The 101,905-nt window shown below is 35.4% G+C and overlaps 1 protein-coding gene and 1 long non-coding RNA gene across 3 annotated transcripts; one reads left to right on the top strand and one right to left on the bottom strand.

The window, feature by feature from the left end:
* Window positions 1-1,678: 1,678 nt before the first annotated feature.
* On the top strand, window positions 1,679-94,123 carry LOC121729484. 2 transcript variants are annotated; one of them, XM_042118009.1, is made up of 10 exons: window positions 1,679-1,795; window positions 50,606-51,473; window positions 52,883-53,066; window positions 62,130-62,229; window positions 62,583-62,691; window positions 77,490-77,498; window positions 81,918-82,009; window positions 84,758-84,950; window positions 90,648-90,802; window positions 93,914-94,123. In XM_042118009.1, exons 2-10 carry the CDS (start codon window positions 50,648-50,650, stop codon window positions 94,043-94,045), a joined length of 1,800 nt encoding a protein of 599 aa, XP_041973943.1. In that variant the 5' UTR covers window positions 1,679-1,795; window positions 50,606-50,647; the 3' UTR covers window positions 94,046-94,123. The 2 variants fall into 2 exon arrangements, with proteins under 2 accessions (XP_041973943.1, XP_041973950.1); XM_042118016.1 differs by lacking the exon at window positions 77,490-77,498.
* LOC121729500 lies at window positions 57,993-76,201 on the bottom strand. The gene is made up of 3 exons (XR_006035977.1): window positions 76,190-76,201; window positions 75,841-75,843; window positions 57,993-58,043 (listed from the first exon to the last, which is right to left on the bottom strand). It is a non-coding gene; the product is annotated as an uncharacterized LOC121729500 (long non-coding RNA).
* Window positions 94,124-101,905: the final 7,782 nt, after the last annotated feature.

Below are 101,905 nucleotides of genomic sequence, written 5' to 3'. Positions count from 1 at the left end.
GTGAGGTCATTTTGCCCTCATTACATAACATTTTTTTTTTTAATTTGTTCCTTGCAATGTCCAATTTAAGATTATCTTGGTTTGCGGGGTTAAAAACGGCTGGAAATGTTCCGCAAACCACCTCCTTCGATCGTGGATTCTTGGAAATCTTTTTTTTTTTTTTTTATGAAATAAGGGGGGCAAACGAGCAAACGGGTCACCTGATGGAAAGCGACTTCCGTCGCCCATGGACACTCGCAGCATCAGAAGAGCTGCAGGTGCGTTGCCGGCCTTTTAAGAGGGAATAAAATAGGGGAGGGTAGGGATGGGAAGGGAAGCGAATAGGGGAAGGTAGGGAAGGGAATAGGGTAGGGGATTGGGCCTCCGGTAAACTCACTCACTCGGCGAAACACAGCGCAAGCGCTGTTTCACGCCGGTTTTCTGTGAGAACGTGGTATTTCTCCGGTCGAGCCGGCCCATTCGTGCCGAAGCATGGCTCTCCCACGTATAAATCTATTGTTAATTCTATTGTTGTCGCGATCACCGGTGATCATATGGGGCTTGATAAATGATAGGTTAAGGTTTATTGACTCTGAACTCGTTTTCAATAAATAGTCAATATATAGTAATATTTCTTTGTAAAATTTCGATAGGGAGGGGAAGAGGGGATTTCAGGACTAGCTCGAGCGTGTCAGATTAAGCTTGTATAGGCTTCCGACATGTGTCTAGTCATCATGGTATAGAAATCAGATTTCTCACGTGGTGGGTTAAAAAATATTTTTTTTTGAATATTGAAATGTCATCGCATTTGTCAGATTAAGATAGAGGATGTTAAGTACACCCCGAAGAAGCTTCGGGGTATACTTAACATCATATTTATGAGTGATTTAAATATTCTCTTTGGTCGGAAAGCGGGATTTGAAGTCAGAGGAGACGCACGTTATTGTGTCAGATTATTATAGTCCGTTTAATCTTAATTTAGAAAAAAAGTGTTAAAAAACAATTATTTTTCCTTTTTTTAGGGTTCCGTATACAAAGGGTAAAAACGGGACCCTTTTACTAAGACTTCGATGTCTGTCTGGAAGTCCGTTAAAAGAACCGCTATAGCTAGACTTCTGTTTTCACAGATTGTGTATATCTGTCGCCGTTACAACAACAAATACTAAAAACAAAATAAATTAAATATTTAAGAGGGTTCCCATACAACAAATGTGATTTTTGCTTGATATCAATAACTGTTGTATATTTTACAATTAATAATAAAAAAATACCTAATTAAGGGGGGCAATTCCCATACAAAAAACACAATTTTTAGCCTATTTTTGCTCTGTAGTGGTGCGGAAGTTCGGAACCCTACGTGTGCGAGCCCAACTCGCACTTGGCCGATTTTATATTCTGGAAAATATTCTTTGAAGTTTTCTAAAATACTTGTCCTCGAGTACATTCCTGCAATTTAATCATACTTTCTATCGACATACGAAGATGTAAACCTAAATAAATATTATTATTAATATTTGTATTTCTCTCAAACCAAATAAAAATATTTAATTTGAGGAGCGCTCTCGGTATGCGATTCTGACTCCTATAACTATTCGCAGAGGCGTGGAATTTGAATTTTTGCAGCGAGTAGGCTGGAAAGGATTCTTGCCCCCACATCCCACGATATCCTCTGAAATTCAGTACAGTCGCGGCCCTCGGGTGGACTGCACGTCGCGCGATTCTCGCCCATATAAATATAAATAAAATAAGTATTAGTGCATAACTAATCGTCGAATGCAAGAGTAGTGTGGTATCGGAAGTGATATTTCCATTGAAGGTAAGTTTTGGATGTCAACACTCGATTTGTTTATACCTGTTGCACGTTTGACTACTTGGAGGCTGAAGTTCGGTCGGGTGCTTACAATATTAACTTCAGTGGACTGAATATTCTGTTATCAATTTTAAATTCATACTTCTAGGTACTAGTTGTATTAAAATTATAGTTGATTTTACGTAATTTTCCTTTCAGTTCCTACTCAAGTGGTAGTTGGGACTTACTCATTATATTGAATACAAGTTACCCTGAAACTTTATTATCTCAAATATTTTGGTAAATTCTATTGATCCGGTTGTAGTAGGCAATTAATTATTTAGTACTAGATGACGCCCGCAACTCCGTTGCGTCAAAATTCGTTTCTTTCGCGAGAACCTTCAATTTTCCGGGATAAGAAATATCCCATGTCCTTCCCTGGGACTCTAATGTATCTGGATGCCTCAGCGAAATGAGTTCAGCGGTTTTAGCGTCATGTGTAACAGACAGACAAACACATCTTTCGCATGTATAATAATATTATGAGTATGGAAGTATGGATGGCAGGAATTGTTTATTAGAGCAAAGATGTCTCCACAAATATTATACATAATGTCTTATTTATACGGGGTTATTTATTTATTTATTTATTGTACTAGGTACCACCTAGGTATCTTACTGACAGTATTAATTCTTTCCTTTTACCACGCTAAGGCATGACTGTAAATCTTTTAGTATTGTTTTATTGCTGTTTTTATATGTTTACTAATTTAATTTAGATTCATCCGCAATATTAGGGTATACAGTAACTCATAATACAATAGGTACAACTGCAGCTGCTGTTCAGTTGTATTAATATATTAATACTCAATAATATTATAGGTATGTTCAATAAAATTCATTATCATGAATCATTAAGCATCACGTATATTATCTTAGGTAAGAGCTCAGACTATAGTTGCAAAACTTCTGAAAAATTCCGAATAATTCCGGAATACTTCTGGGAAAGTTTCTTTAAATTTGAATTATTCAAAATGAATTTAATAAAAAAAAATACATAAATTTTTATTTATGCTGAAAAATCGTATTTTGCATCAATCATCGATCGCCGCCGCGCATAGAGCGTCGCCCGCCGGCCGCTATCACCGCTTCGCACGCGCCGACTGCCACGGCGAAATATTTGACAGAAACATTCGATTGCGGGGTACGAATCTTTCCGCGGGGTGAGGGAAATCTTCTCCGGGGAGCATCTCCCTTCCGCGCCGCCGTCGCCCGCTCGTACGGGCGAGCGAGTCGTGCGAGCAGGCGACGGCGGCGCGGAAGGGAGATGCTCCCCGGAGAAGTTTTCCCTCACCCCGCGGAAAGATTCGTACCCCGCATTCGAATGTTTCCGTCGAATATTTCGCCGGAATAATTCAATGGAAATATACGTGTTTGTTTGTGGTTTGTGGTGGTTGAGTGAATTATTTGTTCAGTGGCACATTACGTACTTAAGTAAAATATAAATTGTTTATCTATACCTACTTCTAGGTTTAATATTATAAATGCGAAAGTACGTCTGTTTGCCTGTCTGTCTGTTACCTCTTCACGCTCGAACCGTTGAACTGATTTGGCTGAACATTGACATGGAAATACTTTGAGTTCCAAGAAAGAACATAGGATAGTTTTTATCCCGGAAAAATGTACGGTTCCGGCGCGATGAACGAATTTTGGCGCAATGGAGTTACGGGCGTCATCTAGTTTTATCATAAATTAGTAATGGCCAATGGGATTGATTAATCTATACTTACCTACTTATTACTTACTTATATCCATACTATCCATACTAATATCCTATTGTAAGTAAATCAGAATAAAAACCATAAAAAATAAACGAACTTATATGATTAGGTATTATCAAAGAAAAGTAACAAGCCGTTATCAGCCGCTATTTATCGCTAGTAATGATAATAAACCAAAAAAGCCGTTTCTCGCCGCTTGGCTAATAATGTTAGTAACCGGCATCACATATTCTTAGATACACAACTAAAGATAAATAGTTTACAACTTCCAAGCGCAATTTTCCTCGTTATTTTTGACAGTTGAAATATTCCCAAAGTTTCGGAATATTTCGGAATACTTCCGAAGTATTCGACGGGAATAATTCGGAATCTTTCCCGCCAGCATCTATAGCTCAGACTAAATAAAACGTTTATTTGGTCTGAGGGTAAGAACAGAAATAAGTTTTGAATACCTATACAAATCGTAAATTGTTTCAAAATAAAACAAACTCAGGGAAAGTTAAGTTACATTAACACAATAAATTAATTATGGGGTCTACTGGGAATTCACATGGACCCGATTCCGAGAAACCTTCCAGATCTCAAGGAGGCTTCGGCATTTAATGACCAAAATCGCACGAGGGATCTAGTACTATAATAATAAGTAATCCATACTAACATTAAAAATGCAAAAATGTGTCTGTCTGTGTGTTACCTCTTCACGCCAAAACCACAGAACCGATTTTGGTGAAATTTAGTATGGAAATACTTAGGGTCCCGGGAGAGCATATATTATAATACTTTTTATCCCGGAAAAATGTACGGTGCCTGCGCGATAAACGAATTTTGGCGCAACGGAGTTGCGAGGTCAGCTAATTTACTATAAAGATTATAATGAAAGTTTATTTTACGAAATATAATAGATAATTACTAATTATTATTTAAAAACCCCTCACAATTCGTCGACGTTGACGCGAAAAATTTTGGAGGGACCGAAATGTTATTAATTAAATATCTAATAACGGCCTTACAAGAACAATAACATTTCAAGTTAAGTGAGCCGTTAATTTTCTTTACTAATTATTTTTTTGAGAATGTAATTAACGAAATTAATCACAATCTAAGATATTAATATAATTCTAATTAAACCTCTTTGTCTAGACTCTCGAATATAAATTAGAAAGTTATATGCACATAGGCTCAATTTTAATCACATTAAAACTGTATTTTAAAACTATAAGTACACTAGTAAAAGTGTAGACTTACCTACCTAAAAATAAACAAAGTTTAATTTTTTTATGATTTTTACATTCATTTAATTAAAAAAAATGTGTATGTGTAAATGTTACGCTCAAAGATCGAAAAAGCTCAGTGAGCGGAACAATAGCTCACAAAGCGTTGTGGTCACGGTGAAACACCCACGACCACTGACCTCTATAATACACTGGACAGGCTATGCCGTACAAAATGACAGCTATTTTTTGTGTTTAAGAGGGGGGGGGGGGGGGCAAATTACCCATGTTCTGGGCCAGGGGGGGGGGGGGGGGGGCAAATCAGATTTTTCATAAGCTAGGTGTTTATCTATACTAATATTATAATTCTGCAGAGTTTGTTAGTTTGTTTGTTTGTTTGAACGCGCTAATCTCAGAAACTACTAGTCCGATTTGAAAAATTATTTCAGTGTTAGATAGCCCATTGATTGAGGAAGGCTATAAGCTATATTTTATCCCGCTAAGACTAATAAAAGCGAAGAAATAGTGGAAAATGTGGAAAAAACTGGGGAAATTATATGAAAGGGCTTATTTGAACGCGCTAATCTCAGGAACTACTGATTCGATTTAAAAAAAAATGTCAGTGTTAGATAGCCCATTGATCGAGGAAGGTTATAAGCTATATTTTATCACGCTAAGACTAATAAAAGCGAAGAAATAGAGGAAAGTGTGGGAAAAACGGGGGAAATTATTTGAAAGGGCTTATTTGAACGCGCTAATCTCAGGAACTGCTGGTCTGATTTGAAAAATTCTTTCAGTGTTAGATAGCTTATTTATCGGGAAAGGCCATAAGTTATATTTTATTATTCTACAACTAATAGGAGCGAAGAAATAGAGGAAAATGTGGAAAAAACCGGGGGAAATTATTTGAAAGGGCTTATTTGAACGCGCTAATTTTGAACGCGCGAATTTTTCAAATCAGACCAGCAGTTCCTGAGGAACTGCTGGTCTGATTTGAAAAATTCTTTCAGTGTTAGATAGCCTATTTATCGAGAAAGGCTATAGGCTATATTTTATTACTCTACGACTAATAGGAGCGAAGAAATAGAGGAAAATGTGGAAAAAACGGGGGAAATTATATGAAATTGCTTATTATCTTAAGATTCTTAAGAACTACTGGAGCAATTTTATGTTATTTGGCAAACATGAAGAATATACAACGTTAAGGGACATAGGCTATTTTTTTGCGGAATAATGTACGGTCGCGTGAAATTCCTAAATTACGCAAGCGAAGCTTTATATGTAATAAAATCGTAGGAAAGTCAATGGTGTACATTGAATATTTTTGTACAATAAATAATACTTGGGACGTGATCTACTATACTAACGCGGACGAAGTCGCGGGCAACAGCTAGTAAAGAATAAAAAGTTAATAATTTGTAGTTGTAAATAATATATTGTATTGCAAACAAATGGCAATAATTCGTTTTCTTAAATTTTTATAGATAAAAGTACGAGATAACATACTTATTAAGGACGTCAACATGATCTAGGTGGGGGCAACTACTGCTTGTTTGTGTATACGCCAATAATTTGGCCAAATGCAACAAACAGCAAATACAAGGCCATGTGAAGTGCCTCCATAACGGATAAAATTGTCAACATGCCGATAAGTGCCGACTGAACGTCAAACATATTAAAAAAATTGGTTCTGTTGTCATGTATCACACGTCTTTTTTTACGACGCAGCTCGGTATATTAACTTTATGGCTACAATACGGACAGAGTCTGACAGACACGTCTACAGATAGACAGACAGACTAAGTGCTCTCGATGGGTTAAAAGAACCAGATTATAACATAGACGTAAAGGGCAAAGTTGTGTGACCGAGGCAAATTGACAGGGCGAACCGTTGCGTAATCATTTTAATGATGAAAAATAAAACGTTTACTTACTTCTGATTCAGTCCTCTGTAATTGGATTTGAACAGTTGAACAAGAATATCATTTTACTGAAATCCGTGAAGGATTTTTAGACTAGGTATTATTTAGTATTAAATCATCAAAATATTAAATGCGCTGACTATTTGCCGACTAGCCGCCGACTACAAAAGTGGCCGGATAGTCGGCTTCACCGGCTACATTAGTCGACACATCTCTATATATCACTTAAACCTTTTGAATAGTTGGAGATTATTATACGAAGTGGTAACCTAGACGTTTTCCGATGAAAACATAATTTAGTCTGTTTTTTTACAAGAAACAGACTATTATGTTTTCATCGGAAAATTACTATTATGTTGCAAATGCAGTGCGAGTATTTTTCACACAGTTCCTAGACTAGAAAGGTCAATGACCGCTGGTGCCACCTTTAATTGTCCTGATTATAGTAATAATAATAATCTCACTTAGGAGATAGGACTCTTTTTCAAGTGAGCGCTGCCCGTTAATAATTCTTACGCTGGACACAACATTACTCCTACAGAACGTAATCTGTTAGTTTTATTATGTAGGTCGTAGGATTATGGATGTCTTGTGGTAGCTTTTGTCAGATAAGACCTTTGTTACAAGACCTATCTACGAATAATATAAATAACACTGAGTCATACATATTATTTGTATTCTAACTTAAAATTGCCACGAAGCTGATTACACGTACATTTTCCATGGTAAACTCAAAGTATCTCCATAGCAAATTTCAAAAAATCATTTGAGTGGCTTAAGTTAGAACCTGAATGGCTACTCGACGATGATTAGCTATGCAAAAATTAGCCTGGTTGAATTGTTTTATTTAAATTAATGTATTTGCGTCGGTATGGCGGGCTGTAAGTCACACCCGAGAAGTATGGCATTACGCTACCGCCTACTTCTTTTTTTTGACTATCTGAAAATACAAGCATTTTTGTAGAACAAATCGTTCGACACTCGTTATTTAGCCAACGCGTTCGCTTAACGCCCACGCGATTGGGCAGCCGATGCGAGCGCTATGACCATCATTTTCCTTTTTGCCTTTACGTAATTAGACCCCTGGTACAATTAATGACCTAGTATTTTGTGTCACCATCTCCCGGTCTTGTGCCTATGTACCTAGTATAGTAATATAATGTAGTTCAACCGCGTCTGTAGAAAATGAGATAATTTAGTGTTATAATTTTGAGGCGTCCCAGTTTCAAAACTGGTCGAGCAGAGATTTCGTCGATGTACAACATAAATTACAATTTAGGGATTCTTGCTATATCAGTAGTCCTAGGGGAGAGCGGTGTTAAACAGTGCCTGCATTTATTTAATAACTTGGTTGTATTATAACTTTAACAACTCTATTACCGACCCGAGATCCCCGGTGATGTACTAAAAAGGGTCATTATTAGCCGAACGAATAAAGGGATTCAACTTTTTCGGATTAAGGTTTAAAGGAAAATTATTCAAATTTACTTGAAAAGGATAAACGAGTTTTTAACGCAGATTTTTTGTCAAATGAATAACTTATTTAAAATATATTTTATTTGAATTACTTATTAGGTTTCGAAAATAAAATACTTCACTATACTATTGGAAATTAAAGCAAGGAAAACTAATACGCCATTACTACATACAAATATTAACATACTACCTACTTTCTTTCTTAAAATATAACAACAATATAAAAAAAAAAAAAAAATATCCACAGCCGAACATATAATCTCCTCGTTTTTTGGAAGTCGGTTAAAAATCATGGAGTAATATCTACTGTACCTTGACAGGAAGTACAATTCAACGTGACATTTTCGTGGTTGTTTTCCCGCAGCAGAACTATTTACCTACTTATAGTAGTACTATCGAATCATGCAAGTTATTTTTTTAAATAAAAAATATTTTGCATGATGTACTATGGCAACTTCATGCCGATAGGCGCGAGTGGCTATGACCGGGCCGAATCTATTGTACTACTGAGATAGAACCATTTTACTGCTGGAAAACAACCATTAAAATTTCACTCAGTATACAATTAGATGGCCACATACAAAGAAGAAGTCACTCTGCGATTTGATAACAAATCTTTCTCAATCTCAAAAATCTCAAAACGGTTTCGTGGTACGGGTCCTGGATTTATACGCGTCCGCGCGAAAGAGTGGTCTGGCCGCTAAATCACGAGATCACAAGCAATTGTATTGTATTGTTAATTGCGCCGCTATCTATATATTAATACGTGAGCCAAAAACTTTGTATCCCTTTTGACGAAAAATGGGGAAACGTAGGTGAATGAAATTTTCCACTGTTATAGTTTATATGGTGAAGGAGTGCATCGAGCTAATATTATTTTGAAATTATGCTTTTATCATACATTTTTTCAACAAATAAAATATTACACACACTACAACACACACACTAAGAAAAATGACAGATTTTTGAGTGACAAGCCTATACATACGAATTATAGTCTTTTATTTATGGTTGAAGTCAAGGTGACAAATTGAACATGGATTATAGTTTTTTTTATTGAATCTTAGATAGGTACTATTAGACAATGCTTACACGGCCAGTCTGAGATCAGCTGAGTCCCAGAGACAAGAGTTTAAAAAAATATGATAAAGTCAATATTCAAAGGTCAAATTTCGACCATTGGGCGATCTCTAGTATAAATAAATCGTTGTAACTCTTTCGCGCGGACGCGTATAAATCCAGGGCCCGTACCACAAAACCGTTTTGAGACTCAAACAATCGAACGAGAACGCCGCGTCCTACTGTAACAAACCTGAAACGACGTTGTAAGAGCAGCCCCCTTAGACAAAGTGTCTTTCGTTAAAAACGATGACGAAATTCAACACTAAATGACATAAGTCATCGCTAAATGACATTTCGCTTTCGAAGACTATTGTCAAATCCCATACATTTTGATAACGAATTTCGTCATCGATCGTTTTTAACGAAAGGGACTTTGGCTACAACCCCAGGGCGCGGAAATCTCGTTCAATTGTTTGAGTCTCAAAAAAGAGTTTCGTGGTATCCTCTGCCTATGATATCGGATTTTGGCTGTTTACGGTGTCACGTTCCCTCAGCTTTCTAATGTGCTTCGGGGACCACCAGTCCTCTATGGGGCGATAAACTTTTCCAGGGACTACAATCGACAAATAATAAAAACTAACATGTAGGTACCTTGATTAAATAAATTTCGGTCAAAAAAACCTCGGGAATAATACTCAACATACTGATTACCTCCTTGAGCGACGCCCATTTAATAGTGCCAACTGCCAGTAATTATCATTGCTATGCTATTTTACTGTTTGCGACAAGTCCAGAATTGCATTGTCACTTGTCAGACCTATTCCATGTGTTCGCTATGCTACAACAGTTGGGAGTTATTTCAAACTCTCCACTGTTTTGATAGAAGGGCTCGTATAGGACGCAAATAGTCCAGACGTAAGCCAGAACGTTACTGCTGAGTAAATTTAGCAGCGGTGGTTTTATGAGCTCTATGCGATATTAACTGTATACCTAATTAATTTTGACATAATACGGGCTTCTGTTTATGTTGCGGAGAGGATGATCTTGTGAATGAAAGAAACTTCGTAGGATGTACGATATGAAATAAGGTAATTAAGAAGTTAAAAAAGCTCCCCGCCAAACTACTTTAAAAAGTATTGAAATAATATTTACTGCCTTTAAATTTTAATAATTCCTTAGTATATAAAGTAATATTTTAGTCCATAATTATAATAATAATAATAGCTCCCACACCGGTTTCGGTGACGGTGGCCGGTTTCATTGAAACCAGGCCAGCTACGCAGGAGTAATTTTATAGTGCCCAAGTTTGTGCGCAGTACACAAGAGCACTCTCTATTCCTTTACTCTCATAACCCAGTGGGACGGAAGACCGACACGACTGGCGAGAGATCAGGCGCAGGACCTACTTTTTACATGCCCATCCGACGCATGGATCATCTTACTTGTTAGATAATCAGGTGATCAGCCTGCATTGTCCTAACCAAACTTGGAAATAACATGTTTCCAACGCGGGAATCGAACCCACGACCTCCGAGTCAAGAGCCGCACTCTATACCACTAGACCACGGAGGCGTTAGTCCATAATTATTGTACCTACGACAAAAGCTAATAGTCGTTGATTGTCTCGATTAGGTTCGCTGTGAACTCACCCTTAAACTATAATATTATGTGAACCTGGACACACCTTGACAACAAAAATTATGGACTAAAATATTACTGTTGTGGGAATAATGTGTGTGGTGGCCACAAAGGAAGATCTTCCGACCGAACGAGGTGTTATGCTCGGTCAGGCCGGAGCCCACGTGTTACATTTCAGCTGTCGTATTATATACCGACGCGCTCAGAAAACTTCGATAGCGCGATGCAGGAATGTTAGGCGAATAGTGGGTACCGCCACATCACTCCCCCCCGAAGACCGGAAGTCGAATCTTGAAGTCTTGTTGTCGCTTGAGTCGCCAGTGCCAGTGAGTTCCAGTGAGTCGGAACTGTTGCAGTGAGTCCCAGTGAGACGGAATTGTAAGCTGCTGCACGGGATCCAGTGAGTCGGATAGCTGCCGTGCGGGGCCGATGCTACGTGCTGACCCGGAGAGATGTGCTCTGCTTGCTGACCGGACGGTGTAGTGAGAAAGCCTGATGATGTCGATGCGGAGTCGCCCAGGCCGCGGTACATTGCGGCTAGTGGACGAGGCACCCGATGAGGCGATGCTGGCTGGCGCGGTGCGGAGGGGCGGGGAGTGATGATGGTGAAGGAGGCGTGTTCTGTCGAGGGTCACCAATGTGGAAATAAGCGTGGCCGCCACACTTTATACTTAGGAATTATTTAAATTTAAAGTCAGTAAATATTATTTCATTAAGTACTTTTTAAAGTTGTTTAGGTTTAAAGTTTTTTTAAATTTCTGAATTTAATTTTATTTCATGCTTTTTAAACTTGTGTTGGTTATAACGCCGAATAATTCCTATGAACAGGATCATCCCCATGAAATACATGTATGTGTGTCCTTTTCAATGAGGCAGTTAATATGAGCCCAAACATGAAACCTCCACTTTGGGTTCAGGTGATACTGCAGCAGCAGCATATAAATATTTACTGTTTATCTACATCTTGCAGGTTGTCGCAAATAAATTGAGCCCAAACACGAAACGTCTGTTCTAAGTTGGTTAGGAGATGGGTATCCTATTGATTACGGTGATGTAGCAGCACCAGGTCAACTTTCCGTCAATGTGTAATATTCATAAATGCCATAAACTAGAATGCATCAAACTTAAAATATAAAACCCATCAAACGACTGCAAGTTGCTAACGGCCTTTCACGAACCAGATTAACCGCGATTTTTCAGCATTGAGCAGGCTGATGATGATGAACTATAGCTTTTTTTTTATGAAATAAGGGGGTAAACGAGCAAACGGGTCACCTGATGGAAAGCAACTTCCGTCGCCCATGGATCGCCCATTCCGTCGCGCTGTGTTTCGCCGAGTGAGTGAGTTTACCGGAGGCCCAATCCTCTACCCTATTCCCTTCCCTTCCCTCCCCTATTCCCTTCCCATCCCTTCCCTACCCTCCCCTATTACCCTATTCCCTCTTAAAAGGCCGGCAACGCACCTGCAGCTCTTCTGTGCTGCGAGTGTCCATGGGCGACGGAAGTTGCTTTCCATCAGGTAACCCGTTTGCTCGTTTGCCCCCTTATTTCATAAAAAAAACTTACGGCACGGTATTATACCGTGCAATAGCTAACAATAATGTATGATCTGTCAACCTCTATATTTATGTATACTACCAGCTACGAGTAATAAAAACTAAGGAAACGTAACTCCCATACTTCAACCGTTTTAAATTTGGCTCCTTTTCGAACAATAAAATATGACAATTCAGATTTTCGCCAAGGTCGTTTCCCAGGTAACGTATCATAATATTGCGCGCCGGACGACAGCCTGCGCGGTTATTGTCATTGTCATTATAGTTATCAAACAATAATAATTGTCAAAAGCGGATAGTATTATGAAGACGTTTTCAGATTATAAAAAATTTGCTAAATTATTACAGAATTGAAATAAAAAACTTACGTAAATTTTGTACTTATAACTCACAATTATTAATATAATATTTTAATAACAGTTAGCAGTTTTATATTTTTGTTCATTTACAATATTAAAGGAAATATTTGTTTTTGCCGATTGGACGTAATTTATTACATTATGTTTTATTGTTTTGTTGTAAAAAAATCCGTACCCAGGAATATGAGAATACCCATATCATCTTATAACGCATTCATAGTTTACAGTGCGTTTTATGATGATATGCGTGACACACTATAATTGACAATAGTAGGGAAGTTACCCAACAACAATTAATCGATAGTTTAAAAATATAGTAAAGGAATTGCAATCGAAATTGTCGCTTTCGTACTGACATTTCAGTGGTGCCGGCGATTTAAGATGGCCGCCCTTTTTTATCGATTTGATTTCGATTCAACAGAGTCACCCCCGGTTTCTGAAAGGTCTGTCAAATCACGTATCAACTAACACTGCTGTTAATTTAGCATGGATGTCAAATCAGTTTGAGTTTCTGATACATTGATTAGTCGAAAATTAACTAAGCTACGATCATAGAGTATACATTATAGCAAGCTATAGAGTGCTTCTAACAAGGTATGAACTGTAAGCACGAGTGTGAACATATTTTCCTATATGCGTCTTACGACGGCGCATGGAACATCACTAGACTTGCGTTATACGTTTGACAAGTATCTATAGAACTTCTGCTTACGATCGGCACAACGGGAAACGAGCGATGCGCGCGCTCTATAGATTGCTAATGTATACTCTAAGGCTACGATCATTTTTAATTTGAGTAGCGATTTGTTTGTTTTCGTTCATTGCTTCACTATTAACTATCAAAAATGCAAATTAAATGTCAAAAGAAAGAATTGCAGACTGTCATTGCTTTCAAAAATATTCTGGGAATTTCAAATCTGATACTTTTTGAAACATTGATCAGACGAAAATTAACTAATCTGTGATCATTTTGATTTGACATGCGATTTGTTTATTTTCGTTCTTTTGTCAGAATTCCGAATTTCAATTTTTCAGACGATATCGAATCCTAAATTCTTCTTCATTATAGAAATGAAATTAATTATAATATACATTTTTTGCAAATAAAACGAGTACTGCAAATAAACAGTTTATTTGCATAATCAACGTATTTCTTACGAATTTTTATCAAAACTTCATAATAAATGTGTTTACGAACCTTGTAGTAACGTAGTTTCAAAGATAAAATGTAGATTAACATAAAAAATAAATTGAATTCACAAGTTAATTCACCCACAATTACCGATTAGTTGACAAAGCTTTGACAAACCTTTAATCTAAGATCACGGCTTGACAAGCGTTTCGGAAACCCAAAATGGCGGTTGACAGATCGTTCTCGAGTCAAATTGAACAGCTACCGTCAACTGACGCGCTGATCAAATTAAACTAACTAACCGTGCTTCTAGCAACCCAATTGTTACTTGACAGGAGATTTAACAGGCGATTAGTTAATTTTAGTGTTGATCAGCCTTTCAGAAACCGGGTGATCTCTATTGACAAAAGTTCCGTTTCTTGCATATGACATTTTTCAAATGTTTTCGTAACAATAATTTTATATTCCTATTTCACAGTTAATATTTATAATTTTTATTAATAAGTTAGCATTTAGCATCTTTTCATTTTTATTCATTTACAATTATAGGAAACATTTGTTTTTGTAGATGGAATATAATTTATTACATTTTGATTTTTTTGTTTTCTTGTAAAAACAAACCCATAGCAAGGAACATGAAAACTGTCACCCATATCATCTTAGAACGCACAAACTATAGTATAATATCAGCCAGACCCTAAAATTTCGTTTATAATTAAATTGTTACATCTTGCAAAACACTGGCCATGGCGACTTTGTAAATATTTTGTAATTATATTATTTATTGATTATTGCACTTTTAGAATAAAATGTAAATGTAATAAAACAAACACAAAGAGACCAGCTTAATTTTACGCAAATACCCTAGCATCCAACTTAAATAAACCATCTTTTTTGGGTCGACAAAAATACAAGAAATTGAAGCATAATTTTAAACATTTCACTATTTTTTTTACGTCCGTGCAGTTCACTTACAGATGAAAGGTTATTCCTGTATTAAAAGTCGTATCTGTATGACTTCTACACTATTTCACAGGGCATTTAGGCATTTTAACAACAAAAATATTGTAAGAAGCTACGTAAAAAGTAAGTAAACAAATTGTAAAATGAGTTTGACAATAATAATGTCAACCTGGTTGAATGTCACTCGAGTGTATATACACGAAAAATGTGTACCGAACACATGCATAAATATGCATGTATTCGGGTCACATTTTGTAGCCTTTTGGTGCACTTTTTTTGATCGAGTTACTCTTCCTTGGTTTTTATTATTCGTAGACTACCAGTTAGGTATATTCAGTCTAAGGGTCGCCGCAGACTTACAATTTCAAGTTGACCGACTAAATCGTATAGTATGACTGTTAGCTATGGCGGCTTATGAGAGCTCGCACATTGCATTTAACTAAATTGTACAACTTTTAGTTGGATGCAATGTGCGAGCTCTCATAAGCCGCCATAGCTAACAATATACTATACGATTTAGTCGGTCAACTTGAAATTGTAAGTCTGCGGTCGCTCTAAGTCTCAATGATTTTATCATACAATACAATGTGAACTAAAATGGAAGATAACGCTCGAGACAATAGTATAGAAATTGCACCTAATCACAGCGACGATCACCTGGGAGTTGGGACGCACGCTGTACGGAATAATATACTGTGGAATTTCCTGCTGGAATTCCGCACTTTCCATACAAATTAGAACTAGCAGCAAGAATTATTGTTCAGTCCATTTTAACTTCGCGCACATTGTGTCGGAGCGGTATGAGGTGGGCTGCATTTTTCATACAAGTTTTGTGATCCATCGCGTACTCGGTCATAAAACTTGAATGGAGTAAGGCTTTTGTCTCGAAACCAGCGAGCAGCGGGTCGGGAGCGGTGCGGCGGCGGCACGTTCCAATGCATAGATTTATAAGGACAGGCCCCGAAAATCGAGCGCGTGGCGTGAGGCGTACTATTTTCAAATTGCTGAATTCTGACAATTATAAAGTGCCAGATATTTCTATACATTGTCACGCGCCGCGCCGCCGCCACACCGCTCCCGCCCCCCTGCCCGCTGGTTTCGAGACTGAAGCCTTAGTATAGGGTCTGCCCCGCCGCGCCTCATAACAATATGCGAGAAGCTTTAATCTCCCAGCATTCAAACGTTGTATTTAAATATTCTTATATTTTTAAATCAGTGACAAGCAGGGCTTCATAAACTTTTTGCAAAAAATGAAAATTTCTCGGAATCATACCAATGTTTTTTCAATTCAGTGATTTCGATGTTGCATATTTGAGAGCAATAGCTCTGCGAGTGATTTCCAGTGAAATGCGGGGCATATTTACTGTTTAGCTATGCTCGTTGTGTGTTAATCCGTACAAAACAGCCGAACTTGTGGATTTCGCAATCATAATACATAATATTATGTTGGCATTTTTATGTAGGCTACTGACGGTGTAATATAGGCGATTATGAACCTGTAGTGTGTGTATTGTTATCGTTTTTAATTGCTCGCTTCGCTGGATTTTATTATCTACTCATTCACTTAAAAAACATACTAAGAAAAAAAAATGTGTTTATTTTTTCTTAGTATGTTTTTTAATAAAAAAAGTTAGTAACAGGAACCATGCAAAACAATTCCATTAATAAGAAAGAAAAGATAAAACTCCAACAAAACGGCACGTGTAAAAACACGAGAAGCATCTTATCTAATAAATAGAACCATGAAAGGCAATATACAGAAGGCTAAAACAATTTTCTATTAGTATCGAGTCTGTTATTGACTCAATTGTACCTCCCGCTGTTTTAGTCTTCGCTTTAATTGAACTTAGTCAATAATCCCATCAGAATATTTAGTCCAACTGTAAACGATTTCAATTTTTTACTACTGCTGATTGAAAGTAATTAAATCAAGTGATGATTAAAGGCAAACAGTTTCAACTTTACTAATTTCGCCTTCTGAGAAATGTCAGAATGTTCAACAATGTCTGCGACTAAAATGAATACGCTCAGATAATATATCCTAAACTGAAAACAAAATGAATCCTAAGCTATGCAGTAGTTTAGGCTTAATTAGTATTTGGTCGGCTTTTCAAGCCAAGCCGAAAATAAATAAAATTAATTAATTTATAGTGCGGTCGTTGAAAATGCAGGCAATATTTCCGAGTTTCCGAGGCATTGTTTACCGGCGTGTAGCGACTAGCGACTAGCGAGCAGCGACGAGCCCACACAGAAAATCAATTTAATAAGCGAATTGGTTTGTTTGTACAACACGGTGTATTATGGTTATGATGGAAACCACGAGACTACATACAAAAATATATTATAACTAGATGACGCCCGCAACTCCGTTGCTCCAAAATTCGTTCGTATAATATCAAATTAATATGTTACTAGTCTTTAAATGATTTCGCCTGAAGCGCAATATTCGTATATAAAATTAAGACCAAGAACCCCACCCTACCCTCAGAGAAATTGATTCATATTTCATAGGCAGTCGTCGGACCTGTTATTTGGTCTTGTTTATGTCAAGTCAATGATAGTCGTGATCTGACTCAGCTTGAAATAACCCGACTTAATTACGTGGTGTGAACCAAAAATTGATGCATAGGCAGATAGCGGACCCACGTAATTCGGTCGGGTAAATATCACAACTAACATTGATATAACCCGTTCAAACGTGCGCGTAGGTTCGCCGTTTTGACTTCTATAAACTCCTATAAATCATTCGATATGAATTATGATAATATAAAGTTAGCTATCCTACAGTAGCAGCGAGTACTAGTAAATGGGATGAGGAGAATCAATGCGAAACGACCGCGACCGCGGCTGCGGCCCGTGACTGACGTGGAATACGAAGCTGCAAAGGCCTCCGTGCATGGGGTGAGCCACAGACATACAAAGTGGATAGATCTTTTAGATCAGTGTTCAACCTGCATCTCCCTATGCGTAAAGCATTTCACCATGTTAAAAAAAAGGGTGTCGCAACTCGCAAAGCTTACCTACGTATTTACTAAATATTGTCGCCTTAACTACCTGTCGCCAGAAGTTGAGAAAACTATTTCAGTAAAAAATATAATATAAAAAATATATAATACTTATTTATCTAATACAAAAAAAATCGACTTTATATTTTTCCCATACAAAACGCCAATTTCATATGTAAGGACTTAATATTTGCATCACCTCGGCGATGGTAGCGAAACGGCGAAAAAAAAGTACGTTTAATATCTATATCTGTCTCCCTTACCTCAAGCCTATACCGCAGAACGCGATAGAGACAACTGCAGAAAATCAACAAATCGTTGTCCCCTGATTCCTTCTTCAAAACTTAACCGATTTAAGTACTTTTTTCATTAAAGACTTGAGCTGTGTTCCTATGTTTTGAGCTGTGTTCCTATGTTTTTTTTTTTGTATAATGTATATAATGCCAAATCTGTTTTCTGGATGTTAGAACACAGCGGAAAATCTAGGAATTTTTTTGGGTTTTTGAACGTTTATATCTTATTTAATAATTAAATTATGAAAAAAAAAGAAAACATTGTATAGATATTCAGGAAAAAAATTATAACTTTACTAGCACTATCCAGGGAGGAAACAGGGGACAACATTTGTATAGAAAAATGGGCGGTGTGGACTCCTCTTAAATTAGGGTCAGAAGAGTCAGGCCGTGTTACGTGTAGATTCAGAAGCTTGGCTTTACATGAGATCTCTTATCTTTTTCACAGGGTAAACCTTACTTATTGCTTCTTCGCAAACATAACCACAAATCACAATATTACAATAGTAATAATTGCACACTTACAAATCTTACAAGTTACATTCACAAGTCGACGCGCTCCTCATAGACTGGAAGTAATCCCGCTTTTGAGCGACCTGTACTGCCTGTTCAGAATTATTTTACCTCGATTTATGTGACCCTTATATCAATGCCATAAAGGTCATTTCAGAGGCAGGCTCTTACTCCGGTACGAGGGACTCCGGCAGAGTAGACAGATGTCTATTGTGACTCCGGTGAGGTGATTTGAATAGAGCACAATACGAATATGATATAGTAGTGAAGTGAATAATAAAATCCTCTGTCAAGGGATATTTGACGTAGGTGTAGGCTCACCAGACAATAAATTTATTGTCTCGTGAGCCTACTGGTTGAATATTATTGTAGATGCTATTACTCGGCTGACGTAGGCTGAAGTTAATTACGTAGCTAAATAATTTTATAATATACTAGATGTCCCGCGCGGCTTCGCCCGCGTAAATTAGAAATTTTACAGAATCCGTAGGTACATTTTCCCATAAAAAATATTTCCCCCGTTTTTCCCACATTTTCCTGAGTTTCTTCTGTCGTATTAGTCTTAGAGTAATAATATAATATAACCTTCTCGATAAATGATGAGTCTTACTCGATAAATGATCTATCTAACACTGAGATAAGTTTTTAAATCGGACCTGTAGTTTCTGAGATTGACGCGTTCAAGCAAACATACTCTTCAGGTTTATAAATAGAATAATATTGAATGCGATGATAACGCCGTCCGCCGGATCTAATGTAAAACATTCCAAAATCAACAACTCCTTATAAATAAGAAATTAATTGAAAAAACATTTTCCAGTAGACCAAACTGTAAATCTAAACCATTCTCGAATCTCCACGAACACACACAAAAAATTTCATCAAAATTGGCCAAGATAAGATAAACCCGTTCAGCCGTTCTCGAGTTTTAGCGAGACTAACGAACAGCAATTGATTTATATATATATATAGATTTATCTTTCGATTTCTATATAGTCTTATTAAAAAAATAATCAGACAGAGTAACAACTTAAGTTAGCTAAAATAAAAAAATAATCGGACAGAGTAACAACTGAAGTTAGCTAAAATTGTGTTTATTTATGTACTATGTATTTTGAGACTATGCAATTTTGTCGCGTTCGCGATTCACTTTCACTTTTGTTGAGTTTCAGAACGCGATATTAGGTCCTCCAACGCGCACGCGAATTTGAACTTTATGCAGCGGTAATAAATTACAAATTGACTCTCCATTTTATTTAGAAAACGTTTGTATGGGAAATAGAAAAATGCTGTTTTGAGGATTTTCCCGGCAATTATTCGAATTTTTCTCACCTTTTAAACCTTCCCTAGACCTCCACGAATAATTCAAGACCAAGATAAGATAAATCCGTTCAGCCGTTCTCGAGTTTTAGCGAGACTAACAAACAGCAATTGATTTTTATATATATAGATAATATTTTGTATTCAGCAAATAACTACCATCAAGTATTTGGGACTTACCTTAGATAATAATCTCTCTTGGCTGCCTTACATAATTACTCTAACGGCGCGCTTAAGAAAGCTGATTCCCGTTTTTCGCAAACTCAGAAGCTTCGCGGATGTTGATACAATGCAGTGTGTGTACTTCGCTCTAGCTCAACCCCTCATTCAATACTGCATTGTCACGTGGGGAGGATGTGCGGCTAATACTTTGCTGCCACTGGAACGAGCCCAGCGCGCCATCCTTAAAGTCATTTATGGACTTCCCCGGCGGTATAGCACCCACCAACTCTATCGCGAGTCCTTCGTGCTCACTGTGAGGCAATTATTCATAATGAATGCAATCCTACGTAAGCATAGAGAAATACCATATGTCCAGAATAACAAACGAACAACCTGGAAAATCTGCTCCACGCCCCGTTACCGAACCTCACTTGCTAGACGCCAATTTTACGTTATTTCCGCATACCTCTATAATACGGCAAATAAACTAAACAACATATACCCACTTACTTCCCGAAAATGCAAGCCATGTTTAAAAAAATGGCTAATTACATTAGACTACAATAGTTCAGAGAAATACATGCAAAATCCATCTATTTATTAATACGTGAGAGAAAAACTTTGTAACCCTTTTTACGAAAAATGGGGAAACGTAGGTGCATGAAATTTCGCACAGTTATATTTTATATGGTGAATGAGTGCATCGAGCTAATATTATTTTAAAATTATGCATTAATCATATATATTTTTAACAAATAAAACGTTACACACACTACGACACTACTACTAGGAAAAATTACAGATTTTTGAGTGACAAGCCTATACAGACGAATTATACTCTTTTATTTATGGTTGAAGTCTGTTGACAACAAGTTGACAATGAAAATGGATTATTGTTTTTTTTTATTTAATTTTAAATACTATTAGACAATGCTTAAACGGCTAGTCTGAGATCAGCTGAGATCAGCCTAGAGACAATAATAAAAAAAAAAAACTATGGTGAAGTCAATATTTTTTACAAAATATAGGTAGTAGTCCTAATGTCCTTACAAGTAAGGTCGAATTTCGACCATTGGGCGACCTCTAGTACACATAAACACACATCCACAAACTATCACTGCACATACGTCATACACACATAATATAAACATAGATAATCTTTTAAATAGCATGGAATGGTTATTATTTAATTTCTAATTTATTTGAATGTTATTTAAGTTATTTAATTTAATTTTATTTGATTTAATTTAATTTGGCTTAATTTAATTTATTTCGATTTGATTTGGTTTAACTTAATTTAATTTGATTTATATTGATTACGTTTTTAATATTTAATTCAATTTTATTTTTAGTTATAACTTTTCATATTATTTCAAAATTGTAATATCAATCAGTAGGTAATCACTGGACTTGTTTTTTATAAAAGTTGTTATATCCTATTGCTAGTACATCAGGCAGCATTGGCAGCCGTACTAGTAATAACTGTGTCACAGTTATTACTAGTACGGCTGCCAATGTTCCTGTAAAGTGTACCTAATGAAATGTTTTTTTTATTATGTAGTATGTAATGTAATAATATATACTTGTAAAATATTAATAAAGATTTTGTTTGAAGCTACAATAAAATAGTAATTATTATTGGTGTGCACTTATTACGTAATATTTTCTGATAATTACATTTTCGGGTTCCGTAACTAAAGGGTTAAAACAGAACCCTATTACTATGACTTCGATGTCTGTCTCTCCGTCTGTCTGTCTCCAGGTTGTATCTTAAGAACTGCTTAGATTGTTAGATTTCTGTTGCCGCTACAACAAATACTAAAAAGGTAAAACAAAATAAAATTAATATTTAAGGGGCCCCATACATCAAACGTAATTTTTTTTCTATTTCTTGCTTGATATCAATAATGGCAATAGGTAGGGACTTAAAATGTTTACAAATTATTCAATTGTATTTATACTTAATAATAATAATAATAAATAACTTAACTAATAAATAATAAAATTTAAATAAAATAAATAATTAAGGGGAGCTCCCACATAAAAAACACATTTTTTACCTATTTTTGCTCTAAATTGGTACGGAACCCTTCGTGTACGAGTCCAACTCGCACTTGGCCGATTTTTATTGCGGTATTATGGTCAATAACTATTTGTATTTGTATTGCGGCAAAACTTATTTAGAAAAATTAAGTTTTGCCCTACGAATCATAAAGTAGGTTTTGCCTCAATAAAAGTATTTAAAGTATCTTTTTTTTTTTTTTTTAACGGGCAAAAGGCCCACCACACATTCCCACCACTGCAACTCCTGTGTGGCCAGGATCAACAGTGGCAACCAACCACGAAAACCCTTTGATATGATCTCAGGGATGCCCGAGGGACAAGCTAAATCTGTCTTGGGACCCGCAACGAAATTAATCAGAAGGAAGGTAGGAGGAGTAGGAGATATCCAATTTCCCTCCCCAAGCAAAGCGGGTATTTAAAGTATCCAGTAGTTTTAGTTAAGAAGATGATTTGATAAAGCAAACATTTTAATTAAAAAAAACACATGTAATCTATGCTAATGCTGTAAATCCGAAAGATTTTCAGTTATCTGTCTATTACCTCTAATTAACAAGCATTTATAAGCTTGGGCTGTATGTAACGGAACCTTTGAGTACATTCGAAACTTTGCATACGTATTAAGAGCCAATGACAATGCAATAATTTGTTAAAAAAAAAGAGTATTTAATTTACATTTTTTAGGCCCGTATAAATAGTTAGTACTCAAGATGCATCTCGGTCTCAACACACGGTTCAGGCTCTGTGATTGGTTGGCTGTCAAAATTTGGACCAATCACAGCGCCGAATCGCGTCTTGAGACCGGGGTGCTGACTATTTATACGGGCCTTAGACCCAATTTCACCAACCTCTGTTTGTTAAATCCTAACAAGGCATTACTTAACGGACCTTGGAAAATTAAACAGACTGCTAAAATACTTATGTCCCACAGTAAAAATTTAACAGCGGATAAGTAAATGCAACGTTAAGTGAACAACGAGTGAATAACATTAAATTCGTTCGTTCTTGTTATAAGGCGACGAAATTGCAATGTACAAGTTTAATACGACATGTTGGCTGCAATGTGTCATTTTCACCTTATTCGTATAATACGTCATCTGGTAGATAATGCGACCAAATTAAAATATCCCTGATCGCATACATTTGTTACACCACAATAGTTCTTTTTAATTTACCAGGTTAATAATTATGATCTGTCAAAGCTGAAAACATGAATCATGATACAAACTTTTATTTACTTATTTCGGCTTGGTAATTTTGATACAAGTCAGTGTATTTGCAATGTCAAGGAAAATCCGAGGGCTGAATTTTTGACAAAATGAAAATAAATAATTATGCATAACATGAAAAATAATAAATAATATGTTAGGATGTGGCGAAACATGGCGGCAACACTCAAAAGTCAAAACAGATTCTTTTATTGATATTGGATATTGTCTTTAAAAAGTTGTTGTTTTGACTATTATAATGGCCTGTTATATATTTAACGGATCTCCCCAGCAGGAATTAAAATTTAACACCGTGTTAGGCGATTTGACCTGACATTAGCATATGGTGGAACGCTCGATAGCTCTAACAGGCCGTTAACTGATTTAACAAGCCGTTATTTATTTAACATTGCTTGATGAAACTGGGTCTTAAACTATTATTTATATTTCACTGCTGAGATACTTTGCGTCACGGAAACGGTCAATGTTTTATCATGGAATAATTATTTATTATGCAATATGCATCCTGCGCGATGAACGTATAACGAACGCTCAGGTCACTTGCAATATCCAGTTTAAAATATTTACATTCCTATTCTGGTGATAGTCCGCCATTGAGAGCACTCTCAAGAGCGGAAACTTGGTCGGAGCTCGTTAAATTTTATTTCGTCTATCTGGATATGAAAGCAATGAAAGTCCAACAAAAGTTTAACCCACTTCAGCCGCTCCGACAACAGCTTAACTCGCTTTATTTACTGAATATGTTTAAAACTTTCCGCCAAATAGTAAACTCTCTGCGAAAAAAAGTTGGGATAATGCCCGTCAACTTTTTTCATTTTAGGCCAGATAAGATTAACGGGCACATTACCGGTACGTTGCGGAATTCGGTTGGTTGGTTGCGGTTTTCGGTTGTGTTGGTTGTAGTGTTTGGTTGTGCTGGTTGCGCCCATTCGTATGTAATGGATAAGGGTTGATTGTGAAATATCCTTTGAAGTAGTTTTTACACCATTTTATTTTTACCGAAGTATGTCACTATAGCAAAGCTATAGTGACATACAAGATAATGAAGTGACAGGTGTTTCTAGTCTAAGGGCGATATCATATTTTACATACACGATGTGAATTTAGTATGAAGTATATCACTTCGAAGTCACAAAAAATTGGAGATTATCATCCTAAGAGTTACCAATAGGTTATTCGGCGACTCTATTTTTAGTCTGTAAGACTTTAATTTTTTACTTAAGTCGACTGAATACTATGCGAGCTTTTATCACATAGCTCCTAGACTAGAAAGGTCAACCGCTGGTGCCACCTTAAATCATTTTGACTTATAATATGTATTTTATTTCATCGTAACACCTAATTTATGAATGAGCTTTCTACTGATAACAGCAGAATCGTAATAACAGAATTCAGAAGCCCAGGTAATTTACATAGTTGGCAAACCCTCGTCTTTAAGGTAGCACCGCAGTCTTATAAAGTTACTGTATAGTTTAATCTACTAACATAAAAGGTACAAATTGAAACATATCGAGGGTTTAAGCAATTTGATGGTGTAATTATTTCTGGGATCGCAAGGGTTGGTGGAATTCCGTTACCCACCTCTTGTCCACGAAGGTCGAATAGGTTTGGGTTTCATTTGCATACTACAAGCAATTGATTTATAGCTTTGACATAGATCTATTAGGGAATTATTGGTTGAAAATGTGACTACAGACTACTATATAACTATTATTATTACTAGATGTCCCGCGCGTCAATCTCAGGAACTACAGGTCCGATTTAAAAACTTATCTCAGTGTTAGATAGATCATTTATCGAGTAAGACTATAGGCTTTATTATATCATCACGCTAAGACTAATACGACCTATGCTAAAATTAATTAAAAAAAACTATAATCCATTTTCAATTTGTCAACTTGTTGTCAACAGACTTCAACCATAATAAAGAGTATAATTCGTATATGTATAGGCTTGTCACTCAAAAATCTGTCATCTTTCCTAGTGTGTGTGTGTTATAGTGCGTGTAACGTTTTATTTGTAAAAAAAATGTATGATAAAAGCATAATTTTAAAATAATATTGGCTCGATGCAGTCCTTCTCCATATAAACTATAAATGTGCGAAATTTCATGCACCTACGTTTCCCCATTTTTCGTAAAAAGGGTTACAAAGTTTTTCTCTCACGTATTAATATATAGAGATTATTATAATGGTACAAAATACTTAGTACACGAAAGACGTATAAAACAAAAATTTAATGTCATCATATTTTACAAGTGAACTTTTTAATTTTTTAAACAATAAGTATATTCAAACTTTGAAAATATTCACTTTCACACTAAACCATTTTAGTTCTACAATAATAATATAAAATTAATACAATGTTTAAATTTAAATTTCAGCAATGTTTAAATTTGAATTTCTTCTTAGAAAAGTTAAAAAGCTTTAATGCGGTGCAGCTAACATAATAAAGCTGGTATTTCACCTCACTGTAAGTGCTGGGATCTAATTACACCTTGTCACTCTTATCTTACACAACTCAGTATCTCTTTTCGGATCGAGAATAAAAGCCCCGAGCTTCGTTGTATTAAAACAGTTTAATTTAGTTTCCCTATTGTTACGACTTTACCCTTTGCGTTATTTAAATTTAGATGAAAACTTAGATAAATAGTGAGTTAACTAGAAACTTTAAAACAACAGCGACGTGAATAGGGTGAATTATAATAGATAAGTACCTGGATGACCGAGCTTTGCTCGGTATAGCAAACACTCATTGACTTCGTGTTACTAAATAACGCCATCTGCTGGTCGTTAAAACAATTAGTTGCTCGTAAAATAGTATTATTATCCGCCAATAGATGTCAGGAAGAGTCATATTTTTCAGTTTATCGATTATCGATAAAACACGAATAAAAAGACATTTTCTATCTTTTTCTATCGCCCCGGAAACCACCCCCTATATACTAAATTTCATGAAAATCGTTGGAGCCGATTCCGAGATTATATATATATATATATATTATATATATATATATATATATATATATATATATACAAGAATTGCTCGTTTAAAGATATAAGATAAGATAATTCAATATAATTTGTCGTGATCTGTCGAATGGGTTTAACATCACGCAATCATATTATTACGTAGCTCGGCAAACTGCCTATGAATCAACTTCTCTCTACAACTACATATAATATGTTTAGTGTATATGTTACTGTGAAAGCTTGAACTGCAGTAAATCCTCAGATTTTCTAGTAAAACCTAAGATCTACCAATTTGTAATGGTAAATGTCCGAAAATGTTTGCGATACGAACTTTTACCACCATATAGTTGGTAAATCTTAGGATTTACGTTAATGACACGGTATATTATGTTGAAAAAAAAAAACAAAAAAAAAAACGGCCAAGTGCGAGTCGGATTCGCACCCGAAGGGTTCCGTAAGTTATAGAGCAAAAACAGGCCAGAAATTGTGTTTTTGGTATTGGTGGCCCCCTTCAATCTTTATTTTATAATTCGTGTATGATTTTATTTTAATATTATTAAAAATTATTAAAGTGGTAGGTATTGCCCAGCAGTGGGACACTGCAGGCAGCTTAATGCTTATAATAATAATAATAATAAAGTGATATTAACCGTGGGAGAGCCATGCTTCGGCACGAATGGGCCGGCGATTGAGATATTCAGAGATGTTGTATGAAAATAATTTAAATAGGTTATTTACTTATTACTATCGTATATAATAACTATATGTACCTACCTGTTTTGTCTAATATATGGTAAATAATTAAGAATTACTCATTATTTTATTCCTAAAACCAACATTTACTAGTTGACAGTAGTAAAACCCAGCATATACCGAATTGTAATGGTAAATGTTCGAAATAATCGTCGTATTTTTAGAAATTCTTACATTTACCAACTCGTGTCGGTAAATCCTAAGATTTACACTCAAATCTTAAGATTTACCGAAGTTCGAGCTTTTACAGTAAAAATTATATTATTATCTATGAAACAAAGATAGTTACGGTTGTACGACCATTGACTAGTCACTACCCGATCTGTGAACGTTACTACCAATTACCATGTACTAATAAGGTCGATATTTGTTAATCAGTTTGTCAGTAAAGGAACGCATTGCCAACCGGAAGCATCAGCATTCAGCAACTTCGTAATAAGCTCTGTCACGCCGACAGTGATAGAGGACTCAAGTCAAACTCGTCAACCGATAGAGCCTTATCACACTTTTGATCGCGGCGAATTCTTATAATTATACTTGGGTATTACTACTTAGTAAGAACTAAGGAAAGAGTGTTTTTGAATATCTATCTATATATATAAAACTCAAAGGTGACTGACTGACATGTTGATAGATCACTATCAACGCACAGCCCAAACCACTGGACCGATCGGGCTGAAATTTGGCATGCTGGTAGATATTATGACGTAGGCATCCGATAAGAAAGGATTTTGATCAATTCCACCTCCGAGGGGCTAAAATACGGGATGAAAGTTTGTATATAATAATACTTCTTAACGCGAGCGAAGCCGAGGGCAAAAGCTCGTGTAATTATAAAATTCAAATTGCTATCCACGCTTTCAGAAGTCTAAATATTTTCCCTTCAAGAAAAAGGCCTTATTCGAAAGAAGGGTACATTTCCGTCGTTGATTTTAAGCGAGCCTATATTTTGTGAGTCGATCACATTGTGTTCGCATTTAAATACAAATTGAGTAAAGTTGCTAGAGTATTCAAAAGTTTGTAAGAATGTATCCAAATATCCTTACAAACTTTATAATAAGGCCAAAAGTATGTTAAATCCGTCACGTCACAACCTACAGAATAACACAGATAAATAAACTGGCAGAGAACGTGCGCGTCTTTACGACGCCACGAGTCTATAACGCCAACAATTACTAAATAATATGAGCCTTTTATGTTCGCCTGAAATATCTCACTTTATTAGCTGGCTACTGGCTTTTTAACTGAGAGATTACAGTTAACTACGGAGATAACTATAGTTTGAGGGTCCATTAGATTGCCAGGATTAACTTAACACAAGGTAAATAATTAATTATAATAAGTTAATGTACTATTAGAGAAGTTGATTCCTAGGCAGATGGACCTACGTAGTTTGGTCGCGCTACGTCGAACCCAGCCGACAAATCACAATTAAGAGCGTTTACGGTGTCCACGCCTAATTTGGCTTAAAACTGTACTTTTTAAACTTGAAAAAATCATCAACCACTTATCTTTATAAAAATGTTGATTACTTATTTTAATAGGAAATTTCTCTGACTATATACTATAAAGTTAGTAGATTTTTTTTTACAATTTATAGAGTATTTGTACATTAATCTCGATACCTTAGCAGAGGTTTTCTTGAATACAGTTTGAATATCAGTTTCGATATTATCTAGTACTTTCATCTATAAAAATTAAAAATAATATTTTATTCTTTATAAACACCTAGCTTATAAAAAATCTGATTAGCCCCTCCCTGGATCAGAATCTGCGTAATTTGCCCCCCCCCCTGGCCCAGAACCTGGGTAATTTGCCCCCCCCCTGGCCCAGAACCTGGGTACGCCCATGGACAAGATCCTTGAACAAATAGTTATTAAAACAAAATATGTCATTTGGGTATTTAACTATATAAGTAATTTAAATGAAAAAATGAGAAATATCAACAAGAACACTTTAATTCAAAACATAGTTTTTACATATCAACAAATCTTTTGGTTTTTTTTACAAAATATAATATAATATATTTTGAAACTTAATATTATAGTAGGGGAGGGGAAGGTGCTAATTTTGTAGTCACTCGAGCAGCAGCGAGTAGGTTTTTTACATTAGTTAAAACTGATAAAAAATAATAAGAGCGTTATTTATTTTAGCAGTGGGTTCAGAAACTGCGGCCATTTTAAAGTTTTGAAAAAGATAATGTGTTCAGAAAATTGCTTATTTCGGTCAGTAATTATTATATTTTAGACAAGGACTAAATAATTTAGTTTAGTGCAAAATAAAATATCTGCGAAGCTTAGAATAGGAAAATAGGAAGCTTTATATTTTTATATTTTAAAATACAGGCTTACCTAACCCTTGAATCGTCAGTGCTTTATATGGAAGCTTCTTCGGGGTATACTTAACATCCTCTATCTTAATCTGACAAATCCGATGACATTAAAAGAGAAAAATATCCGAATTTGAAATAAAAAAAAAAAAATTTACCACGTTAGAAATCTGATTTCTATACCATGATGACTAGACACACGTCGGAAGCCTATACAAGCTTAATCTGACACGCTAGAGCTAGTCCCGAAATCCCCTCTTACCCTCCCCAACTACTATAAATCGCTGCGCGCAAAGCAATTCAAAATTTATTAGTCCACAGCGGCTTGCTGGAAACTTGAAATTATACGTAATTGAATTGACATGATCTGACCAAATGACGTTGGTCTGTCAACCGTCTAGGAATCAATTTTCTCGATGATACTTACCGACCAGCTTTTGAGACTTTTATAAGAGAATATTAATCCTTATTCTTAATCTAGATTAGAAGAAGACCATCTGAGTTATCTTGGCGAATTAATTTAATAAAGTGGCTCATCCGAAGAGCTAGCTCACAGCTAATTAGAGTGGTTAATTTAAATTAGCTTAGCCGGCTATTGCGGTAAGTAAATAGTAATAGGGATCTTTGTTTCATTCAAATTAGTTTTTTACCGCGACTTTGTTTTGGATTAAGGAGTCATCCGTATCACAGAAAAAAATAAATTTAATATCGCTTAAATGGAGAAAAGATGGAATTAAAAAGCGTTTATTATAAAATGTGGCCGCGAGTAACGCCGAAGATATACCGGAGTCCGGAACACCGAGTAGGTATCATAACGTCAGGAACATTCGGAAAAATTATGTTTGTAACAAAACAAAAATTACAATTACTTAAGTAATTAGTGTTTTCGAAATTGTCGATAGAAAGAGAACGTTTTGAGACATTTCAATTACAATCAAAATGACTAACGGGAAAACAAAAGAAACATGACAATGAAAAAAACCATAAGGTCAGTATTATCTCGTAAAATAGTAATTAATTAGAAGATAAAAAGCAGCTCACCTAAAACAATAACTTATTTATAGTAGGCAGTAAACCGCGTCCAGTGTCGTTACATTTTACTGGGGCTGTACAAGCGGTTTATTTTTATATTATAATGGTATTATTAATTTTAATGAGGTTTTACTTGATATTAAAACGGAAAACCCGGCTTAGGTTTCATTTTACTGCGGTGACCAGCGCCAGCATCATTGGGTTCCAGACTCCAATTCTACAGTATTTTATCGATGGTAATAACTAATAAAACCGGAAGTGTAAATATGGAATTTTAACGCAATACGCGCCCTAAGGGCCAGGCCACAACACTGCGTTGCGGCGTCGCATCGTATAAATCTACGACGCCGCAGAACACATCGTGAAAATTTCCGATGTAAAGAGTGCTATACTATAACATGAAATTTTTGTTTTGCGACATCGCATCGCATTTCTGTGCGATGTTGTTTTTGCGATACGTCGTCGCAACGCAGTGTTGACAGGCAGACAGGCAGACAAAAAACTAACCACAGTTTTGGCTTCTATAGCGATGTAGTAACAGCCCCCGCTTATTATTTTTTAAATATCTTTAATGTACAGAATTGTCATTTCTACAGTTAAATTATATGTACAGATATACCGAAGCTATATCTATGAAATTTGGTAAACTGCGTATGTACTAGTATATAATTATGTAGGTATATATTTACCTTTGCACTTGCAATAGATACTGAGCTACAGGGAGGTCAAAAGTGCGTCGAAACCAGTGTCTTTCCTGGGATAGGGTAGGCTTTTGGCAGCGGTAACCGACATCCACGTGGGCGGAGCCGCGGCCGACCGCTAGTTTTATCATAAAATAATAATTTTACAGCATTGGCATAGTTGCAAACAAAAAAACAATATTTTTCAAATCCACTTTAATCCGCTTTTTGTAATTTGGACAAATTACCTTTGTTTTTAATTGCTTTTGAATTTCACACGGAAAGCATTTTAAACTGCTTGTAAAGTCAAAACTGTGCAGTGGTGCTCAACATTTTAATGAAAGTCAAACTTGGTTTGTTGAGAAAGGAGGCTTTTTAGAGTTTGAGCTTCAGTGTCGCTTCCAAGTTAATTAACATTCGAAATTATATCCGTGCTTGCTGGGAATATTTTGTAATTTGAAATACCAGTCTATTCAATCGTGTTTCTAAAATTTGAACATACTATTTTGTAATTCTAAGTATCAGACTATTCAATTAATGTTTCTCGCAATACAAAAACCTAATAAATATAGCCAGGACCTCAAACCTCCTTTAAGGTTTCTAAAACTCTTGGCTTATAATTATTCTGAAAATCAGTTTATCTGCTGTTTACTCATTATGCTTGAACAGAATCCATATGAGTGACTTGTGTCCAGATACAATGAGCCTCGTCAAAGTTTTGACTACTTATTGAAAATTTTCGCAACGTAGCTCGCAGGTGCAAAGTAGTTTTGCCAATGCGAAACTTGTTGTTGATGATTATTTTTATTATTAAAAAATACAGGATATTGTAACAAAACTAAGTGATAATACTTTAGGGAGTGTATGAGTTCCCTGTATAGAGTTCACTGTGAAAGTGCAGCTCTGAAAGAGTAACTTTTTCACCTTTATATGGGCAAATTCATGACGCTGGTGCACTTGCCCATACAAATCACAGAAAAAACTTGAGAGGTGTCAAGGGACACCCGAATGGAACGAAGTTATTTCTTATGTTCAAAAAACCTATTCACTTAAAATTATACACTCAAAAAAATAATTAAAAAACGCCATCTATTGACGCCCAGGAATACTAACAACCCGTTGCTGTTTATTTAAAAAAAACACCATCTAGTTGACGCACAGGAAACACTACTAATAACGCCCTCTGCTCCTAACATGCAGGTCCTAATAAAAAAGTATCGAGGTCAAATCAAGGTCAAATATCGTTCTGTCTAGCCTTCAGATTTATGCCGAACGCGCGTCAAGGAACTCCGTTCCGTTGCTACTATCACAGTTAACTCTATACAGGGGACTCATACACACCCTAAAGCACTCCCTGTGCGTTCTCTACATTTTTTGTCATATGAAATATACGATTTCACCCGCTAAATTGCCTTTACATTAAAGAGAAGAGTAATAGCGTCTAATTGCCATACATTGTCATACACACGGCCTGCATGTTTTAATTAATGGCCATTGTTTGGCCGACGGCGTTTCGAGCGAGGCTTTTATTCCGTATGCCATTTTGTTTGATCTTTTGTGTGAATCTTATATTCTTTCTTTATGAGTTCCACGTATGTTATTCAAGTAAATATTTTAAAGCGTATTCACAATTTTTGTAATTGATGGTCTTTTTTTTCAATTATTACTTTTGTTTGCTAATATTACAGAAAGGTTCATAAGCAAGAAAAACAATTGAATTAAGGTGGTTATTACTTCTCCACCGTATTGAATTAATATTTCAAATGATTTGACAAAGGGCATAGTAAACTTCATACTTATAAACTAACAACGTCCGTCGGGCCCGCTATTTTGAAATACGTCTTATTTATTATATTTTGTAGAACATTGAATATTTTTATCACGTTCTGGAGACATTAGTGAATAATTATAATTAAGTATATTTATTTTATTTACCGACATAATAAAAATATTGTTATTTGAAATTGTGAATTAAGAAATTGAATCTGTACAAATAGTTCTGAATACCACAAAACCATTTTAAATCTCACGGATTTTGAGAGAAAATCGGTAAATCATCCATCATAATATATCGTCCATCGACGATTTACCAATTATCTGATTTTTAACCGAATTTAAAATGATAATATAAATATGAATTATTGATGGACTATAAATATTTATATGGTGGCCGAAAGTTTCCAATCTCGTGATCAATACTTTTATCGTGTGATAAATTATAAGTACTTTGATATGGCGGATCATTAATTTTCCTACAAAGCTTCGTGACTGCACTTCGAAATGGGTTCAAATTAACAATTAAACATTTTTTAACATAACCACTTGTTTCAAACAATAAATCCAATGGTTTTTAGTGTAAAGTATATAGCCAAGATCTTTATCTTCATTGCTCAAATCGACACGCTGGTTAGGCGATAGAAACTTGCAAAAACTCGCGTGATTTGTTAATAACTGAATAAACTGATATTATATTTTTTATTTTATTATAGTAATTAAATATTGACAGATTGTTTTAAGTCTCGCGAGCTTTTATTATAATGCAAATTGTATAATATATTGAGGATACAACTTAATAGTTAGAATTTTTAAGTGGAAATTTATTTTCTTCTTTTTAAAGCATTTAAATAAAAGCTTTTTTTCAAAAAGTTTTTTGCTTATAATTTATTTTTTGTTTTTTAGTTATATCTCTGATTAGATTATAATCCCTCTGACTAGATTTCTTAAGTCTGCTTGATTGTATTTTGTTTTGTTTCAAGAATTTGTCAAAATCTGATTGACTTAAATTAAGAAATCGTACTTAATTTTACGACTAAAAAATTAAATATCACTTAACAAAAATGACCGGATATTTGAAGTCGGTACCAGCTAATTTTATCGTGAGTTCAGTCAATGACAGAATATCTGAAGCTTTTGGGACTGGTACCGACTTCAAAGTAATGAAGACTGTAGTATGTACAGAAATAGTTGAGATTTAGACGAATTCTGAAAAAGGCACTATTATAGAGTAAGAGTTATTTAATACCTTTTAGTTCATATTATTATTGTTTTTACCTTGGAAGTCGATTTTAATTTTTTGTTAAAAATAAGAATTTCACTCTTTTTAGTTATCTACAAGATAAGGCTTTATGCGTAAATAACCAATACGAATATTAACTATTCACATTATGTTACTGTAAGCGAAATTGTGGTAAATACTTGCAGTTATCTAAGCGATGCTGCAATTTAAAAACTTTTATCTTTAAAAGTTCAGGAGTTCTGTTCAGTACCTTTGGACTAAGAGACACCTTCGTATGAACTTTCTCTTGTAACATATGTTTAAGTTACTAGAAACAACATTTTAACCACTATGAATCTTTTGATAAATTTCAAGGATTTCCCTCGATTGCTCATAGACCCCATCATCAGCTCACCACTTTCGTATTTATTATACAAAATCAAGGTTTATAACCTATACAACAACACAAGAATTTTGAAAATCGGTTCACAAACAGCGAAATAATCATCAAAAACATCTGCTTCGATGCAAAATATCACGAAAAGCATCAATAATTGGGTCATAATGTGATGACCCATGGCATAATTATGATTTTGATGATGATGATCAAATAAATTGATGTGTTGGCTTATGATTTCAGTTGTTTAAACAACGGCGAAGTCCCCGAACCTGTATCTATAAGGATTCAAGTTCGGTTGGGTACCTCCTGATCTAGGGTATAACCTGGTGCGAAATCTTTTTTTTTTGTTAGCATTTACTTCGAATGCTTCAGAAAAAATTGAAATCACTATATGTTTCCATACAAATTTCAAGGAGTCCCCTCGATTCCTCCAGGATTCCATCATCAGATCACCACTTTTGTGAACATGGTACCAAATTCGAGTTAAACCCTATACAACACAAAAATAATTTTGAAAATCGGATCACAAACGGCTGAGTTATCGTTGAACATACAAAAAAAAAAGATACATACAGCCGAACGTATAACCTCCTCCTTTTTGGAAGTCGGTAAAAAGTATCCTATGTCCTTGCCCGGGTTTCAAAGTATCTCCATACAACATTTTAGCAAAATGGGTTTAGCGGTTTGGGTGTGAAGAGGTCAGACAGACAGACACACTTTCATATTACAAGTTTAGATTTTCCACTTCAGAACAGTGCAAAAGACCTTAACTACGCTGAGTTATTAAGTACCACATGCACATACATTAGCCCTCGTCGTAAAGATGTCATCTGCATTTTATCTTCCTGCTGCTCTCATATTCATCACGTAGCACGTGTCTGCTCCAGATGTTGAGAAATATCATACTTATTTTATTTTAAAATAAGAATCGGACGGAATGTTGTATAATAAAAATGTTGACCATGAAATTTTTGTTAAAGCAGTTTTTTTTCTTATGGAAACGACGTATAACGGCGTATAAGTTACAATTTTGTTGGCACTGTTGATAGATTACTATTAGAGAATTCGATTCATATACAAGCTATCATAGGAATGCTGAGCTACGTAATTTTAGTCGGGTTATGCCAAACCCAGATAAAAGATAACGATTGTCATTGACTTACGACAACCAACCAAATAATGTAGGTCTGGTGACCTATAAATTAATTTGGTGACGCTCGTAATCATTAGTACTTATAATTTTCTAAACAAAAATAGTCTTTTGTATAGTTGACTATGGATGACGATTATTTAGAAGCACGACTAGCATACTAACGAGGGACAACACATTAGCACATTATGACGGTAGCTTGAACAAGTTCCATGATCTCTCTCCGCCCACACGTCGGTCGCCCACGTCACGGCCTCGTCACGTAGCGATGACGTAGCGGCGTAGCACACGAGGCTCGTAGCGCTACGGCTACGAAGTGTTGGCATCAGTTCCGATTGTGCCATATATGTATTTCCTTGTATTTAAAGTATGTTTAACATCCATACTTCCATACTAATATTATAAATGCGAAAATGTATCTGTCTGTCTGTCTCTTACCTCTTCACGCCCAAACCACTGAACCGATTTTGCTGAAATTTGGCATGGAGATACTTTGAGTCCCGGGAAAGGACATAGGATACTTTTTGTCACATAAAAATACACGGTTCCTGCGCGACAAACGAGTTTTGGTTCAACGGAGTTACGGGCATTATCTATTTTTGATATAGATATTAAAATCAATTGGTTTTAAAATTATATAATTTAATGATCATGATATTCTTTTGTATAAGTCAACCGTCACGTAAATTCATTATAATAATCAGAAATTGTCTCTTAAAGGAATTTTTTTGCTTAGTGTCGCAGTACTACAAAAATTTCAAGTTTTTTTGTTACATGTACGAAATTTTTCTCCTCGCATATACAAGCGTATGAGAAAATTTTTGTATAATATGCTTGTAGGTTAGCTCAGTTTACTAAGTAAGAAAAGCGTCATTAAATCCTTGATATTAAAGTGCAGCAACAGTCGGCCAACATTTCATTAGCTCTATGAAAAAATGTTATATTTTCTAGAAAATGGAGACGTTAACTTCCGAGAAAATGCTCCTGGACTACAGTAAATATTTTTATTCAAAATGTGAAATGTTTTATATATATTTACTAAATAAAAGTAAAGTAAGATAGTAATGGTTTTCAATGCAAATGGTATAAGTACAATATTTCTTGATTTCTATCATACATCCAATGATATTCTATGTTACTAACGTAACTAGATTGGAAGTTTACGGTAGCAATGCGTTGCCACTTCGAAGATGCCTGCAGGCATATCTCACATACATAATATAATGACATAACGAATATATGACTTGACATTGTCTTTTGAACAAAAAAGTGGTTACGCATTTCTGAGAATCTTTTGTAAGACATTGCTACTCTAGTATTTTAGAAACTCATTGCATACATCATACATTATCGACGACCTCTGTGGCTCAGTGGTGAGCGCGTTGGTAGCTCAAGCCGGGAGTCGCGGGTTCGAATCCCGCCGACGGACCAAAAACTTTTCAATGTTCCCGGGTCTGGATGTGTATTAAATATGTGTATGATATAATAAAAATCTTAAATAAATGTATAGTATAAAAGTATTAAATATATTTCCGTTGTCTGGTACCTGTAACACAAGTCCTTTAGTACTTAGCACGGGGCCAGACTGACGTGGTGTTAAGCGTCCATAGATATTATTATTATTATATACAGGGTGTAACAAAACAAAGTGATAATACTTTAGGAGGTATGCTGTGTATGTGTCCCTTGCGTAGAGTTCACTGAGAAAGTAGCAGCGCTGAAAGAGCACTTTTTTGTGACGTGTATGTTCAATAGTCCCAGCGTTATGAGTTTGCCCGTACAAAAGCTTAGAAAAAGTTGCTCTTTCAATGCTGCTACTTTCACAGTGAATTCTATACAGTAATTCATACACATGTTCTGTTACACCCTGTATAATTATAGTACATTCTTATTGATACCGTGTGTTGTCAATAGCCAATATGATAATTCTAGTTACCTTAGCTATAAACTTATCGACGGTCCCTACGTATAAAAGGTCATGTCCAAAATAGCAAATTTTTTTTATTGCATCCATATAATGAGACGCATATTCCTTACATTATTATTTTTTTTCTATCACAAGTAATTCCAAAGATAAAAAGACGTAAATGACGACAAGTTGGGAGATTTATTCGATTTTACTGTGGTAGATGCGGACATCTATACTTACCGCCTTGTACCGCGTTGGAAATTACGCACCGTCCCGCGACATGTCGTACATGTCCGTTTCTACCTCTAAAATTATTTATAGACTTGTTATCATTTACGTTCAGTTATTATGAGATTTTTGTTTGTTTTCAGTCCACACATTCAATCAAATTTTTACCAATATGAATATTTAAGTGTTATAAATAATCAGTGACGTGAAATAATGGCTGCAACGGAGGCTGAGGCTTCTTTTCATGATGAACAACCATCAGGGCCTTACCGGTATGAATATGGAGCAAAAAAATCTCGTTTGTTGTTCGAGGCCCCACAATAATCGTTACTTTTATTTTGATTTTAATAAATTTCTTAAAGCGCCAACAAAAAAACGTAATTTGGTGAAAATTTCGACTATTGCGGTTCTTGAGATGAACTTCGGTGATAGATGAAGAAAGCGAAGTCTAGGTATCTCTAGTAATAGGTTCCCATTTTCCATTATTACTAAAACCTACTATATTTGATATATTTTCCTGTTCTAATACTTAAGATGTATGGTATATATACCAATAATTACTTTCTCATCATCACAAAAAAATAATAATCATCATTTCGGTCTAGGTAGCAAAATATGCATTTTTGGAAAAATGCGTCTAAAGCTTCTTCTAAATGACATAAAACATTAAGAACCAACACATGATGATTTTTATTGATTTATTATTAAAATACAATGAAAATCACAAAAGAAATCCATTTCGGTGTGAAAACTGTATGGAAATATCATTTCAATTATAGTGACGCGGTTGGTCACCTGGGGTCTTTAAAGACCCCAGCGTGAATAAACGCATCTGTAACACACAACACATGCACGTGAGCTCAGACGAGTGGCGATTATATTGAAATATAATTCCCTTTAGGAAGCTACCTGAAGAGTCGAGTTGCTACGATTAATTTAAATATAGTTTTTTCACGTTTTCGCAAACTCCGGGCTTTTAAAGACCCCACGTGACCAACCGAGGGTTAAAATAACTAAGCATGTTCCGTTGAAGATTATTTCTTTATTATTTTGAACAAATTCTTTGTAATTTGAAGCTACGTGTTATACGATACAGCTTGATCAATTTTATTACAACTTTGTATCTTGTATGTTTATAATATCATAACAAATTGAATATATATTTTCGATTTTTCTTATGAAGCAATCTGAATTGTATAACCCGTGGAAATATAATATTTTCTTAACCCCACTTCCACGGATTTGTGTTAAAGCTAACTTCATCAACGACAGAGATGACATTATATTTAATCGAGGGTTAACTGTAATCTAGATAAGTACAAAACCTAGGTATGTGCCTTAGACCTAACCGACTAAACCAAAAACCAAACTCTATTCATAGACAGGAAACTTTACAGAAGTCTCCTCCCTACTTTTACGTCATAAAAGCAGGCTTAACCTGAAATATATTAAACAATACTTTCAACTTCAGGCTTCTGAATTATAAATTACATGCAGCTCGCCAGCGTTTTGGGAAACTTCGTCCTCTCGTTTTAAATTAATTTAGCACTTACCTTCCTCAATTTTTGATTTAATCATATCTTAACTACGACTTAAAAATTGATGTAAAATATTTATTTTATTTATGCTTTTGCACAATGTTGGCACATAGGCGGACTTAATGCCAGATGGCATTCTCCACCAGTCAATATACAGGTGTCCAGAAACAAAATTGGGTAGGTGCCAATAGTGCGAAAGGATGAAAAAAAAAAATGAAGAGCAATCTAAATATAGCGAAAGTCATGAGCAAATATTTTACGTATCGTATAGCGAGACTATTACACTAATATACTATATTTTAATATATACATAAATAAATACTTAATTTAAATAGAAATTACTTAAAATATGTTACAAACAAAATGCTTGTATAGAATTTCCAATAGAAGTTTAGTATTCAAAACACATCGATAAATAATTCAAGATAATATGTTAATTTAATGTCAATTCACGCATATCTCTAATTATACTGATAAATAATAATTATTGAAAATGGAAAAGAGCTTTCTTTACTCATTATTACCGTTTGAGTTGGAGCTTTGAAGTTTCGAGTTGAAGAGTACTTCAGTTTGTACTGGCTACGAGTGAGTACAAGTGTATAATTATACGTAAAGTACCTACTCATTTTATGTAATTAAAATTAAATTTTCACTTATAACAGTCTAAAGTGGATTATACATTTTGTGATTTCAAAAGCATACCCTTGAAACCTCTGCGTATAATGAATAAAGAAAATATTGAAAAAAAAAACGTAATGTTTGCAAATTTTTTATAGAAATTTAGTCGAGTATTGATGAAATTGGAGGAAAGTAAATTTGTATTCTATAAGGCAAGTTAAAACAATACAGCTGAACGAATCTGATGAGATTATCCGTCACGGCGCAGGATCGACGCCCGTCGCTCACCCTTGATCGACGATTTTCCTCCAAAGTAATGTAACAAACTTACCGTATAATAGACCTAGTATCGGATATTCGAGTGATTCAAAAGTATTACAAATGAATATGAAATTTAAAGAATTTTGAAGACGTTTGTTAAAAAGTTAGAGAATAGCGTGAGTGTTTGTTTAAATACGAGTTAATATTTTGACCGGTTTAAATTAATAAAATAATATTATTTATTTAACTCATGATAATAATATTGTAAGTTATTTGGATTTAAATGATTATTTTCCTTATGGAGATTTCGCCTAATTCGGTTTAATTATTAATTATTATGAACCAATCAACCGACCAATTACTAGCAGGCCTTTTACCTTTCATCGAATGAGTATTCAGCGGTTTTCAGCTTAAATATTTAAATGATTTTGTTATTTTCAATGTTGGTATTGGATAAAGATTTTGCTTGTGAAATATTTCAAAAATAAAATTAAAACTTTTTCACTCTGCTCTGTTATTTCAGGCTAGACGATATTTTATTATTTCAGGTGGACGAATTTGCTATAAAAATTTGTACACATTTTTATACAGCACAAATAGTAACCGTGCACGAAAAATGTTATCTCACAATATTCCGTGTGGACTAAACGCGCTGTGACAGCGAAATACTGATGAATAACTTTTTTACACGGGGCCCGATTCTTGCGTTGAATGTCGTTTCAATCGCAGGCGATCGAGTGATGTCTCGTGTGCGCACATGATATTTTACGTGCGAGTGAAATGCATTACGACGATATTCGAGCCTCAAAACTCGGGCCCCTTCACACAACTTGCGTGGGGAACATCGAAATAAAATTTAGACCCAAGGAGAAAACTGATAGACGTGTAATGTGTAATATAATTTTTGGCATTACACGTCTATCAGTTTTCTCCATAACGGGAGATTTATTTTCGGATTAATAGTTATGCTTTTCTAAAAACATAGTCTTTAACCGAATATTAAAAAAGGAGTAGGTTATATATATATGTTGAAAGTGTGAATTTTTCTTTACCCAGAAGGTTAACCAAAGATATTAATTGTAACCCGAAGAGTCAAAACTTATTTTATCTAACCGCGATACTTTGAAAATTAATAATAATAATGTTGCCCAAAAAACATTTTTTTTAGGTTTTGATTAAAATATGGCTACGACTCCTTTTAATTACAAGTAAATATATAATGTAATAGGAAAATATTATAATTAAGATACTGAATTGTCTCGGTTTTGTTACAATAATGAATACCGGTTTCCGATCTTTTGTTAGAATAATTAGTCTAATCTTTCAAGGTTTCGGCTATACAATAAACTGATATTGAATAGGCTAAAGGTGTTCCCTCGCCGCGAGTATTCACTTGTAATGTAACAATTATTATAGATTAGTTTTTGAGCATTTCATTACACACATCAAAGATTTGACTTTGAACATTACATTACAATACTATCTCCCTTACTGACGAGCATTCGCGTGTAATGTATCATTGTTAATAGAATCAGGCGTTACTTTGAGGAAATCCATAGCTTAAAATTTAGTTTGTTATTATTTTTAGCAATATTCCGCGAAATAAACCTCAACCTTTAAATAAATATAGTACGCATAGGCATGCGTACAGCACCTCCCTCGTGCAAGGCCCCTCACTACCATGAGGTTTTCAACCTGCATGGTGTTGAGGGGCGCATTGTAATGCTCGGCTCTGTAACGTTAAGACGGGTCCAGATGAGTGTAACGTGTAATGTAACACGAATTCTTCGTGTGGACTGCACTACGAGCATTACATGCAACGCTCGAGGTTTAAGCTTAGGCCAAACCTACGCGACCAAAGCGACTGCGAAGCGGTAGCGTCTATCGCGCGGCGGACGCTGCCCATGTAATCTTATGGCGCCGTGCACATCTACGCGACCGCGACGCGAAATGTTTGCGTCGGCAAAGTGAAACATGCGCGTCAAGTTTTTTTTTAAAACCTTTTTTATATTATTTTCTACAACACCTTAGTTTATGATTTTTTGATTTGTTTACGTTTTGATAAATTGTGTCATGATATTAAGGCGCCTACCACATGTGTATGCTTGAACACAGTTTTGCTATTGCATGCTTTTCGTATGAAAAGACGTAAGACTGACTTATCTACCACATGCATGCGCAAGCAACATTCTTGCCGAGATCGTAAATCTCGTAAACCGAAAATTATATGTTCGTAAATCTATCATTTTAATCGTAAATTAATTCGACTTGACCATTGTGGACACAGATTATTTGCGGACGTGTTTTATTCCTCTGCACCTTCCAAATCAAAAGCAAGCTTAGCACCTCGCAACCCTCATGTCCGTCCGTCCGACACATCGGACTCTGATGTTAAGTATAAGGATGTCATTACCACAACAGTTTAGCATACACCAGATAAAGTCGCGCGTCTTCAGTGACTGTTCATTAACAAATGAAGTTTGACGGTTCGCGCCATAGTGCGCAGGTGTGCACGGCCAGTTTCGCGTTGCAGACGCTCCCGTATCGCGTACCGCGTCCCATGTCACTGACGCGTAGGTTTGTTCTAAGCTTTATCCATCGGCTGTCGGTTTTCGCGCGAGCACAAAGGCTCGTTCTGACAATTCGCTTTGAGTTCGTGTGCCGTCCACACTGTTGACGCTAAATTACACGTAATCTTACATTACACGTTACACTCGTCAGACTCGGCTTAACGTTACAGTGTTAAAATTTATTTTATATAGGCTTTACATTACTAGCAAATGCTCCCGGTGAGGGAGCACCTTAACGAACTTTATTATTATTATTTTTTATTAGCAGTACAACGAAGCGCTGATTGAAATTTGTGAGTCTCGTTAAACAAAAAGTTAATCTGTGCCGATACAAGAGAGGAAACATAAAATACATATTTTTATAAAAGGTTTTTAATTCAAATTAAACCTTTTTGTTGTTTTCGTTTTTAATTTGAGAGTGCTTGATTGTTTTCTAATAAATTAAAATGAATTGCTTACGGTCCTAAGCTCTTTTATATTCTTTTGGGTGTAGGTAATATTATATATTGGAATATATTGCATGGCTATGCAATATTTTGCTTGGCTCCTTTTTACATTCAATGTTTTGGTGGGATATTATATATTGGACTCTTCTGTAAAGTAAAGCGGAAAGCCTATAGTTGTTTTTTAGTGTTCCATACCCAAAGAGTAAAAACGGGACCCTATTATAAAGGGTGGATTGCACCAACTTACTATAACTTTAACCATAACAAAATGTCAAATGAACTGCCAAATCCCTAGTAAAAGTCCATAATGAACGCCATATTTGACGATATCCTTATCCTTAACTACGCCTCTGGTGCAACTCACCCTAAGACTTCGATGTCTGTCCATGTGTCTGTTTGTCTCCACTCATTCCAGGCTGTATCTCAAGAACCGCTATAGCTAAACTTCTGAAATTTTCACAGATTGTGTATTTTTATTGCCGCTATAACAAAAAATACTAAAAACAAAATTAATATTATAGGGGGGCTCTCATACAACAAACGTGATTTTTATGGCTTTTTTTGCTCGATATTCATAATGGTCACAGGAATTAAAATTTCCAAAAAATCCTCAATTATATAATATGTAATTTAATAATTAATCATAAAATAAAATTAAAATCTATATCCCATTTAAAACACACAATTTTTGGTCTATTTTTTCTCTATAACGGCACGGAACCCTTCGTGCGCGAGTCTGACTCGCACTTGTCCAATTTTTTAAGATTTGAAGAGCTACACATTAACATAAACAGTACAGTAAAAATTGATATTTTATAAATTATTCTCACTTAGAAATTTCCTAACCAATGTTATTTAAAACATACTTTTAAGCACGTAACCTTTTATTGTAGTAAAAACAATAATTACGAACAAATTAGACTACATAGTTATTGTACAGGTAATATCAATAATAATAGCAATGAATAATGGGTTCTAATATTACGGGTGTGTTAGAAATAGAGGTATATTAATCCAGTCGCGGTCGGTGTAAATTGTATGGATATTATTTCCATTGTACGGCCAAGGCAACGGCCGCTAACAATGTGCGAAAATTCAGTCGCATCATAATATGCTGACGCGAGTCGTAAATTATATTCTGTCCGAGCTACGTCAGATATTGTGTCGCATTGTGTAGCTAAGCTTTTATTTGCTTTTATTTCATGATGGCGTTTCAGGGGAATTTGCTTTGACAGCACAATACTATAGTCAAAATGATATAAGCTGTCCGCAGCGGTCATTGCTTTTTAGTCTAGGAACTATATGGAAAATTATTTAATATTCAATTAATTGATATTCTTTAATATTTGGTATTCAATTTAATTAAGAAAAAAATGAACTCTTTAACTTACAGACTATTATTATAGATTCATCGGAAAACCTCTTGGTAACTCTTAAAATGATAATCTCAACTTTATATGAGTTCGAAGTGATACGAGTATAATATGTACTCAGTTCTCACCGAGTATGCAAAATAGTAAAATACAATATCGCCCTTAGACTATAATCATCTGTCATTTCATTGTCAATCGCGTTTTATATGAAAAACGATTAATATATATGAAAAGTTTTTTGACAGGGGGTCAATGACCACTACGGATAGGATTGGGCAATACGAGAATAGGTCAGTCTCAAACACAAATCATTATGCGCATACTTAGGCTGGTATAAATAGTCAGCACTCAAGATTTTTATACGTGGGAGAGCCATGCTTCGGCACGAATGAGCTGGCTCGACCGGAGAAATACCACGTTCTCACAGAAAACCGGCGTGAAACAGCGCTTACGCTGTGTTTCGCTGAGTGAGTGAGTTTACCGGAGGCCCAATCCCCTACCCTATTCCCTTCCCTACCCTCCCCTATTCCCTTCCCTACCCTCCCCTATTCCCTTCCCTACCCTCCCCTATTCCCTTCCCTTCCCATCTCTACCCACAATCACAGAGCCGAACCGCGTCTTGAGACCGGGTCGCATTTTAAGTACTATTTATACCAATTACCAGCCTTAATCTACAGCCGTTAGTCGTTACCCAGGAAAATTGAAAACGTTTCGTTCCCTCGGCCTGCAGGCCACTTGCTCAACCACTGAGACACAGTTACATTACACAGAATGCGAATCATACAATTCCGTGTAATGAAAGAGTCCTCTTTCAAATCTGCAAAAAATATTACGCTTATGAGTAACACATAACGATACCTACAACATCAAAGACGTTGAAAACTTCCTTTTCGAATAAAGAAGTCTTACTTGTTTTGTTCCGAAGCAGAATGTAATAAATCAGAGATATTTTTCATAAAAGTCGTCGGCACTGTCAGCGACACACTTCACCTCGCCCACTGCCGCGGGGGATGACGGGATGACAAATGAATAACCACATTGATATTCCCGCGTAAACCCCAGACTTCCCCAACCGATATCTACTTCATTCTATACACTACTTCTGTATTACCGACATCGCTGGGAAGGTTATGTTTTTCATGCGTATGTTTTTTTTAGTTTTCGATTGTGGTATCTTTAGAGTTGTTTCGATCGTAATTATTATTGTAACACTTTTTACGTTAAGTTGATCGACTATTACTCAATAACTTATGAAGTCTTCTTACGGCCGTTCCCAATATTTGAAAAAAAAAAAAAAATCAAAAATCAAAAATTGTTTTATTTCTGAATAAATTTAAAATAAATGTTTTCAGAAAGTTCTACATGATGCCTACCACCGGTTCGGGAACTAACCCGGCGAGAAGAACCGGCGTAAGAAACTCGCACGGGGTGATTTGATCTAAGTATCTCTTGTTTTGCCCTACTAGAGATAGGAATAGCTCACATTAGACATTAGACACATACTCGTATATTTTATGTCAATTGTGAGCTATTCCTATCTCTAGTAGGGCAAAACCAGAGTTTTTTTTTTTTTTTTTTATGAAATAAGGGGGCAAACGAGCAAACGGGTCACCTGATGGAAAGCAACTTCCGTCGCCCATGGACACTCGCAGCATCAGAAGAGCTGCAGGTGCGTTGCCAGCCTTTTAAGAGGGAATAGGGTAATAGGGGAAGGTAGGGATGGAAAGGGAACGGTATAAGGGAGGATACGGAAGGGAATAGGGTAGGGGATTGGGCCTCCGGTAAACTCACTCACTCGGCGAAACACAGCGCAAGCGCTGTTTCACGCCGGTTTTCTGTGAGGACGGCCCATTCGTGCCGAAGCATGGCTCTCCCACGTCACGAGATAGATCAAATATTGGGAACGGCCGTTAGCAGTGATAGTTTTTCTTTTAAATTCAGCATATTTCCTACTCTCGTGAATTTTTTCATATTTCTAGAAGCAACCGTTTAGCTTTTAGAAGGTTTTTTTTTTCACTTTAAAACTTCATATTTCACAAATGGATCCCCAAATCGGAAAATGATTTGTGAATACTCGTAATATTTTTAAAAAACCTTTCCAACGACACCCCACACAGTGGGATGGACGCGAAAAAAAATTCATCCCCGCTTAATGTGTAAGGTGTTAAGGTCCCATAAAAAAATATTTTTTAAAGATTTTTTATAAGTACCATTTTGTCGGCACCATTAATATGTGCATTCAAGCCGAAATACAGCTTTGTAGGTCCTATAGTATCTGAGCAAAACCGCGGACAGACAGACAGACGGACGGACAGACCGAAACTATAAGGAATCCTTGTTGACTACGGAACCCTAAAAACCTCTCCTCAGAGGACATAAGGGAACATACCCATACTACGTGACGCATTCAGGGGGGGGGGGGGGGAGGGGGATCTTCAAAATACTACGCTCGGTCACGAGAGGGGGGGAGGGGGTCTAGAGTTTTGTCTCGTAGTCAATTTCGCCGAGAGAAACGTCATATGAAAAAATTTTTTCTCGTCATTTAATACTTAACACTGGCATTTATTATGGTTATTTATAGCCAACAGCCATTGAAAAAACAGGCACAGTTGTCACTTATCAGGGATTTCGAAGTTTGGTGAAGCTGTCAAGCTTGGTGATCATATTTACTATTATATATTTTAGTGTTCGATTACAATTTGAACTACAGTCGTGACTAAAATAGTAGGTACCATCGAGGAAATTGATTCCTAAGTAGTTGACAGACCAACGTCATGTAGTCGGATCATGTCAATTCAATGTTAATTGTGATCTATCGGTTGGGTTTAACTTTAAACGCGACCAAATTACTTAAGTCTGCCATCTGCCTAGAAATTAATTTCTATGATTGTTCTATTGTAATTTTAGACTATCACTAAACATTAACGAAAGTTTTTCGCGAGTTTATTTAAGTTATAAGAAGATTTTTGAAGTTTGAAATAATCGTACCGCGCAAGCATATCTGTAGCCTACATGAAAGCGGGAACTACCGCACACTACAAGCTGAAGTCCACGCGGACGGAGTCGCGGGCAACAGCTAGTAGATCTATATGGCCCTTTACAGCACATGATTTTAATAAATATATTTTCGAAGATATTACAAATTTAAAAATTGCGAGACTTAGCTTTTGCGGCGGTACCGCAAACCGCACCGCGGCGGTATCAAAAAATCTTAAAAAGTAGGTCACGTAGTATGGGTATGCTCCCTGACATATAACAGATAGGCTTACTTACTATCCGTATACCTTTTGTGAAATATATTCTTGACAATATCATGTTTGCATAATTTGTGAGTCTTTTTTTATTCGCTACGATACAGTTGACGTGTCGTAAAAATAACATTTTAATATGTTTACCTGGCTTGCCTTTGTTAACTTAACGAAACATTATGTTAATGGCATATTGCTCTAATGCTAGAAAATTTAATTTACCGAATCGCAACAATGTTATACCGGGCTGGTGGTGGTAAGTGACAGCCGCTGTCAGATTTTTAACGTTGTATAGCTGCGAGTAGGGCCACACAGCTCCGATACACTGCGTCATTGGAACGGAAAAACGCATTGTACTATCAGAGAAGTTGATTCCTATGCAAATCGGGGACCTAAGTAGTTTGGTCGCGTTACGTCAAACCCAGCTGACAGATCACAATTAACATTGAATTGACATATTCGACCAAATAACGTTGGTCTGTCATTTGCATAGGAATCAACTTCCTCGATGGTACATGAAATTAATTTATTCATAGGCAGATGACGGACCTACATTAAGTCTATGCTCTATGTTTCTATGTCATGTCAATATTGGTCTTGATCTGGGCTTGAAATATTTAGACCAAAAAACGTAGGTTCCTCAGCGGCCTGTGAAACAAATTTTTCTAATAGGATATGACGCATTGCTACAGGCCGCGATGTATGGAATCAAAATAGAAGACGGTGACAACGTTTTGCATTTTGATTTTCTGTCCATCAGCCCGTCAAAACACCTCATCCAACAACACAATGCACCGTTGTATTTAATGGTCCTGACCGTATATATTGTAAATGTGGACTTTCATTGACGCCGCGACTGTTAAAATGTATGGTTTTGATGTGAGATAGGTATGAGTTTTCAATATGAGTTAGGTCGAGTAAATTTCTCATTAAAAATGAATTTTATTCTCATACCATTTATGAAATATTCACAGCGTCAGTGCTTTCGAATATTTTATTAAAGGTTAAATCTTTTTGTTTTGTTTGTGGAGCAATAAAGTAAAAACACAGTTTTGTCTGGACAAACAAAAAAGGTTTTTTATGATTTATCATCGAATACTGATGTTAAGTTGGTAAAGTTAACTTGTAAAAAGGTTTTTAAGGGGTTATTCTAATACTCGTTTGAATCGATTTATCAGTGGCTATCTACGAATAATAAAAACTAGGCTATATTATAAAAGTAACAGCCGCATATGATTAAAAATAAACCAAAATAAAAATGTTCTTTTGCTTTATTTTATGTAACTGTTTCAGGTTATCTCAAGCAATTTCGAATTATGTTTTTCTTAGAAGACTACACTTAAAATATTATTTTAGAGATGCTGAAGTAATCTCATCGGTACATTAACTTGATCTACCCGGGGATTTCGGAACGTTTATATTGTCAAGATTTTTTTTCTCTTTTTTTACTTTTTATATCGAACAATATTTGTAGAGGATCCCATTATTAATTGTATCGGCAACATGTTTTCATCAAACATGTACAACATGTATAATAATAGCTCCCACACCGGTTTCGGTGACGGTGGCCGGTTTCATTGAAACCAGGCCAGCTACGCAGGAGTAATTTAATAGTGCCCAAGTGTGTGCGCAGTACACAAGAGCACTCTCTATTCCTTTACTCTCATAACCCAGTGGGACGGAAGACCGACACGACCGGCGATCAGGCGCAGGACCGACTTTTTACATGCCCATCCGACGCATGGATCATCTTACTTGTCAGACAATCAGGTGATCAGCCTGCATAAATATGTGCAATACAACATGTAGAAGTATTGTTACACAATATGACATAAGAATATATCTACTTTCTAGAAAATAACTTTATGTTGCATTCAATTTGAGATTGGACATTTTTTAGAACGAGAGCTCAGTTGAAACCATGTTGAAACAATATGTTTGACATATTAAAACAATATAACAATAAATATGTCATAGCTCGCGTCATTATTTAGGCAGATTCTATGCTACTACTGTATAACAATAGTATTATAATATGAACAATAAACACTTTATTTGTGTCGAAATTATATATCTTAGGAGTCTTATGACTGTTGTAACTTAAGTACTTTTTCTGACCTCTGTCCATGGTAACTTCAATCCATACTTTTATTCCCATGCTCGTTATTCAGCTTTTAATAATTATAAATAAAGCTACGGCGGCAACCAAAAAGTGTTGATAGATATCGAATATTCACAATTCCATGACGTCATTGTTTACATTCAAAATGTTTCAGGTTATTGGCTCCACCTCGCTTATCGCCGCATCGATTTTCCCAGAGATAAATATTAAACAGGCGTTAGGCTTTTGCGATCAACGATAAGGCACTTTGTAAAGTACATTTCGATTAAAAACAAGCCATCATAATGTATACAAAGAAGATTTTTCATAGTGGAACTGTAAGAAACATAGAAGAGTCAAAAATAAAATAAATAACATTTGAGCGTATTTCTTGTTATTGATTGGTAGTTCTAAAAACAATTATTATGGTATTGTTAAACTTACAAACGAAACGTGAAGAAATTTCAACGAATCAATTCAACAATGCTCGCGAATTTGATCCTATTCAATGTACGAGTACTCTCGACTCATCTTTACCATTTTATTTTCAGGTACTGAGAAATGAATCTTCGGCCCCGGCGATAAAGGCGAAAATGGAAGTGAACAGCCCGAGTGGATACCCCCCCATCTCCCCCAAACCTCTCACGCCGAAAAGCCCTCGTCACTTTGTGTTCCCCCAGAAGAGCCCGTCGATAACCTCCAGTACCTCCTCGTCCGGGTACTACACGCCGCAGTCCGGCTGCAGCTACGACAAGCACGCCCCGCCCAAGAGCCCGCTCGCGCACGGCCACCGCAGCCCCGTCAGCCCGCGCCACTTCAACTTCCAGCAGGTGCAGGAGCTGCCCGAGCGCACGAGCCCCAGCCACTTCGACAAACCTCACCACGGCCTGCACTACTCCACCTCCCTCAAGCACAGCCGGCGGGAGAAGTCCCGGTCGCCGAAACCTCCCCCGGTCCACATCCACACGAACCCCGGCTACGTGTCCCCGAACAGGACGAGAAAGTTATACGGTTCTACCTCCACAGTGAGCTCGCCGCGGCTCGCGACGTCGCCCAGCATCATATCGAGCCATACCGATGACTCCACCGACGCGATGCCCGCCACGCCGTCCGCGGTCGTCCACGACGCCGACGACGAGGCGACGGAGACCTCATCCCGAATTTGCAGGAAGTCGACGTCGGATCTGACGGACCTGACTGACGACACCCCGCAGACCCGGACGACCAGCATCAGCAGGCCGTGCTCCCCGATGCGGCGCGGCTCCATGAAGGGCGGGCTGGCGTACCTGGCCAGCCGGCGGGGCTCGCGGGAGTCCACCATGTCCAACTGCGACTCCGTCGAGGACATCGGACCGCTGAACTTCCAAAATACGATGCGAGGTCGACAGCGGCGGACTTCCAACTTCCTGGAGCTACCCGGTAATTTTATTTATGTTCGGTAAATATGATTAACTTAGCTATGCTGCTAGTTGTGACTCGTCAGAATCTTATATTTTGTTCAATTTCAAGCATAGTCATTAATTACTTATCTAAAATCTAAAATATTCGAGATGCGACTAAAAAATATACGCCCAGGGCTTGTTAAAATAAAATGGGATGTCTATTTATCAGATAAATGTGATTGAAAAGCGTTAAATTAAATATCCGCTGAAAAAACATTTACTCTCCCTGAAAGATTAATCAAAAATACGAGTATGCTACATGTGAAGTACTTTAATTCGTATATACAGATACTTAAATATTTTGTTTTTAACTGACTTCCAAAAAGGAGGAGGTTTCTCAATACGACAGTATATTATGTTCTTATTTATATAATCTTATTTATGTAATGTTTGTTCGCGAATAACTCCGCTGTTTGAGAACCGATTGTTTATTTCTTTTGTTGTTGTATAGCTTTCTTTCTTTCTTTCGTTGTTCCTTGACGCATTCAATTATTGAATGCGCCAATATGAAAGTTGATGACGAAAATTGAAGCTGAGAGTGCACAGTGTGGACATAGCTAATTGTCATTTTTGAAGGGCATGCGTCGCGGGCATGCATCACGTTCGCTGTTGACTGCGCTGTAACGCATGCCCTTGACGAACAGAAAAAGGCACAGTGTGGATAAAGCTTATAGGATATAGTTGGAATTTTGTACTACGTTCACAAAAATAGTGATCTGTTGATGCAGCGGTCTATGAGGATTGAGGAATCATGGAATCACATTATAGTCATTTTAACTTTATGTGAAGGATTTTTTAACAAATAAAAGCATAATAATATACAATACATCAATTTTATCGATAATAATCATCATCATCACATGGCCTTTATTAGTATTCTCTTGAACTTTTACATAAAAATTAAAAACGGACAACAGCAAGAAACGGTGGAATAATAATTATTGTTCTGCCATTTCGAGACGTTAACTTTTCTCTGAGTGCGGTGGTAACCCTTTGGTGCAATTCTGTCCAGTCACCACAATCACGCATAATAACATAATCAAATTATATAATTCATTTTCAGTGGCTCTTGATAGAGCTTCTGATCAATTAAAAATCCAAATTGTTATCCATTATACAAATGTAACAATACTAAGTAATATAATACTTGAGGGTGTGTATGAGACATGAGTGCTTGTAGAGAGTTCACTGTGAAAATAACAGCGCTGACAGACCAAATTTCAAGCGCCCATCTTCACAAGTTTCCCCATAAGTACTTAAAAGTAAAAAAAAAACTTTCAGCGCTGCTACTTTGACGGACACATACAAAACCTTAAAATATTAACACTTAGTTTTATCATCCCTTGTATAATAATTTGTACGCGAAACATGTACCATTTTTCTCAGTGGTGGAGCATTCGCGACCGCGCGTGTGCTCGCTGCCGGAGAAGCCGTACAACCCGCGGCTGTCGGACGACCTGTACCGCCTGCGCACCTTCTCCATCACCACCAAGGGCGTGGTCAACTGCGGTGACTCCATCTGCAACCGCCGCAGCCGCTCCAACACCTCCGTCAACTCCACCAACAGCAGGTCTGTTCGCATAAAGCTGATCACGCGTTTGTCAGCACCGTACGCGTTGAACGCGCGGTGCGTACACGAAAAACTGAGCGTACGGTGCGGACGATGTGAGAGGTTTCATCATTTCAGACAACGAATTCTAAATTACGGCGCGTACGGCGCGTGTATGTTGATAAATGTGCGATCACCTTAATGGATTGGTAGTAACTTCAAATCGAAAGATACAGTTACACATGCTTATTTCAAGCATTCATCATGCTTAAACCGAGCAAATGCTGATTACGAGCATGTGTATCCACGCATTGCTCAAAATAAGCATGCTTATTTCGAGTATGCTCAAAAATTTACGGGCGTGCGATTTTCGAGCATGATACCTGCGGCGCGGGTGGCGGGGGCAAGGTTTAAGCACGTGTTGACAGGTTTGTGGTAATATCGATCAGTTTTTCTCATAGAATAAGCATACTTAATAGAAGCAAATGTATCAAGTTCAACCAGCATGCTTATTTTAAGTATGCTAATAAACATGCTAATTTTGAGCATGTGTAACTGTACCTTAAGTGAGAGATTTCTTTTCGATCTATATTAAGTACTACAGCAGCGGATTTTTCATGACGTTACAACTTACAGTACTTATAATACTTATTAACTAAGTGTTCAGTGAATTATTTGTGCAAAGTCCATTTGAAAGCCGGCTTCATATTAACAAACTAAAAGTAATCTGTACACTAGACGTGTGGTCAGTTTTTTTTTTGTAATGAAAAATAATGTAAATAGACTGACTGGCTCGGTAACATGTCTCTTAGTTTGGTATAAAGGCTCACCAAACAAAAACATTTGTGACTCATCAACTTTACTAATGTCTGAGACATGATTATTGATTACTCGTGATTACTCGCTTAAACATGTATGATATAATATGGCAAGATGCCCATTCTTCTAGTAAATTGATACATAAGAAATGATTATCTTAAATGCTAAGAACTCACATACGACTTTGCTCGATCGAGCAATAACGTCGCAAAATCCGCGGCTCGGGCTTTCGTCCACACATTCAGCATGGCTCGATAGTTTTACTCTAAATCGATATATTTAATTCCATCAAGCCGGCTCGATGCCAGCCTTCGAGCGGCCCGATGGAGCTGTGAGTTTTGCGGTCCACACATTAATTATTACTCGATTTGGAGTAAAACTATCGAGCAAAACCGCATGTGAGTACTTAGCATTAAAGCTAATTTGCAACATCGGGGGTCTGATGGTAATGGTTCATAAAAATATGTGACACTAGATGACGCCCGTAACTCCGATGCGCCAAAATTCGTTTATCGCGCGGAAACCGTACATTTTTTCGAAATAAAAAGTATTCTGTGTCCTTTTCCGGGACTCAAAATCTCTCCATACCAAATTTCAGCCAAATCGGTTCAGCGGTTTGAGCGTGAAGAGGTAACAGACAGACACACTATCACATTTATAATATTAGTATGGATTAGTATGGATGGTGGAAGATAAAAGATTATAAAATCCATTATAAAATCCATTCGTCTTGTCTCCAATAATAATTACCCGAAGAAAAAGCAAATAAAGCGCATCAAAAGAGAACGTCTCGTAAATTTTTATCGTTACAAGATCGATCTTCCCCCGACAATCAGTTACGCTTCGAATATAGCGGCGATGGAAAAAGACAGTTAGATGGAACTTTCGCGAAATAACGAACATGAATTTGGCTTTAAAATCAATCCAAGACAATTGAATTCCACTCCGAGATTCCAAAAGAATATTTGTTGTTTTATAATATGTTAGACTGTCGCTTGTCGTGTTTAATTATACTTTATTTCTAATATAAGACAAGATGTCGGACGTTTTGTTTTTCTAACATTTCCGCAAAGTGGGAAATATGCATTTTGCCGGCATAAAACTATCCTAAAGATTCTGTCAGGCGTGAAGATAAGCATAATCCCACCAAAACATTAAATGTAACAAGGAGCCAAGCAAAATATTGCATAGCAATGCAATATATCTATCGTAAAAAGTTTTCAGATCACATTCAAGCCAAGCCTTCAACTTATTTTGTAATTTAAATCAACATTCAGTGAATTTATCAATAATTTTCTTTATTTTATAATTATTATAGTGGCTCGGCAATGAGCACAAGAAAAACAAATATGAAACTTCATATTTGAGGTAGTTCATACTTACACAAACGGCAAGCGTAAAGTATTTTTAGTAATGTAACGATGCATGTGGACGATGGTACCCAATAAATCCAATCAGTCGCTGATTATTTCTCTAGTGCTCATTGCCAAGCCACTATAATAATTATAAAATAAAGAAAATGATTGATAAATTCACTGAATGTTGATTTAAATTACAAAATAAGTTGAAGGCTTGGTTTGAATGTGATCTGAAAACTTTTTACGATAGATATATTGCATTGCTATGCAATATTTTGCTTGGCTCCTTTTTACATTTAATGTTTTGGTGGGATTTCATTTCTTTTTTTATGGTTTCTTTTCTCTTCAGGTCACGTAAAACTTTTGTACTTAGCTTAGCACCCATTCTCTATTTCTAGGTATATATTCTAGGTCGTAAAATTAATTGATAATAACAGGTAGGTACTTCTACAAAGTACAAATTCTATGACGATAGCCCAACAACTTTTGAACTTTCAGGAGGTTATTCGTGCACCGATGTTACTTTCGATTGAGTATTACGACCTATCCCGGATTTTTTAAAATCATAATAATTATACTCCGCAAACAAGTGATGAATAAAGGGAGTCCTACACCATCTATCGAGCGAGTATGGAGTGTACATCGTAATTCGCAGTTCTGATTTTATTTATATTTTAATCGAATTTAATTATCATAGTTTCATTGTTACTTTGCTAACACTATTTTTCCTTTTGTACATAAAATAATTATTATGAAGTCGAAACTCATTTTTTATGTTTTTGCAAAGCCACAAACATAAAAATCTTATCTTTTATTTAATAAAGTTACATTATACTTTTCAATTTTTAGGTTTCCTTGCCCAAAGGATGAAAACGGGAGCCTATTCCTAATGAGTCTAGACTTCGCTGTCTGTCTGTCGTCCGTCCGTGTGTCACGAGGCTAGATCTCGAGAACCGCAATAGCTAGATATTTTAATTTTTTACAAATTATGTACTTTTGTTGTCGCTATAAAAGCTAATAGTCCAACTAAAATAAAATAAATGATTAATCGAGGGTCTCATACAACAAACACGTTTTTTGCCCTTTTATTGCTCTATATCCATAATGGTAAAAGTAAGGTTTTTGAAAATTTCAGAAAATACCAACATAATTGTATTTCAACTTTAATAATAAGTAATAAAAAGTCCATAAACTTGTGATTTAAGTGGGGCTCCCATACAAATTTACGGTACGGAACCCTATGTACGCCAGTCCGACTCGCACTTGGCCAGTTTCATAATTTTTCCTTTCATTGTGGATAACGACCTACCTTGTTGCCAAATTTCAAGGTTCTAAGTCTGCTAGAAGTACCTTAGAATTTTGATGATCTGTCAGTCAGTGAGTGACAAAATGTAGTAACTTTGATCATCCGTAACTATGAAACTATTTATTGAAATGTTATGTAATTTGGAGGTTAAGCTAGTTTTAATACTTGATCCTAGTCACCGAAATTCTAAATCCCTAGCTTTGTTAACATCGAGGATAAAGGGGGTGTGAAAAAGCCGCGAACCGCTTCGAGAAAAGTATGCTACGGCCGTGCCTTTGCTAAAAAGCTTGGCTGGAGCACTGCCGTGCTCCCAGATTTATTATATCTAAACAAAGCCTAAAACCTAACTTTTTAAAAATTGAAGTAAAATATGAAATTGAAACAACTCATTTCATTCTAAAGTCTGTCTGCTATTTTAGTAATCAATAAACGAGGAGCTTATAAATAAAATTTGGTAATCAAAAAGGCTTAGATGCCTACAGAGATTTATTTCCAACGATACTTTTCAGTCTCAAGGTTAAATAATCTAGTTATTTGTGGACCTGTCAAAAATATTAATTCGTGCAATGTTCCTAATTAAAAGTTTCAATTTACCCCTAAGCCCAAAAGCGACAGACAATGAAAACAACGAAGCTCAGAATTTCGTACAAATTTTGACATCTATCACGAAATTTTGTACCATCGAAGAAATTGATTCATAGGCAGTTGACAGGCCCACGTCATTTGGTCGGATCATGTCAATTCAATATTAATTGCGATCTGTCGGTTGGGTTTGACATAAATGGCCATAAGTGGCCAAATTACGTACGACTCCCATCTGTCTATGAATCAACTTCCTTGATAGTACCTCGATACGCCGTTTGGCCTTCAGCAGCAGAAATAAAAATGTAAATGAAGTATTATCACCCTCGATTGGAGATGAACTTTGAGTCACGTTGTTTTGTGAATGTTAATTAGTTGTCGTGAGTTAAACTGAGATACTCCTACTATGTGTCTTTTTTGGGGAGGGTGAAGTTACTTTAATGCTAAGTACTCACATACGGTTTTGCTCGATAGTTTTACTCCGAATCGAAGGAAATGACATATTTGACATATATTTTAATTCCATCGAGCCGGCTCGAAGCGAGCCTTCGAGCTGTCAGTTTTGCGGTACACACGGTGGTTATTGCTCGATTTGGAGTAAAACTATCGAGTAAAACCGTATGTGAGTACTTAGCTTAAAGGACGCCTTAAAAAGAGTTAAAATCGGTTAGAATAGTGACGTAGTAGGCACGTTCTTTCTGTTTCTCGTACTTGTTTTCTATGACGTGGGATATAAATCAAATCTATGGAGTGACATGCATGTTAATTGTTAATGGATTTTGAAGTAATAATCCTACAAGGATATTTGGGCCCGTAGCAGAAGTGTCGCCGAAATCGTTTGGAATCTACGGTTTTCTTTCGGTGAAACCGCACTAGTATGGTCACAGCACGACGCGACACTTCACTTCCATAGAACTAACGTTTGTAAAACGTCTGACACACGACACACGTTTGTAAAACGTCAGTTCTATGAAAGTTTTTCGTCGTGTCGTGTGATCGTGTCGCACTGGTGTGGACTTGCCTTTAATGTTATCCAAGGCGGGTGTAGCGGAATAATAATAATTATATTCAGAATTATTACGCCGCGCTCGTGTCATCGAGGGTTACAGTTGTTTTGACATCATAATGTCACTAAAATTAATAGCCTTATGATTTTTGTAGGATTTATCCGGATAGATACAAAAATCTTATGGCACACACATCCGGGTGTTACCCAAATCATTTCAGGTAAATCATCACAACTAACAATTACTGACATGTAATTGAAACAGTACTAAAGGAAAAATGCTACATAGAGCAAAACGCAAAACTTCGCGTGTAAATAAAATTAGTGATACATGGTGATACGTATACATATAATACTAGCTGTCCCGGCAAACGTTTCTTTGCCATATAAAGTATTTCGCCCGTATTATTTTATTGAAGTGACTAAATAAGTATGTCACCATGGCAACGTCCATCGCTATCCCGTCGCACAAACAATGGTCGCCGTCAGTCTCGAGTTGTAATAATTTACTATTATTTATTCAACAAATGCACTTATCAATACCTATAATAAGTACCCAGTAGCCGATTCTCAGACCCACTGAATGTGCTTATTATAAAATTTGGTTTAAATCAGTAAAGCCGTTTCGGAGGAGTACGCGGCCTAACATTGTGACACGAGAATTTTATATATAAGAAGAAGAAGATTACAAAATATGTTTTGTCTATCAGTTGTAATGAAATGTTAATTGTAGCCCGCGGACACGATGCTGGCGCGTGACTTGTGTTGTTTAGGTTAACTGGATTTAACGTTGTCTGTTCTTATTGATTAAAGAATTACTCTAAAAAGATTTTTCTTTATATCTCTTTATTTTTAACTTAGAACTTATTACCTTTTACAAATATACATTATTTATTTAGTTAATAACATAATTAGATCTAGATCGTATCAAAATAGAAATATACAAAATAAAGGCTAAACCATCATAAGTTTGACTTACATGGGCAAACTCTTATCTAGTTAGAACTTTAAGACCCAAATCAAAGACAAACAAAAGTACAGTTTCAAACTCTCCAAAGTTTCGCCTGTTATTACTTATTCGTGTATTAAGTTATATCTGTAGAGATTAAAATCTAATAGTACAAAATAGATAGAAGTTAAAAAAATTAATCTTTGTAAATAAAAATTAATTTAAAATTTTGTTAGTCTCGCTGAAATTCGAGAATGGCTGAACTGGTTTGACTAATTTTGGTCTTGAAATATTCATGGAAGTCCAGGGAAGGCTTATATTAGAATATATTATAATATCATAGTATTGATACATTATGCCGTAAATAGGGCGGTGCCACCGGTGCCCAGGCACAGGGCGTAGAGTCTGAGAGGGCGCAAGAATGGTTGGAGACCAGACAGATCCTTATTTTTCGAATTGCTCCCGATAAGTTCCCGCTGCGCCCCAGAGATGTTTCCCAATGTAGTAAAAAAATATCCACAGCCGAATATTATATTATAACCTCCTCCTTTTTGGAAGTCGGTTAAAAAACAAAGGTGCAGTTATATAGAAGCTCGCACAGGGCGCAAAAAAGGCTATTTACGGCACTGTTGATACAATGTTCACCGGGTCATCTAGTAATTAATAATGTTAATGAGATGTTTTGCTGGAGCAGCGTTTTTATATTACACTTATTAAGATAATGCCAGTTACTATGTAAGGTTACACATAGCCCATAGAATAATAGACAGTGCCTTTCTTTCTTGTCTTCTGGATCTGTTAATTCTGTGATTATAATCTACTGGCGCGGGTGTCCGACTGATCACTGAATCGCGTGCCGGCCCACCCTATTTGCTTTCTTTTCACGCATAACAAGAAATACCAGATTGATGATTATGCTTTATGTACTTTTTACGACCTTCTTCTATCAGAATTGATAAAGAAATTTAGGTTCATATTGTAAATAGCGTGTTTATCTTTGCGCTTAGTAATAATTTATTCAGACTACATTAACCCTTATTCGGGCATAACGGAAAAAAACAGTTTTGCATGGCTTAAGTAGATGTTCTTAGGTCAATTAGGATATCTGAGAACATAAAATCAATTATATATTACTGAAACTGAAAATAATATTGTTTTTATGGGCGGGAAATTATAACCCTTTGCTTGTTCATGACGAAGGTGAGAAGTTATTTTCTTTTGCCCCATTAAATAAATAGATTAGTTAGTTGTTCTGACTGTACTTTTGAATTTATTTTCCTTAATAAATGTGAACAAAATGATTTAAATTAAAACGAGCTTATGGATCAGTATGCGAATAAAGCATCTAATAAAGTATAAACAATAAAATACCCAATCTTTTAAAGTTATTTATTAAAAAGAATATTAATCAGACATTTACACAGTTTACACAGACACATTTTTATGTATATATAGCCATTTTGCGTCACTAATATGTATGTATATTAGTGACGCAAAATGGAGTTGCTAATGGACAATGCGAACTATTTCCCCACTTGCAAGTATGTATTTCAAATGAATCAAAACCACATAAACACAACGTTTTTGCACTGAAAATCATAACAAAGCTACACAGAATAATATAATAAATTAGTACATATTATCAAATCAAATATCTATACAAGTACTAGATTTTTTTTTTGAAGAAACTTTGCAGATTTATGTCTCCACTATATGAAAATCGCGCAATTTTTTCAAAACTGTCATTTATTTGATTCTGTCATTGACACTTGACACTTAAAGGGCTGGGTTCCTAGAAAGATAATGTTGTAATCTTTGAGTTTTTCATCATTGGTTGTAATTATCTTAGATTCTATTTGTGTAAAGAAAAACATAAAAGGCAAACTTTTATGTTTTTCTTTACACAAATAGAATTCACACAAATTTCAAAAATATTCGAAATTTTAGCTAGAGTGAGAGGGTGGGAAAATAGTGTGCCCGATTAAGGGTAGTAGTAGTGCTGAGTTATGATTCGTAGTAAATAGCGTTTTTAACATCACACATCAAATGAATTGAATTTACTACTTGGAAAAACTTAGCATTTCAGCGTATTCCGAAGTTTCAGGCTAATGGATGAACCCAAAATTACTGTAAATAAATGAAAACAATTAGCATTAGAACCAGCCGGCGTTGATTATTCTGTCAAGGTTATTATAAATGTCCCTTGATATCTCGTCTAAGCCAGCCCCTACTTAGGAGCGGGCTTACCCACTCGCATCAAATTGCCCTGCAATATTTATAAACGTGGGAGAACGCTAAATATATAACATATGGAACTGATGTAGAACACTTTGCATATAGCTAACTAATTTAGTATCAGGTTAACATACTAGATATAGTAAATTAAGAAACTTATTATTGTATGCTATGTTATGTAGTAATTTTGTGTATATAGTATATTTATGTTTTGATATATTCCGCCAAATATCATGAAAACCTAAGCTAGGAGTTTTCACGTTCACTCTGAAATCAGGCGAGACGAGACGCGACGTCTTAATTACACACGGCGCTGCTCGCCAGTTCTGTTAAGCTGGAACTTGGCCTGACAAGCTACCGCGTGTCTAGATGGTACAAAAACAAAATTCTTTTACAGCGAAATCGAAATACGTTTCTATTTAGCATTGACATGGCCAAGTTGTGCTTCGTCTGACTTTCTTGAACTGACCAATCTCCTGGCAAGGAACCCCCTATATAATATCGTTAAAAAGTGAACAGATGCGAGTTGGACTCGCGCACGAAGGGTTCCGTACCATTATATAGCAAAAATAGACAAAAATTATGTTTTTGTTCGGGACCCTCTCTTAAATATGTAATTTATTTTATTTTTAGTATTTGTTGCTATAGCATATTATAATCTGTGAAAATTTCAGAAGTCTAGCTATAGGGAATGACAGACAGACGGACAGAGATCGAAGTCTTAGTAAAAGGGTTCCATGGAACCAAACCAACGTTTAAACTTCACGTTTTCTTTTACCATTAAAAATTTAAAGGTTTCAAGGGTTAATAACGGTGTGATATATTTTAGAGCGTCCGATCGATCGCCGTTCGACGGGTCCTGCTGCTCCGGCTACCGGCCCGTCGACTCCGCCAGCCTCGAGACGCCCGATGAGGACGAGTTGGATCCGGTATGGACATGCCTTTACATTTATACCATAGACCAGCAGGGCAATTCACGATTCCCGTTCGACACGCAGACTTTACCGTACGGGGATTGCTCAATGCTCAATGTTTATCGCATAAGTGCTCATTAAATTAAAGTTAAGTAATCGCTAAATCGTTTGTCTAAATATAGGTGTTTTTGACAAATATTTTTAAGTATCATTCTTCTTCTATTGTGTAATATATTATCTGATTTAGATTCTCTATAGTCAGTCACATAGCGTTTTGCTTCCTGATATTTATAAGTAGTTGGCTTACACAGTTAAGATATAATAATCAGTCTACAAATTCCCTTCTTACAATATTCTACCTCCTGCAGATACCGAAATACCGAGTGGTGCTTCTCGGAGACGCCGGAGTGGGGAAGACGGCTCTCGTCTCCCAGTTTATGACGTCAGAGTACATGAACACGTACGACGCGAGCCTGGGTAAGCCATACAGCATACACCATGGTACCTTACAGTAGAACCTTCTAGACGTTAGACAGTTGGAGCATGGGTGCATGTACAGAAGAAAGCTTACCGCTTTTCGTGTAAGTAGTAGAAGTAAAGAGGCACCTTTGTATTACGTAATACTCGTATCACATCTAATATCTTCAGTAATAATTTTAGCTGTAACAAGATAATGAGTATAAAGTTGTATTAGGTAAATCAAAAGTTGTTTATGTACTATCAGAGAAGTTGATTCCTAGGTAGATGGCGGACCTAAGTAATTTGGTCGCGTTGTGTCAAACCCATCCGATCGATCACAATTAACATTGAATTGACATAAGCCGACCACATGACGTAGGTCCGTCAACTGCCTAGGAATCAGTTTCCTCGATGGTACTTGGTAAAAATTACAAAAAATATTCGATAATTCAAAAAGCAATATAGTAATGACATTAAATTATTTTAGGCAACCGAAAAACATGTACATTCGACATAATTATTACGAGTACAAGCGGTCCATGTAAATTTTACTGAAAATAATTACGGGTAAAAATGTAAAGAATTCATTATGAATATTATCCTCCCTCGAAGCATTTTATGTTATTAATTTCTCAACTTTCCTAGCCGCGCAAAAAGAAAAAACAAATTAAAAACTTTGCTCAGCTTTTTCATTTAATTACTTCCACTAAATCTTACGTCGGACACTCGTTGATTTAATCTTATGGTTTGTGTTTTTATTTTCACTGAGACTACAATCTACACGAATACAAATTATTGTGTTTCTTTAATTAACGTTTTAATAATTTGCAGGTTCGGAATTAAAAGAGTTTTTTATTTGATAGAATTTCTATTTTAAAGTTGCAAAATCACAAAATCCTATTTGGAGTCTTTTCCATTTTTATGCTTCAGGCTGAAAATGACTGTCAATTAATTTTTCCAGCGTTACATTTCCAACCATTTGCGCTTAACTGCTGGGGAGGACGTCACTTGTGATGATGCAATTAAAAAAGAAATAAAACTAAACGACTTTTTAAGTAAAAAATATATTTCAAAGAAGATTACTTGGAATAAATATAAATCTTATTTATGGTATACTCATAGTTTTTAGAGATTTTTCTAAACACCAAATAACTGTTACAAAAATAACAGTTATTTGGTGTTTTTTTAGGGTTCCGTACCCAAAGGGTAGAAACGGGACCCTAATTAGGTACTAAGACTTCGATGTCAGTCCGTCTGTCTGTCTGTCTGTCTGTCTGTCTCCAAGCTGTATCTCAGAAACCGCTATAGCCAGATTTCTGAAATTTTCACAGATTGTATATTTCTGTTGCCGCTATACCAAATACTAAAAACAAAATGAATTGACAATGGCATCAGGTAGGCACTTGAAATGTTCACAAAATATTTATTTGTACCTCTATTTATACTTTAATAATTATTCGTAATGAAATTAAAATAAACTATACAATTAAGGGGGGTTCCCATACAAAAAACACAATTTATGCCCATTATTGCTCTGTAATGGTATGGAAGTGGAACCCTTCGTGCGCGAGTCCAAGTCGCATTTGCTCGTTTTTTTCGATCAAACAGCAATGTAGTACTAAAATCTACTAAAAGAAAATTGGTCGGTCGATGTCGCGTGTTGGTTCTAGACTAAATTAATTGATTTATTCGTGACTGAATCCTTACATTGTATATGTAATAAGCAGGCTAAGCCTATAATCAAACGTGCACTCAAAGTGCACTCAAATCAACCAAATTGGACGTAGATAATTATGGTTAATTATTATAGATATTATCAGTGAAATTGACTCATAGGCAAATGGCGGCCCTTCGTCATTTGGACGGTTTATATCAAACCCAACTAACTGATCGAAACTAATTGAAATAATCCAACAAAATAACGTAGGTCCGCCGTCTGCCGCCGAAATAATTTATCTGACGGTACATATAGTATTATGTGAGTGCTGTTATACTGATTAAAAATCAATAGAATTCGTTGTTCGAAAGCATCGAATGTATTTTCGATAACTTTTATATTTTATCGCGGTTCGTCAAGTATCCATTATAGTCCAGGATCCAGCGTTACAGATTTATGGCGGCCATTTTGAATGAATATGTGAAGGGGCGATCGTTGCCGCTTTTTATTGTAAAAAATACGACCACGCAATACTTTATGGTATTATATTTCTCCCGGCTATATCTTGTTACGAGGATTTCAGTCTTTTCGCAATTGAAATGGGGGGAAATGATAAATTTTAGCTGAAAATAGACGTCTTCTTTTTTAGACCAGTGTTTTTCGACCTTTTTTATGGCGCGACCCCCTTATCCTTGGTATGAAAAAGTTATTCATGACCCCTTTTTTCCTTTTGTTAAAATTATCCTACTTAATATATAAATAAATTGATATATTAAGTTAAAAAAAAAGATTAAATAATCTTTTTTTTAATGAAATAGTTTTCTCAACCTCAGGAGCTTTTTTTAAGACATTAACATTTTATGATGCCCTTTTTGTCTCCTTCTCTTTTCTTTTTTCATACTTAGAAGCTTTTTCAACACATTAACATTTTACGATGCATAACATTTACGATGCATTTTACGACATCGTGACAAACAAACGTACACATTAGTAGTTGGAATGATACATGGGTAGATTTACATATAAACTAGGTGGGATTATATCATGCCGCACTGAGCCACTATTGTACAGACCGCAGACGTAATCTCCTCTAAACTTTTAATCCCGCCCCTGATACAAATGTAAAAATAATTCACGTTTCACGTGACGATTAATTAAAAGTTTTCCGTACGTAACGTGAACACCGTGACGGATATTTTGCAAGCATTTTATCTTATTATTTACGATTAGGAATTTGATATAAAAATTATGCCCATACACCTAGTTCAAAATAAAAAACAACGGGTTGTATTCGAAATTTGGGTGAGCCGGCGAAAATGAAACCGAACCTGCAGGAGCGCCTGCTCTTGCAGGTTCGGTTTCACTTTGCAATTACAAGACGAAAATACGTGCCTACTAGCTGTCCTGGCAAACGTTTCTTTGCCATATAAAGTATTTCGCCCGTATAATTTTATTCAAGTGACTAAATAAGTATGTCACCATGACAACGTCCATCGCTATCCCGCACAAACAATGGTCGCCGAGTTGTAATAATTTACTATTATTTATTCTACAAATGCACTTATCAATTTAAAAAGTACTCAGTAGCCGATTCTCAAACCCACTGAATATGCATATAAAATTTGGTTAAAATCAGTAAAGCCGTTTTGGAGGAATACGCGGCCTAACATTGTGACACGAGAATTTTATATATAAGATATTTTTTCGTCTTGCAGTAGAAAGAGGGAAAACAGCTAAAGTTTGGGTTAAAAAATTGAAACACGCTGCAGGACGACTTTTAGAAAAATTTGACCCATCCCAAAATTAAGGAACAATGACGCAAAACAAACTCGACTTTTTCTTTTACCTTTTAAAACAATTTATCAAACTAGTTTAAAATAATTTGTAGCAAACATTTGCAAGGTACAATATTGAGGCCATCCCCTGAGCAAACGACCTTGACCATACATTTGCCGCGTAGCTGAGATCGCACCAAAATTCAATTTTTTTTTTACTTATCTTAGTTCAAAATTGACCCAAAAAAATTCAAACCGCAAATATGTAGTTAATGAAATTGTCGATCTATGGGCGTGTGTTTCAAAAAAACGTAATTTGTAAATAGATAAATAATATCTATGCTTGAATAAAAAAAAAAGGTATTACTTTGGAAGCTGATATCAGGAGTATAATAAACAAAAATAGGAAATTAACTGAGAAAGGAATGTTCATATGCTGAAGATCATTGCTGTATTATTATTATAATTTTGTAGCTTTCAAATTATGAGTTAATAATTCTCCGTAGGGGGAGCGCCACTTCACCGCTACGAATGCTAATAAGGTGTGCTACAATTTACAACTGCTACGGTGCTACGAAAGCTACGGCTACGGTGTGCTACGAGCATAAAGTTAATATACCTAGTGGAATAGACCAACAATCTCGAGCTGTCAAACGTAACCAAAATTGGTTTTCATCTGTGTGAAAAATATATGTACGTATACACTTACTCGTACACAAGCATGATTGAACATGAATTCTATGAGATTAAATAATTGTCAACGTGCGGCACGTGCCGACTGGACGTCAAAAAAAGAGTGCTGCTGTCATGTACCACGCAGTGTTACTGATAGTGACATCTCTCTTGCTCAGGGGGCCTATTATGAGCTCTTAAATCCATTCACTTTACGTCCTTATACAGTCAGTATAAGGGCCTTTGTTTCTCTATTCCGCTTTACTTTTATGGCTACGAGATACTTTTATTAACACGCGGGCTAATTGAACCGATTGTTTATATGATAATCAACTTCATCATCACTGGCATAAGACTTAAAATCGAGCGTCGTTATAAATGTAGAGCTGATGGATAAAGGTGCGTGCCCAAGTACACACTTCACTGTGATTCTGAAGCCTTTACACTTTAGTCCTAAGCTACTGTCCATACTAATATTATACATGCGAAAGTGTACTGACGAAAGTTACCTCTTCACGCCTGAACCGCTGAACCAATCTTGCCGGGTATGCAGATACTTTGGACATTGGACACTTTGTCACGGTAAAGAACGTCCATTAAACATTTACAGTTTTATTTTCAAGATTAAATAGCACATTTCATTTTTATTGACCTTAGCCTTTTTATCACTAAAATTTATGCATTAGCACTTTACAAGCCATTTGTAAACAGCTGAACTCGTATATAAAATATGATATCAACAATAATTTATTTCAAAATATACTTGTACGTAGCAGTTTTGTAACCAACCTCTATTCATAAATATAATGAAACTGCAGAAATGAAATTTCTGTAAGATATTCAAAAATAATAAGCGGGGGTGTCATTCCATCGCTATAGAAGCCAAAAATGTGGTTAGTTTTTTTGTCTGAGTGTCAAAAACGAAAACTACTAATCCGATTTGAATGCGGTTTTCGTTCAGATTGCATTGACAGATTGATTTGACGGTTTTCATTGACAGTGCAGATATATTTGTCTTCTTTCAACTTAACATCTAGTGTATACATTTTCCCCCCACCTCTCTAAGGGGACAAAAGAAGGGGTCAGATTTTGTATCAATTTTTTTTCTTTAATGGACTTACTTCATATTATTTACTGTGTTTTCCAACTTAACATCTTGTGTATAAAATTCTCTCTCTGTCTGTCTGCCCGCCTGCCTGTCTATCTGTCTGTCTGTATGTCTCTCTGTCTGTATGTCTCTCTGTCTGTATGTCTCTCTGTCTACGTCTACTACTGTGTTACTTGATGACGCCCGCAACTTCGTTGCTCCAAAATTCGTTTGTCGCGCGGGAACCGTACATCTTTACGAGATAAAAAGTATCCTATGTCCTTTCCCAGGATACAATGTATCTTCATACTAAATTTCAGCTAAATCGGTTTAGCGGTTGGGACGTGAAGAAGTAACAGATAGACAGACACACTTTCGCATTTATAATAATATTAAATATGGATATGGATTAGTATGGATATGGATATTTTGACAGCTACTATTATGCTGTAGATATTCTCAAATCAAAATTTTCATGGAAAGCATTTTCGAAAATTAATATTTTATCAAAAACAAACAGAAGTCATCCCTCAGAGCTTCACTTTTCGGCATACATTTTATACGTGAGGTTTTAGATAACGTCGGAACAATATATTTGGACGACGTGTTTGTGTTAGCCCTTCGCGAGTGTTTGATAAGTCCTCAGCCGCCGTCCAAAATGTTGCCTGAGCAAACACATCCATCGTGTAATAATAGAAATAGCTTCAAACGGGATTGTGGAAACCTAGACTTAGGGTGATAACTATGTATTATTTTGCTTTATCGGTGATAATATCCCATAAGTCATTTCTCAACAGAGGCGTAGTTTACATATAGATTACTCCTTGACAGAAGTTTTCATAAACAGCGAGGTACTATTCTATCTATAAACTGTAATTACTTACCTCTTCACGCCTGAACCGCTGAACCAATCTTGCCGGGTATGCAGATACATTGAAAAAGGACATTGGACATTTTTTCCCGGTAAAGAACATCCATTAAACATAAATTACAGTTTTACTTTTAACATATTATAGCAATGAGTTTCAAAATACTTAGTAACATAGAATATCATTGTATTATAGTATATTTTATTTTTATTGAAATATTCAATAAAAATAAAATAAAAATGTTTTTTTATTGATTTGGCTAATTTAGTGTTTGAAATATTCGTGGAATTCCAGAGAAAGTTTATACTATATATTAATTCGGCTATGTTCTTTTTAATTTATGAACTCAACAATTATCATTAAAATGTGAAATAGATTTCACCAAAAAATCATTTTGGCGTGTTTAAATATCGTGTCGTATTACATACTGTCACACAAACTTACACTACAGAAAAATGTCACGTTAGCTTTATAAAATCTCTGTTTGATATTTCAACACTGTCGACGCGCTCTCCGGCTGCGGACATCGGAAACAAAGGAAATATCAAAGTGCATTTTATTAATCTGCCCGTCAGAGGTTTTAGTACACATTTCACTAACAAAGCTTTGTACTTCGGAGACTGGTAACACTGATGACGCTGGACTTTGCGCTGGACATAGCAGATTGACGTGTCACTTTAGGCCAACAATACAACTTTCTAACCCGTGTTTCTAACTTTACGCCTCCGATATCTTTGAGCATATTGTGAAGTGACGGATCTTAATTTTTTTAATAAAATATACAGTAAATTGTGTCCGCGGCTACGTGTACGAAAATACTCTTTTGTAAAGACATGTTTTTAGGATAAAGACAAGAACACATAATATTATACCTATAGTGTTAATATCAGCTTCTTGTATATGAAATTAAATAAAAATTTCTCCAACCATATTATGTTGAAGAAGTCAAAACCTACTATAAACATTCGCACAATTTTGCGTTTATAATAATGTAATTTTGTTTAATGCAAAACAGCATACATTTTTTCCGAGTAAAAAAAGTCGATCTTTTCTGTCAGTTTTTCAGCATTTAAATTTTATCTGCAGAATAAAATAATGTTTATTGAATTGCTATTATTTATAACATAATTATTATGATTGGCATAGTTAAACATTAATACGCGAGAGAAAAACTTTGTATCCCTTTTGACGAAAACTGGGGAAACGTAGGTGAATGAAATTTTGCACAGTTGTAGTTTATAATATGATGAAGGAGTGCATCGAGCTATATTATTTTGAAATTATGCTTTTATCATACATTTCTTAACAAATAAAACAATACACACACTACAACACACACACTAGGAAAGATGACAGATTTTTGAGCTTATGTCAATGTTTTTGAGTGACAAGCCTATACATACGAAACTCTTATTATAATGGCTGCGTTCCAGATGACGTTAATTTTGACCAAAACGCTCAAAACGTCCCCTTCTGCCGTTCCCTTTGGCGACCGGGGTCGTCTAAATCGCGGCTATGACGTCACTCATGACGTCATCATTTTCGCTCAAAACGACCCTTGACGAAGATGGGTCAAAGTGGGCGTTCTAGTTTTTTTTTTAATTTTAACGTAACTATATAGCGAAAGCCATGTTCGGAAAGTTTTCACGACAGAGTAGAGACAAAAAACTTTATATTATTTCATTACAAATAATATTTTAATTGAAATATGTATATTAAATGAAATAACATTTAATGAAATATTTTGATTGGAAAATAAATTGTTTTAAATGAAAGGTCAAATGATTTCTTATAAAATATAATACTAATTTTCATCTCTCCTATACCTGTTGACCTCGTACTTGACTAAGCATTACGCGGTATTGTTACCTAACGTTTATAATATGTGACAATAGTCAATATTCAACGTATGTGGTTTTGTTATTAAAATATGATTCAATGTGAAAACTCAAATACATATACTTAAGTAATAAAAGTTTAACTATATTAAAATATGAAAAAATGTAATACTAAAACCGAAACAAATATAATATTATGTATTTTATTTGTAAAATAAATGTAACTATAAACAATTACTTTTATTTACGACTTGAAGAAAAGGATCGTAATATCCAAGTTCGGTTCAATGTACCTATGTATAAAAAAAAATTATAGTTCTTTTTTTAAACTTTTCTCAAAACGCTCAAAACGATCCATAATCCGTTCCACTTGGGTTTGTATCACTGACGCTCACATGCTAGTGGAACGGGAAAAACTACAGTCTTGAGCGTTAGCGTTTCAACGTCATCTGGAACGTAGGGAATATATCAATATAAGTATTATATGGTTGAAGTCTGTTGAAAACAAGCTGACAAAATATTGAAAATGGATTATAGTTTTTTTATTGAATCTTAGATACTATTAGACAATGCTTACACAGCCAGTCTGAGATCAGCTGAGTTCTAGAGACAAGGGTTGAAAAAAAATATGATATTCAATATTATTTTACAAAATATAGGTAGTAGTCCTAATGTCGTTGAAACTGAGGTCGAATTCCGACCGTTGGGCGATCTCTAGTAAAAAAATAAAACCTCGTTAAAACCATAGGTTAAAACACAGTCGGGGAAATTGATTTTTCATTGTACATAACATGACTTTTATATCATTGGATATTACATTAAAAAAGGTTATGACTTTCTTATCGTTTCACATTTAGTAATAACTTTGCTCTAACCTTCACTCATGGAAATTTCTCGAAGTACTTCAATATTCACACATGGATGGAGTCATAAGATAAATTGTAAGCGCCATTTACTTTATTTAAGAAGCACTTACTTGATTTTATTTTTTCTAAGTACTAAAAGTATTCAATATCAATTTTCAGATACGTGCTAACTTATATAATATTATTCTACATGTTACCATAATATTATATGTCGACATAGTAGCTATACTATAATTTAATTTAAATAATGAGGTCGAGTAAAAAAGATATTGAACGATGTAAAAGAGATTTTCAATTATTGAGTGGAGTGATTTCCTCTTTGATGTATGGGTTTGTTTTTTGCCGTGAATTTAAGGGCGATAGAGTTCGCCATCGATTTAGGTTGGGGCCAAGTCATTCACCTCGCCCCCTCCCCCTCCATTCACCTATCGGTAGATCTGCCGAGCTCATGTATTGTAATCGCCTGCAAAATATAATTATTTTGCAACACTATACACACGCTAATTAATCGAAACGTTATACTTAATTGTTCAGGTTGATATTGTTACCTGAAAGCGGCGTTTGTGTTAATTAACATAATAGACAATTTAATAATACCAATACAATTTCACATTTTAATGACAACAATTATTATTTTGTGCCATGTTGGATAACCATATAGGCTACTACGTCTCTACTCGAAATGGCTCGTATTGGTCCATCGTGGGCCAACACGGATAGGCCGCAGCCCGCATTATAATGACGCAACAAGACGAAACCTTCATCGTATTGCGAGTTGTGACAGAAACTGGTCTAGACCTATGTTTGACTTTAAGTACGCTATAAGATAATAAATCACTTTTAAACGTAAGTCTGAAGTTATTTTATGCTTCAGTTCATATTATTATAAATACAGTTTAAAAATTAATCGGCAAATCGGTCGCGACTCGACAAATCACGTAGCAAAAAAGTTGTGAAATTTCCAAAGTTGGCGAAACTTTGTCTCGAGATTTCGTAAAGAAAATCCAATTGAAGTTTGCCGAAGGTCGAATTTTGTTTAATCGGCTTTCTTCACAGCTGATACTGAATGAGTTCGGAGTTAACAGCATGAATTGAAAAAAATATTTATTTGAGTTACGACTTTAATAAAAACTGCCGAATACCAAAAAGTGGAAATCAATGTATCTCTCCTATTGTTCTTTAAATGCGAATCAAATCCAGTCTATCATTTAGGATGGGCTGGATAGAGCATTAACATGTCCAACTATTGACGAAAATCTTAGACATTTTTCCGCAATGGGGATTGTCCATTTTTTTTTAATTTTGCTCATTACAAAAACATTTCGAGGAATAAGGTCAGTGATCGTTTTTCTGTATATAAACGAAAAAAATACCCATTATTTACTTATATTTTTGAACAAATATGTTTAACCTTAGTTTGACCTTCAATGGCGTTAAATTAGCAATAAATTCGATCAACATTACGTTTCGAACTTTTGGTAAGCTTCTCTTGGTATCAGCTTTCACATAATGAGAACTTGCATTTGACGAACCAGCCATTATAAATAAGATTGAAAGGAAAAAACATACTGCAGAGGTCAATTACTGGCCGCCGATGATGACGTCAGAGCGAAACTTTAAAAATTTATTGAGAAAAAACTAGCCAATGTATTTCAAAATTATTTAATTTATATTCTTAAAATACCCTATTTTAACGAAAAAAAAATATAAAAAGTACATGTGATTTTTTTTGGACAATGCCCATTCCCCTATAGAATAAACACTTGAATTTAATTCTTTAGATTTTGGAAGTTCGAAGGTATCTTGAACTTAGTAACCCCACTTTGCAAGTGAATCAATACTAATTGTAAGGTCTTCTTATCTCTGCTTTCGTGTGACGTTATCGCTTCGGTTTGTAATTAAGTTTCAGCATGGACAAAGAGCCGAAAATGTTGGCGTAAATTAAACCAGAAATTAGTTTATCCTGCTAATAACGAACCAGAATGTGCTAGCAAATGTCAGTTATACTTGTTTATCGGTACTTTCTTTTGTTTGAGTGATAGCAGCCAGCAAGAGTTTAATAAATGGTTTACTTACTTATGATGTCCTACAATTTCAAAATGCGGTGTTTTGCATTAAAGCATTTTTTACAGAATATGAAAATTTTTACAAGTTAAATTATGTACTCGTATACCACCTCCGGTAAAGCATTTTTTACAGAATATGAAAAGTGATGTTGCTTTAAAAGGATACCATAATTTAGGTGTTAAAATAGTTACATTTAAGTTAACGAAGAAGCGACCAATAAACTTTTATTGTAATGACGGATTACCCTAACGTTCCTCCCCGATATGAAAGATTCATATTCTTTTGGTTATTTGCCAAAATTGCCATACACTGTACTCACATTTTATAAAGAAAAAATCGGCCAAGTGTGAGTTAGACTCGCACACGAAAGGTTCTGTACCACAATAGCAACGACAGAGCAAAAATTGTGTTTTTTGTATGTATATTCCCTTAATTATTTAATTTATTAAAATTTTATTATTGATTATTAAAGTACAAATAGAACTGAGTATTTCGTGAATATTTCAAGTGCCTATGTATTGCAGTTATTGATATCGAGCAAAAAATAGCAAAAAAAAAATCACGTTTGTTGTATGGGAGCCCCCCTTAAATATTTGATTTAATTTTTTTTTGTATTAATTGTTGTTATAGCGGCAACAGATATAGTATTACATAATCTGTGAAAATTTCAGAAGTCTAGCTAAAGCGGTTCTTGAGTTACAGCCTGGAGACACACAGACAGACGGACAGACGGAAAGACGGATAGACGGACAGACGGAAAGACGGACAGACGGACAGACGGACAGACGGACAGACGGGCAGACGGAAAGACGGACAGACGGAAAGACGGACAGACATCGAAGTCTTAGTAATAGGGTCCCGTTTTTACCTTTTGGGTACGGAACCCTAAAAACAACTACCTTTGAACAAGCTGGACGACTAATTTTAGTATAATAAAACATAACAGAACATTCTAGTAATAATAATACTCCCCACACTGGTTTCGGTGACGGTGGCCAGTTTAATTGAAACCAGGCCTGTTACGCAGGAGTAATTTTATAGTGCCCACTGCCCAAGTATGTGTGTGTGCAGTACACAAGAACACTTTCTATTCTTTTCACTCTCATAACCCAGTGGGATGGAAGACCGACACGATTAGCAAGAGATCAGGCGCAGGACCGACTTTTTACATGCCCATCCGACGCATGAATCATCTTACTTGTCAGACAATCAGGTGGTCAGCCTGCACCGTCCTAATCAAACTTGGAAATAACACATATTATGTTTCCAACGCGGGAATCGAACCCACGACCTCCGAGTCAAGAGCCACGCTCTAAACCAGGGATGTTGCGGATCAAGATTTTTTCACATCCGCGGATGCGAATGCGGATGCGGATTTTTAGGGGCTCACATCCGCTGATGCGGATGCGGATGCGGATCTTTCGGATCCTACATAAATATAGTTTATAAAATGAAAAAGTATTATTTTAATTGTGATTAATGTGTTAGAAAATAATAGTACTTACAGATTCCCTAGAACAATTTTGTTTATTAATGTCAAGCAAATTTTTTGTGAGTAGCTTAATTTTGAAACGCATTTTGATTTTTGAATAGAACAATTTTAGGACCATCAAATCGAAATTTTAAATCATATTTATCTCTGTTAGATACCACTTTCGCATACATAGGAAATTGCTCTTTTTTGGTTTATCAAAATGAAGCTGTTTACGAAAAATTACCTTGATAGGAATAAAATACTTTTGTTTTAAAGAAATAATAATTTGTAAATGAAAATTACATTCATTCCAATCTACCACTTTTTTGTAAGTAAGTACACGAAGTTATAAATAGGAGCATAAAGCATTATACTTAAATTATGAAATAGTAATTATGTCGCTTTTTATTAAGTATGAAGCACAAACAAACACGTAGTGATTAATTTACACGAGACAATTGATATACCACAGTAAACGCGTCAGATCCTGTCACCATTTTTAGGGTTCTGTAATCAACAAGGAACCCTTATATTTTCGGTCTATCTGTCCGTCTGTCTGTCTGTTTCTCCACGGTTTCGCTCAGAGAATAGCGTACAAATCCGAAATTCGGCATGAATGCACACACATAATATAAACTATGTCGACAAAATGGTATATAAACCTTTAAAAAATGTATGGGACCTCCCTTACACATCAAGCGGTGATAATTATTTTTATTTCGCGTCCACTCCACCGTGTGTGATATCATTGGATAGGGTTTTTAAAAATAGTATTCAAAGATCATTTTCAAATTTAGGGATCCATTTGTGAAATATGCAAAGTTTTAAAGTGGAAGAAATCGTTAGTATCCAGTCCTTCTACCAGCTATTAGCTAAACGGTTGAATCTGAAAAATATGTGGAAAAATTCACGGGAGTAGGAAATATGCTAAATTTAAAAAGAAAATTATCACGGCTAAGAATACTTCATAAGTTCTGGAGAAGTACAAAGGAATTTTTCGTTCAAATTCCTTTGAATGTACCTGAGATGATGTTGTTAGTACTGTAAAACATATTGTTATAATTATTATTACATTCATTAACGATACAAAACTTATCAAAAACTGGCGGTACTACGGAACTAACGGGCTTTTTCGCTCCCATTGGTCATTTGTCACACGCAAACGGCACGCGCCATTCATAGACCACACCGCTTTTTTTTCTTGTCGCAACTTGTATGACATTCGCATCCGCATAAAAATCCGCATTGATTTAATGCGGATACGGATGCAGATGCGGATATCCAAATATATGGGGATGCTCCGCATTTACGGATGCGGATATTCGCAACATCCCTGCTCTAAACCACTAGACCACGGAGGCGCTACACATAGTAGTACAGACACTAGTACTAGTTATCTCATATTGGAAATAATGTTTCTAATCCAAATATTCGCGCCGTAGAAATCAGTGTTCCATTGTTCCCACATAAAAAATTATCTTTTTCCCTTTATCTCTCTTTTATTGGGGAGGCTTACGTAAAGAGGGCGCTAATAAATTATCACTTATTCATGAGTGAAATTAATTGTTTTCACAGATCGTGTATATCCGTTGCCGCTAAAACAATAAATACTAAAAACAAAATAAAATTAATATTTAAGGGGGGCTCCCATACAACAAACGTGATTTTTGGCATTTTTTGCTCTATATCGATAATAGCAACAGGCAGGTACTTGAATTTTTCACACAATACTTAGTTTTATGTAATTTTATGTTTAAAAAATTAAGAGGGGCTCCCATACAAAAAACAAAAATTTTGCCCTAATTTTTCTCTATAATGGTACGGAACCCTTCGTGCGCGAGTCCGACTCGCACTTGGCCGAATATTTTGACTTACACGGTGCCTCTTTACTTAGTTTCATTTTAATGTCGGAAAATTTGATTGGGAGCTAATAGAGCAAATATCGTTTATAGGTTCTTTAACTTTGAAGTTCAGCGTAAAGTGTGAAGTAAATCGTAGTCCAAGAGCCCCGAGTACTCCGAGAGGCGAGGACCGAGAAGGCTGTGAACTTTGTCATCTCATTAACATACTAATGTAATATCTAGCAAATTGGGTTATTGACGAACTGGAAACTTCGAGAACCTACTCGACCGGCATACTCAATTTCACCGAGTGATATTTAGTTACCAGCTACTGTTTGTGGATCCATTTTATTTCATTTATATCAAAAGAGTTTTAAACAAGCAAAAAGAGTTTTTTTTTTAAATTAGTTCAAATCGAAAAATAATAAAAATGTTTGCTTCTTTGTAAATATTTATGAATGTAAGTTATTTTCGAAGATTTTGCACTTTGACAAATATTAATTAGGTACCTAAGTATGTTGCTTGTAGTTTAAGTATAAAGTTTTAAATAGAGTAGAAATTCTATCCACATTATACTTAGTACAAATCTGTTGTTGACTTAGTTGTATGGCTGCTAGTGCTGGATCTATTGTAAATAACATTACTTCTTTTCATTTGCTGTCTGGTGAAGCAAAACGTGGTAAGTTCACTTTTATATTATATGTAGTATTACACCCGCTTGTTTATTTCATGGTGCATCTTTATTTAGTTTATTATAACTATTAAGATGATTTGTAATAATTAGCTTTAGAATAATTTTAAACCTAATTCTGCGATTCGATCCAAAATTAATACAGTTTCGATCGAGTCCGGATCCCATCAAACGACAAAATTGTATTATCAAAATTGGTTTTTGGTGTTTTGGTTAATCAGATCGCGCTTGGTATTCGTTCGACATTGGCGTGATATTAAAGCCTTTTATAGAACCGAGACTACATCGGTACTGTTTTTGATTGAAATACCGGAATCGGGAACATAATTTGGTGTTATATTATGTCCTATTATTATTGTGCTGAAATTGATACCGAAAAAAAGATGTTTCTCGTTTATTTGACGTCACTTACAAAAAAAAAAAACTATTTTCGTTTGTCGTGTCTTTATATTTTGCTTTTCTATTCAATTTCGTTAGCTTTTTACGCGTGACAAATTTTATTATACAAAGTTACTATACAAAAGTAGACAGTATTTTAACGACTGAAAAACCGAAATAGGGTAAAGTCGCCAGAGTCGAGTTGTGAAGCGCACGAACGAGACGAAGGCCGTACGTGAGGACTAGATAAAGGGTGCTCCAGCGTCCGCAAGGCCGTATAAAGGATGTCCTAACGTCCGCCAGCCCGTGATGAAGCACGTACGAGAGAAAAATGTTACAGCACTTTTACGTGTTGCTTATTTATTGCCCGCCGCGTGTGGAACATCGCCCTAACGAGGGCCCGCCACCTGATGCTGAGATTTAATTGTGGACCACATAATATTATGTAGCAGTTGAAATGAATGAGAGAAAAATACAATTTCTGATTTGGCAGTACACCAAGTTATACATAAAGTTAAAAATGAAAATAACTAACAGGAAGAAGAATATAATTACTGTTTTACACAGTGTTCGGCAAACGAGACGAATCTTTTTGAAATAAGTTATAGATATCAAAATTAATTTAATTTCTACGGTTGTTATACCAGTTGCGATTCGCCTTTTCTTTATTTAGCCACAATGCTGATGACGGCCAAATGTTTGCCAATTGGTTTAATATGTCGTGTCTTCATGCAGTAGCGGCGTTAGCGAGGCGACAGACGCTGGGCGACCGCCCAGGGCGCTGAATAAAAAGGGGCGCCGAACGCAAACAAAAGGGACGCCGCTATCAGCACCCTGGACGCCGAAGATATCTCGCCCAGGGCGCTGGGACTGCTAAATCCGGCACTGTCTTCATGTGACTTTAAAGATACAGTCACTAATTACTTATAGCATACTTTCAAAGACAGGTCCGGTCATAAAATATATGAGTGGGGACAGCTGTGAGTCTGTGACATATAATGGAAATAAAACTATATTATAGATAAAATAGTACGGTTGCCTAATGTCACCATTTCTTGAAATATAAATTTTGTAAAATAAAAATATAAATTACCATGCCGAAAACAAAACTTTACGAACTTACCTAACTTCTATATTTTCAAAGTTGTCAAGGGAGCAATAATTGGAAAAAGATTTTATTGTTCATCTGTTTTAAAGAATTTGTTAAAAGTTTATAAATAAGGAAAGATCCACTGATCGACGGGTTAAAAAAAGGAATTTTGGGCACGCACTTATAAGCGAAGCGCTTGTCAAACCGATGAATAGTGAAAAAATATGATAAGATTTTCTGTCCGTGCAGCCGGCATCAGCTTTGTTAATCTGAGATTATCTCGCGCACAAGTGTGGTTGTATCTTTTGTATTGTGCTGGTTTCGGAGTTACAACAAAATACCGAGAATTATCGGTACAATGTTTGTGGTTCGTATAAAAAATAACTGTTCCCCGAGGATAAATAGAAGGGAACGATGTCACAAATTCGCCGGAATAAAATATAACTTTGTTTTTATAAATATATATCAAAGTCTGGTTACGTTTAACCTTTTATTATGCTTTATTACATCTCACGGCGAATAAGCAATGTTCATTTTTATTCATTATCATGGCGCAAAGTTTATTAATAAATCAAACCCTCAACAGACTATAATTTATATACTAAGTAGTATGTTATAAATATACTTTATGATGTAAATATGTACTCCCAATAATATAGCAGTTTTTTACCAAAAAACAAACGCACTAAAACAAGCTTTTTGATATAGGTATAGTATATACTTATCATAAGATTATGTAATTCGTAAAAGATACGCTAGACATCATTTTTAAAGATTATAAAATATATTAATTTAAATACAAAATATTAATTTACTTTGTAATTAATTAACTAGGTACATACCTATATAGTATTTTCTCGATTAACTTCACAATAATTTTGTACACTTTCATTTTTTACTATTTGCGAAAACTTTATAATGGCTTATAGTTACAATCTAGTCAAGTTAATTTATACTAATAGCTGTTAGTTTTCCGAATATTTAAAAATAAAATAAAAAATTTAGTACTATTTCTAAAAATTTATTATCAAATTTTGCAATAGTATTAGGATTTGCTAGCTTAAAATATAGTAACGATCTATACCAGCTGAAATATTTTAATAAACCTCTCGCAGCTAAACTTTTAAGTGCTTCAAAGTTTTAATCAAAATGTATAGAGTGAATAAATAACTTATATGTAAATAGTTTCGGAGTTTACAGGCGATGGGGTTCGTTCACCCCGTCTGGTCCGTCTGTGTGTCCTCACTCCTCATCAGCCGTCACTATGGCCCCAATTAGTAGCTCGTCTAAGTACACTTCAGCTTTCAAAGCTCCGAGCTTTTAAGACGAAGCACATCTAGAATACAACATGTAACAAAAGTAAGTGATAATACTTAAGGGTGTGTATTAATGTGTATGTGTCCCATGTATACATTAGACGTGGGAGTGCCATGCTTCGGCACGAATGGGCCGGCTCGACCGGAGAAATACCACGTTCTCACAGAAAACCGCCGTGAGACAGCGCTTGCGCTTGCGCTGAAGGAGCAATTTTTTTTTTGTGATTTGTATGGGCAAGCGCTCCTGTAGGGTCAGGAATTTGCACATACAATAGTAAAAAAAGTTGCTCTTTCAGTGAACTCTATACATGGGACACATTACACACCCTATATTATTATCACTTAGTTTTGTTACATCCTGTATATTATGTTATAGCTCTAGGTTACACGATTAATATTAAGGTAGACTTTACTTTCTAGGAGTTAAAGGATGTCTGTCTGAAATGGCTAGCTTTCGAAGAATTGCTTGCCGTGAAGATCAGTGAGGGTTACAAATGTTTTGTTCTCAAAGCATATTGATTGAAATGTTGCCGCTCCGTTCGGAAGCTGTATTTGTTTCGGAATAGAAACAATACCCTGTGTCCTTTTTCGAAACTAAAAGTATCTTTATCAGATCAGCGTTTTGAGTGTTAAGAGGTTTTTTATGTTTTCATCAGACAGACACATTTTCTTATTTATACTGTTAGTACGGATTACATTAAGATTTTTAACCTTAACCATAATAAAATTTCAAGAGGAATTATCTTGGAAATATTTACCTTACGTGTAAGAATATTTAGGCCTATTTATATCATATTGAGTCAATTCTTGGAAGGAGCTTACTTGTGTAGTGTGTACCCACCTCTCCCACGCTAATAAGCTTTCCGAAACGTAACGGTATACTTATCATCAGGCGGCTATTCAACGTCCTACAAATCCTTTTACGAATAAAATATAATAAAAGACGATATGTTTGATACGCCTCTAGGTATATATCGATTTAAGGATAATTATAGAGGTATAAACAGTTTTCTAAGGCTACAAACGTCAAGGTAACTGTTATCATGAGTACCAGCACAATATTATTTGCTTCTCGCAAGCAAACATGTACTCGCAGCATCAAAAGTATTTGCTTAGTGTTAATTTAATTTTGCACTCCACTCGCTTTCCCATTAATCAGAACACCATCTGATTTTATTATGTGCTTTGTACTGAAAAAAATATTTTCCTTTTCTTAATAACGTTTTATTAGCGTATATTTGCATTTCACTCGCTTTAGGAAACTCGTTATTATTACCAGTGAAATAATATAAAATCAAATAAATAGTGGGTAATTTTAGATGCGAACGGTGCGATAACATGCATTAAAATATTATTAAACCCCTTATTCCTTTTCTTAATAAAAAGATTCTCGCTGTGTTATGGTTATTAAAAATGTTGACCTTATCTCTCAACCCACTCTTTTTTTTTAAACAAAACACTGTTATATTATATCTTCTGTGTACAATCGGACCTTTTTATTAATCACAAGGTTTAGGGCGTTTGTTATAGGTGCGATTTTAAATCCTTCTTACACCTGTATGTGTCCAGCTTTATAATAAACAAAAAAAAAAACTGGTGATACATTATTATGTTTTGTTACAGACGACGAGTTTGGAGAAAAGTCAGTGTCAGTGCTTCTGGATGGAGAGGAATCAGAGCTGATATTCATCGACCATCCCAGTACTGAGATGTCGGTGAGTTGAGAACCACTGAGACTTATGGTAGCCAGCAAATGGTAAGCCTATTTCTCGAAAAGATCCTCCTTTAATTATATTAACTGAATTAACTCAAAATAGTTAACTGAAAACTAACATAACCTAACCTAAATAGCATTTCTTGAAAGTTTCTGTAGTATAGGTATATATAATACAAATTTATATTTTTATATATTTACCGTCTGATCTCGTGTCTCTTTATTTTGTCATGAATCATGATATTTAAGTTATTAATTCAAACATGTCGAATTTACAAAACGATTTCCCGCAAAACATAAATTTTGAACTATAATTTGCATTTTTTATGTGGCTTAACACCGGTTGTGACAGTCCTATCATTCGTACAAACCCATTTATTATACCGAAGCAAAGATGAAAGTCTAAAATATAGTAAAACTTTAACGCCTCAGAAACTTGTTAAGCGCAAATTAGATGTCGTTCTCTCAAAGGACACTTAACCGCTCAATTTATATTTCCTTCGATAAATGACTAGCGGACGGTAATGACTGGCGGACAATGAGGCTGAAAAATACAAAACAATATCGAGCTGAAAATTATAAATTACAATTTTAACCCTAAACGGCTCACAGGCCGTTTAGGGTGGAATGAAAAACGTCGCTCACCTGTCAAATAATTACTAAAGTAACGGACAGTTAATGACAAGGGTTTAATGATAGGTTTATTGCTACGTTTTTAATAAAAGTCGTATTTTATTACACTGAAATATTGAGTGAAATACTTATTGCTTTATAACATACGAGCTTTTGCCCGCGGCTTCGCTCGCGTTAAGAAGTATATTATATACAAACTTTCATGCCCTATTTTAACCCTTTGGGGTTGGAATTTATCAAAATCCTTTTTCCAAAAGCGAAAGCCTTCGTCATAACAACTACCTGCATGCAAAATTTCAGCTCGATCCGTCCAGTGGTTTGGGCTGTGCGTTGATAGATCACCATATTGTCAGTCAGTCACCTTTGAGTTTTATATAATTATATAGATATAGATTTAAAAAGTAATTTCATTAGTAGAATAAGAATGAGTTGTTTTATTTGGTTGAGTTTAAATATGGTTAAAAGTAATAGCATAGCTGTATTTATCTAAAGTTTTCTAGCTAGCAGTATTTCTTTAGGGTATGCTAATTAGATAGCTATCTTTTTAGCATACCCTAAAGTTATCTTTTCCCTAAACCCTAAAAATACTGGCCGGCTGACCTAAAAATGTGTAGAATTAAATGCGCATTGTTGACCTCACTTACATACATTTTACGTTCTTATAATATATTTTGTTTACAGTCATAGAACTTATTATTTTAAGGCTTGGACTTTTGTAATAGCTTTGATTTATTTTATTTATAAATTAATTATATCCTCCATGAGTTTCAAAGTTAGTATGTTTGTTAGGAGATTAATATCGAAGTATTACTCATGTCCCTCATTTCTGGGAACACATAATTTAGCCGCCATTCAATACGAAATCAATCCGAAAATGAATCGAGCGCTTACCGTAATGAAAACATTACTTTGTACGAATTTCATTTGCCTTATTGAGTTTTAATATCGTACGTCGATGGAACGGTTACACAACATATTTGTACCGATCCATTTTAATAACCAGCGACAAATGAACTAATTGAATTGAATTTTACATTAATTTAATAGAGTCATGAAAGCATACATTATATTATAACTACGTAGTTATCGTACACTAAATGACGCCCGCAACTCCGTTGCGCCAAAACTCGTTTATCGCGCAGGAACCGTACATTTTTTCGGAACAAAAAGTATCCTATGTCCTTTCCCGGGACTCAAAGTATCTCTATGCCAAATTTCATCAAAATCGGTTCAGCGGTTTGGGCGTGAAGAGGTAACAGACAGACAGATAGACAGACACACTTTCGCATTTATAATATTAGTATGGAAGTATGGATTTTTTTATTTTTATTGAGTTTAGAAATTAAGCAATATCATTTCGTCATGGACAGGCAAAACCTACTTAGGAGTTACCTAACTTAGCTAAGAAGCCATCGCCTAATTTAAATTCCTATGGGAAAAATATACCGCACTGGCACTATTATAGGCGAAGGCTGCAGCGAAGTGACGCGACACTTCTTTTCACATTTCTAAACTTCTGAAGTGTTGCGTAGCTCCAGTCAGCTCATAATATTATTCGTACTGTTACAACGCACAAGGATTTTGGCTTTTTAAAAAAAAACAATTTTGGTTTTTTGATGCACACGTCTAGCGCGGATGGAGAGTGTGGGACTGGGAATGCAACCGAAGCTGCTAACATATTATCGTAACATATTTTTAGAATAGGATTTAGTGTAAGATTGTTCCTAGGTAATTAAGATGTATGATAAGCCTAATTTAATTTCTAGTTCTGTCTTATTCCAACTCAAGCTGCACTGTGTTGTAATTTGTCTCCATGCGCCAGAGGTTGCTTGGAGGAAATCGCTTTACAGCGATAAAGCCGCCTTTGTGCTCATATTCATTCATTCATTCATTCAAGCTGCTAGACAAAGGAAATGCTGGATAGGTAGGAAAGGGGCTGACTAAGGGATGTTACATACATACCAAAGCTATAACAGTACGAATAATAATATTTGGCCGTGAAGTGTCGCGTGGTTCCGATGCAGCGAAGTGTGGCCTAGTGCGGTCTCACTTTAACGGATGTCGGATATTTTCCTGGCATCCACTTTCACCATTTAAATTGTGCCTCTCCTCGCAGGTTGAAAACTGTCTGTCGACGTACGAGCCTCATGCCTGCGTCGTGGTGTACTCCATAGTGGCGAAGAGCTCGTTCCTGCGAGCCGGGGAGCTGCTAGCGTACCTCGCGAGAGAGCAGTTCACCGCAGAACGCACCGTGGTGCTGGTTGGGAACAAGGCTGACTTGGTTAGAGCGAGACAGGTGTCCACAAACGGTTAGTGTTTTGTTAAAAATGTAGAGGGGCTTCTGCGAGCCGGAGACCTGTTTTTTTACTTTAGTTTACAGCTAAACGCACCGTGGTGCTGGTTGGCAACAAGGCTCAATTAGAGCGAGACACGTGTCTACGAATGATAAGTATTATTTTTAAATGAAGAGCTTCTGCGAGCCAGGCAGCTGCTGGCTTACCTTGCAAGAGAGCAGTTTACCACTAAAAGCACCGTGGTGCTAGTTGGAAACAGAGCTTTCCACTAGTTTAGTATATAACGTAAAAGAGACCTTGTTAGTTGTACGATTGAACACGATACCCATCGTAGTGCTAGTTGGAAATAAATGACTTGGTTAGAGCAAGACAGGTGGCGACTAATGGTTAGTATGTCGTTAAATAAATGTAGAAGAGTTTAGTATTTCGCGATTAGTAATTCATGGCTTAAGAGGGCGACTAACCCAAAAAATCAAACATCGTCCTTCTCTCTTCACACTCACTTTCTTCTTTCGTCTTTCATATGCCAGGTGAAAAAGGACGACGCGGATTCATCGCCAAATTAGTTTTTTCTCAATATCTCGATAAATATACAACATTTTAAAAATCCGCTAGGTCGATCTCTCAATGATAGAATTTTATACAATGTGCTAAAATATTAACTTAGTTCAATGCACGGTTATGGCAATAAATGAAACATTTGTGAAAATTACATGCATCTTTGTGATTTTTTTCTATCGAGAAAATTTTGAGATATCGTGTTTTTGCTCAGATCGAATTCTCGGAAATATAATGTAGTATATAATTTTAGAAAATGAAACAATTCGGGGCTTATTTTCAAGTATAAAAATTAATTATAAAATCGACACTTTAGGGTTAGTCGCCCCCTTAAACGACGTGGTTCTGGATTCTGGTTAAAGCGATACTGGTGCCTATTAAGTAGGTTTTTCGAATGCGAGGAAATTCTAGAAGTCTATTTCTGGTACCACGCAGTAAAGTGCTCGTGGCGTGAAATTGTATTTTGTGCGACTAAATTAGTATTAGCAATCAAACACTTTACCCAGCTGTGATACTAGTCTGGAGTTAATGACATCGCTTAGTGTTAAATTAAAAATGGTAAAATTTTAAACAATTTCATTTTTTATACAGTATTTTAATAACCTTTCTAGAATTTCGTATTAATTTAGCTGACCAATTAAGATGATTGCTTTTGACGACCTCTGTGGCCCAGTGGGTAAGCACGTTGGTAGCTTAAACCGGGGGTCACGGGTTCGAATCCCGCCGACGGAACAAAAAGTTTTCGAAGTTCCTGGGTCATGGATGTGTATTAAATATATGTGTATCACATAATAAAAATCTTAAATATATGTATAGCATAAAAGTATTAAATATATTTCCGTTGTCTGGTACCTATAACACAAGTCCTTCAGGTACTTAGCACGGGGCCAGCAGACTGACGCGAACGTGGTGTGATGGTGTGATGTGTCCTTAGATAATATTATTATTATTATTTGAGAGTGCTATATTTTACCATTAAAACACTTTATTAATAATAATAGCTCCCACACCGGTTTCGGTGACGGTGGCCGGTTTCATTGAAACCAGACCAGCTACGCAGGAGTAATTTTATAGTGCCCAAGTGTGTGCGCAGTACACAAGAGCACTCTCTATTCCTTTACTCTCATAACCCAGAGGGACGGAAAACCGACACGACCGGCGAGAGATCAGGCGCAGGACCGACTTTTTACATGCCCATCCGACGCATGGATCATCTTACTTGTCAGACAATCAGGTGATCAGCCTGCACTGTCCTAACCTAACTTGGAAATAACATGTTTCCAACGCGGGAATCGAACCCACGACCTCCGAGTCAAGAGCCGCGCTCTTTACCACTAGACCACGGAGGCGTTTTTTTAATAATACTTCTTTTTTACCGACTTTCAAAAACGAGGAGGTTATGTTCGGCTGTATGTATCTTTTTTTTGTATGTTCAACGATAACTCAGCCGTTTGTGATCCGATTTTCAAAATTCTTTTTGTGTTGTATAGGGCTTAACTCGAATTTGGTACCATGTTCACAAAAGTGGTGATCTGATGATGGGATCCTGGAGGAAAGGAGGAAAGGGGACTCCTTGAAATTTGTATGGAAACATATAGTGATTTCAATTTTTTCTGAAGCATTCGAGGTAAATTCTACCAAAAAATAAGATTTCGCACCAGGTTTTATGCCCTGGATCCGAAGGTACCCAACAGAACTTTTGAATCCGTATAGAATCCGTACAGGTTCGGGGATTTTGGCGTTGTTCAAACAACTGAAAGCATAAGCCAATACATCAATTTATTTGATCATCATCATCAAAATCATAATTATGCCATGGGTCATCAGTCATCACATTATGACCCAATTATTGATGCTTTTCGTGATATTTTGCAGCGAAGCAAATGTTTTTGATGATTGTTTCGCTGTTTGTGGACCGATTTTAAAAATTCTTGTGCTGTTGTATAGGGTATAATCTTGATTTTGTATAATAATTATGAAAGTGGTGAGCTGATGATGGGATCTATGAGCAATCGAGGGAAATCCTTGAAATTTATCAAAAGACTCATAGTGGTTAAAATGTTGTTTCTAGTAACTTAAACATATGTTACGAATAAGAGAAAGTTCATACGAAGGTGTCTCTTGGTCCAAAGGCACTGAACAGAACTCCTGAACCTTTAAAGATAAAAGTTTTAAAATTGCAGCATCGCTTAGATAACTGCAAGCATTTACCACAATGTAGCTTACAGTAACATAATGTGAATAGTTAACATTCGTAGCGGTTATTTACGCATAAAGCCTTAGCTTGTAGATAACTAAAAAGAGTGAAATTATTATTTTTAACAAAAAAATAAAACCGACTTCGAAGGTAAAAACAATAATAATATGAACTAAAAAGTATTAAATAACTCTTACTCTATAATAGTGCCTTTTTCAGAATTCATCTAAATCTCAACTATTTCTGTACATACTACAGTCTTCAATACTTTAAAGTCGGTACCAGTCCCAAAAGCTTCAGATATTCTGACATTGACTGAACTCACGATAAAATTAGCTGGTACCGACTCAAATAATGAAGACTGTAGTATGTACAGAAATAGTTGAGATTTAGATGAATTCTGAAAAAGGCACTATTATAGAGTAAGAGTTATTTAATACTTTTTAGTTCATATTATTATTGTTTTTACCTTGGAAGTCGGTTTTAATTTTTTGTTAAAAATAATAATGAGTATTATTAAAACCATATTAAAACACTTTATAGCAATACCGACACATAACAAATCAGGCGGGACCTAAATAATGTAAAAGGTCGTGACTCGTGATGCAAAAGAAGAAAATAAAATGTTATACTTTATCATATAGCGTTTATTGATAAAAATGAGATCCATAAAAACAGATGTTTACGAACTTAAGCACTATTCTCAAAGTAGACCGCAACAATACAGGGAGCGGAAACGAAAAACAAACAGCAGAAGTTGGAACTTTTTCAATAAAATGTTGTAAAATACAATGTTCGTGAAAGTGTTAAAACTTTACTCTTAAAATGCGAGTCTCGGTGCTCCTGTTTTAATTAGCCGGCTTATTTATGTTTCTGGAATATTTGAGCTGCTTATGGGTTCGGAAATGAATATATTTCATAACGGCGAAGATAAATACCGGGCATCCATAACAGTTATTAGCTATTTGGTGAGCTCGACGGCGGTTTTACGACAGAAATCCCGCTTAGCCGCTTTATTCACCTGCTTCTAAACCTCATAAATACAAATGCTGGTTCAGATTAAGCTTTACGAGCACACGTTTTAGTTATCCGACGCGGCCATATTGTGACATCGATATAATTCATTTTACTTTGGCATAAATTCAAACGTTGAAAAGTTTAAATGGAAAAAATGTTCAGCGAAAGCCTCGATAACGTTGAAAGTTTACAATGTAATAAATTACAGTAAATTTCCGACCGCTGGACTAGTTATTATCGAAACGACAGATCGCTGAAATATGCTGCTGAAGTTACCTCGGGTCCCGAGAGTATTGGTTAGGTATACTGACGCGGACGTAGAGACAGGCTATTTCTACGTACTTATATAAAACTTCCAATATTCGTGCCCCATTATAGTTGAGAACTCTTGGTATTTTATTATTGACTCGATATTTTACAATTGATAAGATTATTGTAAAATTATTTTAGTTCTTAATACTACGGGTGGTACAATTTTACACACAGGTTTCATTTTATTTGTATTATTATTGACTTATGGAAAGGAACATTTTTTAACTACCTACGTCCAAATAGATAAGACTGTCAATTTTTTTAAACAGTTGCATACGTAACTGTCTACAGAAACAGATGCTTACCACTCTGTACTCTATGAGTGTTAATCAGCAATTTATGTAATGCAACAAGCGACTCGTCTTTGCCTTCGAAATCACTGTCGCAATTCCCCACTGTAATTTGCAGGGACATTTTCGTCGGTCACGTTTTATTTTTAAATGGGTAATTATGCCGAATTCAATTTATCAGGAGAAGGCGTTGTCGATGGTAGAGATAAGGAAGTGGTCGAACCAGTCACGTACGTAAACTGAATTCAAATTTCGAACTATTACGTTTTAGCTGAATTTCGAACTAAGGTGAATGACTAGTAGATTGGACTTTACCAGTCATTGAAAAAGCACAAAAACACCAATATCTGTATAACATAGATCTCATAACAGGTACAGGCTCTATCATAGCTTCTGCTAAATATATAAAAGAGAAAGTCGAAATAAAGGCTAACACAAAACTTTTTCCAGCGACTGATTTCTGGCTTCGTAGAATATGGCTTCCAGAGATAAGACTTATATTAACTGAGTAATTAATTATTCTGTAGTTATTGTTATGATTAAGTTATAATAAATATTTTCATAAAAATAATTTCGCTCACGAAATTCATTGCATTTCAGAAGTTTATTATTTAGTTTTAATTTAGTATTTAGAAAGTTTATCAACTTTACAGGTTGGACAAAACTAAAATTCGGAAAATTCGACAAACCAAGTTCTTATCAATATAAACTAACTCTATAACATAACCCATTAATTGAAACGTGGGTGTGTTTAGTGTTGTAAGTTCTAATACATGTCTGTTCGTTGCATTGCTGCTCCTAATGCGAACCGATTTTGATCTTTATTTTTTTTTCTCAGTAGACATGATCAATAGTGTTCTTGTAGCTATTCATCATCGCCTTTATCATTGCATTTATCTTCAACGGGCTTTGGCCCACTAACATATTTCTAACGCTGTAGCTCCTTCGCCAGGATGTACCATCGAGGAAGTTGATTCCTATGCAATTGACAGACCAATGTTATTTGGTCGAATATGTCAATTCAATGTTAATTGTGATCTGTCAGCTGGGTTTGACGTAACGCAACCAAACTACTTAGGTCCCCGATTTGCATAGGAATCAACTTCTCTGATAGTACCTACATTTCCGATGCATGACATTTGGGGGTTAGAATTTTATTTTTGTAAAGATGGATTCATAACTATATGCAGTAAGTCCCATCGAGGAAATTGATTCCTAGGCAGATAGATTGAGTATTGATAGACCAACGTCGTTTGGTCATAAACCACTAAGGTTTGTCCAATACTATGACATTGAATATATTATTCTGATTATAAAAAAATCCTCTTTTTTAAACAGAGGGCAAAGCGCTGGCGACGTCGAGGGACAGCAAGTTCATAGAGACGTCATCCGGCATACAGCACAACGTCGACGAGCTGCTGGTCGGCATCCTCAAGCAGATACGACTGAAAGAGAGCAGAGAGAAGAAACAAGCGAAGAAGGCAACCAAACAGGTCAGTATATTGAAAATTAAGAAGTAACAGGTAGTTATAAAATCCACGGGAGCTTTTTTAAAGATGGCTACCATAATCATAATATTAATACGCAAGCGAAAAACTTTGTAACCCTTTTTACGAAAAACGGGGAAACGTACGTGCATGAAATTTTGCACAGTTATAGTTTACTAGATGTCCCGCGCGGCTTCGCCAGCGTAATTTAGGAATTTTACGGAAACCGTACATTTTCCCACAAAAATAGCTCTTATGTTCCTACTCCCTTCACTTGGTTTACTCTATATCTGTTTTAAATATTGCCATAAAAATTGCTCCAGTAGTTCGTAATTTCTAATATTTCCCCCGTTTTTCCCACATTTTACTGAGTTTCTTCGGTCGTATTAATCTTAGCGTGATAATAAATATATATTCTAGTCTTACCTGATAAATTAGCTATCTAACACTGAAATAAGTTTTTAAATCGGACCAGTAGTTCCTGAGATTAGCGCGTTCAAGCAAACATACACTTCAGGTTTATAATATTAAGTATAGATTTTTTTCAATTATCGCTTGACAAACTCGAGCCTAGATCTAAAAGACTATGAAAAGTACCAATAACAGGGTCATTATAGGCTCATAAGTCATAACCATGGAACGATATATGGTATAATATGGTAGATATAGATATATGGTATAATATGATGATGATGATGATGATGATGATGAATGTCATTTGCATAGTAGCATATGCTTTCCGTTCTTAAAACAACGCCGAAACTCCCAAACTTGTATCTATAAAGAATCAGGAGTTCTCTCAGCACCTTCCGAACCACGGTATACCAGGTATACCTCGGTGCAAAATCTTACTTGTTGGTAGCCTATGCTTAGAATACTTCTCACGAAACCGAAGTCACCACATGTTTCCATATAAATTTTGGGGAGTTCCCTCGATTACTTATGCATCCTTCCTCAGATCACCACTTTTGTGAATATAATACCAAATTGGAATGATACTCTATACACCAAAAGAAAAATTTTGAAAATCGGTTAACAAACGGCAGAGTAATCGTTGAATATAAGAAAACGAACATAACACCTCCCCCATTTTGAAAGTCGGTTAAAATTGTAGCCTATGTGTTATTCTGATGTATAAGCTACATTATTGTAAAGTTTCATTAAAATCCGTACAGTAGTTTTTGCGTGAAAGAGTAACAAACATTCCATACATCCATACATCCACACATCCATACATCCAAACAAACTTTCGCCTTTATAATATTAGTAGGAAGCAGGATAGGAAGTAGGATATGATGAAGGAGTGCATATGATGAACTAATATTATTTTGAAATTATGCTTTTATCATACATTTTTTTAACAAATAAAACATTACACACACTACAACACACACACATGAGAAATGACAGATTTTTGAGTGACAAGCCTATACATACGAATTATACTCTTTTATTTATGGTTGAAGTCTGTTGACAACAAGTTGACAAATTGAAAATAGATTATAGTTTTTTTTATTGAATCTAGATACTATTAGACAATGCTTACACGGCCAGTCTGAGATCAGCTAAGTCCCAGAGACAAGAGTTGAAAAAAAATGATAAAGTCAATATTTTTTACAAAATATAGGTAGTAGTCCTAATGTCGTTGAAACTAAGGTCGAATTTCGACCATTGGGCGATCTCTAGTTTTAAGAAATCCGACGATCATTTGTAACATTTTTTTTTATTATGCAATAAGGGGGCAAACGAGCAAACGGGTCACCTGATGGAAAGCAACTTCCGTCGCTCATGGACACTCGCAGCATCAGAAGAGTTGCAAGTGCGTTGCCGGCCTTTTAAGAGGGAACAGGGTAATAGGGGAGGGTAAGGATGGGAATGGAAGGGAATAGGGGAGGGTAGGGAAGGGAATAGGGTAGGGGATTGGGCCTCCGGTAAACTCACTCACTCGGCGAAACACAGCGCAAGCACTGTTTCACGCCGGTTTTCTGTGAGAACGTGGTATTTCTCCGGTCGAGCCCGCCCATTCGTGTCGAAGCATGGCTCTCCCACGTATAAACTAACATTACGTACGTGTAACATGGTACTATTTTTTCCTATATCTCTCCTAGAGCTCCTTAATTTGTCTTTGATAATTCTGTTCAAGCCCTATACTAACTAGGAATCAATCATTTTGACGCTCACTCCGAGATGATTGAAATAGATTGATTATGACGGTGCCTGAAATCTTGCATGATACTAACTACTTAGGTACTACAACATAATATAATTATAGCTCTTAGCTACAATTTCTTTTACAAATTAAAAAAAAAATCCTTTACTATTGCTTAATTCATAGACATAATATATATTATATTATGTCTATGGCTTAATTTATTACTCGGTTCAATCGCCTTACATCGAAACAACAAAAGAAGGCATTACCACAGTATAGCATAGGGATATGTCATATTGCTATACTGTGGTATTACGTAATTCCAAATTATTGCTACAATTTGTACACGGAAACACTGATTATGCCCCTAACTCACGAAAGAAATAACTAATTTCTTTCGGCGTACACTCAATGAGTTGTTCGTAACGTTAAAGAGATTGCGGTCAAACAAAAACTGATTCCGCAATCATTATAACGTAACGCTAAAATTTACATCTTAAAAAAGATTTACTAGAATTGTTCGCAAAAACTCATTTTTAGTATTTTACTTTGTACAGAACCTAAAATATTTAAGATTATGCTCGAAGACTGCATGCTTCGAAGTCGCGCCTTGAAATATTTTCTGGCTTCATAAACTTCATAATTGAATTTGTTCAATGCTCTGATTCCCCGATGTTCCCGCAAACGTCAATAACATAATTGTTTACATTCTTCGCTTAAGTGATTATGGCTGAGCTGCGGCTAAGACGAAGTGAGCTGAGCGAGCTTTTAACTGAATGTGAGCCACACATTTTTTAGAATCTTTTAGTACTGCGAGTACCAAAAGTTTTTTATTACTTTACCTTATTTAAGCAGTGGGCGTGCCAGATGAGTTTGGCAACTTGTATGGTGTTGCGCACGTGCGTTTCTTGTCTATACTTACTTAAATTACTATACTCACGTAATTATACTTCTCTTTCCACCAGGAGGCCAAGCCGTCGAAGCTGGCGAGCTCCCGCACGCACATCTCGCTCAGCATCGCCCGCGAGCTGCTGCAGAAGATCTGCATCAACGACATCTCTAAGTCCAAATCTTGCGAGAACCTGCATGTTCTGTAGCTTCTTACTAAATTCCATGGTATTTTTACTTTTATTTGCAAAATAAATGACTTGTTTTATGTTTGAGCGTCCACAATATTTCACCGTATTATTAATTGCAAATTACAAAATCAATGGAATATTTTTATGTTTAACCTATCAAGCCCCAAGCGGCAGCCGGCTGCCACGATGGACGGTTTAAAACGTACCTTGTTGGCTGGTCTAAAGATAATTTTTTTTCTGAAGTTTGCCTAAAAATATTCGTTTTTAGTTCTTATTTCATTATAAGTAGAAAATATCTTTCTTATTTCATCGATGTCTACACAGAGAACCGGCAATAACTTTTTGAGGGTAAAAAGAAGCTTTATTAGGCTATAACTGTTTGGAACTTCTCCCATATCTTATAACATATAATTTTGTCTCCTCGTGTTCATATTTTTATGATATTCTTGTTGTAAGAATACTTTATCACCTGTATTATAACAATGTAAAACAATAACTCTGTAAAGTATTTTGTTGTGAATATTTGAATGCTTATAAACTATGCTACGAGATCTTTAAGACTCTTAATTAATGCTGGTATTATGCATCTTATTTTTCTATTTCGGCCAGGGCTCGGAAACCGGTTGCAGAACAAAACTGGTTTCGGTCATTGACCCCTAACCGAATCGATTTCGGTTAAAGGTTGCACTTTACCGGTAAAAACCGGTAAACGCAGAATACCGGTTTTTCTTTAATTTCGGTTTTGGTATTGAAAATTAACCGGTAATTTGCCGCGCGCGACGTTGCCACCTCGTGCGCAAGCGAAAAGTAAGATTTTGCATCAAGGTATACCATGGTTCAGAAGGTGCAGACGGAACTGATTCCTTATAGATACAATTTTGGGGGTTTCAGCGTTGTTTTAAGAACGGAAAGTATATGTTAATGTGCTAATTATATTCATCAGAATTCAGTAATAGTAATGGACTTTGTAATTACTATGTAGTATGTATGTGTGCTGTAGGATGAATATTATGATTTATGCCTGTTATCGGCAACCATCTCGTTTCATACAATTTTGATTTTTACAAAATGATTATACAGATTTTAATAGGTAATTAGTTTTCTATTAGGTATTTAACAACTATCAATTAAAAAATGTAGTGTTTATTTTTTATTTTACTCGATTTAAAAAGTGTATTTGTTTTATAGTCTAAGTCAGCGGCAGGCAACAGGCGGACCGCGGTCCGTGTGCGGACCGCGAAAGGTCGAATTTCGGACCGCGAAATATTGTAAATATTAATTTAAAATTTTTAAAAACTTATGGTGTATTCCGAATATTTTTGATCCCGTTGGAAATTTAACTTAAAGTTAATTTTTCAACAAATTAGACAAATGCTAACTAATGAAATTTTTTTGAATTGCCGTCCTCATTGTACATAAAAAAAATGTTTAAATAATTTTCGTCAAAATTTTTCACTTCGTGGAGCCCTTAAACATCCTACTTCTATCTCAATTTGGTATTATATTCACAAAAGTGGTGCTTGTTTAACTGGTAAATAAAAGAACGATATATTTACCGGTTTTTAACCGAAATAAACCGGTATTTTCAAACCGGTTCCGAGCCCTGATTTCGGCTCCTACCTTGAGAATTGCATACTTTCATGTACAAATACACCGAGAGTTTCAATTTATGCAGCAGCGAGCAAATTTGAAGCCCGTCTGCTATTTGCCTGATGCATATGAATGGAGAACTAACCTTGTTATGGAATTAGATCACCAGATAGAGTTTTGTTTGTTTAAATATTTAAATTTCAATGTCTATGTGGCTTGTTCTTAGCTTTTTAATTCGATGTATTATAATTTAAGCAAAGTTCTTTTGTAATAAATTTTCTTACTTCTACAAGGAGGCAAAATTAATAATTTCTGGTCGAAAATTTCCATATTATGTGATGTACCATATAGATGTTGAATATCGATTATAAGTGTTATTCTATAGATTCCTAAGTCTTTTTAATGTAAGTTTTTCGGTAGATACTTAATTTATAATAATTATTGTAGTGACGTTACGTTACAGTAAGTTTATTGAAGACTATATTTTAAGGGTTGTCACTTATTCTTATTTCACCATGTTTATTGTTCTTAAAAATAAGATCACGAAAACCTATCAACTTTATCAATGAATTATTAATTTTTCTAGTAGGTAGTTCCGTAAGTAAACGTAATTTCTAATAAACCATATCAAATTATGAAAACAAATAAGTTTTTTTTTAATATAAAATAAGGGGCCAACGAGCAAACATCACCTGATGGAAAGCAACAACCGTCGCCCATGGACACTCGCAGCATCAGAAGAGCTGCAAGTGCGTTGCCGGCCTTTTAAGAGGGAATAGGGTAACAGGGGAGGGTAAGGAAGGGAAGGGAATAGGGGAGGGTAGGGAAGGAAAAGGAAGGGAATACGGGAGGGTAGGGAAGGGAAGGGAAGGGAATAGGGGAGGGTATGGGAAGGGAATAGGGTAGGGGATTGGGCCTCCGGTAAACTCACTTACTCGGCGAAACACAGCGCAAGCGCTGTTTCACGCCGGTTCTATGTGAGAACGTGGTATTTCTCCGGTCGAGCCGGCCCATTCGTGCCGAAGCATGACTCTCCCACGTATAATTTTATTTTATCACAAAGATTGTCTTTTACGCTTTTTTTATGACTGTTAAAACGATAGGAAATCTCGCTGTACTTTTAAAGACAATGGAGGCAAATTAATATAAAATAAGTCGACAATTTTCCGATAAATGAAATGTTGAACGAACAAAAGCATCAAAGGTTGCCATTTTATTCCAAATTGTTTTATTTTAACATTTAAATTAATTTTTTCATTCCCTTTAGCGTTTATTTCGTCATTCAATAGACTGTAAAACATTTATTTCAGCGTAAAAGGTCCTTAATAGTCCATTTACGTTAAGTTTGCAGTGGGTCCTTAGAGTAAAAATCAATGTGACTTAGCTTCTTTGGTTTATTTGTGTTTATCAAACTTTACGAGGAAGGGGTATAATTTTTAAAAATCATTCGGCGTTCCACATATTTTCTTTTGCAACGAGTTTAAAAAAATACAGTCTTAATGTACTGTGGATGTTTTTTTATATAAAATCCCCTTACTGATAATAATATATGTATTGTCATGTTATATTATGTATTTCATTAGGTGTTTCCATTACGCTAAACAAAAATACATAATAAGTAGAACTTGTTCAACCATTCGCTGTGTAAATATTTTTATAAGTAAGGGAAATATAGTTACTGATTTTGACTATATACTAAGTTCTGTATGACTTGATTTCCTATACTTCATCTAGTAATATTTCCTAAGTGATCCTGTCGATTTTGATGTTATATTCGGTTTAAATAGATGTTGATTATTGTCAATACTTCCATAGGTAAGGTCAATGTTTTAGGAATAATAGTAGGTATTCCACTGTTTATAACTATTACTAAGCAACCAGTAAGATATAAGGCTCGTAGCGCAAAAAAATATATACATTATCTCGATTTTAAAAATATTGTTTTCTTTTTAATAAATAATAAAAAAATATTACTTATTTAAGTATTAAAAATAAAACTTACTTCTTTGCGTAAAATATAATATCACAGTAATTTTATTGATTTTGGATACATTTTACCTAAATATAATATACAAAATTGCCGCAGCCCCTTGAGAGAGACCAGGGAACTTTTTGCACCTGCTGTATATGAAATTTATTCTACACGCGTGCCAATTTTTATTACGTAGAAGCTCAACTTCGCAACATATGATTTTTTTTGAAAAAACTTGTTTTCTTTGCACTGAATTGAATAAAATATGTTATTATTTTTTGCAATTGATGTGTGTTCCTTGCGTCATTGGCAGGTTGTAGTAGATACACTAATTACTCAGAATGGAAGTTTTCATTTTCAAATTGTCCCTATAGTTAGGGAAGAGGGGATTTGGCGACAAGCTCGAGCGTGTCAGATTAAGCTTGTATAGGCTTCCGACATGTGTCTAGTTGTCATGGCATAGAAATCAGATTTCTCACGTGGTGGGTTAAAAAAAAAGTTAAGTATTTTCGAATATTAGTCGTAATATTGCCATCGGATCTGTCAGATTATTGTTTAGTATACCCCAAAGAAGCTTCCATATAAAGCACTGACGATTCAAAGGTTAGGTAAGACTGTATGGACCTTTTAAAATTTAAAAAAATAAAGCTTCATATTTCCTTAACTAAGCTACGCAGATATTTTATGTTACACTAAACTAAATGATTTAATTTTTGCTGTCTGAAATATTGTTATAATTAACCAAAATAAGCATTTTTTTTGAATAAAAAACGCTCTTATTTTTTTTTTATCAGTTTTATCTTATGTAAAAAACCTACTAGGTCTCCATGACGCTCGAGTGACTACACGAAAGCACCCTGGGCCCTGGACTATGTGAACTGTCTGATGTTTCCGCGGCGAGAATCTTTGGTCTGAAAACCGCATTTCAGTAATTTATTTGATATTTAGAAATATACAAACTTGTCGAGTCGCTAGTGGCCTTATATCGTAGTTGTAGACCTTAGTTCTAGTTAGAGTAACTAATCTCAGTATTAAGTGTAGATTGTATGATATACAATACGGAATACGCTTCTACTTTAAGTGCATATATAAATGTTCGTGTTGTTGTTAAACTATATTTTTCTAAAGAACTTTCTACGATTTTATATATCGGATAGTCTATATTTGTATCTATTTCGTACGCAACTTTAACAACTTTTAGCAATTGCAACAGTATCATATTTTACTCTCATATTTTAAAATGCAATGATGTTGATATTGTATAAGTAATGCGTGCGGTCTACTCTTTAGTCGCCTGAAAGTATAAAAGTCATTTAATGTGTTATGCGAATTTTAGTATTGGATAAAAGAAAACTAAAAGTAGACCAAAATTAATGAAATACCTAAAATCTTCAAATCTTCCTGTGCCTATACTAACTCGAAAGTAGGTGTAACTTTCATTTTAAGGTTCTATAGTTTTGAAAATATGTAATATTATCAAATATGTATATTATGTATTAGTTTAATCTTATTGTACGTATAAACCATTGACTTAATTACGACAGTATATATTAAGTCTATGGTATAAACTATGTTTATCTGTCTAAAGTCTGAGCCTTCCTAGTCTAAGTTAGCTAAAATGTTATTTATTTGTGTTTATTATGTGATTAGTTTATGTCCGAAAAGGAGCCTCCATCACAGGTCCACCGTATTGTATTACAGCAGGCCATCTTATAAGTGATGTGCGGATGCACTGGAATATTATTTACAAAACTACAATAATTATTATCTAAACATCTAAGTACCACTATTTTCTATGACAAGTTGCTGTAAAAGCAACGTATAATGTTAAAATTGTAGCTGTACGTATAAACGTTGTCTAGTTTTCTACAAAAATGTTACTGTTTTCGGTGTTTTTAAAATTGAAATCTATTTCATCCATTTAAATAGATAAATAAAGTATTACGATTTGAGGTGTTATTTTCTTTTATTCAATTGCTATAGTTTTCTGCTAAAAACATTATGATCCTACCTTTTACACATTTTTTTAAATGAAAATTAAATTGGCTCTTTAAAAAGTACACTGGCTATTCCAATAACAGAAGTATTGTCAAGGCGTCAAAAACAGCAGAAAATGTTTTTTTTTCCGTACTTACAGTAACTAAAAATCATTTTCAATGCAAAGTTTCATTATAATAATGCTTTTAACATCGTTATTTCTTATTTTTCTTAGACATCTTCATTAGAGCAAATTGTTTTCTTTGCGCGTAGAATAACAAAGAGACGTTTTATTAAAATATGCAACGCGACATCTTGTATGAAGCCCTTATTGTTTTCATGAATTTATTTCGTTAATCTATTTATTTTAATACCTATGCAACTCTACCTACATACATGGTACGTGTCTTTCGGACAAATAGGTAGACAGGGACACCCTGCACCCATGACAAATAGACAATCGGTACCAAGCACCCATGAAAATAGACTTCAAGACATAAAGGAACAAATAATAATAATCAAATTCTGCACCTACGAGACTCAATTTTTATATATTATACATATATTATTATAATATTATTATTTCTCTTCAAGCACTTCGTAAGTTTTTTAAACTATTAAAATGAGAATGAGCAACCGGCCTGCCCCCCTATCATTAACTTTGTCAAAACCTGAGCTAATCCGTGCAGGTATGTAAACAGTTGTAAAGTGAATGGTTATGTTTCCGTATCATGTGCACTTTTACTTCTCAATGGTTTTAACCTGTAATATTTGTCTCTGAACTGGATTAAGAAATGTCAAACACGAACGTCAAATTTGACTAACGGAATTGTTTTTTTTTTTAGGAATTGAAATGGCTTAGCCATAACGACTAACGGAAAAATTGTAAATCAAGATGAAAATATAGTTTAAAAAAAGATTAATATTTTTTATTATAAAATATACTATTTTCTAATATAAAACGTGGTCAATGTAGGAATAGTTACTTTTGCACCGATTTATTGTATTTAAAGGTAATTATTATAAATGTGTAAATGGTTTTATTTATATTTTTTGGTATTTTATAAGCCCTTTATGAAAACACTGAGAAAATAACACTCCTTCATGTTTATATTATCACAAGCATGGCGATCTAGAGGAGAAAGAATTCTCTGACATTGGCAACTAACTGAGTCGGCAATTAAAAAAGAGAAGAAGAAGGAGACAAAAAAAAAAGATAATTGGATATTGTTATTAAGTTTATAGAGATTATGTTTTAAGCAAGAAATTGATAAGTTTATTATATCCTATACCTACTTGATACCTACGCTAAATAATCTACCATGAAAAAGTATTAGAAATGCATCAAACTTGTGGATTACAATTACATGCATTACAACAGAGTTGATGTCATGAGTTGAACATAGTTTGTTGAACTTGAACTCATTCTTGAACACCTACGTTTTTTTGAGCTTTCAAATAGGTATTATTGTAACATAAACAGGCAATTTATAAGTTTAATAATCCCCTTTTTGTGCCTTGTAAGGCATTTTACATTATTAGTACTGTGTACGCTGAACCAAATATTTTTCAGGATAAAGGATGATTGCTAACACTGAGATACTATAAGTACTACATTTTATAATAAAGAATTGCAAGTGTAATGATGACGAAGTCCTAGGAAGATAATATATATTCACTCAAAAGCTTTAATTAAAAGAAATTTAATAAATACTCGTTTTTAAATGTTTTTTCATTTATTTTCTCACTTAAATATACCTACCTTAGATACATATTCATACACAGCTTTCATCAATAGGTACTACATTTGTCTTACACCTTATTATCAACCTAGTATCAGATAGGCAAGTGTTAAATCTCTTTTATATTATACTTCTAAAAATATTTATACAGCGGAAATCTTAAACAAGGTCTTGTCACTTAAAATCAAAGAAGATGAATCAAATATCCCTTGTGTAAATATTAATTTATTATTATTAAAGGAGTTCAAATACCAACTTTTGATGAAAGATAAAAACAATATTATAATTTCAGACTTTTATTTGGCAAACCAATAACAATTAGAAACTGCATTGCAAGTTGCAACTATGGGAAATTGCCTGGGATATCTCAGACAGAGAGCGGTCAAGGGTTTTGTGTTCTTTGTGTTGTATTATGTTGTAGAATGCCTCCCGTGTGAGTATCTCTATATACTCACACAGGAGGAGTTCTGAATGTGTTAGAATTGCTCCTCAGTCACACACTGACTGCTCCAACGCAAATGCTTCAACGCGTGACCACTCTGTCTGATAGGTCCCTAAAACGACCACATCTTTTTAAAATGTATAATACATGAGGAC

The sequence above is a fragment of the Aricia agestis genome, chromosome 1, assembly GCF_905147365.1.
Source record: "Aricia agestis chromosome 1, ilAriAges1.1, whole genome shotgun sequence".
NCBI classification, from domain to species: Eukaryota; Metazoa; Arthropoda; class Insecta; order Lepidoptera; family Lycaenidae; genus Aricia; species Aricia agestis.
The sequence above is the reverse complement of the archived record's forward strand: the minus strand, read 5'-3'. Positions and strand labels throughout refer to the sequence as shown.

What these genes read in the sequence shown, in the direction of transcription:
- LOC121729484 (XM_042118009.1), top strand. Translation starts at nt 50,648, where the DNA reads ATGGAAGTGAACAGCCCGAGTGGATACCCCCCCATCTCCCCCAAACCT. An exon ending in ATGAGGACGAGTTGGATCCG is followed by an intron (nt 62,230 to 62,582) that starts GTATGGACATGC and finishes TACCTCCTGCAG; the next exon opens with ATACCGAAATACCGAGTGGT. An exon ending in GAGACAGGTGTCCACAAACG is followed by an intron (nt 84,951 to 90,647) that starts GTTAGTGTTTTG and finishes TTTTTTAAACAG; the next exon opens with AGGGCAAAGCGCTGGCGACG.